At 40.1% G+C, this 144,179-nt stretch overlaps 4 protein-coding genes across 9 annotated transcripts in view; 1 reads left to right on the top strand and 3 right to left on the bottom strand.

The window, feature by feature from the left end:
- Positions 1–7,744, top strand: part of APBA1 (amyloid beta precursor protein binding family A member 1) — a 41,883-nt gene extending 34,139 nt beyond the window's left edge. The window contains exons 9-11 of the mRNA XM_067315898.1: positions 2,465–2,584; positions 3,237–3,377; positions 3,728–7,744. Coding sequence (XP_067171999.1) covers positions 2,465–2,584; positions 3,237–3,377; positions 3,728–3,799 — 333 coding nt within the window. The 3' untranslated portion in view covers positions 3,800–7,744. The remainder of the gene's footprint in view (positions 1–2,464; positions 2,585–3,236; positions 3,378–3,727) is intronic.
- A 4,652-nt stretch (positions 7,745–12,396) lies between these two features.
- ENTREP1 (endosomal transmembrane epsin interactor 1) lies at positions 12,397–42,082 on the bottom strand. The gene is made up of 11 exons (XM_067315814.1): positions 41,672–42,082; positions 39,081–39,137; positions 29,167–29,277; positions 27,260–27,388; positions 26,338–26,445; positions 26,080–26,213; positions 20,258–20,387; positions 19,541–19,616; positions 16,706–16,846; positions 14,655–14,944; positions 12,397–13,560 (listed from the first exon to the last, which is right to left on the bottom strand). The coding sequence occupies exons 1-11, from the start codon at positions 42,080–42,082 to the stop codon at positions 13,354–13,356; spliced, it is 1,794 nt and encodes a 597-aa protein (XP_067171915.1). The 3' UTR covers positions 12,397–13,353.
- A 13,719-nt stretch (positions 42,083–55,801) lies between these two features.
- TJP2 (tight junction protein 2) lies at positions 55,802–125,711 on the bottom strand. Of its 3 annotated transcripts, XM_067315308.1 has the most exons (24): positions 125,505–125,711; positions 112,427–112,547; positions 85,655–85,708; positions 83,501–83,625; positions 81,112–81,214; positions 79,762–80,341; positions 78,214–78,317; positions 77,908–78,061; positions 76,589–76,697; positions 76,353–76,492; positions 75,789–75,855; positions 73,553–73,703; positions 72,130–72,238; positions 71,140–71,350; positions 64,628–64,815; positions 63,403–63,498; positions 63,211–63,290; positions 61,908–62,118; positions 61,391–61,491; positions 60,782–60,994; positions 60,255–60,365; positions 58,986–59,321; positions 58,514–58,599; positions 55,802–56,725 (listed from the first exon to the last, which is right to left on the bottom strand). In XM_067315308.1, the coding sequence occupies exons 3-24, from the start codon at positions 85,697–85,699 to the stop codon at positions 56,557–56,559; spliced, it is 3,489 nt and encodes a 1,162-aa protein (XP_067171409.1). In that variant the 5' UTR covers positions 85,700–85,708; positions 112,427–112,547; positions 125,505–125,711; the 3' UTR covers positions 55,802–56,556. The 3 variants fall into 3 exon arrangements, with proteins under 3 accessions (XP_067171409.1, XP_067171410.1, XP_067171412.1); XM_067315309.1 differs by lacking the exons at positions 112,427–112,547; positions 125,505–125,711 and adding an exon at positions 104,293–104,310; XM_067315311.1 differs by lacking the exons at positions 61,391–61,491; positions 61,908–62,118.
- A 4,718-nt stretch (positions 125,712–130,429) lies between these two features.
- Positions 130,430–142,680, bottom strand: FXN (frataxin). Of its 4 annotated transcripts, none has more exons than XM_067315561.1 (5): positions 142,596–142,680; positions 141,619–141,716; positions 137,716–137,836; positions 134,131–134,228; positions 130,430–130,735 (listed from the first exon to the last, which is right to left on the bottom strand). In XM_067315561.1, the coding sequence occupies exons 1-5, from the start codon at positions 142,611–142,613 to the stop codon at positions 130,582–130,584; spliced, it is 489 nt and encodes a 162-aa protein (XP_067171662.1). In that variant the 5' UTR covers positions 142,614–142,680; the 3' UTR covers positions 130,430–130,581. The 4 variants fall into 4 exon arrangements, with proteins under 4 accessions (XP_067171662.1, XP_067171663.1, XP_067171664.1 ...); XM_067315562.1 differs by lacking the exon at positions 142,596–142,680 and adding an exon at positions 142,155–142,291; XM_067315563.1 differs by lacking the exon at positions 142,596–142,680 and adding an exon at positions 142,151–142,164.
- Positions 142,681–144,179: the final 1,499 nt, after the last annotated feature.

The raw sequence follows: 144,179 nt of genomic DNA, 5'->3' as shown, positions 1-144,179 counted from the left end.
GATGAGAATATTCTGTACTTTCTCAAAACAAAAACAAGCAAAAAGACAGCTTTGCTGTCTCCAGCTTCTAGAGACCCTTGTACTCCTTCCTTGCTGATGCTTGTGGCTGTTGCCATAGGAACTGCTAGCCATTTATCTTGTCTTTCTAAAGAAAAGATAGTTTGTGTGTTTGCACGTCTTCATAGCCATAGATCTGGAGCTGTTCATACAGCACTTCTGGATAACAACTAAATGAACCTCCAAGGGAAGCAATCTAAGCACACCTTTAAATGTGGCAGAAATATCTCAGGATTTCAGATATCTTTAGCATGCTGCAAAGACTCCTATGAAGAAAGTTTTATGTATATAAGAATGTCTTGCAAGTACTTCAAATAAGATTATTTTTATATTATAGATGCAAGCCCTGCTACTAATTTACCATAAACCAGTTGTAGACTGACAGAGCTAAGAAGAAACTTTCCATATGTGATGGTTATTCCCTAATTGTATTATGCTACTTATGTTTTTTTCAGAAGCACCTGGTGTTGGCTACTGTCATAAACAGACTCAGGGCTGATCTGCACAATCTATAAATTAGCCGTTTTCAAAAGACAGTTCTTTCTCTAAAATTAAAAAAAAAAAATCATTAGGGACCATATTACTTTTTTTTTTTTTTAGGAATACATAAAAATAAATTGTGTGTTCTTCAGGGGAAGTAAGAGTGTTGATATCATCTGTTTAAGGCATCTAAACTGAGTAAAACTCAGATGACTAAAGTTAGACACCTAAATCCCTCATAGAGAGGGGCATCTGCAGTGCTCCTCACCCTCCTACCCTCCTGGACGCAGAAAGGCTCCTCAGGCTTCTGAGTGCATGTCCCACCACAGCTTAGTGCTGGTTAATTAGCCCCTGTTTTTTACTGAGTGTGTTGTCACGAAGACCCGCAAAGGGCTGATGTATTTATCCCTGAGTGTGTGTGATGGGCTGCCAGCGCCAGGAGCAAGTTAAACACGGTGGCTGGGGAGAGGGGGCTCAGCCTGTGCTGCTGCAGTGAGTGGAGGGGGGGATTTCTCGCCACCTCAGGCTTTGTCATTTCGTGTTCACAGACCTGCTCTCCTCCAGCCGCCCCGCACGACCAGCCAGGCTGGGCTCAGCGCTGCCGGCGCGCGAGGGCAGTCGTTGTCCGTGTGGCTGTTGCGTCCACGCAGTTTAAGGCAAAGAAAATACACTCCAAGTCTGTTCACCCTGGCGAGATGCCAGCCTGGTGATTCAAATCACTGATGAGTCTCATTAAGCTCTGCAGAATCAGCATCAGTAAAGAGCGTGGAGGGACATCAGTGCATTACCATAGCTGCAGCGGGAGTTATTTTTCTGAATGAACCTTTGAAGTCAGTGGCAGGCAGCCATTAATTTCAGTGATACCCAGATATCAATTTGTATGTATAAAAGAAATTCAGAAGTAGATACTGGAATTGATAGGTATTGATGTAAGGGAAGGTGAAAGCTACTGTATTTTTTACATGGCAGTTCTTTCTTGATGTGGATTTTATTTATTTATTGAAAGCTTGAATGCAGCATTTTAGAGTAGAAAAATGTGTGTCAATTCTGTGTTAGACAGAGAAAAAGTCTAACATTGGGAGTAGATTTATCTACAAGGAAGAGCTCTGAACACCTGACACTGTGTAATCAGTCAGGTCAGGCTGCAGTCATCTTCACTTTTGCATTTGGGTTTTCACAGGAGTGTACAGCCAGATGCACTGAAGGCCGGTGAGGATCGTCTAGTCTGACCTCTGCTAGAGCAGGGCCAGCTGCATTGCGTTGCTCAGGGCTGTGTCCGCTTGGGAGTATTAATTGCTCCAGGGATGGAGATGCCGCATCCTCTGTGGGCAACCTGTGCCAGTGTTTGACCACCCTCACAGTAAAACAGCTTTTTCCTCCTTCAGTTTTCTTCTGGTAGCAAAGAGTTCATACTGAATGTGACCTATCTAGTTTAGAAGGGAGAAGGAAAGTGAATTAGGAGCACTGCTCATACAAGTGTTATATGAGGAGGACCTTCTGTTTGCTTGACAGAATTGCGTATGTCCCATTAGGAAAGCTACTTACTTGCAACTATCTTAGTTACGTATTTAAAGTTTCATTTTCTAGCAACAAATCTTTTTTTGCTCATCTGTGTAGACTTATTTCATATTATTCTTATACATGATTTGTGTTTTGAAATGAAGAAATTGCCAACAGGATACTAGGTTTCTTAAAACAAGTGTCGGCTTCTTGGCAAGAAAATTTGATATTGCATTGTTCATTTCACTGAGTATCCTGATGCCTGTGTCTGGTATTCAGTTATCCTGTTCCGTTACGATACATACAAAGCACTGCTTATTCAGGGCCGTTCCCATGTCAACATTTCAACAATCATTTTTTCCAGTGCCCGTGTTAAATGTTTCACCCTGTCTTTGCCAGCATTTTTCACAGTAATTTGTTTTTGCAGGGTTTGAAAAACCAGGCCCGGGTTAAGCTGAACATAGTTAGGTGTCCTCCAGTAACCACAGTCTTGATCAGGAGACCAGACCTCAGATACCAGTTGGGCTTCAGTGTGCAGAATGGGATCGTAAGTTGCTTCCAGACTATCTGGGGAAGCTTTAACATATGTGAAATTTCTTGTTTGTGTGTGACAAAGTGGGGAGAAAAAAAATGCTGTTCCCTTCCTCATTGCAAGGAGGACTTAGCACGTGTGTTAAGTCTAAGATACAAAAGCTGAGCTGGTTGGAGTTATTCTTCTCTTTGGTCTTCTGCTTACTTTGCAGCTTTGGAGTCAGTCAGAGGAGCAGAAAGGCTGTTTTAGGTTAGAGAAACAAAACTGTGGTTGAGGCTGTTTTCAGTCTGCATCATATCTCTAACCAAGCCATTGTATGGCCTCAAAAGAAAGATGCTGTCCTTGATTCTCTTTTAAAGTAAGGCATCTGCATCCTGAACATTGTTAAACTGTGGCCCTTCATGCACTCTTAAACTGCCAAACCACAACACATCTGAAGTGTAACCCAAACAGCCTCTTCTAACAGTTTCTTTTGCTCTTGGAAGAGAATGTATGATAGTTACTCTGTCACTAACAAATTTTACTTTGAATCAGCAATCATTACTTTTTAGACTTTGTTACAAGCACATGTATTTAAATTCTGAATTACAATTTGCAGGCAAAAATGGGTGAACTAAAGCCTCTGTTCCATATCCAGGATTTGATAAATTTGTCCTTTTCTTTCCAGATCTGTAGCCTTATGCGAGGAGGTATAGCAGAGCGAGGAGGCGTGCGTGTCGGCCATAGGATCATTGAAATCAATGGACAGAGTGTTGTAGCAACACCCCATGAGAAAATTGTTCACATTCTCTCAAATGCTGTTGGTGAGGTAAGAGTACGCCTTGGCAGTATTATGTATTTCATCACTGTTATCTCTTCTGGGCTGTTGTTGTTCAAATTTAAATAGTGGAAGTAAGACTAAGGACAGCACACCATTTCTTTTATTATTTGCCCATAGTTTTCATATGTTCTAGAAACACCCTGATAAAGTGCTCACAACTTTAGATAGTTGGTTGATGCTCCGTATTTCATAAAATCACCATCTGTGATACTTTAATAGGGGTATGAAAACTCCCAGGCTTCAGCTTTTCCTTCTGTCCTGTATGACCTTAGCAAGTTCCTTCCCCAGTGTGCCATGGTAGCATGCATGGTAGGATTAACTTGTTTTATCTTCTCTAGATTCATATGAAGACTATGCCAGCTGCCATGTACAGGCTGTTGACTGCTCAAGAGCAACCAGTTTACATCTAAGGCCGACACCTCACCTTCACAAAGTGCATGGAGGATGTTTTTCCTCGTTAGTGCTTGTGTCTCTAGTGCTGCATTTTTGTGTCTGCAGAGACATTTTTTTCTCTCTCACACACACATGCGCGCTCTCTCTCCCTTTCTTCCTTCCTTCCTCCCTCCCTTTTTCTCCCATTCCCCACCATTTCCCTGTTTATGGGGAAGGGGGAAGATATATCCATGGGACTGTTTTGGTTGCATCCCTTTACAAATGAAGCTTTATGCAGTTCCACATGCAGAATAGGCAAATAACAGCAGCAGTGTTCACAGCTGGGTTCACAAAAAGGATTAACTGTATTTGTGCTACATAGTCAGTTTTATTTCTGTGGCTATAATTTGACAACATGAGTAAGTGTTGCTAAAGCAAAGCTGACTTTACCAAATAATTACAATGATAGGGTAAAGTGCTCTCTTGGACACCACGCATGTTGCTTTGCTTCTCTTCCACTATTTCCCTACAGGCACTGAGCTCAATGTTAAAGTTTTTTATTTGTAGGGAAGGTAGAATACCAAAAGAATAAGTTTCATCCTCAATGAAGAATTACATGCTTATGAAGAATGAGTAAATGCTGCTGTGGTAAAACCAACTGTCCAAATGCACACCTTTTAATTCCCCTCTATCATCAATTCAGGATAACAGAACTCCAAAAGGTACTCTGGGACTTGCTGGAATGTGTTACAATTGCATTACTTACACCAAGTAATTTGGGGAGGCATTTTTTACAGCTGCCCCTCCTCACCCTGAGTTTCTGTCTCTTCATTTTCTTCTACTTTGTTTCTAAATGCAACATGTCTTTTATAGTCCCCTGCCTATTTTAGAAGTTAAATGAAATGGGACTGGGGGGAGGATCTTTAAATATCTGCAAGAGAAATAGCAAGGGGATCTCCTGAGTAGCTCCACTTTTTCTAGGCTCTTACTTCCAGATTTGGTGCACACAGCCAAGTGTGCCAGTGTATATAGACATTTTTAAAATTGTGCTTGCTATTTATGAAGCTTGAATATGAGAGATCTGCATACCATTATAAGTAATTTTGTTCTCTGAGCCAGTTTTGACATATATTTTTGTCCAAAGACCTGTCTAATTGTATCGACTTTTTCTTTAGTTCATGACATAGATAACAGTGGGAGAGGTAAGGTGGGAATCAGTTTATTTTGTTATATAAGTTAACTTGTGATTTTTTTTCCCATATGTATGATACTTAAAAGATATTTGCGTGTACTATATGCACTTGTATGAAGAAGATATACTGTAGGGATATATGAAATCTAGGATTTGATTGGCCTCTAACTTTCATGCTGTAAACAAAAGGGGAAAAAAGATTTTGTTTTGTTTTGTTTTTTAAAAAGCAGAGGCTCTTCTTCCAAGCAAGACAAAAAAAACTCTATGCTCTGTGGTTACATTTCACCAGGACTGCATACTGATGCTTCCACCAAAACCAAATCATGCATTTAGGGCAGGCTAATGCCTTGATTTTTTTTTTTTTTCTTTCTAATGAACAGCTTCTGCTGTGTCTGTGATAGAAAGGCTCAGTGAGATGCAAACAAGTGCAGGACAGACACATGCACACAAACACATACATGCACCCACTCCGGCCCTCTGTTCTGAAAATGTGGTGATGGTCACAGTCATTGGTTTCTCCAGTTATTGTGGGGTGGACTGTGCAGTGTAAGTGTTGCTTGCAGACCAGTAATGATACCTAGAGAATTCTCCAGATTCGTGGATATGGGTGTGTGTGTTTCTGTGTGTGCATGTGTGTGTGTGCGCACATGCATATTTCTGTCAGTGAGAGCCACTGAGCACTTGCTTTCCATCTGTTGCCAGAGGTCCATTTTTGGCTTTCAGAAACCATGGAAATCCATGGGCTAATCAGAGAGAAAGAATGAACTTTGTATTTCAGTGGGCAGTAAATATTTAAGGGAGATGATGGAATGGTGCATACACTATTGTAGTAAGTGAATATATTTTAGTGTGATATTAATGTACAATGACTTGATTTACTGCAGTTCTTGTTGTTACATAATTTAATCCCAATCTTGGAATAGCAGATTGCACAAGAGAGTGGTATTAGTATTTCAGGTTAGTACTTACCTCTGCTACCAGCCTGATGCAAATAGATAGTGAATGACTTGTGAGTATATTGTTTAACTGTAGACATCAGTTTATGATGATCATTTGAACTTTTTTCAGAACTTTCCATATATATAGTAATATATGTAAATATGATATATAACAGTGTATAATTCAGAAGATTATATACAGTGCAGCCTTTACATAAGTTGCCTGAGGAAACTCAGCAAACTCTTGAAGACACAGTTATCATGCTTCTGATTCCTGCTACGTTTACGCCCTCAGCTTCACTTGTTGCTTTTGTGGTTCTGTCCAACTTGTGTGGCAGGGTCTTTAATTCTCTCCACTAGGTGATGTTGGAGACCTAAACATGCAAAAGTACTTAGGGATGGTACAACTGTGCGTTTGAAAACAAGGCTATTATCTTGGCAGTCAAGTTTATGCCTCGTTATTGGCACTTGAGTGCTTAACCAGTTCACTTCACAGTAAATCACAAATAGGTGCCTAGCATTAAGGGAGTGAATAATTGCAGGTTCAGAACCTGGCAAAGAGTCTTAGTTGTTCCAATTACAACATCTGTGTAAGATTTCTATGCTGGGAGGTCTGTAGTGTGCGTACGCTCCTGATAACAGTCTTGTAAGCAATCCCGTTTCAGTTTGTAAAGGGAAAGAGTTTTAAGAAGAGTGAGCTCAAAAGGGAGAGTTGGCATTTCTCTAGACTAGTGCAGCATTTGTTAGATTATGTATGTGAATTCTTAATGGATTCAAAGGAACAAACTGCTGTTTTACATTTCCTTCTTCAGTGACAGGCCTGAAATTCTTCTTTCCTTCCTCACTGCTTCATACATTCTAATGAACTCTTCAATGTTTACATTAAGGATGAAATATCCTTTACACTTTTTTATTGGCAAGTTTCATGCCTTTTTTTTTTTTTTTTTGAATCTTGTTCAAATTTGCTGGGATTTCCAGATTTGTTTGCTGTTGGGTTTTTTTGCTTATTTTCTAAATTAAATAATATGTTTCTGAAGATGGCAGTGTGGTTGAGATCTCTTGTACATATTTAGCACAGTACCTAGAATATGAAGTTGTACTATTGTTCTGTAAAGAGGGTGAATAGAAATTATTGTAAAGCGTTGGGAAAAGTATAGTATTGTATTTGTAACAATATTGTTCTTTGTAAACACTTAACTCAATGATCTCTATATATAAATATAAATATATATATATAAATATATGTGAGCCTGGAATGTTGATACTGCACATCTACTGAATGTAATTCCTCTGATGTTTTTTTGCCACAGGTCTCTGACCTCTATAATGAAGCTGCAGTGGTTTGATTTGGGGGAGGGAGTGGAAGAAGATTTGGGGTTTTTTTTGTTGTTGTTGGGGGAGGGGGTTCTGGCCAGCTATTTTGTTGTGATGTATTTACTGTGCTACATTCCTTTATTTAACAGAGTGCTAATGTCTGTAAGATTTGCAACAATAAAATACAAAACAAAAATACCTCAGATGAGGCTGAGAGTTTGCTGATACTACCCTAAGATTTGCCTTGCCAATGTTGAATGCATGAATGCTTGGAAGGTATTTCCTTTTTTCACTTAGTTTGGAGTAATAGTATATTTATGTTTGCAGATATGAACCAATGCTATTAACTTTATTTTTAAAACTGCATTATTTTCAGGTAATAAATGAAACAGCTGCTCCTAAATGAAACTTACTCCGTATCTAAGGTTGCATCCCAGTTTTTACTGTGTGAACTATTACCAAGTTTGAATCTTCCAAAAATATATTATTGAAAGATACCTTCCATATGACAGAAATACTACTTCATTGTCTGAATAATCTTAAACATGCTTTTTTCATAAATGAGATTTTACTAAAAATACTTTTTGCTTTATTACCATTTCTGAAGCTGTTATTTTCCTTCCAGGGTTATTAGTATGATTTATTCTGAAAGACCTAACAGAGTTTGAATAAAAAAGACTTAGAATTGCAGTATGTCTGGCCTTAGAATAAATTGTGGGACTGCCTGTGCTAAAGCTGAGAAATATTTGTATAATCGGAGATTGATTATGAACAACATGATGGTATTTGAAAGTCAGCTAGCAAAAGCCAACAAAGGTGTGTTTCTTCATGTAAGGTCTCAAAGGACTTTCTGTGCACCACAGATTGTCATGAGAACTTTCAATCTACAGAAAAGAATATATATGCTACACTTGATCCAGAAGAAAATTGAACTTGGACCTTCAGGCACCAAGTTGCTAATCATAACATGAAATACACACATTGCCAAAACAGCCAAGAGAAGTACATCTTAACTTTTCACATTCTTTGCTTAAGTGATAGATTGGAAAATCTCAAAATATTCAGTAAATGGTGCAGAGTAACAGGTTTAACTCTCTTCCTTTGTTTCCCTGCACACCAACCTCCATCCTCCTCCTGTTTCTAAGCTAGTTTTCACTCCTGTTAAAACTTTACATTCTGATTTCTATATTGCATTTTTTTTCTACATTTCACTGGATAAGCTTAATTACAAAATTCCAGTTAGCAAATACAGATATAAATCTCACAGATCGTTATGTTAATATGGGGCATTTTTCTTGCTCTCACCCCCAGTGTTTTAATGGTTTGGACCCACGCTGGAAGAATGACTGACCTCCCCTGCCCAGTGCCAGCACCCTGAAATGCCTTGCAGGCCGGATGAGTGGTGCTGATAGTTTATGGGGACTGACACAGGCTGGGATTATGGCAGCACCCATAATACTGTGATTTAAATGTTCAGTGCAGAACATATTCTTTGGATTTTTGTTTCTGGTTCTTTCAGTTAGGCAAGAATAATGTCCCACTATTAAATGAGAAGATTACTGGAGCAAAAGAGCAGAAGGAAGAGAACTTCCTCCAGACAGCTTCTATTTTAATTACAGTTTACTAACTAAGAGTCTTATTTTATAAAACATAGTTATAGAACACTGAACAGTGGTTTTTATTGAAAGCCTGTTTTGTATCTGAGTGTCTGTATTCATTTAAACCATATTACTGATAAGTGGCAAGGTCTTTAAATCTTGCTAGTAGCTGCTGCCACAAGAAATGGATATGATTCCTGCACGGGTTATCAAACTTAAGAGCCAAGAAGTTTTTTCCATTTAGTAACTTTAAAAAAGGTGGAGCATAAGATGCCTAGATTGTGCATGTGCATCCCTGGTAGATTTTTTTTCTTCCTCTTGGACAGTGTAACAACTGTGGAACTGTAGGCCATAGGGTATGTGTAATAGTCATAATGCATTGAAGAAACTGTTGACTTGGAGACTAGGGTATTGATGAGATTGGTCAATTTATGTATAAAGAGATTATCCATGAATTTGTATTCTGACCTTTCTGAGGGAGGGCAGCAGCAATTCTTAAGAAACCAAAGAATCTTAACGGCTAGCATGTTAATTAAGATATTCTTCTCTGAGCTTTGTATTGTCAGTAACTGCAGCACATATGGGAAGAGAACTATGGCTTATACTTAGAGGTTGATTATTGTTGTAAAGCTCAACCTTAAGTACTGCTGTTCTTGTAATATACTCTAAAAGTGACTTTTTTTTCCTTTGCTAGTACAATGTTTTTGGATATCCCCCCCTTTCCTTTGCCACTAACCACCTCGGTGTGACTCTTCTCTGAGAAATCTCCTCCGTCAGCTCTCTAGAATTTTTATTTGCAATATTGAAACCTAGTATCTATTTTAAACATTTCTATTCCAGTTCAGCCAAACAACATATCTATGGTTTATGCTAATTCTTCTGCTTTCACAGCAGCAATTCTGTGCAGTATTTATCCCCACTGTATACTTTTACAGATAACTGAAGTAAGACAACAGAAAAATGTGGCTCTGAATCCTAAGCAACTGGCTGACAAGCTTGTGCCGTTGCCTTCCACCAGCCTGTCATTTCTGATAAGTCTGAATGCACATGTGTTATTTGGGCAGGGAGAGTAGGGACAAGACATAAGAATGACTTTTATAGATGGAAACTGAAACCAGATACAGATTTTTTTTTTTTCATTTTAAGTCCATCCTTCTTGCTTGCACTTGTTGCACTGATGTTATTCCTACACTTACTGCACTGATGTTGTTCTTATCTTCTCTTTATCTTCTCACAGTCTTTTCTTTCCTCCATATTCTATCCCATACAACTTCTTCCATGGCCTCTGCGAATTTCTCTGCCACATGAGGAGGTGTCTGTTCTGCTCCTTCTCATGAAGGGTTTCCTTAGGCGAGACTGCACAGGGGACTTGCCCTGACAGCAGTGGAAGACATATGGTATGACAGACAGCAATGAGTATTGTGTCCCCCTTTTTTCGAATGAGGTGGTCTGGGGCAAAGAAGGCAGCTTCTCTCCCACTAAAAAATTTTCACTGATCTGACTAGTGGCTTTTTCATTGGACAAAAAAGTTGGAGAAAGACTGTTATGGCATCTGTGTTTGAGAGAGTGCTGTTGGTGAAGGGAGAATGTTTTTCATTGGTTCTGAAGGCCACCTGGAAGGGAAATGAGGCTGCATTTGCAATTGGATTGCAGGGGAGAAGTTTATCTTTTGAACATAAGGTAGCTCATAAAGCTGGTAGGTTAATGTTAAAAAAAGAAAGTGCTGGTAGGAGACTGGTTCTAATGAAAGAGGTTTGCATAAACTTTTTCTTGAAGAGGGGAAAAAAAAACTTAAGTAAATGAAGATAATTCTTCTGTTGCCAAGGGCTGCACTGTCACCTGCCTTAAATAGGCTCTAAACAGCTTGTTTGCAAAAGCTTGTCTACAAAAAAATCCTTGCTAATGAAGACCCATGTTATGCTAGTTTGGCACAGTATGAAATTGTGATGATTAAAGTTAGCTGCTAGACATCTTGTACCTCTTGAAACTGGTGCATGTTTTAGAATTGTGGAAATAATAGTATTAAATGTGTTAAGTGTCCTTAACAGGATGCAACAGGATTATTTTGTGCTAGATTTGCTTCCTATCTACCAATATTTCTTATTCTCTGGATCACTGTGCCAGAGAATAGTAGTAGTCACCTGTCAGAAATGGGGTTGTAAATTCATGGCAGTCAAGCTGCCATGTTAGGGTTTAGGGGTGGTTCAAGGAGCTGGGTGCTAGCAGACAGAATGGAATATAAATATATACAAAACCCTTGCAGTTAGCAAGAACCTGATTGCCCAGTCCAAAGCTGGTATGGTTGTCAAGTCACTGGTGGAGAACTGAGCATAGCCTGATTAGAGAAGCTCGCCCGCTTGGCATTCAGGCCAGTCTCCAAGAAATCTGGGAATTCCAGTACTACTTTTGTGCACTGATTCAGCTACAAAAAAATTGCAGGTATGTTACATAAGATATGTAGAGAACAGATGGCCTCCTGACCTGAAATAAAGTGTCCTGGCTTGTGTATTCTGCCTCTGAAGCTAGACTGTATACTTGTAGAGCACACTGGACATAGACCTGGCCCAGGTCTCTGAAACACTCAATGGGATTGGCATTAGATCTTCTAGAGAAGCCTGCGATAATAAAATATGGGTGGTGAATATTTGTTCAGGGAAGCTGACAACTCTGAATATATATATATTTTTTACCTTTTCCTCTTGTGGAGCAACTTCTGTTGCCATCTTGGTTTTTTTCAATATCTGTTAAAGCATGACTGACTAGTTCAACAGTTCATGGTTTTTGCAGCTCACTAAGGGAACAGCAGCTTACCTAGACAATAACTTGATTGATAGGTTTTATAAGTAATTGTGTTTTACTTGTCCTTGAGTAATTACCCTGTCAATCGGAAATTAACTGCTATGGTAAACAAATAATTTATTGAATTCTGATTTTATTTTTTCCTTTTACCTGAAGCATTTACCTACCCTTTGAAACACTGTCCAATAGCTGCTAACCTTAATTCAGGTTAGTCCTACTCCACTGAGATGGTAAGCAATTAAGTGATTTCTAATCAGGTTTTTCAAAGCTTAAATTTATACTGCAACCTGACTTAGAGCCCAGGGACCTTGCAGACTTTTTCCCCAATAAGTGACAGGGGGTTATACTGAATGTAAAACCAGGCATGAGCTGTTAAAAGCTACTGGAAACAGTGTTTGCATTAACGGAGGGGGCATAATTCTCCTTTACTACAACCTAGTTTTAGAAGGGGAATGATAAACTAGGAAGAGGAAGCTAATATGGAAGATCGAGAAGAACTCCCACTTAAGATGATGCATGTAAAAAGAACTTGAGTGTTAACTGTAATGGAGTTGAAAAATTTAATAGAGCTGAGGTAAGAGCTACTACAGTGGAGTAGTGGGTTCTTGTGGTGTTTTTTTTTTCCCCCCAAGACAAGAAAAAACCCCCACAATTTTTTCTGGCTGTGTTCTTACTTCTGAGAGAATACATCAATATGCCCATGCTCCAGAAATCTTAAGAGCCCTAACATAAGTGCCTTACCAGACATGAAAGAAACCCACCAATTCCAGAGTAAACATTTTATTTTACTCAAGTTATCATCTTTCATGAGTCAAACTGCATGAACAGTTTCTCCTTCTGAAGAAGCTTAATTAAAATTCACTTACTTATAGCTTCATCTAACAATTATTAAACAGCTTTCCTACTGAAAAATAAAAAGCTTTAATCTTTAAAATAACAGCAGGAATACTTAGTCATCCTGCTGAGTTCCAGAAGGCTACAACTAGCTTTGGAAATAAACACTGTGTGCCTGATCCCAGCCTCTGGAAACACTTCGTGTATTCCGAGTTAGCAGCATACATACAGAATAGAGCTTGACAAGTAGCTGCAGTCAACAGCTTGAGTCAACTGTCTTATGCATTTATGTATTAGCCAGGGAGTGTCAACTCATGGGTCACTTTGGCCTAGTGGCTAATGTTGCCAAAACAACATCAGGTAGTTATCTGCGCATTTGCAGAGGATTGGAGATGGCTGTGTGAATGGTAAATGCTTTCAGCATGGATGGCTGCTGATACATAAGAAGCACCTCTACTAGGAAGTAAATTGCTAAAAATCAATGAAGCAACAGTAATTTACACCATATAAACACGGGCATTGACTCTGACCTGTATTCTTCAGTGAGATACAAAGTGCACACATGCATAACTGTTTTTGCCTCACCTCAGATAAACCAAGGCATAGAACCATTCTACCATATCTCTTGTAAACTGAGTATCAAAAACAATTGCATCCTAAGTGGTGACAGACTACAGAGGTGCAAAAGAACAGTGTATCACAAACATGGTAGTTGCACCTGAATAGCCCAGTTTAAAGGCCAGCTTGGAAACTGATAAAAAGGTTTTGTAGAGTGAGCTTCCTCTTAGGAGTCTGAGCAGGAGGGTATAAAAAGTGGATTAGCAACACATTCTTCCACCTACTTCTCAGAGATGATTTTCCTGTTCAGCAAGTATGTCTGACAGAAATGCTCTACTGAGGAACAGAGAGAAATCAACTCACAGTACAGTTTCCCTTACAACTCCAATAAGACTGTGAGGCCGTTCATGTTCTAGTCCCTGGATCCTTCTCTCTGCTAAGTGACTTTCAGCTGTCGTAAAAGTACTCAAATCACCACAGCTCTCCAGGTGCAGCAATCCAGGATGTCGTCTAAAAGGTAGCACACAGGCCCTTGATGACATTGCTTGCTGGGCAGGGACCATCACCTTTAAAAGGAAAAAAAGTAAAATGAGGTTTGTTTTCAGGTTCTATTTCCATTAAAATAGCTTCTTACCCAATACAAAGAGTCTAGTTGTAGATTTTTTTTTTTAATAGACAATACTAAGTGATGCCTCATTAATTTTGGACAAGTGACTGGTATTTGCTAAGGAGGTATGGGAAGAGCAATCCTATGGGAAAAAACACCGAGTGTTTTCATTCCTCACTTTTCTTTCAAAGAAGCTGCACAAGAATTAGCTCACCCCAAGCCAGGCATACCAGTTACTGTTTCATAGGAATCCAAATGTTACTTCCTGCAAAAGTCACGGGATTGTAACAAGCTTCAGGCTAGTGTGCTCTGAGGAAGATAAAGATTTAAGACACCCATAAGGAAATGTGTTTCAGCTACTTTTGTCAAATTAGTTGATGCTTATATTGACAGTAGGTGGCAGTGGGAAATCTCACTTTGTTTCCAAAACCCAAATTATAATTTGTTTTTTTTTTGTGAGAACTCAAACCAAAACCAGCTCTTATAGCAAATCACTTGTACCATATTTGAATCAACCCATCCTTCAAATGCTCTATATGCTACCCAAACATTTAGACAAAGTCTGCAATATCTAAACTTTTAAATACTCATTCCTTTAATGTAAGCCCATTATTTTCTGCTTTCTGCTTTCTCCCCTTAGTAATAGGACTTAAATTTATCCTGCAAGCCCACCACAAAAAATTGCTTCTAGTGCGTTTTACATGAAAATTTTCTTGTTAGTCTCTGTTCTTTCCAGCTTCCAATTATAAAAGCTTTGTAATATCTCTTCCTTCTCCCCTACCATGTGCGGTATTATCATGTTTTTTACAATTCATGATTCCACCACACAGGACTATCATCTCCTTCAAGTATGCATGCTGTTCAGTCTTCTGAAAAACTCTGCCTGGTCCTGTGGGATGGGCCTCTTGTATGTTCCCCAAATGAAGCCGAAATAATAGTGAAGCTAAACTGGGTTCAAAAATTTGAAACACAGTGTACATTTGGAAATGTACACTCCCAAACCAAGGCCGGCTTTGGTTTTGCACATCATCTTGAATACAGTAATAAAACTACCTGCTCAAGAAAGGTGGCACTGGTGATAGCTTCCACCATGTGTTCTTCATCTGATTTTAAAACAGACTTGATACTTTCCACCAATTCATGTATGTCAGGGGTCATGCCGCAGGAGGACTGCCCTAGGAAGCGTGCTACAAGCAGCTTTGTGTCTATATAGGACTTATAGTCTATCAAAGATCGGGGTCTTGTCCTCGAAGCTCTTGCTCTCAAACTCCTCCGCAAAGTGACAGTATCAAGTTCTGGTTTTAATTCAGTCTGAGTTGCAGCTTCACAGCTTAGCACTGGACCTAAAGACAAAGATCAAAATAAACAATTATTTACTTAGTTCACAGTACTGATAAACACATCCTGTGAGATTTCAGTACTGATTCAGTGATGATTTAGTGCACAGTTTAACCAAGTAAAACTTAAGTAAGTCTGGCACAATCAGGGTTGCAGGTATTGCTCACTCTGTACTGGATTTACTTATTGGAGAAAAAACCTTCAGCGCATATCATATGTCAAAAAAAGAGTCTGGAGGAACATTTTTGTGGAAGTGAAGTTTGCCATTTGTATACATCAGTTCCCTTCTCTTTTGCTTCTAATCAGAATGATTAGAGTGGAAATGAGCATTTAGCATTAACATTAACATAAAGTCATACAAGACAGGTTGAATACAGTTTGCTAGTAGTCTCCTAAACTTTATGTAACTTAACTTAACCAGTCAAGAGGGCTGGTTACAAGCTAGCTGGAAATAATTTTTTCTCAAGCTGGAAACCAGTAATATTAAAAAGTGGAAGTTATACTTGAAAAAAAAAATCCATTCAAAATGACTTTGGGAGGGCTAAGCAAGGGGTAGCAGGGAGTCAATTCCACTGCTTTTAGCCTAAATAGAAGTCATTATTGTTAAACAGATAAATAAATGAGAGGACTTCTTATAGATTATTCACGTAGTCCTTTAATGTTGGCATTATGCCAAATACAACAACAATTCCAGCAGAAGAGCCAAAACCTTCCTGCAAGAGAGGATGAACTAACCTGAAACAACTTCCCTTGTTAAAGGAGCTGACTTCCATTTCTGCAGCAGCTATGTATTTCACTTTCAGGTCCAATGCTGAATAGACCTAATCTCAATTACACATTAAGCCTAAAAGGCCCAATTGCTTCTGATAGATGGATTCCATCTACAGCAGAAACACCCTGTTCTGTTTCCACAGCTGTGAATAGGCTCTGTATCATTTAACTACTGCTTCAGCAGCAGATTCTCTGGAGTACTGTGGTGGAAGTGGATAGGAGGAAGGCAGAAAAAAACATGACACAGTAGAGGCATGAAAACGTTCCATAGAATAGTGATAATCCATACAGGCATGTTCTCAATATTCAAAATAAATGGTTGTTACTAACATGCCACCTCTCCACTTACTTCTGAGTGCTAAAAATGTATCAGCAACTACTGTGGGGATTCCAAAGCCCTCTAATAAAGACTGCAGGACTCTGACTAGATTTTTAAGACTGTCAACAGAAACAAGAACTGTGCAGCCACACCAGCAGTTTTCCCACAGCAACTGAATTGGATCATTGACCCCCAAAAGTAGCTATGGCAGAGTTCACGGGATGTCCACTGTGGGAGTTTGTTTGGCTTGGGTTTTTTGGGGGGGGGGGTTGATGCTATGAAGGGAGAAGAAAAGTGATTCAAATTTAGATGCTCATACCTAAGCTAATTTTGCTTTCAATCATCGCTTGCATCAACACATGCCCTTAAGTGGTTTTAGATGTTACCATAAAAATGTCCCAAGTTTTCCCTCTTCCTCATCTTCCCTCCTCCCCCAAACAGGTAATACCTAATACAGACCCTGTTCTCAGCTGTGTAAGCCTAAAGGGAAGCTCGACTAAGATGGGGGGAGGGGAAGGATATGATGAAGCAAATTGTTTGCTCTAATGTAGGTACTTTGTTGGGAGACAGTAGTTGATTTTGTCACTTTGTAGGTTTAAAGTATTACCTTTTCTGATAATGATGTCCTTGTTAGAATTCATTACATAAAAGCACTGATACAGAAAAATCAAGTCACCTTGAGGCAGTAGGCAGTGCAGCACAGGGTCACTTTTGGACCGTTTCTGTAGAGGATTGAAGGCTCTCTTGTCTGCAGGCACTGGGTTTGCATTTGAAGGTGAAAGGCTCACTCTGCTGGAATACTTAGGCATTTCTTCACCTGAGTAATCAGGAATAGTAAAGGTGAAGTAAAAGAAGTCACAGTAAAGCAGATCATAAAATAAAGATTTGCCTGAATTCCTTTTATCTGTTAATTAATCCTCCAGTTAAACACTCCTCGTTTTCCTCAAGGTGAAATTATATGCTGTGATACAGGCAATTCCCTTTTAGTGAGTAGCTGAGTGAAGCCACTTATTTTTCCTCAGGTCTAGTTTTGTACTTCCGTCTGATGGCACCTGGCATCGTACAAGGAAAAAAATAATCTTTCTTATGCAAGAACAAAAAGCAAAATTAATGATGTAAATAATATCTTATACAGAACATCATTAAAAATGTTTGTGCTGTTATACTGAACAGAAAAGCACCAGTGACTGAAGTATCAACGAAAATTAAGTCCTGGGAGATTTGTTCTCGTTTAGCAAAGTACCTTATCTCCTACTTAAATACAACCTAGAATCTCTAAAAAGAAGAAACAATGACATAACCTATATAAAACAGTTTCTAGCCTGGAAAGTTGCAGTAGGACCTAACAACAAAGCATGGCAAGCAGGATTAAAGAAGCTGTAATCAATAAAACTTGAATAATGCTGGTGGAGTTGTGCTAGCAGTCAGTCCTTGAGGTAATGGTACTACTATTCTGGATTTTTTTGTTTTTACTGCTAAACTGAAGAATTAATTAGATTTCATGATCTTTTGATAATTCTTCATAATGTTTCAGATGTTAGAGGGATAGCTGGCTAAAAGCTGTTGCGTATCCCTAGTGTGTGATGATATAGGGCAGCTGCCAAGCATCCTCAGCCATCAATAGAAGGTTGGATGCGTTCCCACCACAGTCAGCAGGGAAACTCCCATCTTCTTTGACAGGAGTGCTTTTGACTCTCCCAGTTCTGCTGGCAGTGGGTAGCTTTAATTTCCATCAGGAGCTACACAGAGTGGATTAGTCCTGATGATGCCAAGGGAATCATGGAGTTCTACACAAATCCTCTGGCACCGCAGTTTTATCACATCATAAACCATGCAAAAGTTCAGTCTTTATATATAGACTGTTACTTTCTACCAACTGAGAGAGCCCATGAAGTTACTCTGCCATGATTCTAGCACACCTCCTCAATTTCTATCTATCATCTCCTTCCCTGGACATAAATAAAGATACTGTTCAGAGCATTTTCTTTCTTTGCTTAAATTCATTGTCTTGGCATTCAGAAAAAGCAATGCTCATTTTTATTATCAAGATGCTTGCTTTGTCATTGAATCTGAATTTAGCAGCCATGGTAAGATTTAAATCGCTCTTTACAAACCATTTCGGTGGGGGGGAACACAAAGCTGTTTAAAAGATAGGGAGGAGGGTGCATTTTGTCACATGAGCTCAGGTCTTGTTTGCTTATGTCTGTCTGTGAAGAAAGTTTTTAAATACTACAATGCCTCATCATCTTTTTTTTTTTTAAAGAGACTTTACTTCACAACAGTTGCCTCTTCCGTAATTTTCTTTTCCTGTTTTCTCTTCTCTTAATTTTAGGCACTCATCATGCAACCTAGTGTTTGATATCCTTTTTCAGTTTGTAGTCAAAGTGCCCAGAGAAAGAAACAGCAGTTTTGTCTGAAAAGACTGAGGATTAAACTTTGTGCTATCACCCTTCTGAATTTCTTTCTGGCCATCACAGCTGATGGGAAATTAGAAGCATCCAAACGCTTGTTTTCAGAGTTTCATGCAGACTGGTTTCGCTATAAGGGAAGTTTGAAAGAATTGTTATTTGATTAAATACAGCTTTATGGAAATCAACTTTTTTTTCCTGTCATCACTTAGTAGGGACATTTCAACTGATAAAATTCACACCAAAGTTTTCCTACAGCTTGTCATAAAAGTCAGCAGAAGTGAAGCCATGATCAAATAATGGTTTGGGTTTTTTTGTTTTTTTTTTTAGTATCTGTCTTTACTCTCTGTATCGTTATGCTGTGAACATTGTGCAGGGCACAATGCCATCTTCTGCACAAAGGACAATCTGCATTGTAATGGTAAGTTAAAATGAAGATCAGAGTAGAACAGATTTTTCTGTTCACCAGGGATGTATCAGAAAAGTTGCCTGTTGCTTACCTGGGAGCCAACTATGTTTTAAGTGCAAGTGTACACCACAACAAATGGAAAAGCAAGGCTGAAAACAACTCAGAATGATTTCATGGTTTTCTGAAACGATGTTGAACAAAGTTTGGTCTGGCCTCTACTTGTGATCTAGCCAGATCCTTTACCAGTATGCGGACACTCATTAAAAATTTTTCCAGTGCAGGCTGGATAACAGAGGAAGTCCCATATTTAGCTCAGCACAGCATTATTTTTTTTTGCTTTTCTTATCTTCATCAGTAACATAATGTCAACAGGCACCATCATGTATACAAAGCAAAATGAGAGTATTAGAACTGGGCATTATTTCTTACAAAAGGAAAAGGTGTTTACATCTCAGTTGTTTGCAGTATAGTTGCTATCCCTAAGTCTGTACATTGTATCTATCTTAAAAGCAAACAACTTTTTTGAATTTTAGAGATTAATCCCTGTTCCCACCACCCCAAAACAATCACAGTTCTGTATCTCTGGCTTGCGATATGGTGGCTGTCTTTCAAAGAAATAATAATGCTGCTGCTGTATGAAGTCATTTGGATTGGGCAGAACTGTTTTAAAACAAATTTTAAAATGTTCTTTTACCTTGAGAGGCCTGCCTATCACTTGTGTCCACAGAATCAGTAGCAACTTCTACCACACCTGTTTGTAGTGTGTCTTCCTAGAATAAAATCAAAAAGTTGAAAATCACAGTCATCTTTTCTTTGTACTTTTTAAGAACTGCAACATCCACCTTATAAAGTGAACAGCTTTGCTTTACTGCAAAATGCCTATGCTACTTATTTAATTCCACCAAGGCTAGTGAATTTCTAAAATTAACATCCATCACCCAAATCAGCCAATTTTATCCTGCTGAGTATTTTCTGGAAAAAGCACCTCTCTTCTAAAAACACCAGTGAATGCGGATCAGAAAGCAAGGAAAAACCCTGACGTAGTCCCACATGGGAGGAGTGCAGGTGTAGTAGAGAAGTAAAGCAAGGAGGTAGCACAACAGTCCCACAGAATAACCAGCAAATGGTGTGCGCCACTGTGTATTTTGTTCCATCTCCCATGGTCAGATACAGTTTTCCTCCAGGCATCTTTCATGACACCCAATTAGGAAAAACTTTTTAACTGTAAAGATGACTTACTAACTTAAATCTTTAGTGACATTTTCAGTGATCCCAGATATGTAACCAAATGTATTCTCCTGCTATTCTTAAATGAAAAAAAAAATCTGATGGACACTTACAGTGTCGCAGTGCAACCTTACCCTTTCAGCAGAAAAACAAAATAATGCTTCTAGGCTCCTATGGACTATACCTGTTCACAGCTGATCTGGCTCACCACAGCTTCATAAGGAGGAGGTGGTTCCAGAGGGCAGAACACTTCAACTCCTTTAATTCTAGCTCCATAAATATGTGGTAATGGAATCACATCAGAGCCAAGCATCCTAGGGTAAACAACACTGAATTACAGTACAGCTTTCAACCTACAGAAAAACATTATCAGCTACAGAGTTCCACTGGCTTTCCTGTGCCAACTCAGATTTTGAAATTTCAGTCAAAGCTAATAAATTTGCCTACAGCTGTAAAAGATTTTCCCAGAACATGGCAGGAAATGGCTCCTTGGAAGGTGCCTCTCCAATGGGCTCATGAGGATTTTAAACATCTTAGGGCAGCACTGCATCTAGGACCCCATTTGGTTTTATTTCACAGAGAGCTGGGAACTGCAGGGTTCAAATACGGGTGGGATTTCAAAATAGGTCTGACTTTTTTTTTAAAAAAACCTTTTTCATGGGTCTGACTTTATGAATTACAACTGAAATTAAAGATACTTCTGATCTCATGTTTTACATTCAAATACAGCTGCATGGCAACCAACAAACCCAAACTAAGTCTACTTCTGTGATACTTGGTGAAGAGTATTATAATTAATCAATTTGCAAAGGTATGAGTGAGCTAAATATATTTTATTGTTAACCTCACTTTTCAGTTTTCAATAGAGAGGTCTCTGCAACCTTAAATACAGCAGAAATCCCAAAGAGCTTTTTCCATATCATTTTCCTCTTAGGAGGTAGCTCTGAAAGTGCAGGTGTCCTGCACCTAGGGAGGAATAACCCCATGCACCAGGACAGGTTGGGGGCTGACCTGCTGGAAAGCAGCTCTGCGGAGAAGGACCTGGGAGTGCTGGTGGACACCAAGTTAAGCATGAGGCAGCAATGTGCCCTTGTGGCCAAGAAGGCCAATGGTATGCTGGGGTGCATCAGGAAGAGTGTTGCCAGCAGGTCGAGGGAGGTGATTCTCCCCCTCTACTCAGCCCTGGTGAGGCCACATCTGGAGTACTGCATCCAGTTCTGGGCTCCCCAGTACAAGAGGGATGTGGCACTGCTGGAGCAAGTCCAGCGAAGGGCTACAAAGATGATTAGGGGACTGGAGCATCTCTCTTATGAGGAAAGGCTGAGAGAGCTGGGCCTGTTTAGCCTGGAGAAGAGAAGGCTGAGAGGAGATCTTATCAACGTGTACAAGTATCTGAAGGGAGGGTGTCGAGAGGATGGGACCAGACTTTTTTCAGTGGTGCCCAGCGACAGGACGCGAGGCAACGGGCACAAACTGAAACACAGACACTTCCATCTGAACATGAGGAAAAACTTCTTCACTGTGAGGGTGAGAGAGCACTGGCACAGGTTGCCCCGAGAGGTTGTGGAGTCTCCTTCTCTGGAGATATTCAAAACCCACCCGGATGCAATCCTGTGCAATGTGCTCTAGGTGACCCTGCTTGAACAGGGGGGTTGGACTTAGACGATCTCCAGAGGTCCCTTCCAACCTCAACCATTCTGTGGTTCTGTGAAATTAGTCCAGTGTCTGGTGAAACTCTTTTTGGTAAATTTGACAACACATGTTTATTTTATGCCATTTAACACTGGAACAAAGTGCTGTGACTGACAACAGAGCCGCCAAAGGGATTTTTCCGACAAAATCTTCAGGGAAGTCTTTGATCCAGACTGCCTGAGTCTTTCTCTGCTTTTTATTAATTTCTAAATGCTCTTCACCTTCTCCATTTCTATCAAGGCTACAGAAACTTAAAATGTAAGTTCCACATAAAGCCATTCCAGAAAGGAGCTCCTGAGCAGCTATTGACTTGGTACTGAGCAGAACCTCAAGCAAAACACAGAAATCACAGGTTCTGCTCTCCAGATCCAGTTCAGGCTCCCACCTATCACTACAGGATATTCTACAAAGAAAAGTAGCACGAAAGCGAGTCCTTCCTTCCAGAGTTCAGGGCTTGTTTGGGCAGTGGCTGGAGGAAACAAAGGTGACTGAAAATCTTCTTTATACAAGCTAAGAGGAAAATGTAAAGGGAATGGAGATGCCTATGGAAGCTTGCTTCAAGAGGAAATATAAAATAAAGAATAAAAACTATTTGCAAGTTGCAAAAAAAGAACTGGGGAACTTTTGTGAAAGGCTTCTGTCAAGGAAAGGAGATAATACAGGGAGAAGTGTAAGGCAAAAAAAGGGAAGATCTGGATAACTGGTCATTGCTTTTTTTAATTCTAAAATTGGAGGGAATAAAACATGTTTTAACTTTAGCCCAGCTATTTCATCAGTCCCTAAAAACTTCAAGATCATTTTGGAGAAGAATGGAGATTGGTATTTTATTGGCACTACCTCTTTGCACTTTTCAAGTATTCCACATATGTGCTAAATCTGTGTTTAACGTAGGCTACATAAGTATATGTGTCTTAAGCCTTAAAGTTTTATTTTGTTTTTAAACATGCCTGATCTGGTCACACCTTGAGAATTAATGCTGTACCCAAGAATTGTATCATGTTAAATTTTATTAGAGAACATTCAATCAGAAAAGTATTCCCTTAACTCCCTTGATATAAAAGTTGTTCCCAGGATATGGATGTTTGTCAGTCTGTTCTTTATTTTTTAATTTCCACTCTCTCTTCCTATGTAAGCAAGAGAAATTCATGCATTAGTCATGGAAATTAAATTAAGTGAGAAACAGTGGGCAGTATTCATCTAACCTTTTCTCTAGGCAGTTATTCCCTCTCCAGCAAATTAGATCCCTTCCATTATTCTCCTTTTCCAGCAACTGTAACACAGGGTAAGGACTTAGGTTCAGAGACTTTAGTTCATGATATCAAAACTCAGTCACTGCAGGTAGAAAACATTTACATATTACATATTCAGTAGTGTTTTACAGGGATCATAAGATTTAGGAAAAGCAGGCATGTGGGCACAGGAAATACCGGGCAGCTTTTTGAGATGATGATATAGGAAGGTAGGGAGTAACAGTTCAAGCTTTTTCAGGGAACTCCACAGTGAACAGATTCTGTAGAATGCTTCCAGACTGTGATATGATGCTACACTGTCTGCATTATTTGGGATAACGGAGGGAAAAAGTGCACCCTTCGCCATCTCTCTCCCATATTCTATGGCCACACCTTAGCTGAACAGCAGTACCAGGACTTTGGCCACGCAGAATCTTTAATGGTTCAGTAGCAGTAAACACATACAGCAGCTGTGAAAGAACTGTCAGAAGGATATGGGCCTAATCTGAGGAACATGCTGTATTTTGGAATACATGATTTGAATAAACATATTTGCATTTTGGCAAATGCTTCTAATCCCCAAATAATATTTTAAATTGAACTGAGATAGCATTTCTAGACCCCAGGCAACTGATTTGCTGTCCAGAATGGATTCCCTCTTCTCTCAAACTCACATGCCTTATAATACTTTATTTTGTATTTCATTCTTCACAGGGAAGCTCTTCTGTGACCGCACATGCTGTTGTGCCAATTCAGAAAAATGACTTAATGACTTAATTACTATTATAAAATAATAAGATTAGAGATAGGAGTTAAACAAACATTTGTAACACTGGTTTGTTTTATCTACCACTGAATAAGACAAATGTAAAAGGTTTCCCATGAATAAATGGACAAACCAATTAATTGGCTGTGCTAGCATATGGTTCTGGCTCTGCAATTTAAAGGGTGGAGGAGAATGATGGCCCATTCCAAACACGTCCTTGGCATATGCTTTGATCACTGCAGTGCTTCCTTTCTCCTAGGCATGTATCTGTTTTGGAATCTCCCCAGATGCACTTTGCAGATGGTGGTTCTGTCCCCTGGATGAAGCTCCTGAGACACTCTCTTTTGCACAAAGGTTTTGGATGCTGTATTCATGGGAGTGCAGCATAGAAAGGCAGGTCATGGACAGAACTTGACATTCAGGGTACAGACCAGACAGGGAGGGGAATGAGATGTGAAAGGAGACTGGAAGAGGAAAGGCCAGATCACATGTAAGTCACTCGGCTGGACACTGTGGATCCATTCTAGGGTGAGTCATATTTCCTAATCTGCCAAGAACGGAAATTAAGTCTGTCTGTTGCTTTCAGCTTCTGCCTTGCTATGTCCTACCCTCACCACTCTAAAACAAGGGGCCTGACTTTGTAAATACATCACCTTCATTTACATATTATTATCAACAATTTTAATGCAGCAAAAGGCAAGGTGGTTATCCACTATTAACCTGTAGAAGCCTTAAATATTGTTGAGCAGCCCCCACTGTGCTGAAAATAGACAAAGAGAAATACCACTGTCAGGAAGGAGATAACCATCTAGAATGACATGCCAGACAAAGAACGACAGACCCATTTTAAAACAGGGGAACTGTGACAAACATACTTGAACAAATATCTAATGGTGTTCCAAAGAGAACACTGTCTTCATAACTAGCATGTTAAAGGCTTAAATCAAGACTCAAATAGGATTGTTTTAACAAAGCTTGGTATTCAAACTCAGTCTTCTGAGCTTTAGACCACTTTCCTCCTTCTAAAATTATTCCTATACCATGTTACCGTTTTCTGGGTAAACACACAACAGGACTTCTAATTAACTCTGCAGGTCATGCACTCTATTCCTGATGAAACAAATAAACAAAATAGTCCTGCACACTTCGACCATGCAAAAAGCAGGAGTTTTAAACAGAGTTCAATGATAAAAAGACTGCTTAAGCATCACAATAGTTTATCCAAACAGTGGATGTTCACAGCAGAATAATGCAGCCCCACCTGGGTCATAAACTAATAAACAAAGCTCACTTTCAAATTACTGTGAAGACTGCATAACCACTCTGTATACTTTCAAAAGGAAGAATAACAAAACCTAGAAGTCACCAATGAATTGCAGGAACTACAGAAGCCAGTAAATCTCAGTAGTGCATAATAATAGTTTTCATTCTTAATGGACAAGCTACAGGGTTTTTAACCCTCTTCCTGAAAAAGAAAATCTAAGCTTATATTTTAATGTTCCATGAGACAATTACACCAAAGAAAGCAGCCTGCAACAGAAGGATTTTCTGCCCACCGTCCTCTTACTCAGAAGAAAATTCACAAAGCTATTATTTTATCCTCCTCCAAATCCTTCTTCCTTAAAATTCACCTCTATCATAATGAATTCAAAAGAAAAGGGGGGAAAAGAACTTACAGTGACATGTGACTATCCCCTTTTCCCATTCTGATATGTTAACTTCTCCCATGTTACCTTTCACTCCACCTCTATCCCACAGCTACAATTTGAAAAGACGACCAGCAACAGCAGGTATGAATGTAGTCCGACTGCTCATACTGGGCTAAACCTTCTCAAGTACTGAGATAAGGATAGTGATTACCTGGCCTGACAAAACAATAAAAACATAGCCTTCAATCAGCCCTAACCGACAAAAAGGGGAAACTGGAATTTTTCTGGCAAAAAAGGTCTTTGGAACAGAAGGACCAGACTGCTATTTAGGATCCTCTGTCCTAGAAGCTTTGCCAAGAAGTTAGGCCTGGCTTTAGGCCTTTGCCCTGGCGCGATCTTGACAGCATCACAGTTCTCAGTCATGTCATACTGTGATATTTGTCTTACTCAGATACAGTTCCTATAAAATCTAAGGTGAAAACTGCAAAACTATACCCATCAGCCATACTGTATTTACACTGCCTCCTTATTCACTAAAGGTTTTTTTTTCCTTTTTTTTCTTTTTTTTTTTTTAAGTAGACAATATTTTTCAGTTAATTACAGAGAAAATTGTCTTAAATTAAGATTACGGAGTGTTCCCAAAGACACTAAAAGAAAGGAAGAGCTTTACCTGTGACTCATTCTGGGAGTACAAGAATAAAATGTTGCAAAGTATGACGGAGGTGGCACAGGTGGGACAAAATCTTCAGGATCTGAAATGTGACTTTGTTCTTCAATTTCTTCTGTGGAAACCTGAGATTCATCCTAATCAAATACAACCTCTGTTAACAAAGCTTCTAACTGTAACAGAAAGTATTAATAGCTTACACAATTTTGTAATTTTATTAGTACTTCTGTTTTTATTAGGCAGTGCCTTGCACTCACTTACTGCACAGGTTCTTCTTGTTGCAAATATCTGTAAGTAACGCAGAGCAGCTGCTACCAAGCAAACTGTGGTGGTGAGAGCATTCAGGGCACAGAGAGCAAAGAGAACTTTCTGAAGAACATGAAGATTATGAAAATTAAAAGATTAAATCAAGGCATTTGTAATTATCAAAAAAAAAGCAAAAAAAATCCCAAGAAAACACAAGGATCTATGACAATTAGTTTTTAATTATGTATGTGATGCAGTCTTCTGGATAGTTCATCTCTAAGATTGGAATAATTTGTAAAACTTTTTTCTGCTCTATTGCATGTCCTGACAGAGAGATACAGAAGGGTTTAAGACTGCTCAGCGTGATTTACAGTCCATCTATTCATCCAAGAATTATGTCCTTTCTGTGGGAAATCCAGATGTGAGATAAACACCATTAAAGGAAATACTACAGCACTTCTGTGCTTGAAAATGATGTTGTCTGGAAGTTGCATTTTAGAGATTTATAACCCAAGAAGGACTGAGTATACGAAAAGAGATGACGGAATCTCAGATCATCAGCTAAAATTCACATCTTTATCCATGCAGAGCTGTCTGAATTCAACTATAGCTTTGGTTGCACAGAATACAAAAAGGACAAGAACTGCATAATTTAATTCCATTCATAGATCTAGCAGTCTTAAAGCACTGTTAAGATTACCAAAGCTGACAGTTTCTCAGATCAGGAATGCACTGATCAAAAATGTAATCTAGAGACAAAAAAAACAAAAACAAAAACCCACACTCTTACAAAATTATAAGGAGCTTATGACCAGTATGGAAAGCCAAAAGGTAAAAGAATTTGCTACAGTAAAAACAGCAATCACTTCAGCACTGCATTTTTGCACAAGAGTGGACATTATCAAAGGGGTCTTTTTGAGCACTGCATGCAAGGTACCTTAAGGAGAAGGTGAACGGCACTGCATGACTTCACTGGGTATAGCTTCAGCGCATTCTCCTTTTCTGTGCATTTAGTGGGATGAAATTCTTCACAGCAGAAACAAATCTTGTTTTCACCCAAGTCCACCTTTAAAAAAAACATTTTAATTTATTAGCTGTTTTATGCAAAACTTTTAGCTACATAATATAGAGCTAATGCTTTGAACTATATCTCTGACTGCAAAATAGACCAAATTACAGACTTACAAAATTAAATTTGTATGGTTTAGTATGCCAGTGATTCACACATTATAAAACTGTATTATACATACTTCTTATCTGCAAATAAATTTTACTGATAATTTCAAGACATCTGAATACAACTTACTTCTAAGCAAAGTTGCACTGATTACTGAACAACCTTCGTATCCAAACTCCTCCAATTCCAGAGAAACTTGGAAGTTCTTTGACTGACATGTAAATCGCTCTGTATTTGGAATATACATATTCTCTTTGTGTGAATCATGGGCATATCTTGCATCTCTAAGGATAGAATGACACCCACAACTAAAATTTCATCCCAGTCAAATCAGTAATGACTATGCCTATATGTCACTAATGTTTGCAATTTTCAATAAATCTTGTCATCTTAGTTTTTAAGTAGAAATTCAACATTTCTCTATCTAGAGATATTGCTGTTTGTTCAGCTGTCAAACTCTCCATAGTCACAGTGTCAAAGGCTTGCATACACGAGGTTATGGAATAGTTTATGATTTTGGGAACACCTTTTGGTTTTGTCCCCTCTTTCCAAGCATAGATGACTACTGACATTCCGCAAACGTTTAACCATCTCATCTGGATTAACGTTAACAATTTTTAACGCTGCTTCAGTATATTCAGATATTGGGCCAATCTTGACCGCCAAAGTGCTTGTAAACTTTGGATGCTCAATACTCCATTAAGCCTTAAAGTTCTTCAAATCCATGCCTAAAACATGATCACCCTTATTACTGAATGATCTTGTATCCTTCAATTTACTTTAAATTATTCCACTGTTTCTGGCTCATGAATAGAATTCTTCTGCTTCATCAGACACCCATATGAGAAAAATCTTTTGCCTTCTGTCCTTCCTTGTGCAGACTGTTCTGTCAGTTAGAAGTGTAGATGATTTGATCCAGTATGATTTGATCTTCCTTAATTTTTTCTCATAGATCTTGCTTTAAGGTACGAACATGAATTTTGCTAACCAGGTGTTCCAAAGAAGAAAAAAGAATCCCACCCAGAGACTATACTGACAGACCAGTTTTGTAGTTAACTCAACAGTACCCGTTCATGCTTTTTTCAACAGTTTTATCTTTTTGGGGTAACAATATAAAACCTTCATACTGGTTCTGTAAATGATTATTATTTAAAAATCAGTATATAATACTGGTAAGAGGGTTTCTCTAAAGATGCATTTGAGATTCCTTCATGACTCCATAAAAATGACTAGAGCGCCTCACAGAAATTCACCTGTGTCATCAGACCCTGAACACAGAACCCAGCTACCGGTGAAATCAAACAAAACCATTTCTGGCCTAAGTATGCTCTTCTAACAAATAATAAAAGCTTTCACAACACACCTTTTGGGGTCTTTAGTTTTGGGAGGTCAGCAGCTTATGAAGGCCCTAATTCAAAAAAGCAAGTGTTTACAAAGACGGATAATAAAAGTATTGTTACGAATTTCAGTGAGTCTGTTCACAATTTTAAGTGAATCAAGAGTTGAATCAGCAAGTTTTCTTTTTTCCCCACCATGCTGTAGCTGTATTTCAATCTCTTGACATGCATTACTTTTATCTCTGCATATGGCACTTTTTGTGATTCTAGCATGGTGAGTTTATGTGGCACGTTGTCAAGAAATACATGCGAGTTATCATGTCTGCTCACCAAATCACATCTGGGTACACTGGACACAAACTGAGCACCTTGACATCCTAATATAAATCCAGCCAGGTTCAGAAGAACACAGATGACAGACAGGAGAACAAAGAGGTTAACCTGAAACAGCAAAACAAAGTTAACAGCAGTGGGAACAGGATGATAAAACACGCTCAAGGAACCTATAACAATGCAAATCACATTCCTGTGTCAGGGACAACACTCCCCTTCTGTGTGATTTTCAAAACTCCCTTAACTCAGTAAATTGTTATTGTTAACACTTTTATTGTCTCTCTCTCCTCTCATCTTGCAGGATGTGCAGGAAGAAAATACATGCAACTACTGAAGAGTATAGGTTTTCTGAAGCGTCCCCTCCCTCCCCCCAAAAAAAGTTTTTTTTTTTTTTTTTTTTTTTTTTGCTGTTCCAGGCCACTTCAAAATGTCTGAATATTCTAAGAACATTTTTTCTACCGAGAGGTTTCCAAAGGATTGTCCAAATTGTCCAGCTGTCCTATAATGCCAGCATCGTAATGAATGGGAAGATATGTCAACAGGTGCAAAGCATGATTTGCAAACTTTCTGAGTTCCATTGTATGTCATACCCTTCCACTGAGTATGTCTCAACGCATTTGGATCAGTAAGAAACCTAAAAGGAGACATCTTAGGACAATATTTGTTCTGTATAGAATTTTCAAAGCTATTCCGCAGCACAAATAAATGAAAAATATTTGTCACAGTATAGTGAGGACAGAGACTTTAATTACAAGACTGTATTTCCTCCTGACTACTAAAAACAAAACACCTCCACATTCATAAGTCAGTGAATACCTTCAGTTTTATAAATATCTGAAAGAGCTACAATGGCAGAAGTAATGAAGTACTTGAAATAGGACAAGCAGAATTGGTAGATAAAGAAGTCCTATCTTTATGTAGGGCCTTACAACATGCAAGTTGTGCTTACGTGAGACTTAGAATAAGGATTTTAAACACATGCAAGAACTTTTACTGTCACAATTCATATGTGCAAAATTTTTCTGTACTTCATGAGAAAACTGAGGAAGCACTATAGGTGAGAATAGTATTTTGAGATAAATAAATATAACAGGTTCCTGTCCTGACACATTTAAATTTCAAGCACACAGTCCCACAAAGCTAATATCAGGTCTTCATGTCCAAAAGAATCCTTGTTAATAGCTATCTGTTCACTCTGGTTCCTTTGTATCAAAATTAAAAATGCAAGAGAAGACAAAAAGCTGAGGAAGAGAAGGACTGCATGAGGGACAGGCTCAGTTCTGCTCCAGGTAATTTTATAAAAGATTTATCAACAAGAGGTTTGTAAACACGAAGAAGCAACAGCTTTTCAAATGAATTTGGCTGAGGTATCACGCTTAACTACTTAAATATCTGGACTATAAATAAATCAGAGCTGTTGTACCAATTATGATCCTATTTACTGAAGTTCAGGAAAAAAATCAATCCTGAATGGCTGAGAGCCAAAGGACATTACTTTGCAAGCCCATTCCTTAAATTATAACATCCCATTATGAATAGCAATTGTAGAAGGGTGACTATGACACTATCACATAAAGCAGGTTTTAACCTCAAAAAACAATAACTAACAGAGCTAACTACTTCCCTGAAAAGGATGAGGGCTCCTTTGTATTAGATACACTGAGAACAATCAATATTAAGAGGAACAATATTTTCATGTAAATTTATATATATCATAAAACCATAGATAACAATTTTTAACATTAGTATGGATTTTAAAAGCCATTTGTTTTTCATACAAACACAGAATTTAATCTTTTTTTGAAATTAATTCATTGCTCAGCACTCAGATGAATCAATACCACTTCTTGTGATCTTATCTAGAGTATCTCAGTTACCTTTCTGATCAAAATTACTCTGAGAAAATTAATGAATAGATGGACAGGAAAATCTCATGCAAAATATACTTTTCCTCTGTGTTCAACACAGGACATTACCAACCTGAAACTAGTCAGCTTTATGAATGAATTAGAAGTTGTTTCAATGTAACACATCTTCATAATGCAAATCTCAAGAAACCAGATTAAGGAAAATAAGAAGTTTCTTTCAGCTGATGAAGAAAATGAGGTCCTGAGCAACGAAGTTACTTTGCAAAAATCATAAGTCAAGGTGGATCAAAAAAAAAAAAAAAAAAGGCAAAAGCAAATTCATATATTAGTTTTCCTCCTTTGGTATAGAAATTGTTGTAGAAACAAGAACAGTCCAGTATACCCCTATATAAAAAGAAATAAATGCCAGCACTCCTAATGGTGTACGAAATCTTAGATAAAAAACATACAGATTTCCTAAAGAAACATGTTAAAACTAAAGAAGAAAAAGGAATAAAAGTAGTATTATTCTTACACAGATGCAAAAGCAGGATGATAATTTGTAAATTGCTGATGTTCTAAAAAATTCTAGTGTACAAAAGTGAACCCTTGGTCTGTATTCTATTACATGTATGGTCTATTTGCACCTGCAGAACCTATTACTCAGAAAATCCCAGTGGAGATGAAGAAACTAAAAACAAGTCTTCTACATACAATCTGAAACACACACACTAGCATGATCAGAACTATCACATTCACTAACACAAGAAAATAACTGTTTAACAAACAGAAATAACTGTTTAGCAGAATTTGAAAGAGTAAAAATGCTTTTGCCTTTTGCTCCCTTACTGGTTAGTATTTTTGGCCACCCCTTTCACAAGTATTCCAATGACACAGTCAAAACATCACTGATGGACTACAACACAACCTTCAAAGCAGTGAACATGTCTTTGAGAAGTACCCCTCCAAGGATAAATACCCTTCCTGGAGATTAATCAACATTACTTTAGGTACAACAGCAGAAGTGTTGACAGAATAGCAGGTAGGACTTAAGCTTCAGAGACCATAATGACTCCTGCATCACTCATTTCATCAGTTCCAGGAAACCGTGACAAAGACCTTACTTTGAAATTATGTTTTCATTACACATATGACCTATTGGACTGGGTTATGACAATGACAAAAGGCAAAGATGGGTTGGAGAATCTTTCAACATAGACCAGGAGATTCAGATTATGATTTGCAACTTTCTAGTAATGTATCCTTTAATTGTTTAAAATAAAATATTTATGAACTATGTGGCCAAAAAAGGCAAAAAAAAAAAGCAGAAGCCTCTGCAGTGGCTAGATGAACTAAGAATCTCAGTGCTCAGGGAAAGAAAGGTTATAAACCTTATCATGTACTCCAGTGACAATTATCCAAACAGAAGGAAATTGCAAATTTCTATATGACACAATGCCTTTGGAAGCTACTCCTGCAATGTCACAGTTTACACATCATGCTTTTCTCATGACTTTATTTCAGAAGATACATTTTCCTGCAGATGAAAATTTAAATGCCTTCTCCATGACTATCCACCTACACGTAAAAACAAGTAAGAACACTTTCTATCACAGTGAAAGAAGATTCCACCCATATGTAAACCAGGAAAAAAAGTATCATCAGCTTAGTATAAAAAAGTCAGTGTATGGAAGACACTGACAAAGGCAAACATGCTATTTTAAAAGCAAAAACAGAGGTAATTGGTCTTAACTGCAGTGACGAAAATAGAAACAAGTCAAATTATGGCATCAGTTTGGCCCACTGCTCTTAATCTTTCCAGCATCAGATATGCATGCATTGTGGACAGCTGCAGAAAGTCTTGAGGAACACTTATATCAATTAAACTACAGAAAAGCAGAGTGTGTTCTGATGTTAGACACATTATTTATTAATGCCTTGCTTGGATAATTTTTTTTCCAAGAAAAATATCATCATGCACTTTGAGGGTTCTGTCTAAATGCTTTCAGCCAGTCAAGCCAATACTGCTGCTGAAGCTGATGGGAGTTTTGCCTTTAGCTTCAATGGTAGCAGGGGCAGGCCAGACTTAGAAGATTAAGGCCCTGACCCTGTAATTCATTCTGCATGGGCAGACTATTATGCCACAGAGGAATTGCTTTAATACATACATGCTATTATAGGACTGTTGCCCAAACAGGCACTTAAATACTACGTGAAAGAAAAACACTTGCTCCATATTCATTAACTTATATGTCTTTTTATGTCCTGCATATATATTTTATAAGCATCCTTCTAGGAAAAGATAAATCAATGTATTAATTTTCCTCCAGATACACAGCAGCAATAGCTAGCTAAGTACTAATTATGTGGCCCTGCTAATTTTTTATCAGTTGTGAAAGCCATTTATTGTGGCTCATAGAGATCTGCAATACAACTCTCTCTCAAAAAAAAAAAAGCCACATAAAAGTAGAAGACAAATCCATTTATTTAACAAAAAACACCTCATACTTTAAATGCAGCATCAGAACTCCTCAAATGAATCAGGAGAAGATGGTAAAAGATATAAATATCAGAAGAAACCTGAGTCAGGCTACTTGTAAGGCTTTTTATAGTGTCTCACACTTTAAAGTTCCTTTTATTTTTTAAGACTGACTTCAAAATCTTTGTGTGAATATAGCTTCTTGCATTAATGGCTGGAGATCTGTATCTGAATGAAGACATTAACACTGAGCTATCCTACTTCTAAAAATCCGGAGAAACATGCACCACTACAGTGATTCTCACTGAAGCTGAATGACTTTGCTCACTATGAAGCATGTTGCTAGGGTGAATTTGGCAGTATTGGGGTGAAGATCTGCAGCTCCTGTTCACACTGCGTTATATTCCTGCTAGCAGTGAAGAGCCTGCAGAGCTAAAATTTATGGAAGTTCACTTCACTAGCACCAGGACTATGTATTTAGGTCTAAACCTTAAATCTTGATTAAATCCATGCAAAGTAGCTAAGGTGCAGATATCATGAAGTAATAACTTGCCCTAAAAAATTTTATATAAAAGCTGCTGGGAAATATTTTTCTTCTGATAAAATTTTTCTGTTAAAGAAAAGGTTTACATCAAAATTATTCTCCAAAAATTATTTCAAATAAAAGAAACCTGAATTCCAAAAACTGTTGTTTTCCAATGCAGGTCTGAAAATTTTTGTCATAGAAAAACAAAAATATTAACACTTTCCATTAAAAAAGCTTTAAATATAAATTTGAAAGCCTTACTGTTACTGACCACATTGTAAAACACAAGGAGAATCCAGATTGAACTGCTCAGACTGAACATGCAACATAAGCAAAAAAACACATTTTTACCTGAAATCTGACCATACCTCTAATGACTATGACTATAAAAGCTTACATGTTATCTAACAGTGGAACCATAAAGCATTCGATACAGCTGAATGTCAGAGTTCCATTCACCCCATCCGCATCTGCACTGTCAATTTCCTGGTTACAGATATGGGAGTATGCATTTGTAAGTACTGAACTGCTCCCCAATCCTTGCAGTTGCCAGTTATACTCTTTCCAGACTAACAGCTTGGTTCTGCCTTCCTGCATGGTTGCACTCCTTTCAGCTTTCATGTCCCTCATATATCTGATCACAGTTGATTTTTCCTTTAGCAGCAGAACCAAGTTTTTAAACAGCCAGCAGAGAAATGCCCAATTTGAAGGCTCTGTTAGTGAAAAACACAAGGAAGACTCCTAAAAAGCACACTCAACAGGAATGCAACATTTCATACATGACTGAGAAGGAACAGACACTTCACTAGCAGAATGCCTTTGTATTCACCAGAGTATGTATGGCTCCAAGTATCACCTGAAAACACAACATAACCTCATGGTGCATTGGCTTAGTATAAATCAAGATAAAAGTAAGGGGACTGGCTATTATAGCAAGATTCAAAGATGTAAATTACCCTTGATGCATAGGCAATAAAACAAGCAAAGAAAGAAGCTAGGTTTCTTCAGTTAAAAATAAAATTTAAGATCCTGTGAAAGGAAAAAGTCCAGGAGTAAACAGGAAGGAACGAGCTTCTATAAAAGTAGAGAACATCATCTAGCCCAAAACTGTTTAGAGCCAATATCCAAGCAACTTTGGAGGAAAAAAAAAGTTTTCCTTTCCCCCATAAACACACTCAGACAGGCACATACAGGAGGAAGATTCTCCTCTGGAAGAAAAATCAGCTTCAGAAGACAAATGTTACAAGCTGACTTCCAAAGTAGCTTGACAAGTGATACCCAGATCAGAAAACCCCCAACAACTAAAAGCAAGGTAAGATTTCAGAGTGTCGAGGTTTCTCAGGAGATGACTGAAGGCAAAGTCCGCCTTGCAAGAATGTCCTTCAAAAGACCTGATTACCATTTAGTTTTGTCTTGCAGTGTTCTGACTCTGGGACTTATTATTTACTTACTATCTTCCCACATGGTGCTATATCCCGGGTGGCACAAAAGAATAAATGTGGCCCTCAAATTTTATTTATTAACAGCAGGTCTTACAACAGTCTATCCATTTCAAGACTGGTCTCCTCTTGTGGCTGGTGATACTGAAGGCCACCACCCATTTTATTTAACCGTTCTCTCTTCCTTTCTCCCCTCCAGTAGAGAAGACTAACAAGCCTTCTCTGCCTTTAACATTGCAGCCACTTCCCAGGCCTTCTCTCCTGATAATGCAGTCCTGTGCTTTCCCCTGCCCTGAGCACCATCAGAGACTTACCGTCATGGGAAAAACAACCCAACTGTTTTTATTGCAAGGATTCAGACTGAAAGTGACAGCTGTCTTCCCCTTCTCTCCATGTCATCTCCTCCCGCCGCCCTCCTTTTCCTCAGGCTGGCTGCAGCTTTTTTTACACCATTCTTGACAGGTTAATGACCCTCAAAAATAGCTGCAGGTATCCTTTAAACTCCTCCAGCCTAGTGCCTGTGAGAAGACTGTCTGCGCTGCAGGACAGTTTAGCTGGTCACAAAGAATAAACCAAGGCCGTGAGAAATTATTACCTAAAGGTTGAAGATGGAGAGAAGCATTCTGTAAGCAAAGAGTCCATCATTTTATTGGAGGAACTACATTTCTGCAGTGAAAAGGAGTTGTAGGCAAATAGCTGTATTCCAACAGACTTCAGAGATGACGAGGCTCTGAAATCCTGAATCAGAGTATCAACCAGGTTTCTTTTAGAAAGAACTAGAATTTTTTAAATGATGTGAAGAAAAATGTGAATTATTTTATAAAATTCTTTAAGTACTGCAAACTGGCTATTAAAAGAAAAAACAAGATACTAGAAGAAAACACATGAAACACAATTATCATGTTCATAAGACTAAACCTACCACAGACTACTCTGAGGAACAGCACCTCCTCATGGCCAGATTCTGTAGCACTCGGAGTCACCATGATTATGATGAAGCCCAACTCCTGAAAGGAGAGAGGGCAAAAGGATGGAACCCGAATGTCTACACTTATTTATAGTCTAACTGCTACATCTGAGAGCTTTTAGTATACATCAAGGTAAATTAAAATCTGTACCTAATTGCCTAATTTGGGCTGAAAAAAAGCTATTTTGGGGGTTTAGATGTATATGAAGAATTCTAAAGGGCACTCAGAGTGCATAATTTGAAGAAATTAAGAAACTGAACTGAGCAACTGAAAACAGCTCTACTTAAAAAGAAAGATGAGAAGAGGCCTTTGCTTAATAATATGAGAGCATCTGAAGATTAAGACATAAGTACATATGAAAAAGAATAACGATCATCGTTGATCCCACAAATTTATGCTGTAACTGTTAAACACAGACCAAAGTCAATGTGTACAGATGCCAAAATGCTAACATAAATTGTTTCAATACAAAACATAGTAATTCATAACAAGAACTTGGGATAATCCTGACCCCTCAGACTTCTGGAACGGCAAGAGCACAGGTACCCCATATGCTAAATATCTAGATTCTGTAGCAATCTTGTAAAACCACCATCATATGAAATCAATCCTTTCTGCAAAGCTTATTTGCTACACATAGGTATTCGGTATACCTGGCACCTGCTTGAATTAAGGCACGTCAGGAAGACAGCTGTGTGATCTCTGCTTCCTTCATAACAGGGAGGTGGCTCCATGCTATTTCTGAACAGGCTAGGGAAAAAGAGAATCAGTGCAAAAGTCTGGGGAAAGGAATTCATTAGAAGTGTACTGAAAAGGAGTAAGTGCAAAGGAGCCTTGCATAAGGAGTAAAAAGGGGAGGTGCAGTCACACCTTGAAAAAGGAGCGTGTATCAACCCTAAATATGTTTCTAGTTTTTAGTAATGAATTATGTAACTCTAAGCCTTTCTGTATAAGCAGTGTTATTACTTAGGCCTTTAAGAAACCTGTTTGTACAACTTACAAGGTCACAGCTCCCAAGAAAAAAAGTTCAAGTTACTAGAAGGTAGATATATTAGAAATCTAACCCCAAATGAATATGCTCATAGACACTAATGATCTTTTCTTGATAAATTGTAGTTAGTTCTATGCATGACTCCCTTTGAGCATTACTTTACTGCAGCCCTATAAACTGTTTAATCACTTTTACAGATGCTGTTTTCCTTTTCTGCACTTTTGGCTTCATAATCTGACTCTCAACAATCAAACTTTTCTAAAATGCACATACGAACAAGAAAAAATACACATTCAATTAACAGAATCATACAATCACAGAATAACTGTGGTTGGAAAGAACCTCAGGAGGTCTCTCATCCAACCTCCTGCTCAAAGCAGGGTCAATATTGAATTCAGACCAGGTTGCTCAGGGCTTTATCTGATCTCAAAAACCTTCCCAACTGCTGCACAACCTTTTCAGAAAACATAAACCGACTGTCCTAAAGATCATTTGGATATAAATGAAAGGATGAGGAAGAGTTTGTTCTCTAGTATTTAGGTAAAACTAGAAAGGACCCATAAAGCTTATACAAAGGCTTAAAGTTAATACAAAGGAGAACATGAAAGAGAGAAAGAGAAGAGACAAAAAGACACTATGGCAACAAAATACTGAAGGAACAGTTTAGAATATAAATAATATAGAAACACTGAGCACCTTACAGGACTCAGACACTTCAAGACAGATGGCATTTATATTTATTTTCATGAAAATATGGTGCTTCTAAGAACTACTAGATTGAGAGCCGCAGACACCAACCTCCTCTATTTATCCACAGAGCCAGTATAAAAACTTGTTTTGCTCCTGCCTGTGCTAACCAATGCACCATCACTGAGTATCAGCTGAGTTGAGAAAGAGCAATTCATCCAGAGCTCACATCTCTGATCCTTCATACTTTTCCCATTGATGACCACGTGGAGCTGTAACAGAACTACAGTACTTCACAGATCACCAAGAAGCATCACAAAAATAAAACAATTACTTTGTTGTGGAAAAAGTCTGAGAAGCGACAGTACGGTAAAGAAAACTTCAAATCCTCTTTTCAAATCCCATCTCTGAGACATTGAAAGCCACACAGCTTTAGATTTCACTTACAAATAGAAACAGCTTACATACTCCACACACCAATTTACTTCTCTTGGAACAATGTAATGTCAAATGTATTTGAAAGAACAACATTGGATACTGTAATACAGCACTGCTAAGGTTAGCTCTCACATCTGCTGTCAGGCACTAGCACAGTGTAACTGAGCTGAGGTTCAAACCAATTTCCTTATTGAAGCTTGAGCTGCACTGTCTCAGAGAGCTGAATTATTTATTCTAAATGAGTATGTTCTTCTATCTACACAAACACAAAAAGTGCTCCAAAAAAAAAAAAATTAGCACTTCCTCCAAATGCAGTTCTCCTTTGCCCCTAACAGAGACCATGTCCTTACAGAAAAGGATATAGCCTTTCTTGGTTTTTGACTTCTCTTTCAACAACCACAATTTTACAATCTCCAAATAGACTCAACAATAAAGCTTTTTTTCAAGGAGAAAGAAGTTAGCTTTTTGCTAATGACTCTATTAAATCAAGAGCATCTTCTGGCAATTCCCTTACAGCAAATTTTAAAAATACTTACCAAAAGTATCATTGGTCTCTTCCATGTCGTTAAGCCTATGATTCCTGATAAGATTACCTGCAATATCAAAAAACATAGCATTACAATGAAGCCAACAACTGTACACAACATGTGTACATTTATGTGGCATTTATCACTCCTATGATAAAAAGTAATTCAGAGTGCTAAAGTAATGCTTGGAAGTGCACTTTAAAGCAGAAAATCAGAGTCTCTATTGATAAGATTCTTCACTTCTAAGAGCATCCTATCAAATAACATAATCAAAACTAATATTATAATATACTGTTCTCTTATTATCTTCATTTCAGTAAACATGCATGCAGATGAAGAGTTATGCCAGCAACTCCCACATCATTAATTACCTGAAAAACACGCCTTTCAACTGAGGACACATTTCTTTTAAATTAACAAGTGGAAATTAACAAGTGGCTATACCTTCTCCACTCTTGGGCACCCACTTCCACCACATATTGTTCAAGTCTGCGACTACACATTCCTGCTACTTCCCCTGTGCTGACTTGGGCCCTCCTCTGACCATTTCAGTGAAATAAACCCCAGAGAATGAACCCTACCAAAAAAATTGAGGAGTTTTCCAAAAAAAACAAAAAAACAAAAAAAACTATCTCCATGAACTGACTCACTATGAAGCCTGGTGAGTGCCAGTATTAATGTAAGGAGAGAGGACAAAGTAGAAGCATCCCCTTCAGCAGCAGTTAGCTGTTAGACCAAACTTGTTGAATCACATAACTGTACCCTAGGATTTTACTTTGGAGGACTAAACAAGGAAAGGAAAAAGTACTGCTGAGAACTGAAGTAAATAACATATCTAAGCACCCTCTCACTGGAAGGATGGGCACCCAAAAGAAAGACATGTCAGTTTTTCAGCAAGCTCTGCAAACAAGGAGGAACACTTCTCGTGTGGGGAGCTTTGTGACTAAGCCAATCCACAGCAAACTCCTACCCTAAAAAGAAACAGGAACACTGGAACAGGAAGGTGACCCTTAGCATTTTCAATAAATCCCTTCTATAACTTAATTAACTTGACATGATTAACTGGTCTAGCGTAACATGCGTATATGATTTGGCCAAAACACCTAGTGATATCACCACTGGTGCTGCAAAACCACATACATAACTTCTTAGTTTCATAACAAAATATTTTTTGAATTCTGTAAGTGCAAAATAGTCACATGATTTTATAATAAAGTACATCAATATTTATGTGAGTTGGTGTTTTGCCTCTAGGACAGAAAGACTGATTTCATTATGCCTGTTAAAGCTTTAAGATAAAAGAAAAGAAAGCCTTCCTCAGTTTTTCTGCTCTGCACTTTATCAGTACATCACAATCAGGACGTTGTATCTAAAATGAAAAAACAGACACAATTCCTCAATTCTAACTTTCAATTGCCTGTACCTTTCCAAGACGTTTCTGGGCTAAAATTTTTCACTCACACTGTCACACCTGAAAATGCATTTTTGGTAATTCTTCCTGACCAAAACATTATTATTTCAGAGCTGCTATTAAAAAGTAAAGGTATTTTCTCATTAAGAAAGAGATTTTGCAGGAGTAATTTTAAAACATTTTAAAAGCATAAACATGGTTTTGTGTGCAGGCCTATAAAGAAGATCCATAGGTTAGATATATTTAAATAAACTTGTTTTAATCTAGAGTAAACAGTAAGATGAAAACTGACAAGAGAGACACTCAACATATAAACTTGGAAGGTTTGGGTTGCTTTCCCCCATTAAGGCTGTGTATACTTTCCAGGATGAGTATTTCACTATACATATAAATGGGTATAAAATGACTTGATCCCCAAAGCACAGATCATTGAGCACATTTCCACAGGTGAGCAACACTGGAAACTTAATATAAAAATTAAAACTGAGGGCTGCGCTGATACTGTCCAGACTACCAGCAGGAGCAGAGCATATCAGCCACAGAACATTACTTGCTCATTGCTCAAGGGCCCACAAACTTTAATCATTTTGCTGTACTTTCGTATGCCTGCACGAGAATCTTGAAGGTACCAACTATCTTCTATTCCTACTAATTTTGTTTCTGCTTAGCACCGTGGTACAATTATTTATTCTGTATTCATAAAGGTGCAGTTTAAAGCAGAATCCAACAGGAGATGGAATAACTTCCCTCACTGCTCTTTACAAAACAGTCATATTCCCATCCATGTTTTTTTCTCGGAGTATTACTATTTTATCTCTATCTTATTACATTAACTGTATAAAGTATACAAAAACAATATACAAGGTGTATATGCATCACTGCTGGAGAAAATCTCCTTCCGACTGCACGTAGTACTTGCGTACAACTCTCCAGGATAAAGCGCACAACAGAAAACAAGTTCCCAAGCTAGTGGCCTCGATGTTGCCCATTGCCCTGTCAGGGTTTACGCTGCCACCGTAGGAAGACTGTTAGCAGAAGCGTAGCTGTTGTTTCCACGCAATGAAAAGCTGTTTACTTCTAAAAAAGCGCGTTGCGGCAGGCGTTCCCCGAGAGCTCTGCCCCGGTCGTAGGGGCAAGGCGAGCGCCGGGCCGCCGCCGCGGAGCTGCCCCGCGCCCGCGCCGCACTCACCGAGGAGCCGGCCCAGAAGGGACAGGCGTTCTTCACCTGCGCCGAGCCGCTCAGCGACAGCGCCCCGAAGCTCAGCGCCACCATGCAGCAGCCCAGGATGAGCTGCAGCAGCCCCAGGGAGAGCAGCGGGCGGGCGGGCAGCGCTCCGGCCCCCGGCCCCGGCCCCGGCCCCGTGGCGGTGGCGGCGGCGGCGCGGCGGGCGGAGAGCGCGGGCGGGCGCGGCCGCTGCTGGGGGAAGCCCGCGCGGCACCAGCGGGTGCGAAGAGACGGCAGCGAGGCGGCGGAGGCGGCGGCCGGCGAGCCCGGCGGCGCCGCCGTGGTGGCGGAGGCGGCGGCCGGTGCCGCCTGGGGGATGGCGGAGAGCCCCGGCACGGGGCAGCAGGAGCCCGGCAGCACCACCGGCAGCGACATGGGGGCGGCGGCCGGTGCCGGTCCCCCGCGCGCCGGCTTCCTGCGGCGCTCGCGCCTCGCGGGCAACCGCCGCCGCCGCCAACGGCCGCGGCGCCGCCCTTCCTCTCACCGCCCCGCGCCGGCCGCCTCCTGCGGCCAGAGCGGCCCGGCCCCGCGCAGCCCTGGCGCCCCCACAGCAGCGGCGCCGCCCGCCCCTGCCCCGGCCCCGGCCCCCATGAGCCGGTGGCACCTCTCGGGCTGTCCAGCTTCCCCTCGTATTTTTGTGTTCCTCCCCCCCCCCCCCCCCGTGCCCTTTTTCCCTTGGTCACTGTTGTTACCAAAGAGTGAGCTTGAAGTTTTAAAATAACTCTTCCTGGCGGGAGGGAGGGGGAAGTCGCGGGATTGCATTTCGCGTTGTTGGCACCTTTCCCGACGGGAGGAGGAGGTTTGGCGGAGAAGATGTTGTGTCTGTGTGTGTGTCCGGGTGCACGCACTGTGCCGTGTTGTCTGAACAATGATCAGGGCACAGGAATTTCAGGTGCAGCAGTCGCAGAGTTTCTTTTTTACCTCCCCCGCTTTTTCCCCAGGGAAGGACGTGTGGTGATGCTGGTCTGTGCTTCTGCTGCGCTGATGGAGATGTTCCCGGCAAGGAGGCGCCAGAGCATCATTCAGCCCTGTGCACTGCTGTTCCAGCGCGCTACTCTACCTGTGGGGCATGTCTGGGCCTGCCTTAGAAAAACGGAGAATCTCAGACATGAAAAACAGAGCTTTCAGTACCACAGGAACACAGGCTGCATTAAAGGTGCCACTGGCTCATATTGGCTCACCTCTGTACAGAGAAAGGTGCAGGTCCAGCCCTCACAACATGATTTTGGAACTGTGCTGCAATAATATATAAGGTTTGATCCAAAGAAAGGAAAAGATTTGCTATTAGAGATACTGCTCTTGGAAACAAATACTTTGGGCACCTCTGTTGATTTTTCTCCCCAAAAACTCAGGATTTAGATCATTCCTTACAAAGAAAGATCACCTGCCACCCTGGACCACTGTCTTACAATCAAATTCTCAGAAATCAAACCTTATGCTAGGGCTTATGGATAAGGGTTTGATGCAAAAGAAAGATTTTCATGTCCAAGACTGTATAAGAGGTCTTGGCAAGTGCTACTGCCACCGCATTTGACTGTATGTACTTCCACTATTTAACTCAATCATTAATTAGTAAATAAGTAATTTTAACCATATATGTGAGACTAAAAGCTATTATAGAGATAACAGTTTAGTGCTTACAAGCCATTTTCTGAGATTTTGCCTTTTATGCAGTTAAATGAAAATACAATTGCAGATACTGTAAATACACTAAAAGCTCCATCTGACCCCAGATTTATTGCACTACCAACACCACAGGAAGCATTTAGATCACAGCATAAAGTCTTTTTATGTTATGTTCAGACTTTAACTACTTTAACCACTTCAATTACACCTTGCTATGACTGAAAAGCAGGTACCTAGTGGAGAGCGTGATTCATAGAGCCTCCTACAATCAAACCCTTAAACAGACAAAAGAGGAAGGTGCAGAGAGTTCATGAAGAGCAATGTAGAGAGCTCAACAGAAAATATGACGAATATTGAGCCACTGGAAAATGCCTGGTCCGTATATTCAGGACTTCGGAGCAGATGCCTCTAATCTTAGCCTGCCAAATCCATAGACTGCAGCCAAAGATGAAAGATACTGCATCAAAAAACAAATTTCAACCCTATCCAAACAGCAATTTCCTTGCTGGGTTATAGCAAGTTAAAAAAAAAAAGGTATCTGCATTTCATCTTGTGAATGGAATCTTGTGACTCTTGCCCTTTACTTCCAATTGCTTTGAACATGCTTTTCAAGTTTCATTATTACAAGCTAAAAAAAAAACCACTTAGATCAGAACAAAAAGTTATTTTCTGTTTAAACCAACAAATTACTTCATGTGTCACAAATGCAAAACCCACAACCTCATCTTCTGAGCTCTGTCTTTCAGACATGCACAGCACTTTCTCTGTAGCCTTTTAGCATCTTGCCATAATCTGGAAGATGAAAATAAATCATCAGTGTCCTTTTTCACCACATGCTCCATGTCACCCCACGTACCTGAAACTTCAGAGAAGATGAGGACTGAACAGAAACAGACTCATTTTGCATGGTGGCTACATTTGTAACCAAAACCTAGAATACCTTGGCTTATTGGTGAGATGTGGCGAGACAGCTTGCATGACTAAGTGCTGCAATGGGTGGGTACAAGCCATTCAGGAGAGACAGGCAGGGGAGACAAGGAGGAGGCTGTCCTCTGTGTGAAGGATGTTTGGGACTCCTTTATAGGATTGGTGAAAACTTGTAGGTAAGAGTCGGAGGAGAGGCCACTAACCATGCCATTGTAGTGGGTGTGTGTCACAGACCCCTGATCAGGGTGAGGAAGCCGACAAAATCTCAAAACAACTCAGTGAAGTCTCTCTATCACAGACCTCCATTCTCATGGGGGAAAGAAAGGTCTCTGACATATCCTGGAAGGGTAACATGGCAGGACACAAGCAACCCAGGAGATCTTCTGGAGGATGTCAAGGATAATTTCTTGCTTTCAGGTACTGGATTGGCCAGCTAGGGGTGGTGCATAGCTGGTGATGCACAGCTGGACCTGATATTCATTAACAAGAAAGGACTGCTTGGGGATGTGGTAATCAGTGGCAGCCTTGGCTGTAGTGACCATGAAATAGTGGAGGTCAAGGTCCTGAGGGGGGTGAGGGAGGCAAGACAGTAGCAGAGCCCAGATCCTGGACTTCAGAAGAGCAGATTTCAGCTTATTCAGGGAACTGGTAGATGGGATCCCATGGGAGACAGCTCTGAAGGGCAAAGGAGCTCAGGAAAGCAGGCTGGCCTTTAAGGATAACACTCTCCAGGTCTGTCCTGATACTCAGGAAATGAGGGAGAAATATCAGAAGGCAGATGTCTAGTGCAAAAAGGATTGTCTCCAAGACCAGGAATCAGAAACAGGCTACAAGAACTGAGAAACATTGTCCAGGCATGTAGGGATGGTGTCAGTTAAATTCGTGCTAAGCTGGTGTTGAGACTTTCAAGGGATGCCAACAGCAAGAAGAGCATCTACTGCTATATTAGTAGTAAAAGGCTGAACAAGGAAAATGTGAGCTCATTGCTGGATGGGGCAGGTGATTTAGGGATAGCAGACAGAGATAAGGCTGAGGTGCTTGCTGCCTTCTCTGTCATCACCAGCTAGGTCTGCCAGGCCTCTGGGCTTAGTGGCAGGGCTCAGGGAGGACGAGACACCATCCAGGATGAGGACTGAGTCAGGGACTGCTCACAAGCTTTCAACCTGCAAAAATCTCTGAGACCTGATGGGCTGCATGCAAGGCTTCTGAGGGATCTGGCAAATGTCCTTGCAAGGCCACTATACATCAGGTTTGACAGGTTGTGGATACCAGGTGAGGTCTCCCATGACTGGAGATAGACAAGTGTTGCACCCATCTTCAAAAACAGGCAAAAAGCCAACCTGAGGAACTACAGGACAGTCAGCACCATTTTGGTCCCTGAGAAAATCAGGAAGCAAATCCTCTTGGAGTCAGTGTTTCGGCACATGAGGGAGAAGATAGCATCAGGAACAGTCCCTGTGGATTTAGCAGGGGTAAATCATTTCTGACCAACCTGATCATTTTCTACAGTAAAATATTTGGATTTGCAGAAGTGGGGAGAGTGTTCTTGTATCCAAATTTGAGCATTGCAGTCTGAATGGGAGGACAATTAGTTGGATGGTTGGGCTCAGAGGGTCATGGTCAATGGGTTGTGCTCTACCTGGTGGCTGCTATCAAGTGGGGTCCTGCAGCAGTCTATCCCAGCACTTACCATGGTCAGCAGCTCTGAGGAGGGGACGGCGGGCACTCCATCAAGTGTGCAGGTGGCACCGAGCTGGGGAAATCAGTGGCTACGCGAGAGGACAGGTGTCACTCAGAGGGCCCCAGCTGGGTGGGAGGAAGGGGCCAACAGGGCTGCGGTGAGCTGTGGTGAGGACGAGGATGAGAATGAGGGCACGGGCACAGCCGTGGCCAAGCTGGGCAGTGCTGGGGCGGGAGGCGCTGGGGGAGGTGGCGGTGGGGCGGTCCCTGCCAGCCTGCATCATCCTGTGATCTTACCAGCACTGAACTGAGAGTCATTTGGCATGGAAACTAGCTTTGTAGCCAAGATCTAGAATATCTGGGCTTATTGCTGTAGCATTTGGGCAACTAACAGGGAAAAAAAATACAAGTTAAACAGCTTCTTTGAGTCAGCTTTTACAGTACTTTTAATAGAGTCAGTGACACTAATGTTTACTTCCAGCTAAGCATACAGTTGTTCAAACTCATTGAAGAATTCATCTTCAATTCACCTTCATTTTATCTAAAAACTACTAATTTTATTAAATTATAAAGAGCTGGAGTGGAAAGAAGCATTCAAGCTGTAAGAGACCTTAGAAATTTCTTTCGAGAATTTTCTATACAGATTTTTGTTTTTCTCTAAACATTGCATCTGAGCAAGAATTTGTTTTCTCTGACTCCCCTTTTTGGGTGTGCAGATAACACAGACCTTTTAAAAATCATAATGTGCCCCACAGTTGTTCCTTCCCTTTTTACTTAGGGCATGGTCTTTAAGGCACCATCTATGTTTCGAAAATAATCACATTTAGACAAAGTTATAAAATATGTCTGAGTTCATGCAATTTTATACTTTCAAATGTCTGAATAGGTATGGAAAAAAAACAGCATTTTTTTTTTAACCCAGTACGTTCCCAGGTGTCCATGAATAAGCCACATCAGGACACAATTTGCTGAAACTGCAATTTTAGAGTTAAGTGCTTATTTTATATGACTGGTAGTCATAAAAAACAATCCCTTTAATAAAAAATTGAGATGCTATCCTTAAAGGACACACTTAAATATCAAAAAGAATGTCAACAGCCAGATGAAAAGCTGTGTTAAAGTTTAAACAGTTCTGCTTCCCTACCCCTGAAGAATCTATCCTGAAGTTCTTTCAAATCTGTTTGAAATACTTAAATATTTTATATACATTAAAATATGAGGAAAATACTAGCTACTTTTAAAATTACCCTGTAATATCCAGTTTTCAGCGTTGTGGCTTCCCTGGGTCTCTGCTGAGGATTGCACTGGGAAGCAGTAACAGTAAACATAGAGGTGTTATATTATTAGGCCAGGAAAGCTGAATCTGGCTTCAGGAAAACACGATGAAGACAGAGCACAATGTATTTTGCAGCACCACATTCAGGGGAAGAGACCCCAGGTGTCTGAAATGTGGAAATATGAAAACTCAGAAACAGCAAGCAGCAAAATCAGCAGTATAACTATATCTTTAAATACCCAGATATACTTTTGAATACTTTAGCAGTTGTTTTTTCATGCTGCCTCAGATGGTAGCGGCAATAGTTAACTGCAACTTGGCAGAAAATACAATACAGGATTTTAGCTGCTACAAGATTTCTGCAGAAAGTTCTTTCAGGACCTTGGCCTTTGCAGTCTCCCTTAAGCATCCCATGAAGCCAAGGGGTACGTTTAATATCCCACTCTTTCCTTTTGACTTAGAAACTTCTAGTTTTATTCATGCTCCTTAAAAAAAAAAAAAAAAAAAGGCAACCGCCCCTTCCCTCCAAAAACCCCCAAATGCCAAACATTCAGCACTCTGTCTCTCTTCCCACCCCTCTTTTTTGGGGGTGGTTGGGGAAGTAAGTCAAGCAATTCAGCAGTCATAGCTCAGCAACATGCTTTCAAAACAAAACCTTGTTTATTAGTTACCAGGATTAAAGACCCTGAAGTCAGTATGCCTATTACAAACTTAGCAAAATCCTTGTCAGTGGGGAAGCAAAGGAGGAATCACTCATCAGATTTTAGCTGTTCTTTAAAGTAGTCCTTCACCTAGTTTATTTCATACTTATTGCATGGGGGCCCATTGCTTAATAAAGGATAATCTTGTTATCCTTTATTATGGTATTATAAATATCTAGTTTTACTGAATTTCAGTTTTTGAACATCAAAGTAAATGCAATCTTCTTATTCTCATGGTTCAGGACAAGATTTAAACCTGTTCCCTCCTTTAAAAGCATTAAGGGCTTAGAGGCAATTAAAGTGTTTGCAGTGATCGGAGGATATTGTAGAACATTTTCACATTGGCCCCAGGAAAGAGAGGGAATTAGCTTGTTTACTGATTTTGCAAGGTCTTACACTCAAATTAGATATTGCTCCCTTGATTGCGTACATGCTGCATAGGTCATTGCTAAATTTCAGGAAATGCTGGCATGGAAATCTGCCATCAGTGGGTAGGTGCCATTTGAGTGTGACTAGTAGGGAAACCAAAAGAGGCACACACAGCAACCAGTCTTAATTTGGCGGAACTACCACATTGAAGACTTGGGAGAGATAGCAGCTCTCACCTAATTAGGCTAGCCCTACACATCTTGTCAGTGCAATTTAAAAATTAAGCTACTCTCCAACAATGCCTGTACTGTGCTACATGAGGACACGAGGAGCACTCTATCCACATTCAGACTCCAAGGAGAAGTGCTTTACAAGTGCAGCCTAAGAGCTATAGCCAGACTTCATCCATTAAAGAGAGAAAAAAAGAAAAAGTTGTACTTAAAAAGATCCATTTTGCTAGCAGAACCCATGAATTTTAGTTCTACTTGGACAGAAAGGGAAGAAAGGACTTCCACAATCACATGGATGAGTTTGGTTAGTTAAACCTTTCTGTCCCAATCTCCTTCTTCCTGCTAACAGAATCACTTTGATCCCTCTGTTCTACAGATTTGAATAGTAGCAGTGCTGGGCTAAAAATACAGAGAGGTTCTTTCTTTCTTATCTCAAAGAGCAATCTTCCACCTCTCCTGGCACTGCTGAGGCTCTGGGGCATACCTGCCTCACACACTCCCATTCCTCACTCACTCCTCTGATAATGATTTCACTATCAGGGAAAGCAGGAAAGTGCTGTTCTACAAAGTGACAAAAAACACAGTCCAGAAAATTCTACCTTTTGCTCCAACAAAGCATTTTGATGCCTTTTATCATCTGGATCGTCCATTTCTTCAGCCCTTTCTTCAACTTAACTTTCTGTGATGGGAAGACCGGAACTGAACAGAACATTACAAAGGCATATCTTGAAGAATTATAAGAGTTTCAGGATTGTTTCCTATTCTGTTTTTATACCCCCTGATACTGTCAGTCTGTATGATGTATGGATCAGATACAGACTTGTGCCTCTTCAGAACTGCTGTATTATGGAAAAAAATCATTTTAATGAAGTTGAGGAAGCAGCAATTTCTTACTGTAGAATCTCTCCTTCCTAAGCACTGTGTCAAAGAACTGTCATTGATTTGCTACAGCTACTGTTACTTAAGTGATTCAGTATAAGGTGAGATAATGCTGTGTGATACAGTCTTTATCAAACATATTTCTCTGAGCTATTATCTCTGGAAAATCATACTGTACAGCTACACTGTTTAGATGACCAGGACACATTGCTACCATAAGAAAAATGACATTCCATGTCGAAATAAGGATTTATATGAGTGCAGATGGATGTTCACTAGTGGAAGAAATTGTAACAGATATCAGCTGTTGCACTGTGCTTAAGTATGGATAATCCCAGGCTTCAATATAAGAGTAATTTGTTGATGACTAATGAAGGGTGACATTTCACCATTGCTTTATTGAGAGACTATTGTTCAAGCATTAACTAAGTAAACAAAAATGTATACAGTTGGAATGATTGCATGCAGAATACTGTTTCCCTGTGTGAGGAAGCTGAGCTGTCCTGCTGACACAAGGTAGACAGAATGTCATACTTGATGGATGATACTAGTTATTTATCTAGACAGCATACTAGCACTTCAGAAAATACAAAGATAAGGTTCTGTCCCAAAGAACAGAAAGCAGAAAGTTAAAAAGAAGCAAAGTTAACCTGAAAAAATATATAAACTCCTACCCTTTTGAGAATTTCAAAATACAAGGTTTTGCTCAATGAGGTAACTGAAGTTAAACATAGGGTATTCCAGAAATGTAATGCAATAGAAATTGTAGCAAATCTACACTTTGAAAAAACACCACCTAACTGAGGAATATTTATATTTGGAAGTAAAATGTTCACAGAAAGGAAACTGACTAGGTTATAAAAGCAGAGCACAGACTTGCATAATTACTCATCATACAGGGGTGAAAACAAAACATTTTCATCTTTAGAGCCATGAGCAAGAAACACTTTTTACAGCTATTTCCTCAGTTCTAATATTTGTAAGACTGTATGCATTCAAGCATCTGTCAGGTGTTGTTTAATAGTTAAAAATACATATTCTGAAAAAACAGTCTTACTTACAGTGTAAGTTAAACATCTGGTTCCAAATGGAATAAGGAGCGGAGAATACCAAACTTTACAGCCAGATTCATGACTTTGAACAAACTATGAAGGGTTCATTCAGTTTGCTCCCTTTAACTAATAATACCAAACAGAGTCCCTTTGTATCAATTTAATACCCTTAGTATCAATTAAAAGCATACAAACCAAATATTTCTAAAGCAGAGCAATCTCTCCAATGACAGGCTCAGCAACATGTAATAGAAAATATCAATACATTCTCCAAAATGCTGCCTTCAACTCAAATGTAAACATAGGCCAGCTTAAAGGAGACCACAGTCTCAGTCAATATTTCTTTAGAAGCAGAACCATATGTTTTAAAACTGAAACAAAATAATTTGCATTATATATAGGATATCAGCATTTTCAAGCCGCTCAGAAGAGATACTTGAAATCAGCTCTCTGGCATCTTTTTCCTAGCTTGTGTAAACATGCGCAAGTCAACTCAACTTCTGTACTCGTGTTTCTCTATCTAGACAAAGCCTGGGTTTCCCCTGGGTTTCCAGGCTTTGGTGTGGCTACCTGATGTCCTGCAGTCCTCCATATTTTTCTGGGAAGGCAAAGCACTGAGGCAGTATGAAACCACACATGGAAAATGAACATATCTTCACATGATACCATTGTTGTTTGGCTCCTAAATGTAGTAAATAAATAGATACAGCAGTGAGAAGTGACTTTTGTAAGCACTAGAAATATTTATCTAGAAATTTATCCAGAAATCTCTTATCTGTATGAGATCCTTTAAATAGGTCCAATTTCAAAGACAGAAAACCCACACTTCATCCATATCAGTGTAGTTTTCAAGTGAATCTCTTAATCACCCAATTTACTGTACTTTGACTGCTATCACAGAGGCATCACAGAGTGAATAAACTGGATTTCCTTTCAGATGATACTAAACCTTAAAAAAATATGCTAAAACTGCTAACAGGCATTCAGTCCCTGGGACCAGACTAGGGCTAGTCCAAAGTAACATTGCTGAAATGCGTATAGTATGGTCATCAGGTCCTTGGGATCAGCTCTTTGACTCTTTAGGTCTTTTCCTGTTGGAGCACGTTACTGGCTAATGCAGATGCATCATAAATGACCTTCATTTTCAGTTGAGGTTATCTTGAATCAAGAAACCAAGGGCAAGGTCCTTCCCACAGTCCTCTAAAATAGAAGTAATTAAGTCAGCTAATCACTTTTTAGAACTTTCATACTTTGAACATCAGTTTTAAAAGCACAGATCATAATCCTACAAATGGGTTTTGCATAGAACAAGTTATTTTACTGCAGTATTACTGCAGTAACTTTACCTTGAAGTTTTATAGGCATCCACTGTGATTTCCAGGCAATTTCTAGAGCACCCATATACTCTAAAATGAGCTACACCTAGTGTTCCTCAGTTACTGCAATGCAGGCACCCTAAAAGGAAGTAAAAGAACATGTTTTGAGGTTCTGAGATACAGCCTAGGCATTATGGAATTAACTTTTATAGCAGCTATAATTCATCAGAATACACATCTGAAGCTACTGCAAAGCTCTTGCAATGGAAAAACTCCCTGTGTCTGTCTATCACAAAATAAAACAAGGCCTTACCAAAAGTAACAACTGTATCAGGCAGAATTCAATTCCCACTGACTAAGCTGCATCCTCTCCCCCACTTTTATTATTTTTTTAAAACAGTCCAGTGAGACTTGGGATTACTTTACTTCCGTAGCTTTCTAAAAAATAAATCCATACTATCTACCATGATCTCTCCTAACTTGCATCTGAACCTTCTAAGGCAGCCTAAATACACACTGCTTGCATGACTTATCTCTGAGCTCCACATGGTAATCTGAAATTAAGTGCGGCTATGTGGTGGCACCAGACATTCTCGTTCTTTTAATGATCATATAAGCATTATACCAAGTATGTCAAATTGAAATGGGGCAAACCTTTTTTTTTTTTTATATATATAGTACTGTCATGTTAGGCAAACTTTAATACCAAAAACTTGTCTCCTCTTTTTAGGCAATACAAGAAGCCTCTCCAGAATTTAAAAGGAAGTCTCCATTTTGCCTGAAAAAATAGTGTCCAGTCGTTAAAGCAGAATCCAGCTTAAACTTTCCACTGTCTTGAAAAGCAGGTGGAGCTGTGTTTTGCCCTGTGTGTTTTAACATCTTTGAGACATCAGAGGCCCCTGGAGTCCACTGCTGTAGTGAGTTTTTTTAATCATGATTTATTATCATTTGTTAATTCGTCTTTCTAGCCCAAGTAAATGAGTTGAGGAGCTGTAGAAAGATTTGGAATCTTTATCTGGATGCTGCAAAAGCCACAGTTCAAGGATCCATTTTCCCTGTACTCCTCTGCATGTTATGTGAGACAGAGAGGCAGAGACAGAGAGGGGCAGAGACAAACAGAGCCAGAGTTAAAGAAAAGACAAAGCAGCATCTTGAACTTAAACTTTAGTACTACTTTCATTCAATAACAGCATAAAAGGGGAAAAGAAAAACACAACCTACCAGAATACCTCCAAGGACAACACAGTCCTGGGAAGATTGCGCAGCTGAAGTACAGTCTTCCAGGCCAGTACAATAGAATTAAAAATAAGAAATGATTTTTTTTGAAGCCAGAAAAAATATCAAGCCACAGATAAAATGCAACACCCATTCTGCTGACACATGCCTAAAGCAAAGATGTGTGGTTATGGACTTAATGGCAAAAAACCAACAACTTGTTTGAAGAAAAATCCCTGCATCCACATAGTTTATATTTCTGCTTATAACTCTTCTTCATATCTTCCTGATAATTATCCCAGAAGTCAACACAACCTTCCTTTTTCTAACTAGAAAAAGGCAGTAGTTAAGCAATTACATGGTGCACAAATATGCAAATTTTAAGTCACACAGAACAAAGAAAGGAATATTTAAGAAAGTCAGCAATCCAGCAGTGCAATAACCTAACTAGTAGAGAGGTGGTGATAGAGTCAAGCAAAACAGTGAAACAAAGTTTCTCTGAAATCACCAGTTTCCTATCTTGAAGGATTTCCCATGTTCCTGTTCCCTGTTTCCATGTTCCAGTTCCCATGTTCCAGTTCGTCACCTATCATTTTAATTTTGTTAAACTTCTGATATTTTAGAGCAACTGGTGAGATAAAAATATCCCTGAAAAGAAGAAATAAGTCTTTATACTCTGAGAGTGCTTAGACTTTCCAGGTAGATTTTGACTACACCAAAAGATAGGAGATATGAGCAGAAATTAAATACCTGACTACTAGACTCTTGTACATTGAGGATCATAATAATACTCACCACAATACTTGTAAAAACTCTATTGCTTTTCCCTAGCTGAATACAATTGGTCTAACTTACTGACAAGATACTATTGGAGTGCTTCTGCACTAAATTCCACACCCTAGAATTAAATGGGATTGAAATCGACTGGTAAAATTCCAGCCTACATCCATGTCCAGGGGAACTAATAAAGCAAATACAGTTCACTTGCTTAAGCAAGTGCAATTCTATTGGCAACAGTGACATTAGGCTACCAAATAGTACAAAAACAAATAGGACAGAGGAACTGCTACCTTAGGCTCATAAGCAGAAGTTTGACTCCATTAAAGATAAGACACAAATTACAACTGTTATCTAGTACAAAACCCAATAAAATAGGACAATAAAAAAGATCTTTTTTGCCTTCAACATTACAGGGTGGCAGAGGGAAAACAACATGTACTGACCTTTCAAAGACCGAAGTCTCCTCTGTGGATGCTAGTAGAGATTTGGTTTCCCTCAGGACTCAAACAGAGCAGGATTTATTAGCAACATCTTATAAATTCTCCTCACCTCCTCGAGTACCAAAACATTATTCTGGAGTTCAGACACCCTGATTCTCCAAGAGCAGCAAAAGCTGAACATTCCTCCCTTGAAACTCCATTGATACTGTGAAGGAGTAGTAGTTTTTCTGCATTACATGGCACCTTGATAAATATTCTGAAGCGAGGGAGCCAATAGCTATCCCTAAAATCTTGACTGAGCAAAATAAAGCCACATAGTGCCAGAAGTGTTTGTAGATTCCAAACTCAGGAACAGTTTAGGAGAAATGGCTCAGTTCTTTGCTTCTAATTTGTTCCCGTGTCAACTCTGGATCAACACTCCCCTCTACTATCAACCCCCCAACCACTCCCTCTTCATAAGGAAAGGGAAAAAAAGAAAAAGAAGGATTTCCAAATTATTTTCTCTCACTCCTACACCAAAGAAAGCAAATAGACTAGTTTCACATCAAGACTTAGTTATGTGTTTCGCCCACTCTACAAACGTGCTCTGAATGTTTGTTGCCTAATGTTTGTAGAGCCACTTAGAAGAAAGCATGTAGTACTGGCTAGTAGCTTGCTCAGGGAACACTATACTTCAGCAAATGTTTCTCTCTAGAATTGCAGAGAAAATTAAGGCTATTAGAGTGCACTGAGGATTTTGTTTAAAATTATGAAAAGTAAACAAATACATATTTTTCTATTACTTCTTAACTGAGATAAATGATAGGGCCACATACTGGATACCAAGGAGAAAAAAAGAACTAAGTAACTGCCTGTTAAGTGAGAACTGTCCATGAACTGAACGTCACCAGGATCCTTGGGGAAAAAATCATACTGAAGAACCAGTGATCATGACTATGTCTTATTTTAGCTTTCCTATTGTACAATCAAATCATATTCTAATGTAGGTAGTATTTGACCATTTCAAAGTTTGAGTTGTGGGACTGAAGTTCAGAGGAATACACACTTAAAAACATATAGCTGAAACACAAGAGTTTTAATGCCAACAAATTCTCTCCAGCTGGATGTAAAAAGGCTTAACGAAAGTAATCTATGGTAAGCAGTACAAGTTTCCTCCTCTGAGATGCATCTACTTCTTTGCTCCAACATGGAAATTGTACCTCTGTACTTTGTTTTAAGAGAGTGTTAGAAAATCATTTTTTCTATCATATAAATAAATAATAAGAAAAAGTTCTTCATGACACTTTCAAGAATTTCTTTTTTATATAGCGGTATAAGGGATAAAGAATAGGAATGGAGAGGCAGAAGTTAATGATCTAAAAGAGAAGTGTCTTACAGGAAGTCCATAATCTGTGTTAGTTTTCTTTTAAATCAGAACAAATTTAAATATATTTTAGAACACTGGGAAGCAACATCAACAATGAAGTTTCCCAGTTAATTGAATAACAGGGGACGTGACCTTGAATGAACAGTGTACTACTGTAAATACACTCATGAAAGCCCGAGGTTCTAGCAGACTATTTAGTGTTAAAAGAAAAAAAAAAAAAGATGCTTGAGATTTGTCTAGAATATATTCTTTATTATTCTGTGGTCTGTGTAAATTTTAATACATGATTGAATTTCTACATTGTTTTCTTAGTTTCAGCACATGCTGGTCTCTCCAATCCACTGAAGTGCACCTTTATTATGTACAGTCAGTATTTTTGAAATATTGCATATGCATCTATGAACTTATAAAAACAACATGAAAGGAAAATTGTTGCCATAAAACTGATCAAAAGTTAGGTAAAACAGTAGGTAAAAAAGCTAGGTAAAACAGTCAATCACTCTTTAGTGTGTTATGGCTTTGCACAAATATCAGATGTCAAAACAAACAATCTATGATGCTTTTTATTAAAGGCACTTACTGTTCTTCAGATGCTCCTTCAAATTTAACTCTCTTGCATTAAAAAGCATATCTCTTGGATCATACTTTGATTAAACAGTCCGAAAAGGCAGTATTATAAGAGGAAGAAAAGGGGTTTTGCATTAAAATACAAAAATATCAAGAATTAACACACACTTTAAAATAGGTTTTGGTCCTTTTAAAATAGGCAATTGCATTCAGACAATAGTGATTTCTACTCCTAGATGCTCACAAAATAGTATCCCCAAAAATGAAGTCTTCCAGTTCCAGCGTATGGATATGTCTAAGTTGGGTAGATCACCCTCTAACCATCCCCAACAAAGATAGAGCTTTTCAAAACTAACTAGTGCTCCACTTTGGCTGTGAAGGAAGAGAATCTCAAAACAGCATTAGGTATGCACATACTAGCAAGCCTACAATTCTGTGTCCCTGTATCTGGATGGCTGTCCATAATACCCCTTCTTGGAGTGGTCTGATAGCTGTCGACGGTATTCCTCCTCTTCCTCTGCATCGCTGCCATAACTACCTTGTTTCTCTAGGTAAGGTCTGGTAGGAGGTTTCTGGGGTTCTGGAGGTCTAGAGCTAACAGCGAGAGGAAAAGAGAGAGAGAGAGAATGCTTACTTCCATTCTGAAATCTGAAAGAACAATTATATTCAGTATAGGGAGTACAGAGAGTATATATTTTATTGCCGTGTATAACCTGGGAAGGTGCAGAGAACAAATTAAGTCCCTTCTAGCCTGTTCTACCAAAATCAGCATTTGCATAGCCATGGTAAGCCTGTCTGGAGAGACATCTTATTGCTGTTAAGCAGAGCTTGATGATCCAAATCTGATTCCCAGAACACACCTGGAAGAATGCTAAATTTACAGACATTAAAAAACCCATCCAACTGAAGAGTTTCGGAGCTTTTGGAGTCATTTCCTGAGCAGAAAGAGGTTTTCAGGCATTGCTGCTACCCCAGTTGTGAACAAAGCTGGCTAACACTTTCCTCATGCACCACTTTAAGCACCACATTCTTTCTAAGCCTGCTTTCTCTTTTGTATCTGCAGTCTCCTGCCACTAGGTATGCCAGGTCTGAAGACTCCCTGTGTGACATATTTCTTAAATTGGTACCCTTCTCTGCCCACTCAAGGCTCTCTCTATAGCTGGGCATACTTAAAGCTGGGCAGAAAAAACCCCACACATTTGCTTTTTATATATTGTGGTGCTACTTATTTAATGTGGCATGAAGCAGGTACATAAAAATAAGATCTACCAGGAAAAGGAAGGGCATTTCACCAGTTTCGAGAGTTACGATCTTTCAGATCCCATATTGTACAAAACCAAGATGTCACTCATCCCTCTCATATCCCCTCAGTGCTTGAACACTCCTCCTAGGACAGTCATTAAAGTTCCTCTAAAAAGGCAATACCACTGATTTCTGTAAGTAGTCAAATAGTCTGAATATCTGGTTAAACAAGACTTTTTATTACTTTCTAAAAAGCCTCTAAAGCTCTATAAACCCCAGCATGCTTACTGTCTTGAACCTACCAAGAAAACCCTGAAATTATCCCTTTTTTGATTTCCCCTTTTTCATTTTAGATTATATACCATGATACCAAAGGAACTGATTCATTAGAAAAAAAGTCTCATTTCCACTGGCTACCACTAAGAGGCAAGAAAAACTAAGTTCTCCAGAGCAGAAAACAAGATCCATCATATGGTGTATTAGTTCTTGCATAGGTGACCATCCAAGGTGACCATACAAATACATGCTTTTTCAGGGGTAAGATGATGCACTGGGCAACCAATTCAAAACTCACTGAAATTTAATGAAAGACTCTCTGACTTTAATGAGACTCCAGTTAGATTCAATAGAACAGAGTTCTCTCCCCAGTTGTGCCTTGATGAGTGACCTCAGGCAAGTTTCATATTCAGTCTCCCTACCCGCACAATACATCTGTAACTGAACAAGCATTTTAAAGTAATTAAGTATTATTAAGTAATTAAAACAGCACCTATAGACTAACAATCACTAAGTCTCTAGAACAGAAAGAATAGACATCAGAGGACATTAAGTGCTGAAAAGCTTCTGAGTGAGACTAACTGGGGCAAAAAAAAGGCTCTGAAAATCACTCAGTAGAAGAATATAGTGTTTCTTCCTAAGTAATTCAAAAACTATAAATGAGCTAAAAGAAAAGAGATCTTGAAAACCAAGAAGAGTTCTCTGAAATTCTACCTCACTTTTACAGCAATTTTTGAGGAACACCACAACAAAGCAATATACCAATTGCTGGCAGGATTATTTGTATGAGTAAAAACTGGCAAGATCCTCTTGCTAATGAAGTAAGCAATCCAGACAGAATGCTTTAAACTGGATGCACCTTACCTTATGGGTTGGGGCCAGTTCTGATCTGACTTCTGTGTTTTGATGGGAACAGCATAAATATCCGGGTGCTTCTGGGCTATTTCAAGCTTTAAAAGAAAGCAGAAGAAAATAACTGTTCTTTTTTAAATCTATCCATCAGAAATCCTGGACTGACTAATGCAGGTCACAGCTACATCTGAAACAATTAAGGCACAAACTGCTAACTGATCCTACTTCTATTCTGACATGATATAATCTTCTGCTAGAGTATGATTTCAAAACACATGTGAAAACAATGGATTGCCAAAAGCAATAGGATTTTCAAAAGTTTGCTTGCTATAGCTACAATAGAAAGGCTTAACGTATGTCCTATTTTTTACATCCAACAGTCCTCCCTCCAGAAGTAACATGATGCAAGGGCATGATTTTCATTCTCAGTGAGTGGGAAAGGACATTGGAAAGGACAGCAAGGGGAGTGTGCATCGCTTCATACCCTGGCATTTTGGGCCTCTTGTAGCTCTTGCATTCTTTGTATCCTTGCCTTATGATCCATCTCCTCAAATATTTTGACTTTCTTCAGTACAGATTTTGGAGTGTTCTCTTGTTCACCTCCTTCCTCTTCCAACTTTTCCTCCTCTTCCTCTGTGGGTGGGACTGCTGGTTGAGAGTTTCTCATGATAGGACGCCCAAAGACAGGTTTCATAGAAACAGGCGGTGGTACTGGTTTAGCTGATACAGTTGAAGCCTCACTGCTGACAGCGATGCTACTTGGTTTGGAATCATAGTTCTTGGGAAAATCATACAGATCCTCTTTGCTTTGTAACTTCCCCTGTAAATATGAAAACCACAAAGTTTCTATGAGCAATTCCAGAACCTTCAAATGAAGGTTTGAATTGGAAGTCAGTAATTTTGCCTATGTATTTAAACAGCATCTATCTTTGTCCAAAGCAATACTTGAAAGGTATTTGAACTGCTACAACATTTTCTCCAGACAGTCATACACCAAATCTGATGTGTACATCAAAATGTAGAAGAGTATCACATTTAGATATATTTGTCACATTCTTTAAAGATTTCCAGAACTACAGTATGTGGGAGGGGATAGCACAGAGAAGGGGTAACTCCCGGATGAAGAATAGATTTGTCAGTACTACTGAAAGTAGAATATCACCACCTGGAGTTTAGTAGTGCACAGGACCTAAGACTATTTCTGTTCCATCTTTATTTCCCTTACATGTAGTTCTAATCTGCCCAATCCCCATTACCAAAGCATACCTGAATGTATTTTGAACAATTGTGAATTGCAAAAATAGAAGTTGGTCTCCAAGCAACATTAATCTTTTTCTTTATTATTCCTGAGCAAGGTTTGAATAGCTAGTTTTAACAAAGTCTATTGATGGAGATTGATTTCAAAGATGGCAGATTCTATTTCTGTGCTGCACAATTATGGCCATCAGAAATGTTTTTCTGATGGTTAACCTAAGTTTGTTCTTGCTGCTCTAAAAAGGTTCCTTTACATTTTTAACAGACACAGAAAGAAGTCTACCTCCTTATTCTCTGTAGAGATCACACATATTTGAGGAGAACTGTATTCCATTCAGTTTTCTCTCTGCTGGACTCTGCAACACATGCATTCATTCATTCTTTCCACACTGGTCGTGTTTTCTAGTCTCTGACAATTCTTGGGTCTCTCTAATGTGCCACTCTGGAAGGTTCTCTAAACAGAAAAACTTTGCATTCAGATTTGTTTCTACAAGCATACCTTAGGTGGTTCAGGCTTGAATGCTGGAGGTGGACTAGGTTCTCTAAGGATCTCCCTGCTACCAGCCTTTCTCATCTGAGCTCTTGGTTCTGGGCTAGATTTCTTTAAACTCTGTGAAAGAAAATAAATTAGAGAGATAAATTAAGAGAGACAAATTCACCGCAGGATCTAGTAATTCAATCATTTTTGATCTGTTTCATGTTTACTATTTTGGGAACTGTAACCAGGAGTCAAATGACTGTCAGTATCCTGATCACAATCATTGGAGAGGTAATTGCAAAATTCAAGGTGACAAGGCATCATCAGGAAACCTATAGAGTTAGGCAGAAAAACATAGCTATTATTACTTTTGCTCAACAGAATGTACCTTTAAAATGCTATTAGAGGTAAGATAATACAGCAGCTAAAAATCAGACTGTTGCCAGCAGCAATTGCAAGAGGAATCTTCCTCTTTTATTTTTAAACCATATACAGAGGGCTTTCTGAAAATCCAAAGTGCAGCCTGGCTCAAAATCCAGGCATCCCACCTCCTCGTGATGCACAGGCTCTGAGGATCGGCTAACAGATGAAATCCTTGGTTCATCCAAGGGCTCGTCAAGTTCATTGTCAGTGTATGCACCTCCTTCTCCATCTGTATCTTCTAAATCACTGATCAGCCTGCTGTCACAACTCAAATAGTCAGCACCCATTGCAGTAAGGTAAGACATGCGATCATCAGCATCATCTTCCATACCATCCATCTACAGAGAAGTACATAAGAATTAAAAGAAGTAAGAAATAAATTTAAAGACTAAAGAAATAAGAATTAGAGTCTAGCTAGGTCTTAATATCATGCTAAAGCACTCCTTAAGAAATTAATTTACAGAACAGAGAGAAACTCTACTCCAGAATGAAAAAAGAAAGTCCTGTAGTCCTTACCACATTCTCCCCTAGCCACAGCATTAGTGACGAAAGCTCCAAAGTATAACAGAAAGAACAATAATAAATCAGTTTTGGTTACCAAAAAAGACATCAAGTGACTACTCGTTCAATCTATCCAGCACAGGCAAACAACATTTTGAGCAATTATTACTGGTAAGAGATGATCTTCAGACATCTGCACAGCTTAGTACATACAGTATGTACTGATTGCCTACCTTTCCTTCTGATACCCATACTGCTTCACCTTGCTGTTGCTGAATTGTATCTTTTAGACTACCATACCAGCTATCATTGGCTGAATTCAAATTGATGGTGGCTGTAAAAAAAGAAAGAAAAAGTATACATATGCAGCAAATGCAATGCAATACTTTTTCTAGTCCTTTCTATTTAATGTTTTTTGTTTTGGTAATGTGGTAAACAACCATTTCATTTAAATTGCTGACAAAGGCACAGTATTTCTGTTTGTATTGTTGGTTCACTCCCAAAGCCTATTGAATCACTTATTCATCATCTTTTAATGACAGTATACTGAGTCCCAATCTCTTTTATATTAAAATATGGCAAGACAAGGAACTTTGAAAAGAAGACAGGGAAGAGATTACTCATGACCATGTCTTCACACCCCTTTAGTTATAGCCTACATATGATTTAATATGCAGGGCAGCAAGTGGACTTGCACATTCACGTTCACAGTTCTCTTGGTAAGCCAGCTGGACACACATTCTTCCTTACCTGTAAAGAGGTGGGAGCAAGTTTTCTTCAGCTTGTTTGCTTGCTCATAAAGCTTTTTTGAGCTCTTGTTAGATGTGGAACATAGCCTTTGTCTCATGGTTTTCACACCCTGCTTACTGTCTGGGTTAAAGAAGACTACAATTGGAAACCATTGGGTATAATTTAGCAGATCCACTGCTTTAGGAGTCACATCCAACAGAGCATGTTTATCCTGTTAACAAGAAAGCTCACATCAGTGTTCTCCTTCAGGAGGACAAGAGGTGCTGATGAGATGGAGAGGGAATATGGCAGTCTAGGAAAACTAGGATGTTTTCTTCCAAATAAGGTCATAACTAGTTGGATTTTTTTCCACAGTATATCCCATTCAGGAAACACAGCAGGCACCTTTTTCTCTTCAGATCTATTTTTTGAACGGTTTTTGCCTGAATGTCCACATTATTGTGTTAATAAAATAACTCTCACGTTAATTAAAGTATACCTATTCCCCATTCATGTTCTTTAAGTAGGAGGTGAAAGTTAACTAACCTCTCTCTGTACCTGTCCCCACCACAGCTTCCACTGCCACAGCTGTTCTGGGTTGCCATCTGCGGACTTTTATCTACACTAATAGATTGTTTCTGAGCTACCTATAGCGCCCAGATGGATGGGATTTTCAAACGTGCTCCAGGAGGTCCTTCTCATTTAACTGAGCTCTGAAGAGATTTCTGCATGACATTCCAGTCCCTATGGCACTGATTTTATTGGGCTCAGGATGATAAGCTGCAGAGTAGGCACTTTTTGCCTAAATTTTTTTTTTTGGCTTCTTGATTACCACCTATTTACTTCATCTCTAAACAGTATTTTAAGAAGTATTTAAGACTGACAATGCAGTCACAGCAAAAACCACTTAGTTATCACAGTCATTTCCTGTTCAGTGAACACAGTAATAACTCTGAGGTAAACTAAAATGTTAAATTTTTGATGACGCTATGAGCAAGTAGAGCACTGAATGACAGTAAGGGCTACACTAGCAAATTCAGAAAGTATACAACAGAGCACAGATGCCCCTCTGTTCAAATTTAGAGTAGACAAAGGAGAAGTTAACTTCTAATATCAGGTTCACTCTCCCACTTGGCAGACAGCTACTGAAATAATAAAAAAAATTGTTGTTCAATACATTTCGGAACAGCCTCCTCCTTAAGCCACATCTGCTTAATGCAAAAACAAACACAGTGAATACCTGAGGACACTCCAAGTTTTAGGAGCAAACAAATCCAATAATATGCATTTGAGTGTAAGCAATTTTCACAGAGATATACTCTACCTGCTCAATGATTTGCCTCACAGTGTTCAAGCGCACTACCCCAGTTGACTTCTCCGAACCTGCATCTCTGGGTTCTGTCTCTGCAAAGAAAATATTTTATCTTATCTACAGTAACTGTGAGTAAGTGATTCTCCAATTACCCATCCTCCCACTTAAAGATAATAAATAAGCTATTTTAAAAGGAGGACTTACTTGCAGTCTGGTACAGGTGAGGCAAGTCATTTGACAACTTCTCCATAGCTACATCTGCAATAGGGCCAAATATCACCACAGGTCTCTTAAAACCAGCTGAAAGAAAAATATTTAGAGAAAAGACAGTTATCAGACTGGCTTTTCTATCTATGTATAAATAGATATGAAGAGCCTCGATTACTGTAAAATGTTATGGATACTTTAAGATATTCAAAACACCCATTTTACAAAGTTTTATGTCCTGGAAGTTTGCACAAGAGCCTAACTCTCTTCCATACAGAAAGCTATTTTTATCAGTGGGGAAAGCATAAGAGATTGTTTTAATTAAAGATATGGAGAAGGACAGAAAACAAAAAATAGATGAGCCCTCATATTCCTTCTAATGATGATGGGCTGAGAGGATTCTACACTCTGAAAACACACAGCACATCTTCAGTAGTCTTCCCATCTAGCAAAATAGGCTGAACCTTCTTTCAGCACAGTGGGATTTGTGTGAATAAAACTACAAATGCTTAACTAGCTGCAGGGCAACCTGCAGAAGCAAAGAAATGCAAATTCTGTTATGTTTTGTAAAAACATGTGCAATCACAGCCCTCCTAAGTCAATAGGGAAGGCCATTCCATTGCTCAGTCTTTATCTTGGCATTTGGGAGCTCCCTGAAAATACTTCTTACTATTTTGTTCCACAGTGCTGACATGTGCGTATACCCAGGAAATTATCTTGACCTGCCCAACATGACTAGTACTATAGCTAATTTAGAGTCAGAGATGAACTACATCAAAATCAATTACATTTGGACAATCTACTGAAGATACATGGATTTTATTTTCTCTGAAGATATTGTTAAATGGTGTTTATGAGCAAGCTAATGTCTCATGCATATGTATTGTACTTGCAGAGCTAGCCTAGAGGAGACTGCGGAAACAATAAAACCTTTTGTATTTTTCCTTTTTCATTTTAAATTCTGAAGTTGGCAAATATAATTTGGAGGCAAAGGACAGCAACAATGTATGCCATTGAAGCAGTTAAAAAAGCTCAGAAGATTTCTTCTAGTAGTTAATAACACCCAGAAATTTGCATCCTGATAAAAATGTCATTTCTTTCTGTTGCTCAAATTTAACCCCAAAGCTCGAGGTGTTTGAAAGCACTTACTTAGCTGACCAAACATTTGGGCACTAACACAACCAGCAATAAACAGGCAGCAGGTTCTCACCAGTTGACTTACCCTCGCGCAACTGAACTCTCTCATAAGCTGGGAATTTTGTGCTCACAGATGCAATAGCTGTCAGATCTTCACGACTCTTCCTCAGGTTCTTCTTCACTCCGGATCGCTGGCCACGTGTTCTCCAGAAGTCTGCCCTGTCACTTGAGCCATCCTTCTGGGCATTTTGAACACTAGCCATCTGCTCAGCTCTGACAGAGAAAACACAAAGTTAATTTGTACAGAGCTAGTCAAAAAGGGCAAAAAGTCCAAAGAACTATGAATTTTGAATCCACACAGATAATTTGGCAGGTAGGCAGCTATGTGGGGAGAAAAGAGTAGAGAAATCCAGGCTCTGTGGCCTTGAAGCAAACACAGTTAGAGTCATCATGATGCTCTGACTCACCACAGCTGCAAGACTGAAGGGCAGGAGTCAGTTCACAGCCCTTAAACTGCTAATACAAGCACAAATAAAAGAAGGCAGCTGCACAGATATGGTGAGAGTGCAACTCAAAACTGATGGCCTAAAAACTTACTATCATCCTCTTCTCCACCAGGCTTCCTAAGTTAAGTCACTCTAGCACACAAAGGAAGGCCTCTCGAGTCAGGTCAGTATAACAGAGAGGACACAATGCACTAACCAGGAGAAGCGGTAGGCTGGGAGATGGGTAGGAAATCATGGAAGAAGCATATTTCAGGAACTTCTGTACAATGGAATTGAGAGATTTTTTTTTAAATCATGACCTCACTGAAGAACTTAAAAGCTACAGTCTAAAAATACCTTTACTGTTTTTTTTGGCTGATGAATTTTAATATGCACTCATTCAGCCTGTCTACCATAAACTTATAGTAATACCTTACATTAACTTTGACTGGAGGAGTGTATCTAAGCAAAAAATATTGTTCGTGTTTAGTCCATATTTCACACAAAAATAACCACTTACAGAATCAAAGAAATGTTAGCCTTAAAAAAAAACTCTTAAAACATTTTCCCTAAGAGTATACATAAAAAGTCGAAGTACTAGATGTTACCCCTTCTCTGTGCTATCCCCTCCCACATACTGTAGTTCTGGAAATCTTTAAAGAATGTGACAAATATATCTAAATGTGATACTCTTCTACATTTTGATGTACACATCAGATTTGGTGTATGACTGTCTGGAGAAAATGTTTCAGTTTTCTTCCCTTCCTTCAGCAGAAAATCCTTGTACACACAGTAGTGAACTTGCTGTTTTTTTTTGTTTTTTTTTGTTTTTTTTTTTTACTGTTTTCAAGAAACAAAGCTCCCCCCACCTGATTTTGTAGAAGATGAACCGAAGCAGCTAGCTGAAAAGGCTCAGCTGATAGCTAAGTCAAAAGCTGTGGAGTCAGGAGAGAATTTGGGAGGAAAGGAGGGGGGCACCAAGGAGAAACAGTCCATAGCAGACAAAGCACACCACCCTTTTGCAACACGAGTAACAAACTAGCTGGTGAAGGCCAGACAGCTTGTTCCAGCTGCACGGCGGAGGAGGGAGCGATACGGAGGTATCGCGGTCCGCCCCTGACCGCAAAGGGTTGCATACCGAAAAAATAATTGCTGCTCACGGACTAACTGTTGACCTATAGTGCCCCTGGCCTCATTACCCCTGATTACCATATTAAAAATCACGCCCTTTGCTGCATAACGATATGTAAATAAGGGGGGCATATCCCCAACAACCACGCAAACAGCAATCTGGCCAATGCAGTATGACTGCCGCACTTCCACATCCCACCTTCAGCAACTATAAAGCAGAGAACAGCCCACTAAAGTTTTGGGAAGGGAAGAAAACTGAACCCCCGACCTGTTCACCGGAGACTGCTGATGAGCGAGCCTCCTTCTGCCTCCCCCAGACAGGGACGCCTCTTTGGTAAGACTTGCGCCTCCGACAACGCCGGATGTTACCCGGGAAAATATATTATTATTGAAAGTGCTTAATTGTTAGTTTGAGCTCAAAGAAAGAAAATTTGTAGCAGCAAGTGCATTTATCAATGGCAATTCCAAACCTGTTGCATCTGTCGCTTCAATAAATTCTTATTCTTTTCTACTTTGCAAAACTGGCTCAGGGAAAGTCCTTGAACAGGGGGCTCTGGCAGGCAAACGTAAATTACCAAGATAAGGAAGGGCCTTTCATCCCTCCCTTCACCGCGACAGTAAAAAAATTGGCATAGTCAGCAGGATTGCCATGGATAAACTGCTGCATAAATATAAGTGTGCACCATCCCAAGCAGCGAAAGAATGGGCCCAGAAATTTTGGAAAGATGAAGATAAAGTGGTAGAGCGAATAGAGCAGTGTAGAAGCCAGCAGAAGATCAAGAAGGGTAAAGGAAAAGGAATTATTTGTGCGGTATTGGGGGCTTGCTTATCTTGCGCGCAGAAAGAATATAAAGAGTCCTCTCCGCCCGAAAAGGTTGCAGACGTAGCATATGCCGCTTTAAGATCAGCTAACGAGGTGCTGGAAACCTCATTAGCCTTTGAAAAGGAGACTCGAGAAAAGTTGGGGACACAAGTAGACGGTCTCACAGTTGAAAACCAGAACTTAAAGGCAGAAAATAGAGAGCTGAAGATGCTGCTAGCTGCAGCGGAAAGGCAAGAGAAGCAGCTACAGGAAAAATTAGACTTACTCCTAAACCAAATGCCATCCACAGTCTTGGCTCAGCAAATTCGTAAATTAGTATGCTGCGCTGACCCTGAGACCTGGGATGGAGATATCTGGTATGACAATGACGGTAATGACTATTCGCTGGAAAGCTCCGATTGCTATACTAAAACTGAGATTGCGGATGAGGGAGATGATAACATTCATACTACTGTACAATCAATCCCTTGGTCCCCGGCGGAACTGACCAAACTGCAGGAAAAGTACTCTAGGCGGCCGGAAGAATCTGAGACCGAATACGTATGGCGAGTCTCCCTCACTGGGGGAGATCGTATCTTGCTGAGCGAAGGAGAGGCAGAGGGCTACTGGGGCCCCGGAGTGTTTCTAACCACCCCTCTGGGCGACCACAGCTATTCATTAACCGCCCGAGCCGCCTATTGGGCCGGTGGCCTAGACCCGCAGGAGCGAGGGGACCCCCTCGTTATTGAGACTACAGGCTTCTCAGACCTTGCTGCGTCTGTGCAGAAGGCAGCCTGCATACAAGCAATGTATGAGAGGGAGGCGTTAAGGAGATCCCCCATGCTGGCTCCAGTCAATCCGGCAAGGTTAACCCCCCTTATCCGTGGTCTCCCTGATAGCCTGAAAACTTATGTGGCCAATGCTCAGGATCGCATACAAACCGCTCGCGCCATGAACGCCGGCGCAGCTGCCACGCAGCCCCCGCGAAATCAGGTTCATGTGACCACCTGGAATGAATTTGTGCAAGAAATAATAAATTATGGGCGCCGTACGGGCTGGGTTGGAACTAGGCCCAGAGGATCAACTGAACCTCCCAGGCGGGTCCGCCAGGTCCGGGCTCAGCCCAGACCCAAGCCAAAATTCGACAGGGAGCGTAACGACCTTTGGCGCAGAGCACTGGCAATGGGAGTGCCGCGGCAGCTACTGCACGGCACCCCCACGGCCGACCTTCGGGCTCTGGTGCAATCCCTGAGCCGAAGGACTGACACAAGCGGGAGGGTTCAGCCAGCATGGCACGACTTGGCCCCTGGTAGGTCCACAAGCCCTCAGCCCCACAACGGGACTTAATTGACTTAATGGACACCCTGACAAAAAACTTGCACCCCAGGGAGGGCAGTGAGCCACCCTGCCCGGCAGGTGCTAGCTCCACAGTGGCCCCTTGATACTTTCTGTAGCCGCACAGGCGGGATTGACAGGGTGGTGCACGCACTCCCCCTACAATTCTCCCGTCTGGCTGCTGAGGAAACTGAATGGGCAATGGTACTAAGCAAAAGACAGTTCTGGGAAAACTGATCGGATTAGCACTAGACGGATAGTACCCACCTTCTAACATAAGTTTTGCCGGTTGGGCGACAACCGAGCATCTTTCCTTTATGTCTCCACAGGTATTTCACATGCTGGAAAATTGCACCTGGCATCAAGGACTCCCTTATACTGACTTGGAGTGCCCCCAAGGATTCAATAATTTCACTAATATCAATAACACCACATGCAATATTACCTGTAATGGCTCTGACACATCCCCTCCCAGAAATAAATATTCAGGCCCCTTTTGGGGAATTCAATTTGGAGGAGGAAAAGATGCCATACCATGGTGTCGAAACCCCTTAACTCTGCCTTATACCCAACCAATTAATACATCATGGTGTCTTACATGGAGTGATCACCTGGGGAAGACTGTCTGCTAACCCGTACCATGGGAGGCAATTGCTCTCTCAACTGTTCATGGTACGGGTTGAATAACACTCATTTCGCACCTTTCAGTTCTCCTGTACCGTCCCCTTATGCTAACCACTGCGTGTTGCAGTCTTGTCAAACCATGGTAAACTGTTCCAATTAGGAACAACAGGAGTGGGTAAAATATTATTGGCCTGTGTACACCACTTTAAAAATGGGCTGTCTGCGCCGTAACCACAGTATTAACCGCCCTAGTCTTCCCCCAGAGCATACTCCTTGCAATTCTTGCGACATCGCCACCCAAGATGCACCAGCTGGCCTAATCTGGACCTGTAGTGACAGCCATATGTATGCCACCTTATCTGCTAGGCTGCCTAACCCCCAATGTACACTAGGCATCCCCACTTTGTGCCCTGTATGGAAGAGGACCCCAGTCCGGCCCCACTGGTTTGCTCGCACAAAAAGGGAGCTGGGAGGTGAGGTTGAGGGGTGGCAGGACCCGGGAGCAGCCGTCCAAATAGCATGGGGAAGGGAAAGATTTGGGGGATTTGGGTCCGCTACGGTACGAGTGTGGTTGTGGATAAGTAAATTAGCCTACCAAGTAGAAGTTTTAGCCAACGCCACACAAGACTGCTTGTCCTTGATCAACACACAATTGCAAGCTACGACTAAGATGGTTCTCCAGAATTGCATGGTACTAGACTTGATGTTATTACACCAAAATGGGTTGTGCAGCTACCTCAACCTCTCAAGCACGGACTGCTGTGTATACATCCCAAACATCACACAGTACCTCAACACCCAACTAGAAACCATACAGCAGGTGGCCAAGGATACTCGCGAGCTCTGAGAGTCAATGAACAACAGCTGGCTGTCGAAATTGTTCGGCTGGTTTGGATTCGGTATCACCGGATGGATCCAAAGCTTGTTACAGACTGGGGTTGTCATTGTCATTGTGATCATATTGCTATGCATCACTGTTAGCTGCCTAAAAACTTTCATAAGCCGTGCTCTAGAGTTGCACTAACGGGGTGTGGGAGGTGGTGAGGAGACGCAAGTCAGTCCAGAGACATACCCATCACCCTTCCAACAGGTTATTGATACACCTGCAACTGAGAGTGGGATGTGAAAGTGGCGGCAGCCACAGGGTGGATAATGTGGAATCAGGAGAGAATTTGGGAGGAAAGGAGGGGGGCACCAAGGAGAAACAGTCCATAGCAGACAAAGCACACCACCCTTTTGCAACACGAGTAACAAACTAGCTGGTGAAGGCCAGACAGCTTGTTCCAGCTGCACGGCGGAGGAGGGAGCGATACGGAGGTATCGCGGTCCGCCCCTGACCGCAAAGGGTTGCATACCGAAAAAATAATTGCTGCTCACGGACTGTTGACCTATAGTGCCCCTGGCCTCATTACCCCTGATTACCATATTAAAAATCACACCCTTTGCTGCATAACGATATGTAAATAAGGGGGGCATATCCCCAACAACCACGCAAACAGCAATCTGGCCAATGCAGTATGACTGCCGCACTTCCACATCCCACCTTCAGCAACTATAAAGCAGAGAACAGCCCACTAAAGTTTTGGGAAGGGAAGAAAACTGAACCCCCGACCTGTTCACCGGAGACTGCTGATGAGCGAGCCTCCTTCTGCCTCCCCCAGACAGGGACGCCTCTTTGGTAAGACTTGCGCCTCCGACAACGCCGGATGTTACCCGGGAAAATATATTATTATTGAAAGTGCTTAATTGTTAGTTTGAGCTCAAAGAAAGAAAATTTGTAGCAGCAAGTGCATTTATCAATGGCAATTCCAAACCTGTTGCATCTGTCGCTTCAATAAATTCTTATTCTTTTCTACTTTGCAAAACTGGCTCAGGGAAAGTCCTTGAACAGGGGGCTCTGGCAGGCAAACATAAATTACCAAGATAAGGAAGGGCCTTCCTTCCCTCCCTTCACCACGACAGAAACTCTAGGTCTGTGTAATGCAATTTAGCGCATAGGTAACACCATCTTCTCTCATCCACTCCTTACATAATGCCAGGGTTCTAAAACCTACAGTTGTACAGACACAATTGTTGTGAAAGTAAAGACAACAATTTTTTCATTTCCTTAAGGGGAGGGGAAAAAAGGAAGAAAAGTTGTATGAGATAGGAAGCAAGATCCATTTGGAAAAAAAACAACTTACTTCTAAAAATAGGTTAGAAGACAGGAGGCCAACTTACCTGCTCTTATTTGGAATGAGGCCTTTTTCTAGTTCATTTCCAATTCTCACTGCCAGCCAGTTTCCCAGTTTGCCATCATACAGCGTATCAACTACTCTAAAGATCTCCCCTCTGGTGAATGCTAAGCTCTGTGGTGACTCTTTTTCACACTCAAAGTGGCTCCTGATGAAGAATGAATCTCCTCTGCCACAGGCCATGATGTCTCTGTAGACTAAAAGAGGAACTGCCATTTAGTTTGTCTTTTTTTTTTTTAGCCATTTGTCTGGATTCTAAAATACACAACAATGCTGAACAGCATTCTGTCCACTTTGATTTTAGCTTAGTTCCCTCAGTACTTTACACTGGAAAGAAATAGATTAACCTGTCATTTTAGCAAAGAGTTTTGAAATTTTCCCCCTTCATTCAAAAAGATAACATTCACAGCCATTGCAAGAATCTTCTATATTCATATGTATACAGCGCTTACAGCTGAGGGAAGCATGCGCTTTCACCTGGATGGCCAAACCAAAAGGCAGCGATGGTGCTTCAGTATTACAGTAGGCTGTATCTGCAAACAAGAAAGCAAGAGGCTTTGCTTGCTCATTATCTACTCATCAATTAAACTGTGCACTTGCCAGATATTATTTGACTGTGAATCCCTTATGACTGTCAAGGCACAGGAGAGAGGGAATGCGAACAGCAGATCTCAAGGATGCCAAAGAGTGAAAAGAAGAAGTGATAAGCATTAAGCTGCTACTCTTTGGGGTTAAGAGATGCTGTTTGCTGAAAATAAAAATGGCGAAGTGCTCTGATAAACACACTGCACGTGTACATCTCTACAACCCTTGTGAGATGGAAGACAGCTATTTTCTAAACTGAAAAAGAGGGCAATTAAAATGTTACCAAGAGTAGCAAGAGAGATCATTTGTTGTTTCACTGACAAAACAGAGCCTAATGTCCTCCTTACACCTCCAAAGGCTTCGTGGATACATGCACATTCAAAGCACCTACCTTCATATTTGCTCTGAGCCAATATGGTCACTGTTTCACCTTTGGGAATTTCTAAAAGGTATAAAACAGCATCTTCCCGAACAATGCCTCTAAAGTCTTGAGTGTTTACCTGATGTACAAAAAATTCAACAGTAAGAGGAATAGCCAAAGATTTTTATGTTTCATCTAAAAAGCTTTAATATCTTCTTCTTTATTGTACATTTTTTTAAAAGTCAATATAGATGTTTGTTGCAACAAAAAATATTTTAATCCATCCATTAACAGTAATCCTTCTGGAAATAGCAAGGTCCTGGATGTGCACTGATAGATTATTTCTTCTAGGAAGGAGTAAATATGGATAAATAAATAAAATACCTAAATATGGAAATAGATAGCAAATATGAAAAGATCCATTTGAAAGTATGGATATGACTGTTTCTGCACATAATGCAGTACTGGCACTGAAGTCTTACCTATTCAACAGTGCCTGCTACCAAGTGTGCTGATGTCACCCTGCTGTTTCTAAAACTCAAGACAGTACTGTAATCCAGTTTCAGCATCACTGATTCCTTCTGGTAATGTATACTACACAGGAACACAAGCTCAGATTCCCAGTGCTGGCCCTCAGTGATGTTCCTCCCTGATCCTTCTGCCAATGCTCATTGCTATTTTCATTGGATAGAGAAATGGCTGCCACTCCTTATCAGGCAAATTAAATCCAATTAAAAGCATCTGCACTTCCATTCAGCATGAACAGCAAGAAAGAATCAGGCTCTGAAAAAGAACAACTCTTTCAAAATCCACTCAGGACCATAACTTGAAGACAGGAGAAAGAGTATAGAGCAGGGACCAGGGGCCTGAGCTAAGCTTCATTGTAAATCAACAGAAATATTTTAACTGGTTCCTAAAGGCTATAGAAATCAAGGGTATCACAAGAGAGAAAACAAGCAGAAGAGAAAATGAGATTTTATCAGTGTCCTATCTGAATTTTGAGAAAAAAAGGAGAACATAGGACGACAAAAAAGGGCTAGATAAAGTGGGATCTAGAAAAATAAATCAGTTACCCAAGTAAATTCAAGAAAGATGAAAGTAAAAAGAAAAATATGCTGGCCTCAATTTCCACCCCCCAAGAGCAAGAGGAAGCATTGCATGGAGAGTTTATTCTCTTCCATCTTAAGGCGTTTTTCTTGATTAAAATTTCTGCTAGCTACCTCTTCTACAGAATTAAAAAACAAAACCAAAAAAAATAAAGCTTGACAAATAATTTGAGTTCTCCTTTATAAACTCTGATTTCAGTAAGATCCCCCTACCATACATACATACTTCAGAACCAACATCTTGACTTCCTAAGAAAATAATTTTTCCCATACTTCCATTAAGAAGCAAACAAAAAAATACAACAGTAAGTGGTTTGAACTTCTGGGGCACATGTTTATACCGATACCTTAAGAATCTGGTCTCCTTCCTGCAGTCCTTCCTGATCAGCTGAAGTGCCTTCTTGAATTCCAGCAATAAATATCCCCACATCATTTCCACCAGCCAGTCGTAGACCTACACTGTCCCCTTTCTTGAATTTCACCATCTTCGTATTAGGACTACAAGATTCATGTGCAGAAAAAGAAAGTCAGGCCAGACATTAGCCACATGATAGTAACAGGTCGTCAAGAGCAAAAAACCACAACCCTCTCAACAAAATTTTCTTAATATTCTTATCCCCTTTCTCTCACTAGATACACTATATTTACCCATGTAACTCTTCAGTGGAGGGAGAAAGCACAGTATCTAAATTTTTCAGAGGGGAAACTGAACTGGAAAGAGAGACTGAGTTACTTGCATAGATTTGGAATAAGAGCAAGATGATGAATCCTGGTTCTTGAGGTCCTGAGACAATTTTTTACCTATTGGATCCTCTCTTTCACAAAAACCCAGCTGTTCGTGTAAGTAGCCTGAGTTATAAATAATCCCACTCATTGTTTTTTCTCTATACACTTGAAAACTGTCATATAAATTAAATTTACACATATTTTCTTTGCAGCTTAATAAATATGTTTGTCAGACCACAGGAAGGTCTTCAGGTCCCTTGTAATGAGAAATATGTCCAAGAATACTCTACTGGTACATTAACAATCATACCTTTCATATTCCAAGGAGGGAGAGATTACTGGACTAGGTTCAACTTTTTTCCTGCCAGAAAAGCTGTATGCCTGAGTGACCTTCCAACACAGAGGACAGTGCTTATCTGTCAGCCTTTACTCAGTAATACCATAAGCCTATATTATAAATTCTCCTTCACCAAAATAACCACTTGATTAATTTGGATATCAGTGACAACATATGCAGAGTCCAACCCAGAGAAGATTTGAGAATATAATCCAGGTGAGAGAAAAAAACCCTCTGAGCTACTGAGTATCTTCAACACCTTATCTTTAGGCCACTCCTTATAGTCTCAGAGTCATCCCCCTTCAGTTTCTGTATTTGGAAAAATTCTTACAGAAAACACCATGGTTTTCATATTGATACAATTCACAATTTTTAGTATCTTTATTCTTAAGGGACCAACATTACCAGATTCAACTTAACCATTTATAAAAATCATCAAAAATAAAAGTAAACATTAGAAGCAATATTTTGCTCATTTCTGAGCAGACAGAGACTAGAACTAAGTAAGGATGGCACAGGCTTTGGTTTTAGGAAAAGATGTACATTTCTATACAGAAGTTTCCAACTTGTACGTGCAGTTCTGGGACAGATGAACAGAAACCTGCGCCTTGCAATGAACTTGTCTCCAAATTGTATAGAGGACATTCTCTTTGTACCCTAATGTTGGGGGGAAGGGGAGGGTTGACCTTTGTATATGTATAAAATAATGGAAGAGGTGCAAAATACATTTCCATAGAATTGCTTGGGTTAGAGCGGACCTCTGGAGGTCTCTAGCTCAACCTCCTGCTCAAAGCAGGTTGCTCAGGGCTTTGGCCAGTTACATGTTTGGATATCTCTGCTGGTGGAGATATCATAACATCTGTAGGAAACCTGTTCCAGTGCTCAACCACCTTAATGGTAAAAGTTTTATTCTTTATGTTCCAGCTTGTATTCATTGCCTCTTGTCCTACCACTGTGCCCCTCTGAGAAGAGACTGGCTCTGTCTTCTCCACACCCACTCATTAGGTAGCTGCAGACAGAAATAAGATGTCTCTTTGATCTTCTCCTCTTCAGGCTGAACAAACCCAATTCTCCCAGTTTCTCCTCATATGTCACATGCTGCAGCTCCTTGACCATCTTGATAGCCCACAGCTACACTCACTCCAATATGTCAAGGTCAATGTCTTTCCTGTACTGGAGAGCCCAAAACTGGATACAGTATTCCAGATGCAGTTGCACAAGTGCCAAATAGAAGAGAATAAAAATATAGAAAGATATACTACTGTATATGTTCCTATGCAAACACAGGGTGTTCTATAACTTTCAGGCAGAAGGTAAATACCTTCCAAGCAGATAAATTTAAAACTAAATTTGCCTCAAATACAGTCAGATAGAAGCCACATCATCTCTTCTTGGCACTAAACTATGAAAGGAATACCACTCCTAATGGCCAAAAAAGAAATAAACCAATGCAGCCATGAACAAACTACAGATAGTTAGAACACCATGAGTGCAGAAGAATACAGCAAAAGCCTCCTTACCCATATATTGCTTCATCCTCAGGACTGGGTTTAAGAATCGTTCTTACAGCTGCTTTTGGTTGAGACACTGTATGTTAAAAAAAGACAACAGAAATTACTGAAGTTACTGTTAAAAAAAAAAGGCATGAAAGGAAACATTTTTAGTTATCAGATGGCAATCAAACTCTCCCATGCCAAAGATAAAAGCAGATTTAAATGGCCAAGCATCTCTTTGGCTAGAGTTGTATTTACTTCCCTTCTTTTCTCTTAAAAAATAACAAAAAGATCCAATGGAGGAATAGACAACTCTTTCAGGCAACCCACCCCAGACTGCAGAAAGAGCTTCACTTGGCTGCTTAGCCAAGCTACGGTAGGTGAGTTTTTGCTGTTGAGGTGGAAATTCTAGTAGGCAACTGGCTTCCGGTAATCTCAGGTGTCTCTCTGCAGCACAGAGCAAAGACAGACCTGTCTGTGCACCAGAATGGGGTTAATAGGAAGACTGTATGAGACACATGGACATGGCTGGGAGAATACATGCTCTGTGGGCAGGAAAAATAACTCTTCAATGAGAGTTTCAACTCTGACCTACTGCATCATCTTGGTATTTTGGTTCTTTGTTTGTGTCTGGAACTGTGACAGCATTACTAGCTACGTCACTGGTTGATTTAAATGGTGTAGGCATTGCTCCCATTCTGGACATCCTATTGGATGGATCATCTTTTGCACTAAAAGAAAAAAACGAGTTCAGTGAAATGAGATAAGAATATCATATTTTAAGTTTTATTTGATAAGCAAAGGACTAGGAAAAAAACACTTCCTACCTTGGCTTCTCTTTTAGCTTTTCATTGGATGAATGTGAATCTAAATCAGAGTGATGTAATCTGTCATCTTGAGGGGAGAATGATCGATTTGACTCAATTTCAGAAATATCTATAGAGAGAGAAAGAGCACAAGAAATGAGGGATTTGTTTGTATTACCAGCAGATCTAATCACCACATTCATTTACAATGCTTTCACATATTTATATGCAGAACCTTCAAACCTATTTCCCTTCCAAGTAAAAAGGTGTTGCCTCCCAGAAAATACTTCAGGAAAGTTTCACACAACCTTCAGGAAACACCTGCCCCCCCCCCTTTCCACACACACACACACACACACACACACAACTACTCTGTGCACACCCTGGACTCTCACTAACTAGTGTTAACAGCCTTTTTGTTTGAGCTCTCACTGGAGCTATCCAAACAGAAAATGACCTTCACATTAGCAGTCCTCACATTATTGTTACAGTAAGGGAGGGCCAATTTGTGTTGAAATAAGTAATCATACAGACTGTAAAGCATGACAGAAAAAGCTAACAACTCCCCAGATGCTTCCTCTCAACCTCCCACCTTAAATCTAGTGAGTGTACTATTAGTTGATGCATTAGCTCTTCAGGAAGAAAAAAACCAAACAGAAGAGCCCTCAGATTTAAACCATATTGAGATATGTTGAGATTGAGATTTTTACAGTAAAACCTGTAAAAAGTTGCAAAAGTACTCTGAAGTCAGAGAAACGGACATCTTGTACTAATTAATATAACATCCTGATTCCCCAAACATCCTGCACCCTTCCAAAGGCAAGATTATGTTGTGAGATACAGCTGATACACTGTGAGAGATCGTTTGTATGAAACAGATACTGGAAATAGAAAAAAAGTTGTCTAGACGGACTTCGTTTCCTCTTGTCCTGGCAATTTTCCCCTTACCATTGAATGCTGTAATGAATGTTAATGCCCTCAGAAAGAGAGAACAGTCTATTCCACTCTGTTTTGTAATTTAAGCTTTGTATTAAAGCAACTGAGTTTCCTGTTATGAGAAGTAGGCCTGGTTTTGTCTGATCAACATTGCTTCTTCCATCTCCTCCTCCAAAAAAATGTAATCATATGATCACAGCAGAGTGATGCAAAATTCTTCTTTCACTTAAAGGAAAAGGGCTTGCTACTATTTTGGCTATTATTTAGGTTTGGGGTTTTTTTGGTTTTGTTTTATTTTCCTTCAGAGAACCTAATACCATTATACTATAGCAAAACACTATACATAATAAGTTCCCTTTTCGCCTGTATAGACTGCAGAACCTTTTATCCACATTAAACCTCACCATCCATTTCCGAGTCACTGTCGTTCAGCGAAGGAATGTTGAGCAGCGTCTGCTTCCTGTCCCTAAGGACAACCAGCTGGAGTTTCCCTCGTGACTTCTCAATCAATTTTCGAGCATCAGCTAAAGACATGTTCTCTGTCACTGTACCATTGATCTGGACATATAAAAGCAACAACGTCACAAGCAAACAAATAAGCCCATATTGCACTCAGTTTCAATAGTTGCTGCAGTGAAAGCATGACTTATGCCAGACAAAATATTGTCTAAAGTACCTGCTAGGCTGCTATCAGTTTAACCAGAACACACCTTGAGAATGATATCCCCTTCATGAAGGTTGCCATCTTTGGTTGCTAGCCCAGTACCGGTCATTTCTTTTATGAAGATCTGACTTCCAAGCCGCAGACCATATTCTGTTATTAGGGAAATAATCCATTATATCTTAGAAGAGCAAGCAAAGATGCATTTTTAAAAATTATACTGTGTACACGCAGCACACCTCATATACCACCAGAGACAAAAAAAAAAAAAACCAAAAAAAAACAGAGACCCAGTAAACCCACATAACAGGCTAAATCTCCCATTTCTGTGCTGTCATGGTAGTAAGAACGAGCAGTGGTCTGAGAACAATAAAGGACAAAACATTAGCCTGCACCATCAACAGCGAAACAACGTGTTCATTCTAGAGGTGCTTATTAAGGCACTGATTAGATTCTCTTCCTATTGTATTTTATATGGTACAGAACAGCATGGAGAAGGGTCAAAAGTATTATTAGAAGAGGTGGCTTTTTAACCAGTTGCTCCATGCTAGCCCTGTCCTATCTGTGTCCCAATAAGTGTCTCAGTTGTTTCAGGCAACAGGAAAAAAAAAAAAAAAAGAACTGGAATACTTGGATCAGTACCTTTACTGCCTAAAAAGAAAGGTAACACTGCTTTTCAAACAAGCATGACCTAGAACAGCTGAAAAAGTAAGAAAAGAAACAGTTACCTGCATTCCAAAATCACAGCCTTTTGAGAGAGACTGCAGAAAACCCAAATGGATGGCAGAGATTATTACGGATTTACTAGCTACATATAAAACTTGTTAACAAAGCCACCTTAAATTTCTCTTTATTACTTTATACTTGTCTGCATCATCTTAACAAGCAGAAACATTATATGCAGTAGAAGAGGAAGAAAGAGGACCTTGCCAGGGTCAATGAAAAGAGGTTTTCTCCTGCATTCAAAGCTTACATGGGCAGAAAATTATTATGGATCGCAACAGAGCAGATTCAAAAAACAGAAAAAGGAAGGGCAGACACAACCCAATGTCAAATGCACTTTGCAGCACAACAGCATTTATTTCATGGCACACTAAAGATCATGTCTATGGCCTCCACCTGCACACATACTCCAACATTCAGCAAGGAGAGGCTGCTTCAGTTGTTGCTGTTTTAATATTCTTTAACTATATCCTTAAATGTTCAGAACCAAACAATACTTGGAATGACTTCTTCCCTTCAGTATAACCAAATTAAACCCACTGTTAAATCACAATCCCACAGAATCATGATCAGGTCTAGGTTCCTGCCAGAACCAGAGGGATAGGCAGGAAGAAATGGAGAGCCCAAGGACAGAGTAGCTCAAAAACAGTGAAATCATGTGGATGAACAGAGTCCTTTGTTCAAAGGTAAGGCCCAAGGTGCCACGTAAAGAGCTCCCAAACCTGGCCAGGGAGAATAAAAGAACTTCAGTAATTAATTAGGTAACTCAACATTTTACCTGTAAAGCAGCGAATATCCAGCTCTGCTCCATGCTCCCACCAAAATAACACATACTGTATTAAAAATCAGTTCCTCTCCCCCCTGTCACACCTACCTTCATTATGTTTGCCTTTTGTTAACAGAACACTGATTGGTCCCTCCTGATCCTGTGGTCCTAGGTACTCATGCCGGTGCCGTGTTTCAGGAGAAGGGCTTCGGGAACAGAGCCTGTCCCGACTTTGGCTCCTCACTTCCCTTCCGTATCTAGGATCAGTTTGAGATCTGTGACCATAATGGGGTGGGCTGTAGTCTCCTCTGTAGTCCCGTTCATAACCACCATCCCTGTCGATGCTCCTGCCTCTGCTCTGATCTCTTCTGTACTCTCGGTCCAAGCTTCTGTCAACGCTCCTGCCACGACTTCGATCTCGGCTGTAGCTGCATTCCCTACTATGGTCTCTGCTTCGGTTGCGCCCTCTGTCCTGATCACCTCTATAGCTCTGATCAAGGTTGTTTCCCCAGCTTTGGCTGCGCCCTCCGTTACCACTATGCCAGCTTCTATCGCTGTAGCCACTTCGAGCACTTCTGCCGTCAAACTCTGCATGGTCATCCATTACATCTAAAGCTCTGTCCTCGTAGTCAAGGGAGGGGCTTCTCCTCAAAACAGCAGCCTGGACTTTGCGTGGTCTTTTCACTACCTGTCCAATGCAATATGGAACAAAGAAAAACAAAAATAACCACCTGAATGTAAAATTTAAGAGATGAAACCTCAAACCTCAAATGGAGGGGCAGGGAAGATACCCAAATCCCAAATCACTTCACAGTAGCACTTCTTACAATGGAAGCTAATCGATTTACAGAACAACCAGTAAAGGGCATTATTAAGGACTGCAGAAGAAACTTTAACTAATTGGGAGGATAAAGAAGAGCAGAATACAAATCAGATCAGCAACCGCATATTGTTACAACAGTTCGCTGCAACAGTTGGAGCAATGAATATAGTTTTTTCTGCTTTAAGGAGAGTTCTAGGAAGTGTGTCAGCCCCTTCCCAACCCCCATCCCCCCCCCCCCCAAAAAAAAAAAAGTTATGTATGCCTCTCTTAATTAAGGAAAGCCAATCTGGACAGCAAATTCTCGGACAAGGTCTGAGCCTGTAAGATATCATCTGCTTCACAGAACTTTTCTTTTTTCCAGCTGCAGTTCACTATTTGTTAAATTTAAAGATCAGGGACAGACATTTTATTTCCAGTTTTTCCAAAAGATAACTCTCTGACACTGTCATTTAATTTCCACTTGCTTCTCTGTAAAAAACAGGTCTTCATTCTGGTTTATTTAGTTTGTATGTTCTGTTGGGAAAAGGCTTGCGTTGCTTTATGCATTAATAGTACACTTTACAGAAGAAAACCACAGCCTTGATTGGTTATGGATATATCACACTGCACAGCAAATGCATTTAAAATTTACTTACAATGGTGGCCACTTTTCCACTTTTTCTAAGCTGTTGGACTGCAAAAGAATGTGCAACATTTTCCATTGGGGTCCCATTAACAATGACCACCCGGTCATTTTCTCTGCAAGAGGGGAGGAAAAAAATAAGATTTAAGGAGAGTCTTCCTGAAAACACTGAAATGAAATTTCACTTTTTTCTGGAAAAAAACAGAACAAAACTAATTTCATTTTCTTTAATAGGGAGTTCTTCCTCAAAAGATATGTTTGTTAGGTAAACACTATAATACCTTAGATAACAAGGAAAAGTTTTCAGTGTGTTTAAAAATCAGAGATTGGATTGTGGCATATCCCTGTAGCTATATTAGGTACAGCTTCAATACAGTGACAATAACTTTGAGGAAGACTTTGTCTTTTAAAGCATATTCTTGGCTGACCCTTAAAACTTTTATTTTTTTATTTTTATGTTCTTAGTTCTTTTAGAACTCCTAGTCTATCACATCTAGTGGCATGTTTTTCACAGCAACATAAAATTTTCAAGAGAGCTTCAAATTTCTGTAGTATTCAGACAAATCTTGACAAATGCCACTCTGATATAGTTTTCTGAAAGACTGGTATTCAGACCCCATCTACTCTGGAAGACAGCTGATCAAAAAATGCTACACTACACAAAAAGTCCTCCCTGCCCTAAAGCACAGGCCAAAACAGATTACAAGATCATCTTTTCAGACCTCCTGCATGTCAAATAGATCATTAAGACTTAACTCAGTCATCCTAGGAGACAGCCCCATAACACATGCTTAACTAAAAATCGTGTCTACCAGAAAGACATCTCGGCTCAAAACCGGCAAGAGATTAAATAAATAAATAAATAAATAAGCACCACTTTTGTCACTGGTTTATTCTGGTGATTACTCAGTTACTAACCTCACAGTCAAAGCATTAGTTTGAGTTTAAATTTGCCTGGCTTCAGCAACCAATTACTTATTGCCATGCCTTTTTTCTGCTAGATAAAAGAACTCTTTAGTAACCACTATTTTCTCTTCACTGTAATCAAGTCACCTCACAATCTTCTTATTTAAAAAGAAGATTACATGCTTTAAGCCTCTCTTTGTAAAGCATTTTCTCTAACTCCGCAATAATTTTTGTGCCTCTTTTTCTACCCTTCCAGATCCTTTTACTGAATGACTTTGCCAGAACAGCACACTATATACTCCTATCAGTTTCATCTGGGCTTTATATAGAGATAAAATAACTTTCCTCCCAGTTCATACATCCAAAAATGGCACTAAACTTAATACTACAGCACTACACCACGAGCTCATATTTACTTGTGTTCACTCTACCCTAAAAAGCTGTTCAAGGATTGAAGGATTGTAATGCTCCCACACTCCAAAGGTTGGGCCTACATTCTTTAGTTCTCTGGAAAAACAGCTTTGCATTCTGTTGTCTTAAGAATGTGTTTTATCTGAATGTGCCCAAATTGCTTGTCATTGGCCTGTCTTCATCCTTTTCTATTTACCCAGGCCCTCACATAATTTATGAATATGATCTTATTTCCAAATCACAGATGATTATTAAGCAGTATTGATCAAAGATGTGTTGCACAGGGATCATTGCTATTTAGATGAAGGTTTTATGTCTGCGTTTGAGAATTGTCTGTCACCTGCTTCCAAATACTCCTTTTATCTAGTACTTCATTAGCTATTCCCATGTCAGCTTCTTTATTACCTCACCGAAAATTAATGTCTGTCAAATGGCCAGAACAAACTCTTTTGCTTAACTGCACAGCTTTAGCATTCTTCCAAACCATTTTGTCTTCATCAGACAGTCCAGGTCAAAGGACAAAAAACTGATCAGCTGTTGGCTAGAAACTAACCATTTATTCCAGCCAACAGACTTAGAAGGACCACAGAAGCACTTCATTTCCAACCTTCTTTCTTTCAAATACAAAATAAATATTTAGCAAACACTTTTGCTTCTCTTCCCTCCCCCAGCTCCTGACACCTTAGGAGTGAAGACCAATAGTTCTTTGGATTATATGCCTGACTTAAGCAAATCTCTTGAAAACTAACAACTGACCACCTGCTTCCTGTAGGAGGAACACGGAGTACGCTTAGAGATGCCAAGTATTTCTACTGTTTCTTTAAAAGAAATACAACCTTAAAAGGGATATACTTGACTATGGAAGCTTTTCAACACCACTGAAATTAACATCCTTACAAAATAGCAAAGAAAAATATCCCCATGTATGTTTTCATTTGAAACAGACATCTAAGTCTTAAAAGAAGCAGAAAATTTTGAGTGGATTAAATCTGTGGGATCTCTATCAAGCCTGTCGGAAGGTTTTATGCATTCTACAGCTATGGCCCTCAAAATATATTGGACAAGAGAAATAAGAAATTGCTTACTGAAGTAATCCATCTGCTGGACCACCTGGGAGTACATCTGAAATGACGATAGATGTTTCACCATTTTCAAAATGAGGGTTATCTCTGCCACCAGAAACTGCAATCCCAAATCCTCGTTTTGAATCCTTTGACAAGAAAAACAAATACAACAAAACTCAATTCCATCCATAGGCATTCTGATAGGGAGAAAAAATAAGAGTAACACAAATGTTCCTGTGATGGCACTCTATTTAGTTATGATTATTTAAAAAATGACAGTTGTGTGCAGAGCTCCAGAAATATACAATACCTATAGATTTAAAAAAGAATGGAATTTTATAAACCACGCAGCAAAAAGATATATTCTGCTGTCCTCAAGCCTCAAGCAGTCTATGATCTTGTAATGGTTAGCAATTATGAAAAGGACTCACTAACTTAGTCTACATTTTGCTCCACTATCCCTTTGGTTATTCACACCAAATTGATTATTGGATAGATGGTTCTATTTTGTGAGTGATGCTTGGGACCCTGGAGCAGTTTTTCTAGCATGTCATGTTCATTATAATTGCTATCTAGTTTGTAATTACTACTTACTCCTTAAACAGACTACACAAAAATCACAGCTGATTACCAAAAGCAAGCAATGAACTTGTGAAAGGTCTATAATTATCCCCGCTCACAATCAAGCATTTTCACTAGGTAACTGATGTTAAACCTGCCTTCAAAGAAATGTCAGACACCTAAAATCCCTATGTTTGGCATTCATAAAATCAGAGAAGGGCATAATAGGGTGTGGGAAGCATGCCTCTAATGCTACAGCTGAAGTGTTAGTATAACTGAACTGCAGACAAGGTGGTGTGCACAAAAGCATACATTTAGTTAAAAAAACAGGTTTAATACTATCACCTATTTCATACAACTAGTTACACCTCCTATAGTTAAAACTTTATATTTAAAGAAAATATTTTTCACACAGTGACAGAGAAACTAATACTAATGCAGTGTTACTTGCAACCTTACAGTGGTGCTTTTTCCCAAACTCCCACTCACCACGTGTATTTCATAACCTGCTAGCCTACATTCCACTAACGTCAATACTGAGTGGTTATTTCTTTGGGGAAGGAAAAGCAACGCAGTTGTTTAAAACAGTGTTTCACTTGCTAAGCCTTAGTTTTACAGGAGGGAGATTGATGCTTCAAGCCAAAACAATACAGAATTAAAAAAAGCAGTAGCACTAATTGGCACTGGTCAGCTTGGCAGGTCCAACAATCCTTTGCCACTTGTGCAGTGAAAGTCTGTCACTGAAGCAAAACAGTAATGCTCATTTACAAGACATTCAAGATCAGGAAAGCTAGAAAATATAAGAACTAATGACTACTTCTGCAATCTTTCTACTGCCTACCTCTGTAACCTAAAAAACAGTCCTTTCTCAACCATTCAACACGTAAAACAGGTTGTGTAGGAAAGGTGGCTGTTTTACATTGGGTCACCAACTTGAGGTCTCTGCAGAGCACATAAAAAATTTTAACAGCTCAGGACAACCTGTGTATTGAACCCACACCATCAGAGCTGCTGGAGAGAACACCACCACCATCACAGCACGCATCCCGTGCCATCATGTGGCACCCTAGCTGCTAGACAACTCAAAAGCAACAGATCTACTTTCTTTACCACAATAGGGGTCTACAGAATGACGTATTTCAGCTTCTCTTAGAGGAAGTGTTAAAAGTGACAATGGTTGTCCATGTATTTTAAAAATCATGATGACAGTAATTTTCCACTAGATTCTACACTGGCAGATGAGAAAGCATACATGAAAAAAAATAAAAAATCAGTGGAAACATGTTCAGTGATGATTATAAACCTCTGACATTAACCAAAACCTCTTGACAGAGCCATCTGCTTTGTCATTAAGGTTATTCAATGTTGAGTTTAGTTATGCAGCTAGTACATACTGTACTAGACTGTTATTACAAAGACCAACAGTAGCAAATATAGCATTTAAATGGTTAATTTAAATGGTCAATTAAGCTTTAAAATGAAACACATATCTGATTTGGACAGTGTACTAAACATACTTTAGACTCAAAGCTACTAATACCATCTATTGCAAAACATACTTAGAATAAAACAGTGGTTGAATATTTGAAAACTAAAAATATAACAGGCACTCACCTTTTGTAAGGTCACAGTGTACTGTTCCCATATCAGCTCTTCCATGCCTGGGGCCTGTTACACACAAAAGCCAATTAGCGAGACAGAAAGCATACAGCTATCTGAACTAAAATTTGAAATACTCCATCAAAACACAGACATAAAAATAATACATATATTCTAATAACTTGGTAAAGTTAGAATAAAATGTGTTTTAAAAAAAGGAGAAGAAAAATATTAATCAGTTCTAGGGTGGTAGCACCCCTTAGAATTTCATTAATTAGAAGCTTGGTCTCATTTTCAGGAAAAGCGTCATTCAACAAGCATTCCATTGAGACTGCATTAGCATTATATAGCCCTGATTCAAGCAACACAAAGTACTTAACGAAGACCTCCCCATTCCAATCCATGATAAGTTCAGTAGTTGAACCTGAGGTCTTCAAAACCAAAGAGTTTTCATATCTTTTCCTTATTGTTAAGGTGGATTCAACAAAATCTTAAATGCACTCTGGACTACATAACTGAATATTTAGATTACCCTGAACAAATTTGATTTTACAGAAAACCACAGTGTATTTAACTCAGATATATCCATTTCTGTTTCTCAGAAACCACTTTCTTTTGTTTACACAGAGAGGTTCACATTTCCGGTTAAAAACTGATCCTGAACTGACCAGTTTATCTTACTTAATATATCCTGAAATCTTTCCAATCTCACAGCTTAAAATATAATACACAATAATCACCCAGCTGTGATCCATCAAGTTCATAGCCACCCCTTTGAGGCCCTGGCCTGCAAAAAGGGGAGAAAAATTAACTGTGATATCTGATATGATTGTACAAATATTTCAAAGTGGAAAGCACCCATTTACAGAAGAAAAAAATAGGCACTGTGTGGGTACACGCATGCACACACTCAGGCCATGGGTTTATTTGCTTTAACTGCTAGAAGTGGGTTTCTTTCTTGAAAGCTAAGAGTTTACCCAAGAAAAACCCAGAACTTCAGATTTTTAAAGGCTTTAAAGGGATGACCAGCAACAGAGCTTGGAAACAACAGATAGAGAAGCAACAGGCAAGAGGGCGCGCCCGTATTTTGAAGCATCCCTGTATTTCCAAGCAAGTGCTTTCTGGCTGTTGATGACTCCATTTAGCAAGCTGTTGTTGCTGCTCCTCGAATGCAAAGTACCCCACGATGTATTCCCCCACTGGATTCTCAGCATCCCAAAACAAACTACGTTTACATTTTCCACTGCAGCGTCACCATATTAAAACAAGAAACAAAAACAAAGCCTAAGTCCTGCTTAGCATTCCGAAATGAATTCCCAAGGTATTCAGCAAACTGATCAAGAAGTTTGTAACACAGAAACACATTAATGCATTGATACTGTTCTCTCAAAGAATAGGCAATGCTTTCCAGGGCAGAAGTTTGCTTGGCCTTTTGGGCCTAGTTAAAAAATGTGTTTTAACATGGCTGGAGAAGAGGATGACCTATATTAAATTTAACATAAGTATTTTTAAATGTCTTACTTGTTTAGATGAGATGACAATGAGTGGCATTTATAATTGCTATTATTAAAACATATGTGTCTTGGATCACTGAATTACTCTATTTGCTAAAGCACACAGTCAATCAGATACTATTTCTCTACCATTCCCACATTACCAGCGAGATGCATAACCCCTCAGCTGATAGCGAACTGTCTCACTATGCTTGTTCTGTCACACGGAGAACCTTCGTAAGTAAAATACTTTTTCCTTGACTAAGTACTTTTTCTGAGCTGCAGTGATGCAGTGATAAATAAAAGTGACTAAGCTTGCTTGTCTGACGTGTATGAAAATCGGTAAATAGTTTACCCGCTACTGACCCTTGGCTATACCATCTCTGTCCTACTTTTCTTTATGATATTTTTAAGATCTGCAGAAAACCAGTCTGTGCTAGAGAAGAGCCTCAGTGTCATTTAGATTCCAGCTGACTTCACCAAAGAGAGTTTTAGAAAAGAAAGACAGTACCAAGTGATGGGTAGATCTAAAGGACAAGCGGCTGGTTTCAAATTCTGCAGAAACAGGGAGGATGGAAAATCTTTTCCAACCTCCTCACCATACAAAAGCCTGAACAACTTACATTTATACCACAAGCATCACCTAAATTCAGTTTGCGCTGTATGCAGTTCGACACTACCTACCAACCCAGAAGAGTGAGTCCAGGCCTGTGCAGGCAGAGCAGCAGGGCAGGCAGGACGCAACAGGCAAGAGCCTGGAGGACAGAGCGCAGCACCGTTACCTTGCTCCTCCAGAAACCGTAACACCACTTCTTTCAATATGCCACCTACTCAAAGAAGGCCTGAGAAGTGACTGCATTCAGAGCAACGCCACGGAAAAGAGATTGAAAAGGCTCAGTAAAGATATCAGTAAAAATAAGAAGTGAAAGGAAACTACTGCCTAAAGATACTGCAACTGGGGTCGTGCAAGATGTTGAACCTGAAGTATCATCTCAGCTTTGCCCAGGAAGAGGTCCTCGTAGCACCAGTGCCTGTCTCAGGTACCTCCTGTGTAAATTTGGGGGGGTTATTTTTAGCTTGAAATTATTAGTGAACATTCAGTAAAAGCTAATTAAGTAATTCCATTTTAAACTCATAAATACTTGTTAAAGTAATGCATTTTTAGAAATTGCTCCTTAGGGAAACTGCCTCCCAGTTACTGTATGCTATATTAGCAAATGAAAGTACTTGCAAAGCTGATTTTCTACAATATAATTACCAGGACAAAAGGGACTATTTCCTGCCATACTGATAAAATTACACAGGCTATCTAACACAGTTCAGAGAGCTAAATGGTCACCTTGGTAGCCCATAAAGCACAAAACACATCTGTACTCCCTTAAATCTCTAAGCAATAATCTCTTTAACATTATAAAATGTACTGCTGCTTGCCACTGCTGAGATACTAACCCATACTGGCAGATTAAGGGAGACGAGAAGATTGAGGTGGAGGGAAAGACTACAAATGTTACAAATCACCGTTTGAGGACTTGATCAAAACTAAAATTAGAGCCTCTACCACAGTAAAAAGATTCCTGCTAAAACAGAATTCCAGGGCTAATAATACGACTCTCCTCCATATGCACAAAGTGATGGGTTACAAAAAGCCTCCCTCACCCCTGCCAATTTCTTCATACTTCATCCGCGGGGAACACAGAGGGATCCTGAGCATTTTGTATATCCCTTGCAGGACCACAAGAGTTGATGAAGTAGCGCATGCCAAAACACTGGAGCGAGAAAGGCAGGCAGCATGGTAAGAATACCATAGCCAGTTACTAACAGTAACTTTTGCATGTCTACCTACGTTTTACACAGATAGCAGGCTAGCTGCAGTAAATGCAAATTACTGTAATTAGCTAGTCTACATTCATTACTGACTAAAGTCAGTCCATCTCTAATTAAACACTGTCGTCAGGATTTGCTTAAATCTGCCTAATGCTCATATACCAAAATGATGGGTGCTTTCTGTGTACCCAGAACAGACTTTTAATAGGATCTTTGGCAGAAAACCAGTCAGAGTCCTACAATCATTTCTGTGTTATGAACAGGCAGCCGTTGCAACTCTCACTGACAGTCATCAAGAGATTTATGCAATTACTTGCTACTGAGAGATCACTGTAGACAAGTTCATTCACACTGAAACAACAAAAAAACAGCAACCCCCCAGACAACCTGCCACAGCACGATCTGGCTACAAAAGTGAGCTGGAGAGGGGAAGGATATACAGTGGGAGGTGGGTGCGGGGAACCACACGACTTGGAGCAAGAGGCAACAAAAAGCAACTCACGTGTCCTTTTAAAATCCTCAACATTTTTACTGCATGTGACCACATTCTCTGTAGAGCTTGAGCTGTCTTCATCGCTGCCGGATATAATCTGTTAGGGGACGCCGTACATCCCAGTCTTTTCATCCGTTTCTACCACTCAACATGGTTATGTAATTCTAATACAATAGTGGCCTACATACTCAAACAAATCCTGCCGTCAGTTTCGCACAGGAACACATCAAAACCACAGTCAAGAAATCTCTTAATAGTTAAACTAACTCTCACTTTAAGATACCCCAGAAAAAATCAGCAGAGTAACCTTAAATTAAAAAAAAAAAAAAAGTGTTGGAAACAAATCTATATGCAGCAAGTTATTCTTATTCCAAGCACATATTGGTTCTGCCGCCACCAGAAACCTATTTGAAACTCTAAAGAACAGAAGGGTTAAGATGCAAACTGGAGATTATTTGAAAATTCGTGTTCTGATGATAACATTTGACCGTAAAAATTACCACTTGACTCCAATATCGTGAGTGTTTTAAACTGTGGTTTAGCAGCCTCCATCAAATCTTAACGATTCAACTGCTGAATCCAGGAAATCCTTATGCAGAAATAACTGTATACATATGAGTAATCCCTTTAACTGCATGTATAAAATTATGCATAAATGCTTGCAAAACTGGGCCTTGGTTCCAGCAAGTAAAAAAGGAATGAGAAACAACATGATAACAGCTGCAAAGAGCAGGACTCCCTATACCCTCAAACATTTAATAAGTTATTCATAAGAATGATAAACTAATCACATAGCCAAACAGATGACTTTACAGGAAAATGTGTCAAGCTGTCATTTTCATCTATTCACCATAAATGCTGTAAACTTTCAGACCTAACCAAAATTTCCCTCCAGACTTTACATACATAAGCTTCACCAACAGCTTAGAATGTCAAACAGATATGAACACGTGCCAGGTTCAGCACACAATGCTAAACAAAAAGCCCATCTGTAGATTGCACTTTTCAATTTTTTTCAAATTTACTGAAGCAATTTTAAGTGTTGAATGCTAAGAATTCAGATAACAGTAGAAAACAAAGTTTTTCCTTTTTGGGGGTTTTAATAAACAGACTGAATACAGGGTTCTGTGCTTTAACTGTGACCACATTGACCTCTCATCTTTCTCTGTTCTAGCCAGAAGAACTAGAAAAAACACGGGTTTGAACCATTACAGCTCAGCTGTCAAGGGTGAACACCATTCAGTGCAAATGTACAGTGGGGAGGGAAGAAGTGCACTGGCTCTGCCTGTGATTGGGGTTTTCCACTCCAAGAGTATATGTACTGAAGGAAGTAATTTAAAAGATTATCATTAGAGTTTGGTCCAGATAGTTTAGAGCCTTCATCAATGTTTGTAATGTAAATAAAAACTCATTCCTCTGAATAGTGTCATATTCATATTTATATTCATTTTCTGAAACTGCTATTTTTTTATTTTTGGTCACAAGCAGCAGGAAGCAAAAGCAAATGCAAGGATGCATTTGAGACTTGTATCCTTTTCATGACTCCCCTGTTCTCCCCCTCCCTCCCTCCAAAGCTTCAATAGCACTCCAAATTGTCAATCAGAGAAACATGACAAGAAAAAAACTGTGATGACATTGAAAATAAAAATGGATCCATAAGCTGAAGTGCTTATAACAGCAGGGACTCTTCTTCCTTGGTTTAGGTCTGTCCTTTTCTCAAAAGGAAAACAAGACAGACAGATGGATTGACTCCACCAGAACTTAAAAGCATACAGGAAAAAATTCAGGAAGTCTAGGAATGTTACTGCAACTCTGGGGAGTTTGCTTGAACAGTCAGGACAGGAGCTCAAGAGACTGAGGAGTAAACAGGAGGGTGCAGGCTCTTGGATTTGCACCTTTCACTCTGGAGCAAAACAACTTCTCCAAAATCAGAACTCCTCTAGCAACTTTTAAAAATCAGATTGAAAGCAAACTTTTTTTTTTTAATTCATTGTCCATGATACCTACTTTCAAGGGTACAACACTGCCTTTTGACCCTTCCCCTTGCCTCTATGCCAAGGCTAAAGGAAACTAGCTAAAGGCTAACTTCCCCCAGCCTAAGATTACAGATGCAATTACTTTGATATCTGAAATTTGACATTTGAGATCTATTTGATATCTATTATCCACAGATATTTTAGTCTGAGCCTTTTTTTGAAAAAAAAGCTAAACTCTGAAAAGAGAGAACCACACCTTGGTTCTTTGTAGGAGCCTAGCCAGACAGTAAAATATTTGTGAATCATGTGAGGAAAAACAAATTAAGGACCAGTCATGATGATCTGTTCCAGAAACTGGGACCGAGAGGAGAACAGCAGAGCTTCCTGAAAACCCCGAAGAGCAACCTCAGAATGTCACAATAAAACCTTACAACAGGACACCGCATCCTTCCATTGACCCAGGTGCAAGAGCTTCTTTATTACAGCAGGGTCTCCCTAAAAGAAAAACTAGTTACAAGTCTTACACCTAGAACTGACTGCTTTGACCTTTTCCTGTCTAGACAGAGAAGTAAAAGGATCCATTTCCTCAGATGTAATCTGGACAAGGCCACATAAATAAGCAGGAAGGAAATACAAGATGATCATGGTGGATCTATTATAGAAGTGACACAAAAGAGAGGGCCTTTTTTATTTATTTATTTATCTGGTACCATGGCCTTAAGCTTAAAAACCTTTAGAGTGGAGTCTAAGTTTTTCCTAAAGACAGACTCCTATACTGAAGATGACCAACAACTTTAACTGAAAGTCATCCACCTGTAAAGGATGGGGACAGAGGCTACTCTGGTCACTGAGATGAACAGCCAGGGAAAAGAATCCAGAGCTGTGTCAAGAGATGTCAGCAGCACTCTAAAATTGCTGCACCCTAATGCACTTCTCGTGAAAGACAGTGAAAAATGCCTGAAGAAGAATGGCACCTTCACTAGGCCTCTCTTCTGTAGTAGCAAAGGATGCTCAAACCACTCTGAAATAGAAGGCTCCAGTTCAAGTGTTTTCATCAAATATTTGCATATGTAAGGCAGACCTTCGATTAGAACCTAGAAGGGTGAGGAAATCTCTGTTTTTCCATGGACCTTTTACAACAAAACCAACATCTCACAAAAAAGGAGGCACCTAATTTTCTACCAATAAACCTTCTGCTTCAGAGGAACATTTCCTACTTTCTGTGTAGGTTCCTGCACCACTAAGGGAACCCCTGCCCTGTAGAGCAACAGACGGTCATTAAGAAGCAGGATCCCAGAACAGTGAATGGCTCAGATTAATGGACGATGAGTGATAAAAAGTGGTTTGCAAAATGAGTGATAAAAAGTGGTTTGCAAAAGATATCCATTTAGAGTTCACCTCTTTTGGTCACTAGGAGTAACATGCACTTGCTCTTCAATAAGGCAGACATTCCTCCTTTTTTCCCTAGTCTTATGAAGGAGAAGCACAATGAACAACTCCATGTTAAATGATACTCTGTATTTAGGATCATCAGTTCAACTTTCTCATTCAAGTAAAATAGCATCAAGATGGTTATATACCAGGATGCAGAAGTTTTTTAAAAAAACGTGCCCTGTCACTTACTGGACAAGTAAGTATACCTACATCATGGCACTGGAATGACAAACTTTGAAGGAGAAAAAAATTTTCACATGGAAGCAGCAGTGTGGGCAGTCCTTCCTTCCCCTTCTCTCCAAAGGGGAATTATCAACTAAAGACTATATATTTGATATAGCCTTTGCTATCTCCTGAAATACTTCACAAAACAAATACCTTGCAAACAGGACAAAGTAAAAGTATTTTGCTTGTAACAAGAAAATTCATCAAGCATTATCAGACTTCGTTCTAGGTACATCTTCACAAAAATGCATTAGAACCAGTAACCTGATAATACAGTTTCTCTGAAAAGATCTATTTAAAGAAAACATAAACATACCATAATGTCTCTACTCATTCATTCTCCCAGATTTGATAAACTGCATGGCCTTACACAGAAACACATCAGAGTTGTTTTTAATACAAGAAAAGTGATTGACTTCAAAAACTTTCCCAATCATATTTCACTGAAAAATTACACTATTCACCTGCTAAGTTTTGTAAATTTTACCTATAACAGTACTGGCAAGTGCTATGTAAATACAAACACCCCTTATTCCAGGAATTCTCAGAGCAATCTCTATTTCTTATATTGCATGAAAGTTTCAAAACTATCAGATGAAGACTATTCACTAGGCAGTAATGAGAAGCTTTTTGACATTACTTCTTTAGAACAAATCTAAACTAGTATGATGACAATACCCACAGCAATTACTTAACACTGTGCTCATCACTACTTTCACTAAGCATTTTGCTTCCAATTAGCAATACTTTTTGCTTTTCAAAAATACCCAATCTGAAGGCAAGTCAATTGCAGAATCAGGAGCATAATTCAGGCTTCTTGACTTCAAATCAATTAGCCTATCCACAGAAACATGTTGCGTCAGGAGGCAACCACCCAGCTACCCCCCTTTTCTATCATACAGGAGATTTGTACCAGAAGAACAGCTGTAACAGGAAAACAGGACCCAATATTCTCCCAGAGTGGTAGTTATAGCCAACCAACAGATAGGAAAAAATGCCAGGGCTGCAGAACACACATTCATTTGAACCTCTTTTTGCATTATGGCACCCCAAACACCCTCCAGACTGCAAACTGAACTACAAAGCAGTCCTACCATAGAAGTGAAGAGCTGAATGAAAACGGTACTGTCACCAGACTACTGGGAATGATTAGGTGACAAACACATGCAGGTCCCATTTGCACTGTAGCCCTGTTGCTAGCATGCATAGGAAAATGTCCCAGATACCCCAGGGCACAAAATTCTTTGAAAAAATATGCTGAAGAAGATGGAAAAAAGTTGCACATGCACACAAGATTTCCACTGATCCAGAGCTGTGACAAGTTGTGTGCTTTTTAATTCAAAATGTATCACTTAATCCTGCCCACAGCAGGTCTATGACATATGATGCTTAAACACAATGAGGGTTATCACACAATCTGCCTGTAACAGCAGTTCCTGCGCTAGTACTCCCAGAATGGTTAACAGTGATGAAATTAAAATGGCATCTGCAGTGGAAAGAATTTTTGCAGAGGTTTCCCTGGACACAGAAGAAAAATAAATCAGAATAGAGTCCTGGGATTTGTTTTTTGCAAATATTTATTTATTCTGCACTTCCATAAAACAAAAGGAATAATAAATAACCTGGACACTACAATGAAGCCACTACAGAATATGGCATACAGCATCTTTTTGCTGGATTACTGAGTAGAGCATATAATCTCTGAATTGTTTTATCAACTGTATCAATTGTTCTATCATTTACCAATTAGATCAAAGACTTTCAGAAAGCGGGCCAAGCACTTTGAAGGGAAGAGGATGATGATTTCCCAAAAACATTTTGAATTCAGGTCACAATTTGCCTTAGAAATATCTAATTAAAAAAATCAAAGCTTTTTCTGTTTGTTTATTTACTTGTTTTCTTAAGATGCTTTTCTCTGACTCAGGCTCATTAATGCTTTTGTTTCCTTGCCTCTAGAAATGAACATCTTTGGAAGGTTCAGAGACAACCAACACCCCTCTTCATCTTTGGGAATCCAGGTTTCTCCTGTCATACACACATCTACCTCAATATTCTGGGTAAGGTTTCACAATATATGCACAAAATAACTTCCTTCTGACAAAAACAATCTCAAGCCTCCTCTTGCTCATAGTACATGCTCCTTTTTGACTCACTCCATGAATGTGGGTGTTTGACCCTTGCAAGAAGCTAAAACAGCTCCCTAAAGCATCAAAAAGCTATTCACCTTTTCCCACTGGGTTACTTTATTGCCATTTTTGTGAGCTGAACTGGCCTATTGAGGCCAGTGAAAAACAGGGATGAAACAGGAGAAATGTTAGAACTGTGTGTGCTTAAGATCAGCTCAACCATCACAAGAAACCTCACCATAAAGATGCATCAGGCTAGTAAAGTTGGATTACACCAAACAGACAAAATATATATGCTCCTGTAGTATAGATGGATAGATGTAAGGCCAGCTTCTTTCCCCCTCATGTTGTATGTTAAGATGGCATACACAGAGGATTTCCATCTCCAGCTGAATCTGCACGGCAGAACAGACGAGCAGAACAGGCAGGAAACCTCATCTTCCAGAAAAACCCACCGTTGGTAAGTTATTTCTGCATCATGGGGACAATTCATGCAAGTTAGCACACCACAGAGCCCAGATTCAGTGTACAACCCATAAGTAATTTAGAGAGCCACTAGATGGTGCAGTGATGCTGCAACAGAAGCCCAATTTCCTTGTCACATATAGAAATACATGTTGAATTAAGCATTTCTTTTTAACCTAAGAAATACAACCTCAGACCAATGCTTTGGCAGATAACATGGTATTATTGCTCTGAAAAGCTCAGACTCATTGTTATAAAATATCTTCATGTATTTATTTCTCAGTCAGAATAGGCTGATACTTGAATGATTTTCATAAATTCATATAAATTAGAAAATTCTGAGAAAAGGGGCTAAGAATATTTATCCTTATTTCTGTGTTTAAATCAGTATAAACTCAGAGAGAAAGAGCAGTCAAAAGCTTGCAGTGCTTAGGTTAATGTAATTTGAAAAAGCAGGTAGAAAGGTATCTTGTTAGGCCAAAATTTATTTCAGTACATTTGTTCCACACTAAAAAGGACAGGAAATATGATTTTAAAACAGGGTTTGTTTTTTTTTTTTGTTTTGTTTCTTTAATCTCAGTGTTTAGGAGCATATATCCTATCATCAGTCAAAGAGGCATTTTTTTGGAAATTCTGGCTTTATTAAGTGCCTTTCCACCAGAATTATTTCAAGGATTAATTGCTCTATTTACACAAGGGAAATAAACATTTTCCCTGAGCAGTTTTATGTTCTGAAGAGAGAAATGTCTGAGACTCCAGAGAGATAAACCATGCATGTTGCTTTTCAATCACACCAAGATCCCACAGAAATAGGTAAGGAAAAATTCTAAATGAGAGATTTTGATCCAATACCAAAGGACAGTTGCACCTAAAGTTAGAAACACTACATTTCAGCACTAATAATAAAAACAAGAACTATAATTAAAATTTTAGAGTACAGTTTTTTGTTTCAGGCTACTTTTGACCAGAACACAGAAAGTTTGATACTCTTACACTTGCAAAAGTACAATGAGGTCTTTAGGATACTGATTCTACGGACATAAAGGCATACTTTCTTGTTAAACTTGAAAAATCAAGCAAAACATACACACTGGAATTATCTAAAATTTATTCACTTATATTCCGCAGTACTTGCAATCTCTGCCAGTAAGAACAATTGTTAATCATTTCAATTCAGTATCTAAAACATATTCAGGATTATACAGTGCCTTTTTTTTTTTTTTTAAAGACTGTGATGCTTATTGAACAACTATCTTTTAAAAAATGCCTGCTCCCTCTGTAACTGTTGGAAGGGGGTAAATATAAAAGCAGCCACCTAAACTACAGAATGGTGTGCTATCAGGAGCAACTCTTCATTCACCTTTACTGTGAAAAAACACAGTGAGAAGGGCAAAGAGACTTATTCACCCCAAAGCGTAACAACTTATTCAGAACACAAACTCCACAACAGTTTACAACTTTGGCAAGCTACAAAATTAAAATATACATGCAAAACTTCCAAACTCATCTGGGACAGGGTAGAAGAGATAGTCAGAACTGCTGTAAGGCTACAGCTGCATTCTACTGAGTTTAGATGCATACATATGCATCACCAAAACCCAGTACAATATCCCATTACAAACTAAACAGAAGCCTATTCAAGAAGGAAAAAAATGAAATTGACTGTAATCAAAACACAGCTGCAAGACCCACAGGTCATACCTACAAAAATCATAAAATTCATAAAAATATAGCTTAGATCTATTTCAGCAGCAAGTTCCCTCCACTATCTTTTGCCCAGAGCTGTAAGAACAGCTCTGTCATTACCCTGTCAAAATTATGCTGCAATTGTTCCAGTGCTTCCCCCAACAGGAAACAACCAATTGTTCAAAATTTGCGCAGGGAACAACTTCAATTGAAATGTGAAATCACCTTTTCAGAGAAGAAAATATATCCTGTTTCCAAAAAAAAGAGCAAAAATGTTTTATTTTCCACACAGTAATTTCTGCCTCTTGAGGAACAAGCCTGTGGGAACTAACATTTTTTCATCAAAATTTTTTTCCCTTTCAGATGTTGTTTCACAGAGGAAAGCCTGGTTTCCTAAGTGTTCTGGGATGCACAGCATCACTCCAATGGAAAAACCTTGAAAATGGTAATTCATTCTCCCATGTGGTGTAGGGGTTCTAGAGAACTGAACAAACCCCACATCTCAGACTTGGTGGATGCTCAGTCCTGCAATAAAGTTAATAAGGTGGTTTTCCCCTTTTTAAAGTCACTTCTTAAAAACACAGTAATGCTTCAAGAGATAGCAAGCTGGAAGTCAAACAGCTTCAGATGAACATTAGAATTAATCTAGGTAAAAAGCTGAAAGATCAATTTTAGTTGTGTATGCAGCAAATATGTATACACACAGGGAAGTGAGGAGGAGACAGTTTATTTTCTGTTTTTCTTTCCTGATAGTTTTGCTTTCTTTTCATCCTTTCTTACACCACAGAATTAAGGTGGTATATTAAAATTTTTGTTTACACTACAAGAAGGTAACTTGACTGAAGGGATACTAAGCTTTTAGTCTACCTAAAAAAAAAAAAAAAAAGCTTTAACAGTTGTCTAACATAACCACCTACATTCATTTTAACTGTAAACATAAAGCATTACTTTCCATTTGCCTTGCTTCTGTTTTTCCTGCTGCTTTAGACACCCATGCAATCCAAGTCTGAGAGCACAAATACACAAGCAGTTTGTGCACAAGCTTGAGTTCAACAGGACCACTTTTTTGTTTGGCATTCATATGAAAAGTCTGCACTGATATACTTGCGGAATTGGGGATTGATGGAGATGAAAACAAAACTCATTAGGTGTGCCTGATCAATCAGTTTCATTATGCTGGATGGCTTAGATGTCTTTTACTAGTTTAACTGTGGAAAAACATGAAAAGTAGAGCTGCTGTCCTTGAAGTGTCTCATTTCAGAATCTCGGCAGCCAAAGCACGGCTTTTACACTTGTATCTTAAAATACAAATATGAAAGAAAAAAACAAACCAAATCATCACATCTATTATGTGATTCAGAGCACTAATTACAATTCTTATTGAACTATAGTGATATATTTTCTTCTGTTTCTGCTGCTAAATGCTTTGGTTTCTTCCCCCCATGTTCAAATAGCAAATCAAGCACAAGAAGCAACTACCAGACAGAAACTGCATTTCTGCTATTCCATGATCCTTACAGATTCTGTGATTACATAAACTTTGTTATCCAAAAACTAAAGCTCCCGAATCTGAGAAAAACAAGATGGGTATCTGCCTACTGCTTCATGTAACTTGTTTTTAAAAGGCCAATTCATTGCTGGGATACAATCCAATCAGGTCAGCATTTATATTTAATCATCCGGTCATAATGCAAGACAATTCAAACAAAGGTACAATTGTTTGTTTCCGAGCTTAGTCACAAACCAAATTAGATTTTTCTTTCCCTGTTAAGGTTTCTAGTACCCTTTGTTCTAACTCTATTAGAAGAAGTATGATGTGCCATATTCTTGCAAGCATTTTACTTTTCTTGAACATTCCTGCGGCAATAAGATTACATATTGTCACATTAGCTCTCTTTTCCTGACTGATGGAAACAAACCTGAAGAAGGTTCTGCATGGTCCAGTAGTTTTGATGGTATATTTGACTGCACTTTAAGAATGAAACTCCATAAAATTCACAGAATAAAATATACTTCATACGACTATTGATGTCATGTCACAACCCTCCCAAAACATAAATGTCACAGAGGAGGTCATAGTCACATGAGGCAGATAAATAAAAGCTTAATTTGAATGTCCATAATACTAAAAGCCTAATTCAGATTTCTGTTAAAAAGCAAGTCAAAAATTGACGAGTCTAAAAATCTCAATCAAATCTCTATGATTAGCTTTATTAAAGTTAGTTAAGTAGTTCTGAGCTTAAAGTCATATGTTCAGCATCATTCAGATACATGAACAGGATGAGCAGTCACAAGTATCTTCTGTGTATATCCTGTTTATTAGCAAAGTCTTATGGAGTTACAGTGAAGTTATCAGTATGCAGTGAAGCTATTGATTGCTCTGCAGTCTTCGTTTTAAAGCCACTTCCTACTTTTCAGATATCCCATCCTCAAAGGATTTTTACAAGTCTGTTTTCTGTCACATCTCTCCTCCTTCCTTTCTTTCTGCTATGATAGTCATGCCCTCAGAGTCTTCAGCAATCCACCTTTCCCTCACAAGATGTCTCAATTGCTTACTCTTTCATGCCAGAAAGCATTGCTAAATGCGACCCCTAAACTTTAACACAACATGCACATATTTAACATGAGAGCTAAACTGTAGCACAAGTTCAGTATTTATTCTGCCATCCATAAAATTGCTCCTGGGACTGCATTTGAAGGGACTGGGTCTGTATGCCTCATACGGACCCTCCTCCCAGTACATTTGAAAAAAGAACTGGGAACACACAAACAAACAAAAAAATCACTTGGTTTCATCCCTGTCCCTCCCTGACATATCAACTACCATGAGTTAATGGATTAAGCCAGCTGCACCTGCTTCAGTAAACCACATTCAGAATCCCCCTGCTCACAGTAGAGTTTCTACCTCAGGGCTTCCAAAGAAGTATAACTGCTTTTTCAAGCAATAAAGCTATGTGTAAATGCTCACTGCAGCCCTGAGTATTTCTGGGGCAGCGTCATCAGCAACCTATCATCTAATATAAAGTTGTGTTACACAAACTCACCACTTACCTGATCACATTGATAAAAATGCTTTGAGATAAGGAAGCAATAGAAGGGCAAAAGAGAATGGAAGAATTCAAGTATTTTCCATTCCTTCTCCCCAGTCCTCTGGCAAGTGAGAAAGTGAGGCTGAAGTTCACTCTGCATTTTGTTCTAGTGCTTGACTTTGCTAACATCCAAGCATGCTGAGACAGAGAACATTTCAACCAATCCCCCCTCAAACTTATGTAGAAATTATTCCTGCTAACAGTATTAATGACAGCAGTTGATCAATAACCCTCAATCAACAAAATAAGGTGAGAAGTGTGGAGAGAAATCAACTGCCTCTCCATCTTTTTTTCCACAAATATCAATATAGTAACTTTCACTTGGTTGATTCATTCCCAGAGAACTAATTCGAGATTATCTGCAGCCATTCTTGCTTTACTTGACAGGATGCCAGCAGAACAATTTGAAACTAGAACTCTTGATGCAATGTTACCAAGCCAACACTTCACATGCATATAATGTCAATGTAAGGAACCTCAGGCATCTCCTCAAACATTAAATGAAACTGAACTGTCACATTCTCCTGAAATGGAAAAGACCATTTCCACTGAACTGTAAACTGAAGTACATAAATGATAAACTGACCAGAATAGGATCAGCAAGTGACAGAACAAATATTATTCCTCCTTTCCTGACTATTAGTCTCTTTCAAAAATCACACGAGGTTTTGAAAGAACTGGGAAAGAAAAACAAAAGAATCCTTCTGCATATGTGGCTGAAAAGGAGTCATACGGTTCAGAATCTTCAAGACTTAGAAACTTTTTCATTAAGTTCCATTTAGGTATTGACTGAAAGGTCACTGTAATCTGAAGTTCAGAAGGGCAAGCAGTTTGAGAAACATAAAGAACATTATATACTTAATGACCTTCTGACACACAAAGCAGAAGCAAGACATGAGGAAATGTTCAGCTTTCCCCTCTGAGAGAAAAAGAAGTTATACACCTGCATATAGACAATCAAGCCTTACAAAAAAAGAAAAATGTAAGAAAAATGTAATCCATTTTCAAATCATTGCTAACCAAGAGTTTTAGTAATTTCTCATTGCTGTAGAAGACATTAGCAATGTCTACTGGCTTCTACAAGGTAAAACAAGAAAAGCAAGTTTGGAAAACAGTGTTGAATTGTTACAAGAGACAAAGAAGATAATTGATAAAATTCAATAGCTTAATACCATAGTGATATTAAAATTAGGAAGGTAGCATAATAACCTCTCAAAAGAAAAGCCACACAGAAAATGACACATCCTTGAGGAATCTCCATGTTGGACTGGATTATACATATTGCCAACAGTTTTGTGTGGGGCTTTTCACATCTGATCAATAGCTTGGTAAGTACGTCTGAGGCATGTGACACAAGACCTCCTCCTCCCCTTCTTCCTCCTTCTTACCAATCCTTAAACAGTTTTTAAATGCACTGGGCACTGCACATGATTAGCTGGGGCAGTGGATTTGCCAAAGGGGAACTGGGCATATAGCAGCGTTTGGAAATGCCAGTAGGCATGCATCTGTGATTAACACTATGTCTTAAAAATCTGACCTCAGGCCTTTTAAAGCATGACCTACTGTAACGCATCAGCTTGAAGTAAAGCACACACAAATATCTGATAACTCATCAAGCAACTGAAGGAAACTTCCTGGCAGACAAGGTACTGGGTCAGGAACAATATATCCATTTTGATGCTAAGCAGCACAATTTTGGGGAAATTTTAAGTGCTGGAAAGTAAAAATTTAAAGACAAAGCACCTACTTTAACTGCAACCATTATGTAAGACCACAGACAAAACATTAAGTGCAATTCTTCACAGAAATAGGAGTTCTGAAGACTTCATCTAAGGAAAACACAATTACCGATCAGCTAAGCTAGCACCGTTCAGTTGCTTAAAAATGTTTTTGCATAACTCTGCAAGCAGAAGAATCCAAAACCATTGACCACTGTTTCTATTTCTGAGAAAAAAAAATATTCAGGGAAACAAAGTAATCAGTAAAGTAACTTGTTTTTCATCACATTCTGCAATTCTTCAAAAATCTTCAGCCCTGGCAACTGGAAGAAATCCACACTATCCAGCAGATTTTTGCAGCGCTAGAACACATAAAAGAAGCGCAGTCAGTGCCAAGCACTGACCCTAGCAGCAAGCTCTACAGTTCAATCAAAGACCAACAATTTGCCTCTGACAGCTCCATTAGTAAAGCCTGAAATGACAGTCGAGCTGGACATCCCGCATTCTGTTGGAAAAGCCCATATTGACTAAGAATCACAAGAAGCAAGCTCCTGAAATGCTTTCTCATCACAGGCTAGATGGGCATGTGCAAAGGAAAGACATGGCAGGCAGCCGAATGCATACATTATTAAACAATAAATAAATAATAAATAGGTGTATCATTTCTTGTAGTTGGATAAGGAAGCTGTTAGACCACAGCTGTTTTTTTCCAAGTCTTTTTTTTCTTGATACTGTTGTTTTAAAAAGAATTGTTTATCCAAACTCACTAATACCATATTATTAATCAGTTAGAGACTCAGCATATGTAAAAATTATATTGCTCTCTTACTGATTAACAAGGCATAACACAGGCATGCACACACGTGTGCACACACACACCCACTTCACACCCCACATACCCTCCACACACACCCCGACCCCCTTCACACCCCTCACACCCTCCACGCACACCCCGACCCACTTCACACCCTCCACACACACCCCGACCCACTTCACACCCCTCACTCTCCACACACCCCAACCCCCTTCACACCCTGCACACCCTCCACACACCCCAACCCCCTTCATACACCTCCACACCCCAGTCTTCACACCCCTCACACACACTCTGACCCGCTTCACACCCCCACACCCTCCACACACACCCTGACCCTCTTCACACCCCTCACACTCTCCACACACCCCAACCCCCTTCACACTCCTCAAACCTTCCATGCACACCCTGACCCCCTTCACACCCTCCACACACACCCTGACTCCCTTCACACCCCAATCTTCACACCCCTGAAACCCTCCACACACACCCCGACCCCCTTCACACACTCCATGCACACCGTGACCCCCTTCACACACCCCCCACCCTCCACGCACACCCCGACCCCCTTCACACCCCCTTCAAACCCCTCACATCCTCCACGGACACCTTAACCCCCAGACACCCCTCACACCCTCCATGCACACCCTGACACCCTTCACACCCCCACACCCTCCACGCACACCCCGACCCCCTTCACACCCCCTTCAGACCCCTCACATCCTACACAGACACCTTAACCCCCAGACACCCCTCACACCCTCCGCACACACCCTGACCCCCTTCACACCCCTCAAACCCTCCATGCACACCCTAACCCCCAGACACCCCTCACACCCTCCGCACACACCCTGACCTCCTTCACATCCCTCACACCCTCCGCACACACCCCGACCCCCTTCACACCCCTCACACACACCCCAACCCCCTTCACACACCTCACGCACACCCCGACCCCCAGACACCCCTCACACCCTCCGCACACACCCCGACCCGCTTCACACCCCTCAAACCCTCCATGCGCACCCCGACCCCCAGACACCCCTCACACCCTCCGCACACACCCCGACCCCCTTCACACCCCTCACACACACCCCAACCCCCTTCACACACCTCACGCACACCCCGGCCCCCAGACACCCCTCACACCACCCCTCTCCCCCAACGGCCGCCGCCGCGCACCTACCCGCCGGCTCCCCCCGCCCCGCCCCTCCCCCCGGGGGGACGCTACCACGGCGGCGGGGGAGGGGGGCACAGCGAGGGGCCGCTGGCCGGAGAAGCGGGGTGGGCGAGGGGGGGAGTCCACCGACCTGCTCCGCCCCCCCCGCGGGTCCGCGTGGTTGGCTCCCGGCGGAGCCCTGCGTCGCTCCCATGGTAACATCGCCAGCCCCGCGCGGCCTGCGGGCAGGGGCAGGGGCGCCGCCGGCCGCCCTCGGCCCCGCGGCGGCTGCCGTCAACGCGCCCGGCCCCGGCGGGGCGCCGCGGCGCGGCCCTATGGCGCCGGGGAGCGCCGCAGGGCGCCGGGCAAGGCGCGGGCCAGCCGCGGGCCGGGTGCGGGCTGCGCCGCCGCGGACAAAGCCGCTACTCACGCAGCGCCCGGCCACAGAGCAGCTCTGTGCTGGCAGAGCCGCCCCCGGCCCCGCGCCGCCAGGCCGCCCGCCGCCCCGAAGAAACGTTGGCATTCTCCCCGGGAAGAAAAGGATTGTTATTCTCCCTTTACAAAAATATTTCTTGTAGTCTTCCCCTTGGCAGCGGCCAGCAGCAGACGCCGCTGACAGGATAAACGGGACAGACGGGCCTCTGGTCCGAACTTGGACAGCAGCTCTAACGTAACGCTTCAAATAAAAGCTGCAGCCCTTTTCGTCAAACAGAAATGCTGTAGTAATTTATAGATATATTTACAGATACACACACACACACACATATATAAGAATATATATACTTAAGTATAAGTATATATATACACTTACATATATATAGTTAAGAACTTTTCATGTGTGTCCTGGCTTTCAAATTGAAGTATATATATATTCCCCAAACTGTATTTCTATTATATATATATATATATATATATATATATATATTTAAAGGGCTTTGATTTGAAAGCTATGCTTGAAACCTATGTCTGCAGCCTCAGTTGTTTTTCCTTTCCATCATCTAACACTCTTTTCGTATCAGTCTCCAACTCACCACTTTTCCAGCTGATTCAGAAACCAAATTGACTATTTTGTTTTCAAGGCTGTAAATGGGTTTTTTTTTTTTTTTTTTTAAGGCATGCTATTCAGGTAATGGTATTTTCAGGAGCCTGCAGAAATGACTGGGCAGAAACACTGTAGGAGATGACTGGCAGAAGTTCAACCACACTGCTGCAGTGAGAAAAAAGGAATCTTTTCCCAGTGCTACTGTCTTCCTGGAGTTGCATTATTTTGGGTGGATGAGTCAACACCAGTAACTTGAAAGGAATCATCAATTCTTGGAAGGAAAAAAATAAGAATGAGGTAAGTTGTAAGGGAAGAGTTTTCCTCAGCCAATGCTTTAAAAAAAAAGAATGCAAACAACATGTTACTTTGTATGGCCTAGCCTCAAATTTGAAGGGAAAGAGGCAGAAAAACGCCCAAGTGTGAACTTTGCTCTTCTTTCATCCACTCCTTCATCTTAGTGCTGCAAGTGAGCGATCACTTCCAACTCTCTCACAACACTAGCAGCCTGGTATCATGATGTGGCCAAACGCCAAGACCCCTTGGAGAACAAAGCGCAGAGGGGCCAGCCCCCTCACCGAAATGGGGCTCTGCAGAGCAAGATGCAAGAACAGCATCTGGCATCAGGAATTTCCCTGTGAGACACAGCAGGGCAGGGCAAACCAGCTGCCGCCCTCGGCACTGCGGAGCACTTCTGCACACCTCTGAAATCTGGAGGCAGCTTTCCAAGGCAGTTAGCACTGGCTGGCAACATCAGCATAGGATGCTATTACACAACATAAGCAGAGAAAGCCACTATCCGATACTAACCTCCCTGAAAAGATGAAACACGCTGAAAACAACACGAGCTAATTTTTAACTTGATAGGATTTTGCTGCAGACAAACATATAGCTTTCGAAGCCAGCATGATTTTTGTTTGTAGCCTGAGGGCTGAGTGTTTTTTCAAAGAGGGCAGGGGATGCCCAGTTGTCCCACACGGTGTGGGACAGGGAAAGGAGAAGCCACTCGATGCCTGCAGATACATCTGTTAACATGCAGGTATCGAGCTCTTGTCAGCACCAGCCTCCTGCAAGTGCCTCCCTCCGCACAGCCCCAGGCAGAGGACAGACAGCTGGCCCTCTCAGCTCCCCCTCCTCAGATACCATCCCCTCGGGGGGGGGGGGGGGGCAGGCAGCGCCAGCCAGTGCAATGCATGGGCCTGCCTGTCCCAGAGTCAGCCGGGGAGAATTTCTCTCATTCTAGACAAAAACTGAGGCTTTAGGCTTAAGCCACAGTTTTAACATACTTTGTGCCTCTATCAAAGCCACATGGTGTTATCATTAACAGTGGGGTTATCAGGCTACACTTTGCTGGGCTCTAAGGCAGCAGCTGAGGTTAAACACTGAGTTAGCCTGAGGTACTGCAACACAGATGTAGGAACGGACCACAGTTATGCAATCAAAACAGACTTTTAATCCCTTGCCACAGATCATCACCTAGGAAGGGACTATCAGTTTGTCTCTGTTCAGTTTCCTGCAATATCGCTTGCAGTTGTCTATAAAATTAGGTTCAGTTGTAAGAGTACAGAGGGCACATTTCTTATGCCTGCTTTCTTATTTCTTTTCTCAAACCAAACAGCTGCTGTGCCGCAATGTGCAGATAAATCATCTCATGCCACCCTGAAAATGTGAACAGTAAGTGACTCCAAACTCTCTGGCTCACACTGGATCTTGGACAAGTGCCCAGATGTCTGTACTGCTGTTAAGGTCTAGGGTAACATCAATGCTATCATAATTTACAAGTTACTTATCCTGCAATTAGACTGCAGAGAAGAGACTTTACGGCCTTCATGGGTACCTCCATCTTCCCTTTAACTGAGCTATCCTCCCAAGATGGGATCTGGGGAGCTGCAGGAACTCCTCCAGCACTACAAGTTACAGAGTTACTACAGCAGGAAGAGGACAGCAGGTACTCAAAGCACCCTGTTCACCTAGGAGCTATTCCTTTGGAGGATGGCATCCCCATCCTCTTCCCCAGTAAGCTGTAGGTTAAAAAGGAAAAAAAAAAAAAAAAAAAAAAGCCCCACAGAAATACCAAAACCCAAAACCACAGCTCAAACAAGCACATATAATGTGTAATTAGATCTATCCTTTCCTCTTGACTCAATTTCCCTTAAAAGACACATGACCCTGCCCTATGTATCATGAGGGACTACGTATAATACACACAGTCCAAGCCAAAACAGACCTGGGACACCAGCACAAGCAGAAGAGGGCAGGAGACCCAGGACAACAGCCTGTTTTTTCCATGCAGGCTGCTGTGTGCTGAATGTTTGGAAATGGGGCTGCATGCACCTCTCACTCAGTGCCTAACTTTGAAAGGGTGGTGTAGGTACACTTGTGAGCAGCCTTGGAAGGGATACTGTAGCACAAAGAGTAAAAGGTTGAGTGCTAATACCGTTTCAAAACTAAATGAATTTGGCTGCAAGTGTGCAGCACTGTCCGCTGCAGTGTTTAGGACCAGCTAGTAGTCCGCATGTGCAATAATTGGACAAAGCAGTGTCATGTGCAGGGGATTTCACTGAATGTTATGAAGGTGTGTACAGATATTATGATCAAGAACTTCCATGGAAGGATTAATCATCATTAACTCTATGAGAAGCATGTAAATAACTTCTAGTGACCACATTTCCCACTGAAACTTCCAACTTAAGTAATCAAGGCAGATGTTGTTTGTCTACAACCAGTTTCAATCTATGTTCTGTGCAGCAGTAATTTAAAGAGATCATTTGCTGCAGCTTGAGTCATGCAAAACCTAGGACATATTCCATAAATTAACTAATGCTACTGTGAATTAAGCAGTTGCGCTGCTTCCAGCATCAGCAGAGGGAACACCCATTTAACATTACACTACACGATACAAACTTAAAACAAGCAGCTGCCTCCCGCAGTTATTCCTGTATAGCCAACCAAGTAACTCCATGCAGCAGCTTGCTTGCAGCAACCAAGACTGGTTACTGTGCTGTCATTCAGGCACTCTCTGCCTTCCCCTCCTCCCCCCACAATCAAACCTTTTAGCTGGCCCCTCTGACAATCGCATCTAATCTTTTTTGAAAAACGCTGGAGTTCAACACTGAGTAGTGCTAGATAGCATAGCAAATGGGTAACCTTAAAGATCTGGAAACTGACTTCAGCTGGAGACACTGGGTATGTAGGTTGCTAGTTCAGCTGTTGAATCGCCTGAACAGGATGGTTAGTTTTGCTTTTGTTTTTAAGCAAGTGTTCCTGATCCTCTGATGAAAGGCACAGTAGAAGTTTCTAAAAATACCATGTTGCCAAACAGCCTTTCTCCCCTCCCTGCCAATCTCTTCAGAATGCTGGTTCTCATCAGCTTGCAAAATTACACAAATCAGTCAAGCCCAGTCTTAAATGATTCATAAATCCAATTATGGCTGTTTCTTTATAAAGCAAGCTGGACCCTAGCAGACCCAAACTTCAGGATTACAGTACATGTGGGCTGCTGCCCTCTGATTCTTGGACTGCTCAAGAGCCACATATGGTTCAAGTACACAGCTCTCCACTGGGGCTAAATCACATGAAGGGCAGGGTACTCTTAACCTCTGTCATGAGGGGACTGGAGAAGAGGAGACACCAATGCAACCTTGGCACTTGGGGAGGAGTGACCCCAGCAGAGGGCCACTGAGATGGGCAGGAGCAGGAGCCTGGCACTGTGAGGAGAGGTTGTGGGGCTGGGGCCAGCTCGCGAGAGCATGGGCAGCCTCGAGGCACCATGCAGTGGTCCTGGCCACGGACGGGGAGGCAGTTGGGGAGACGCAGCTGGGCTCTTCTGAGATGCCAGGACAGGAGACAACAGGCAGAAGGTGAAAACAAGAGAGGTTCAGACTGGATATAAGGAGAGGTTTTCGCCCCCAAGGACAGCCCAGCAGTGGAGCCAGGGCCCAGAGAGGTTGTGCTGTCTCCATCTTTGAAGGTTTTCACGCACCAACTGGGTAAAGCCCTGGGCAGCCTGGTCTGATCCCGACCCTGCTTTGGGCAGGAGGTTGGGCTAGACACCTGAGGTCCCTTTCAGCCTGAATTATCCAATCATTCCTATATTATTCCATGACTCAAATGCCAATGCCAGCATAAACGTTCCAGTGAGGAACATTGGCCGTCTCTGGTCTAGCGTAGGGCTGTCCAAATATACGCAATTTCCAGGTTTCAAAACAGCATTTCTAAGGCTGGTATACACCTGGAAGAAACGCAGGGCCCAACACAAACAACATCCCGCATTTCATACATACTTTTGCTGGGATAACCACCAGTACAGAACTCTGCATGGCACATGTGGCCGCCTATTTTGACCTTCCAATGGTAAGGATTTTATTTTTCGCAACCTAGACATGCAGATTAACTAAGATATTTCATATCAACTATGTTTTAAAAATACGTATAAAGCTCTACAGTAAGAAGATGCATGTTTCTAAGCATACGCCAATCATAAAAACTCAACTTCAAGTTCACAAGAAAGAAAAAAAATCACTACTGTGAGAAATGCTTCTAAATTATGAACAATTAGGAACAGCACTACAGAAATGAACAATATGATAAAGCTTGATATTTTCCTCAACAGTTTTGAAATCTTTTTGGTCATCAGTTCTACTAGCTCTCACATGAAGAACTTAACGTTTTATTCTGCTGAAAAGCAACACAAGACACTGTTACTGTTTGCTTTGTGTGTTACTACATCTTTGCAAAGAACATGCAAATTAGAAAATATTCATATGCAGCATGTGTTTCACAGGATAAAAACAATCAAAAACAAAACAAAGCAGCATGAGAAATATGCTGAGGAATTTGATAATAGTAAGAAAAATAGTAGTGGACAGAATAAAGAAATATAGTCTCCATTTATTCTGAATATATTCTCATCAGCAGAGTGCTGTGAAGTACACTGCAGAGTTAAAAAGGACTCTGGTAAGTAAAGCAAATAAACAAGATAGTGTGACCTGTTGCTGGGGTACAAGAAAGGGCCTTAGTAGTGACTCTGCCTGAATCTCTCTCTTTTCTTTATAATCATTTGCAATGCTGCGCAAATTAAAACAACTTTCTCCAGCATAAACACTTTGACTCCTATTGATTTAAGAAGCTATAAAAGCTAATAATGTTATTCTAAACAATGAAATAATGAAGTAGTTTAAGTTGACCCAAAGCACACAAGTATACACTGCTTTTCTCCTCAAACATCATAGGAAAATATATATACAACACTTCAAAGGAAACCTCTTTCCCACCCCCAACTTTTATACATTTTAAACAGAAAGCACTGCATGAACACATTCTGTTTGAACATTAATTTTGCTTACATTTCATTTCCTTCCTCTCGCCTCCATGTTCCTTGCTTACTCTTTGCCAGGCAGTGAAACAGAATCTTCTGCTTTTAGCAATTTATCTGCCTTCCCTTACTAGAAGGCAAGCCCTATGACATCAAAAACTTTACCACGGTAATCAATTCTTATGGCACAAATTGATTAAGACATCACAGCAAAGAAAACAAAAATCCCATTCTCATGGAGATCTTAGTAAATATAATTACTTACTAAGAACAAGCAAAAGAAAATGCAGAATGCACAAGACATAACATACACAAAACTTGCTTGTTCATTTTTCTGAGAGCTTAATTTAAAAAACAAAGCTGCAGACAGCACTCCTTCAGCCAACTTAGTCTTTTAGAGCATTAAAACTCTGCTTCAAAGCTCTGCCTCTCCCCATCCTATTTATACTAGCAAACCTCCTGCTGAAGGACTCATTAAGAAACAAAGCAGTTATTCAGCCCTATTCAGTAACAGCAAGGTCTCAGCTAGGTACGGTGCCTCTTTTGGGTGCTACGCTTCAGGAAAGACTGAAACTGGCTGGTGAGAGTCCAGGGACAACACAGGGAACAATCATCAGGGAGAAAGCACAGCTTGGAGACAGACGGATGCAGCCCCCTGAGTCTTTCAGTGACTAGCCCACAACTCCTGGGAGACCATGGGCACGTTGCCTGGATAGAGCTTCTGAAGCATCTTTTTCTAGTGGATCGCTGATTCTGGCTACTGGAGTTCAGCCCAGAGCTGGGCTTGCAAGTATCCAAATTCCCTAGTGTGAGGTTTGCATAGCATACTTCACTCGTGAAAGGTGTTCTTTTTGAGGATTAATCTTTAAAATCACATCTGCTAGAGAGCACAACTGGGATGTTCCTACCTATCTACACTTCACTGACATTCTCACATCATATCCCCTCCCCAGGTAAATAGGGCTTGCTTGTTTGTTATTTTATATGATGTCAACACATTTTTCTGTTGTCTTATGGTGCCTTTAGAGTATGTTAACTAGTGTGCTCTTCCTTCAGTCCCAAAACATTAAACTAACAGATGAGTAGCTTTGGTTAACAAGTACATCACAAATTAGAAAGACAGAATGACAGACATCCACGTTTCCAAGTAAATCTCTAAAGCAGCAGTAGCTATTCATCTCTTAAGAAATAAAGTGAAGTCAATTCTAATTTTGCAAGATGTGAGCCTAAAAACTCTTTGCTCTCTTAAAATTGTCATCTGTTAATCACTTGAGAAAACAAGCCAAACACATTTGATTGACACGTAAAACAAAGCAAGCATTTTATATTCTCTGTAGAAATATTTGAGAAAAGGTTTCAAATGCAGGTTAAAAAGACAGAAGGATTATATTTACCTTAATGATGCATCACAAGAAAATATGCAGCAAAACAGCACTCTCTCTGTGTGTGGCTATTGTGTTTCCCACGGCCCTACTGAGTCACTAAGAAATTTCCATTAATATTACCCTCTGTGCTTAAAGAAATTTATTTATCCCCAAATCCATGCTAAATATTTATATTTGCTGAAGCCACCATGGATTAAATTCATTCTTTAGCAATGTTTAGCTAAGAGATGAACTAGTCCAGGCCTGTGCAATATTATTTGCATAACTTCAGCAGAATATTGAGTTCACTGCACGCGTTTCTCCTCTTCAGGAGGCCTGTTGTGCATCACCAAGCTTTCAGTAGATGTGCGTGAGCTCATTCTAAGTTGTTATGGGAATCCAGAAGAACTAGTTTTGATTACAGCATAATACTCTATCAAGTACAGCTTCACAAATCCATTTAAAACCACAGCTAAAAGAATAAACATTATAGCTAATACATGGCAAGAATCCATTGTTTTAAATTAATGGATTAGACTGGTTCTAACTGACCTAAATTGATCAGTACCTTGTGAGGAATGTCGATTTTGGACAGTCTCTGTCTATTTCCTGTGAGATGCCTTGGGCTTGATGTACAGCTGTGCTCCCAGTCCCACTCACAAGGAGATGGCAGTGCAGTAGTTTGCTCCCTGAAAAATAAAGTCTCATTTAAGTCATGTATAACTTCAAGAGAGTGACTGTGAAGCCTGGAACCACTGAAATCCTTAAGAAAAACAGGATATATATATATAAAAAAAATTTTCCCTGGTTAGTCTGGTGTGCTTTAGCTGTTCTGGAAGTCCAGCAGAAACAGTGTTTAAATAAAGGAGATACCCAGCAACACTTACACTAGCAGCAACCTAACAGTAACTTCAGGTCAAGCACCCTCCCTCATCAGGCATCCAGGCAGGCCTGCACACCAGGGAACAATGCATTTTTGCAAGCTAAATAAGATGTACACAGGAAGCATGCTTATCTTCTATTTGTTGCACTGGTCTTTTCCCCAAGTCATTCTGGATTTTTTATTTTAATTTGGTCTTACATTTACACTACTCAGTTAAAACAAGATTGTGCAAAATTAAACTAGTAACAGCACAGTTTCTTGAAGCATATCCTCAATAAGAACAACCAGACACATGCTCTCTAGTGGTTTCAATAAGGAAGTTAACAGCTCCAATTGCCAGGTGAGAACAAAAGAACCATTTCCCAACACCCTTTTCTACCCCTTCCCCTCAGGAATAGCTCAACAGGCCCCAGCTGCACCTCTTTTGTGCAAGCAGCATATTAGCTTCCATGCAGCTTGTCAGAGGGCTCCTCCTCTCCCCCATCTCTTGTTATAGCCTCCTATGTGGGAGGATAGAAAAATGGTTTAGCCAAGCTGAAGGAGGAATTTCTGACAGAAATAGATACAGAAGCCAGTTTTTTTCTTCTTTTTTTTTTTTTTAAAAAACCCTTCTGATCATCTCTCTTAACTTCTCTCAAAAACCATCTTTCCAAAGTGTTCCATCTTTAAAGAAATAAGATCCTCTTCTAGGGAGATCTGACCTTATTCATACTTGTAAGAATTATGTTGTTTTTTTCCCCCCTCAATTTATACGTTCTTCTGGTTAATAACTCATAGCTACTTCTAGCTAGCAGGAGAGTCATAAGAAAGAGGTAGTAGAAGAATTCTGCAGAACTTCCTCGATTATCTACAAGTCCACACTGCATTTTATAGATGTGGCACCCACTTTTCCCCAAGTACAGCCATAATGAAGCCCCAGGTTCAGAAAAGGAAGCTTAAAAGTTCTAAGATATTAAAAAATTCATTTAGTTTCAGATGAACTTCTTAAAAAAAAAAACCAAAAACTCACAAATGCAAGCACCTCCCAGACACCACATTGAGAAGACAAAAGATGTCCATTTCCATGTCTGCTGACTCTTCCACCATAAATGCATCTTTCCAAAACCAAGACTCTACTGTTTTAAGCAGACAAATGCTTAAGCATGAGCTTCCACTATCTTCAAAGAGCAGCAAAAGCTATGCATTATGAGCAAACATCAGTTTTACTATTCCAGGCTGTGTGCAGAATAACACTCTTTTCCAGAAAGCAGCAGGAAAGTTATACAAGAAAGCTAAAACCAAAATACCACTGCTGTCATCATTTTGACTCCCTGTGAAGATGCTGACAGTTACAAAAATCCATCTGCCACAGAAAGCATATCATTATTCCAAGTGAAATGAAAATGGAAAAATACACTTTATATTGCCTTTGATATGGAAATTAAAATGAACATCTTAGCCAAATAACATGCTTTTCTTCCCTGTCCTCTCTCACACCTTAGTCTGGGTTACTGTCAGTATTTTCACCTCTCAAGTGATGGCACTGGAGTTGGCATCACGCTCTAATCACACTCTAACGCTGATTTTCAGTTTAGGAGATGGTTGAGAAATGTATAGGAAGAATTTAACTTAATCATGCCTTTGAATTTGTGCAGTGAGGAGGAGACAGATACACCTTACATTCAGTATTAGCTTTTGGAAAGTGTCTCACATTGAAAATTGGGGAAAAAATGGCTGGTTTTAAAATATTATTCAATTTGATTGGATTCTCTTTTATATGAACCTGACAGAGTACCACTAGAAGTTGAGTGACAAGCAGAAGTTAGCAAAGTGAGTTATTAATTTGCTTATTCCAAATGTATAGATCACAGTCTGGAGCTGCAAACAGAACAGTGCTCTTTTCTTCAAATCATGGTTCACTTTGCAGCAACTGTTAATTCCCAACCTTTAGTACTCGGAAAGATCTAATAACAGGCTATAAGGGATCCATAACGAAGTCCAATGCCAAAAGCTTTTCTGCTTTTGTTGAACTGTCAGAACGGCAATTCTGTAATCCGAATACATTTTAAGCAGTTACAATTCAAAGTGAGTACAACAATTGCATCACTTTAAACCTCCCTGTGAAAGGAGGGAGATGCCTGATCAATAACGCTGGAAAGAAAAACAAGTATAAACAAGCTGGTATCTTTTTCATTTGGCTACTGACTAACACTCACTAGTAGATGAAAGCTAATCATTCAGACATTTAAGTTATAAAGCAAAAAAGAATGGATGCTAAAGTTAATAGGTTTCATTTTTAAATGGTTTGTTTTGAGTTGTGGCACTGGCCAAACAAAGCTACTTGAAGCACAAAGAAATTCTGTAAGAATGTGCCATTACATTCCAACACAGTTCCTCCAAGGATTAATAGCCATCATGTAACCTTTTATTAACAGGTAAAGAGTGGCTGCAAAATTCAGAGATATTGGCATGCAGATAACTCTCATGAAACAATCAAAGGGAGTCACAGCCAAGGGAACATGAGAAAGTGGTGTCTAAATGCATTGTGCTATGGACACATTTAAATGAGCACATTTTAACAAAAAAGCCAAAAAGCACTCATCAATGCAAGTCCAGAAACCTAGGATCAACTTGAAGAATTCTTGCATCGATAAGATGGTGGAAATTGTTGGCATCCTTTTTTTTTTTTGTCACTTAGGTGGTGCAACTAAAAATCATATGGGTGCTTTATTTGAGTTGGTATTACAGTTGCTACCACCATTAGTGGAGGAGCTCTTGCAGAAAGATTATGAACAAAATCAGAGTTCAGTCAATCACATTTTTACGCCAAGCTTTTCTTTGAAATCTGTCTCATACGAAATAAATCAAACCCAGTAGAAACATATCTAGTCCTTGGTTTTGAACAAGTTTCTCATTTTTTATGTTCCTCTGCTATGTCTTAAAGAATAGCCCAACATTTAATGCAAGACAACAACGGGAAAGAACAGCAAGGCCATGAGGATATCCATTGACTGACGCTACTTAAATAGAATGGGCAGATGGGAGAGAAGGACAATCCTTCTTCTCATATACACACTCAGTGAGCACAGGACTTTTAATTTAAGACTATTACTCTTTGAGGGAAAATGAGTTATCAACAAAAGAATTTTCTCAAGTCTAATATTCAAGTTGGGTGGCACAAGAAAGCACTCTGGATTGTTTTTAACCAAAACAGAATGCTCTGAATTTCATAGTTTGAACATTTAATAATCTTAATTGATATCTCTTAATTACTACATCTTTCCTTTATGAAAACAGTATTCCTAAATATGAGGAACTCTTGCTTTCTAGCAGAAAAGGAAAGCAGCATACACATAAAAAAAGTTTTTCTTTTCCACTTTTAGAAGCTGCTAGTTCTCCCATAGATAAGAATTAAAATATGTATATTCTCCCAAGGTGGGGAGAAACCCACACACACACACACACACACACACCAGGAGTAAGTGATGAATAAAAAATAACTATTTCATTTTCATTCCAATATTTACGCACCAGTTTATCATTTTTATTCTTGAGCAAACTTCTAATTTAGAAATTACATCTTCTTCTAATTATCCTGCTAGCCAAGGACAGTAAATGAAAAGAAATTGATAATGAAACCACAGAGTTTAACTACAACTGTAGAAGATACACTGCTTGAAAGGTACACAAGATTACTTGTTTGTTTGAACAACTCTCCCCTTTTCTTGTAGAAGCTTTCAAATTGCATGCTTCAAGGTTAGCACAGGTTTTCCCACAGTTACTCATTTTTCTCATTTGTAACACTTACCTGGGATGTTGCCAAAGGTTTGCATGTCTACCCTCAGGAAGCAGTTCCCTTTTGTTAAGGGGAGTAATACCTATTGCTGCTTCTAAAATAGTTATGTATTTCTTGTACCGCATTCCGACTCTCTCAGGAGCTCCACTGCACTGTCATCCAAACGCAGTCATGCTTCTTCACTTACATGAACTGATGCTTTTCAAAACATGCTGCAGGTTTCAAGTGTAAAAATAACGCCTTCTTCCCTCTATCAGGCGTGGAGAGTTAGCAGGAGAGAGAAACCAAAGAAAAACTCCTACCAGATTCCCCTGAAACGTCATTGTTACATAATTTGATCTTTGAATAAGACACTAATGAAAATGATTGAAGAGACAATCATGGGTCTAAGCCTGGCCGGCTAATGCACACTCTCCAATTTACTAATCCTTGGCTAAATCTCTGCTGTTTATAATCTTTCAAGTACTAATGGAGCACTAGGTAACTTCTCTCAGATCGACTGAGGGAATGAGATCTGCACAGAAAAGTTGAGAATTTTTTGCATACTCTGAAAGATAATAATGGCTTTTGCTTCAACTTTCCTCCTCAGCACGAGGATTTATCTGTGGTCTGATCAGAAGAAGCATGGCGAAACATTCCCTTACTTCACTTACACAGAATTAAGCAAGCTCAAGACTCCATTATGATACCTACTAGTCATACAAATGTGCCTCACACAATGCCAGAAGCCACTTTCTATGTCAAAATTGTTCCAGCCATGAGGTAAGTAACTGTGCATGCCAATGACCTCAAGTATTAACTACAAGCATGGAGACAGATGTACAAGTTGAAGTAATACTGACATTTTAGATATGCTGCAGCACTGCCAAATTACAGTATTGAGACTTGCCTGACTGCAAAAGTCTAACAAAGGAAACGTTGTAATGCTACATAGATACTAACATACTATGAATGTTATATATAATTTTATATATACTATTTCTATAACTTTATAGGTATATTTTATACAAAAATGCAAAAAGGACAGATGGGACAGAAAGTATTTTTCCTAAAGAACTGGCCACAAATCCCTCTGCAAACTGTACATTCTAGCTATTCTCTAGTATTAAAATGCCTATTTTTCTGTTGGGGTGACTTTGTATAGAATGCTACATATTTAGAAATTTTCAAGATGGAAATGACAGCTTCTAAACTTACACTGTAGAATTTTCAGCTCAACACAATGAATTCTTGTATAGTTATTTGCAGGTCCTGTATTACTTACTCTTCTGTATTATTTATGCCCTACCTGGTACTCAATATTAAGTTGAATTTGTAAGTTAAGTTCACACACACAAGATATGTACATGCTGAAGCATCAAGTGAATTATTAAAAGTCAATCTACTCGACTGATCTCTAGAACAACAATAAAAATATTAAGCAGTTTACAGATTCAGGAAGTACAACTACAAATAACTCACAGAAAGAAATATCCAATTTACACCTGGTCGTACATGGATATGTAAAGAACATGCAGTCTGGAAATTTGAGATGTATTAAGGAAAGCAGTTAATATATTAAAAACATAGAAATGAAGTGAAGCTAACTATTACTTTTGCAGGACTAAAAAAAAAGAAAAAAGCACAGAACTACAACTTCAAATATCTGTAGTATACAAAGTATTAAGAAGCTTAGGAAAGTGAAATGCTAGTAAAAGTCTGTAAGCACAGCTGACATTATCAGGCCTGCAGCATCCTGACTTTGGATAGCTTTGGCAGTCCTATTGCTCAGGCAGCACAGACTAGCAGTTTTTTTTGACTATTTCAGTTTTTAAACACCTTCTGAATGTAGCAGTTTATAATAATATTCAGTTTTGCTTAATCAGAGAAACATTTTGATGAAATCCAATCTTCCTTTGAAGTTAGTTTTATTATCAATGTTATCATAATTTTTCTTATGTTTTGGCACTTCTTTCCACCATCACCACCCCTTCACCCTTTTTAACCTTATGTTTTTCCCTTAGAGATCCGAGGAACAGATTTTTCCTTACGAACACTTCCAAAAAGCACACTTAGAACTGTGGTTTTGAAAAAAAATTGTAAAAATGTTTTAGTGCAGCTCTGCTTAATCTGTTCTTTCTTTGAGCAAAGCCAGTTCTGACCAGAAAAGGAGCCCTGTGACCAGCCGTGTACACAGAGAGCTCACAAACTCATACAGTAAGCGTAAGTTGCTCCCAAGTACTCCTCTTAGCCAACTTGTTCATGAATCTTCAGATGTCCAGAGGGAGTAAGACTGACTCACAGGTTATCAATTTCCTTCAACTTTGTTTGAAAACAGAAATTCAAAGCTATTAGTACATCCATTGTTTGCTCTGCAAAAGTCATCCCTCAGTAACAAAGGGTCTAAAATATATCTACATCCATTGTTTCCTGTTGAGGAATATCATCCACTCCCCTTCTGTCTTTGTATTCTTTCAGGCAGAAAGAACACCAAGCTTTAATGGAAAGAACACAGGCTACCTGGGAATGTATAAGAGAACAAAAGTAATCTAATAATTAAGCTGTTAAAGAAAAACATTTGTGTCAACTTCAGGAACTTGTGGTCCCCAGCCAGGCTCACAAAGAGAACAGCCATGAATAGCCTTAAGTTCAGCGAAAAAGAATCTTTGCTTATTCACCGTACTTCTGTTTTCTGCTCAACTTCTCCTCACAACACTGTTAATTACTTACCAGTTCTCAAGATAAAGAAAATCCGGCAACATGCATTTCCATCAAATTGATATAATGCATTGTGGCAATATATCAAAAGACATGGAAGCTATGCTGGCTATAGGGAAAGAAAGAGAACCCCGTGAAAACAGAAAGCTTTTTTTTTAATCTGTTGCAAAGTCTCCTACTCTTTTCTCTGCTTTCTTAGATGAAACAGAAAAAAAAGTTTCAGTCTTGTGGCAGTGATTTCAATGCAAATAAAATCCTATAGGTGATATTTGGCAAGAAATTAGCTCAGAAATTAGCTTATTCTCATTCATTCTATACAAATTCTGGACTCCATTGCAGTGAATAGTTTGGCAAGTAAGAAGTAATTCAGGGAAAGGAGAAAGAATGACAAATGCTCTTTTCTGCATGAAAGAAGCACTTATGAGTTCAAAGCGAAAGTTTTCTTTTGCTCCATACATGAAAAGAGTTATAGTCCCTTAATTAGCTGTAGAGCATATTTCATGTAAAAGCCGATGACAGAAGCATGATTTCATCTTCAGTCACCTCAGACCCAACTGCAAAAGAGACAACCATTGCCCAACATAGCCACAAATTACTTTCCACCTTAGGAAACAGAGAAAATTTTTTCCTTTCTTCCCTCTCAACAAAAAAATGTCTGCAACACCTACAGGTTAAAGAACTCTCTCATGAAGAGAAAAAAAAAAGCACCAGGATTTTCCTACATGCTTATTCTTGGCTGACAAAAATAATTATGACAGACAATGTTAACTTCCAGTACTACTTAAAGCGCATGTGCGTTTTCTTGTTTGGGCCATACAGCTAAGAAACACACACGTTAAGCTTGTTCTCTTGAAATAGTTTTGAGGCAAAGGAGCACCAAGGATCAGATTTTTTTGCGGGAGAAGGGTAACATGGAAAGAGCAGAGGAGAAGCTGGAAACTTTCTTCACGCTGCTTTGCCGACAGCAGCAGCTTTTGGCCCCTCCCGGGGGAAGGTCCCTCGCCTGCACAGTGCATATGTTCCCGGAGATTCTCGGGATAGCTTAGACAAAGTTGTGCTAAGGAGGCTAGAGACACCGGCAGCCAAATCTGCTGGCTATTAAGCAGAGCGAGATGTTGAAGCAGATGTTCGAAGGGAGAGTGCCAGCCAGACTATAGACAGCACTGCTGTTAACAGTGGCGTGCGGGATTTACGGGTTTTCTCCGATGATTCCTCTTTAAAAAATGGCTGGCGGGGCAGAGCAAATAACAGATAGGTTGAACAAACACGTGAAACCTTGGTTTAGATGAAGCTGAACATTGCTGAGTCCAGGCCCAGTTTATCAATAATACAGTGCAAGCTGATGTGAAAGTTGTCATGACAGAGTAACGACAACTAAAATCTTTTGAGAGAGGTATTATTGAGCCAATCTGGGGAATAATCCAAACCGATCCCAAATACCTGAACGGATGCCCTCACTGGCTAATGAAAACAGATCCACACTTAAGCAGAGATCCTAAATCTGATATTTCCCATACATACCTAGGCCACACCTGAGATAATCTGCAAGCCTTTAAGAAATAAAAAGAAGTACCATTTCTCAAAAGCAACTCCAGATTGCTGGTGGAAAATAGTGGCAAAGACGACAGCATGGAAAGGGAGCAGGCAATGGGAAAAATCAGAGCAAAAAGCAGTTCTCAGGCAGATTTACCTTTGTATTGTTCTCACACACTTATAATTGACCCTACTGTTATGTTGTGAGGTATTTTTGTTTAAAATGTTATACATGTGAACTAATGATTTTCCTTTTCTTCACAGCTCTAAATTAGGAACCATGGTAATCTCTGAGGTGCCAAGACTCAGATACACAATGACAATGTTGACCTAAATTCAGGAATACTAGAGTAACTTACGTTTTCTAAAAACAATGCATACAGCTGATGAATGTACACCTGGGAAATACCAATCAAGATTTTCTCCCACAGCTCACTCCATTATTTCTAGGCTTGGCTCACAGACATTCTAAATATTTTCAAAACTTCAGAAGAATCATGTAATGCTGGATAAAAAGGAGTTGCTATGAAGTCTGCATTCTTATTTTGAAACAAAAAATCTAAAATATTCCTAACATTATGAATTTTCAAAAAGCAATTATCTGATAAATTATTAATGTTTGGCGGATTTGTTTGTTTTTAAGTTGTGAAGTGACCTGTAGCAGTCACTTCTGCATGAAGCTCTTTAATTCCAATACTGCAGTCAGCACTGTGTAATTATGTATTGTTTAAGCCAAAAAACCTCAGCACTTTAATTGTTAAATGCAGGCTTTTTTTTTTTTTTTTAACCACTTTCCAAAGTGGGACAGAGCTGTAAGGAGATCCTTAGTATTGGTAAAGTATATTGACTGTTAAAGGGCAGCAAAAATCCCTGAAGACTCTGGAGACTACAACTAAGCATGCTTTAGAAATTAACAGACAAAGACTCTAACACGGTGCTCTTTTTTTCTAAGGTAGAGGCTAGGTTAAGATGATTGAGAAAAGCACCCTGTGGTTGAACAATTCTGTTTTGACAAAAGCCTCCGGGAGAGAAATCTGCCTGGGTAGTAATTCTAAACCTGAGTACTTCTCTGAGGATTCTCAAACAAACCATTTCCATTATTTGGCCGTGGGACCGAAACCAAACCTCTCACTAGAAAGGGTGGCAGGCACTGGTGTGCCTTGCATCAGCACAGCCATGCAAACCTAGTAATACCCACTCAGCGCTGCAACCCCTGTTAGTAACTCATTTTTAAACATTCTGCACCATGGTAAGATCCAGATTAGAAGACAGACCTAAAAATTACAGCCTGTATCCTTATTGTCATAAATGTTTGTTCTATAAATCAGCTGTCTCATTTTCGAGAAGCCACCCAAAGTTCATTGAAGTTCACTGCAGTTTGGGATTAAGATCCACAGGCTTTATGCAGTTAGCCGATATCAAAGATCCATTGTCAGATTTAGTGAATTCATTTTGTTCCCGGTAATCTTAGTGCCTCCATATCTCTTTGAAAATAAATCAAATTTGAAAATCTCTGATCTCAACAAACTGTAGCTGTTTCACCATGCCTATGCTTTCTTTTCCCCTTTAGTAGAATGACTGATTCCAATATTAGGATGAAATTGATGTGGCCAAGGCATGGCACAAGTTACACTGTCCTTGAGTGTGCAAATACTATTATTTCAGCAATTAAAAAAGAACAGTCCTATAACAAGAGATTTCCTTTATCCTAGAAGGAAGTTTTGGAGCCAGATAAAGGTGGTAATTATTAAAACACACACACACACGCTTGCTGTTGTCTCAGGATGCTTAAAGTTAAATGCAGCTTTGAAGGAGTATTGGAATATTGTCATTCCTCATTTCAGGATTATTATGATCCAGAAACTTTCTGAAGTATTTAAGCATGCATATTTTATAACTGTGTAACACATCCCATTTTGTGAACTATGGCAGTACCTATACACTATTTTAATCACTGAGAAAGATTTCTTGGCTGTCCTTACAAGAACCAGGAAATGGAGGATTAAGCAATCAGAAAAGTATCTAGCACTTAATTACTTTGATGTTTTATTCTGAAGAGCTCTACTGAGATTATACTTTTATACAAAGTATTGGAATCACCCTAACCTCACTGGGTAAATCACAGTACACATCCTTAGTCCTAAAAAATCCAGTATAGTTGTGCTGAGTACAGTTGCAGTTACTGATATTACAGTACAGGGCAATGCAGGAGGTAATGAAAGTTAGACCTAGTTTCGGTATGACCTCAGTTTATAAAGGAAAGAGTCACTAGAGTCACTACCACTACTTGGATACGATGTTCAGGACATAACAAAATGTTTGCATGTAACAGTCTGCAAGCAATTATAGCAGTAAACTAACCTAAAAGTCAAATACATGCAGAAAGCTTCCTTAGAAGCTTGATGAAAGCCCTCATAAACATTAGGTTACAAAAATAAGTCTTACTGTCCATCTCTAAATAGCACACACATGTGTACTACATGCCAATCATCTGCAAACCTTTCCAAGTCACCTGATGCTCTAGCAATGAATACAAACTTAAGCAAACTCCCCATGCTTTCTAATCACTGCCCCTGGTCACCCAGATCCCATGGACCTTGACAAGGATCATTACCTGGAAGAATTTACAGATGGAGCATTGAACTGTGAATTTTTCAGAAAAAAAAAGAAGCAATTTTGTCACTATATCATGTGTGCTTTTTTTCTTCTGAACCGCAGCTGAATCACAGTCCCAAATTATTACCTTTAAAATCAAATTCAGTGAGCAAAGCACAAGCAAAGTCATTCTAATTTGTCTCAACACCACCCCACATTGAGAACTACAACCAGAGGTTAAAACAAAGCAGACCTTTGGTGGCCTCTGCTGGAGCAGAGCTGTGAGGCTTAGAGCTTTCAAGTACCATCTTAGCTGTTGAATTCAACCTCAGTTTAAAAAGTGAAGCTGGGGAACAGACTATTCAGAGATTTTAGCTGTTTTAAGTGAAAAAATACTAAAAAGCAACATCGGTAGCATGAACATTTTCAGAGAAGCAACTTGAAAGATCACTATTTACGACTCTCAGGTAAGTTCAGACAGCGTGCACATCCCGGAAAAACATAGGGAGGAAACAGGTTTGAAGGAGGGGGAGAAAAGCCCAACAGCACAAGCATGTGCACTGGCACTGGCCTGATGCAAATCTAACGCACCTGGGCGGCAGTACCACAAACAAGGGTGATGCCAAGGCACTCCAGTATGCCAGTCAAGCATTTGGCTTCTGGAACTGCCTGTTCCTTTGTTTTAAGAGCTCCTTGTTAGCTTGAAACTTCCCCTGACCCAGTGAGCCAAAGCCCAAGGCACGGCTGGAATCCACTCAGGATGTGCCAACATAAAGATTTCAGGAATTTTGTGTACAGCAAAGGCGGCACAAACCCCCACCGTCCGGGGTGCGCACCCGTCCGGGGACCCGCCCCTTCTACAGCGAAAAAAGCCCGAGTAAACAAGAACCCTGATTCATCGGTGACAACTCTCCCACTTCCCACGTAGTATCGCAGTCGCCCGGAAAGTGCTCAGCATGGAAAAAAGACACCGAGAGCCGCTTACTCCTGTTAGAGGAAAGCCGATCCCCAGCCCCCGCCCGGCCCTGCGCGCCCAAGGTGCGGGGCGGCGGCGGCAGCAGCAGCCCCCCGCGCGGCGGGGCGCGCAGGGCCGCGGTGCCGCCGCCGCCGCCCGCACCAGCTCCCGAAGAGAGAGCAGTCGGAGTGCGCCCTAGGAGTGGAGGGAGAAAGGGGAGAGAAAAAGAGAAAAGGAAAAAGAAAAAGGAAACAGGAGAAGAAAAAAAGGAAAGAAAAAAGAAAGGGGAAAAAAGAAAAAGGGAAAAGCAAATGAAAAAAAGAAAAAGGAAGAAAGAAAAGGAGAAAAAGAAAAAAAAGAAAAAGAAAAAGAGAGGGAAAGGCCAGAGCACGGGGGGCGGCGGCGGGGCCGCACCTGCCGGCGCGGGTACTCGCCTGCTGGGAGGCTGCGCGGGCGCGGTGCGGCGCGGAGCAGGGGCTGCGGCTGCGGCTGGAGCTGCGGCTGGGGCTGCGCTGCCGCCGCCCGCCGGGAGAGGCTGCGACTGCGGGCCGGGCCGGGCCGGGCCGGGCCGCTCCCCCGCGCCGGGCGGCTTCCGCCAGGGCGGGCGGGACGAGACGGGACGGGACGGGACGGGACGGGGCGGGGCGGGGCGGCGGGGCGCGGAGCAGTGCGGAGCAGTGCGGAGCGGGGCGGCCGCCGGGGCGGGCTCCCGCCGCAGGTGCCGCCCGCGCCGCAGGTGAGGCGGCCGCGGCCCGACGGGGCGGCGCGGCGCGGCGCAGCGCGGCCCCTCCGCGGCCCCTCCGCGGGCGCGGCTCCACCTGCGGCCGCCCCCCGCGCACACTCACACCCGCGGCTGCGGGCGGGGAGCAGGAAATACCGGTCCGGCCCGGGCACGCGGGCTGCGCGGCTCCGCGCCCGCTGAGTCAGCGCGCCGCCGCCCCCGGCCCTGTCCCCACCTACTTCGTGTTAGTAACTCGGCATAATTTCTCGTGCTTTCCGAAAAAGCTTTTAAAACGCGCGGTGCGCGCCCCTGAATGTGTGTCTTATTTATGTGGCTCTGTGGCTGCCTTCCCGCAGTTTCACTGGCGGCGCTCCGCTCGGGGCGCTCACATCACCGCTCGCAGCTGAAACATCCCGGATTAGCAGTTTTCAGGCCAAAATACGCACCCTGCGAGTCTTACCGAGACTGTCCCGAAACCTGGACTTACCGAAACTGAACTGTCCTTCAGACTGGAATTCCACAGATATCAGCTTTCCGGGACCGCCGGTGTCCTCCGGCTGAAATGAGAAAGGCAAGGCCAAACAGCCCTGACAGGATTCTTGGGAGTCTTATTTCCTGCCCATTGTAAAGCACTAAAGTCACAAAGAATTCCTTATCTCCTTGCTTTTGCAGTTAAAACTAGTGCGAGCCTCTCTGAAAGTAAACCATGAAACTCCCACATTATCAGATCTGTGAAACAAAGTCACTTCCAGACTCAGAAGTTTTCTAATAATTTGTTACTAACTATAGTTAATTATTAACTACTAATTATAATTTAGTGAGAAAGGCAGATTATTTTTTCAGCAGTTGCTAAAGATGTTAGGTTCCCAAAGCATTCTTAATTCAGACAGTTTTCTTCCCTGATAGGTGAATGGTATGTTAGTGTAATTACTTCACACAGAAATTAAGATAAAGAAGGCAAACAGTGCTCTTCGTGAAGGCGCTGGACTTTGGAAGGAGGAAAAGCAAGCAGAAAGAGCCTATTTTATTGACAGCAAATACCAGAACGCATTCAAACATTATTTTGAAAAGGCCTGCTTGTAGCTCTAGTTAATAATTAACATGCATGTGCACACACTAGTCTTTAAGTGAGTTACAGACTGAAAGCCCCAAAGAGCAAAAAAAAAAAAAAAAAAAAAAAAAGGTCTCAGCTATAGATAGGATCTATGATCAATAAGTAATACGATATTACAGCATTCAGGCAGAGTGACTCAAGGCATGAGGAGTGGAAATTTAGTCTTACTTCCAGGTATGTGTCACTTTTTTTTGCTTTACACAGTGCTGGATCTCTGTTTCCTTAATGAATGTTTAAAACTTCATGTATTATTTCTCTCACTACAGAAAAAAGGAAAATATTTTCATAATAGTTGCATTATGATGCTTAGTTAATGGTTCTAAAATACTCTAAAGAGGAGTAATATTGTTGACAAATTTAAGGTATTTCTTTTTTTTCTTTTTTCTTTTTTTTTAGTAGAATAGTAGAGAACATTGATGAATAATAAAAGAGCCTAGATCTGGAAACTAACAATGCTTACAAAATTACTCATTGTAATACTGATCACATAGCATAATTACCACGACTAAATTCAGCAAATTGGAGAAAGCAGCAATTCAGCGAACTGGAGAAGGCAGCAACAGCACGAAGTGGCTTGTTTTAAATATCTATTGTTATCCTTTCTAAATTTTGTCACCCTTTAACATGAACTCCAAAAAAAAGTTTGTAATTAATTACAGTTAAAAAATTCTCCCACTTGCTCACAGCTCTGTGTATTCTTTCCCCAGGGAAGGAGTCTCCACGGGTTATCTTCTTCTGCGGAGACCATGAATCTTCTCTTTGTTCCACGACTGCCAACCGTGCAATTTACATAAAAGAGAGTTTGGGATAAAGGGGAGTATCATTCTGAACAGCTTTTTTGTATCTTTAAACAGGAATTAAAAAAAAAAAAAACCCAGCAACTCAGACTGGAACATCCATGTGATCGGTTACAATTCTAAATAATGGTGTGCAGTAAATTTAAAATATCATTCCCTAAGGTGCCGGGGCATGATGCAGCTTGCCCTTAGTCTCTTTTCATTGCCCTGCCAACAACATCAGCCGTCGGGCACTGTTAATCGTTTCCTGATAGCCTTTTCTTCTGCCCCTCCCATGCTTCCTCTTTCATTTTGAATGTTCTTCCAGATATTTTGGCAAGCCTCTGCCTTCCTTCCAAGGACTCACTGCTGCAAGACTCCCACACATTCCAGAACCAAGTTAACACAATCACCATGTTAAACCGCTAACTATAAGCCAAAAGGCAAACCCGAGTCGAGTAATCAAACAAACCTCCCTCCAAACTCCCCTTCCCTTATTCAGCTACCACCTCTTCGGGACAGGTCTTTATCCTACTTATTGAAGCAGCTAAAAGACTTCGGGCTTTATGAGGAAACAAGTTGGGATGATTCCATGATCTTGCAGCGAAGAGAATTGCCGCAATTGGAAATGAAAATGAACCAACGAGCACCGGACAAGCATTTAGGCACACAGCTCCCGTGAAACAAAAGTAGTAGTTTGTGACAAGTGCGGGCTGAGAGCAGTTGTGAACTTAATTCAACTACATGGATCAATGAAAACGATGAGAAGAACTCACTGGCATGCAGGGAACACGGGACTTCAGCTCGGGAAGAAGTGGCAAGACTTTCAGACTGCAGGACAGCAGCAGACAAACACAACCATCATCTGCAGAAAGATGGATTAGCTACAGGTGAAGAAAACTCTAGTATACCTTTAAAAACTCCACTTTCTCCACTGGGTCCCTCTTTTGAATATCCAGTGTAGCTACAAATGTCAATACTTGTCTTTAAAGGTATTCTGTGTGCTTCCCTTGACTGAAGATGGAACAATTTGTTTTGCAGGAATAAATGCTGCCAGAAATGTAACAGTTCTCCTTGTTACTATTTGTAGCAAATATCAAAGAATTTTCTTTCAGCTATTTCTTTTGAGAGAAGCAAAGCAAGAAATTACTGTCATGATGTCAAGCGCCTAACTATGGAGCGATCTGTGAATACAAAGACACAGAATTATAAAACGGCGTGGAAGACTGGCTTGTCCTGGGGCAATATGCAAAATCTTACAATAGGATCAGAGCTCCTTTTGTGCCTCCACTGTACATGTATGAAGACTGGTGGAGTCTTTGCCCATACTTACAGTTTGACACAAGCATTAGACAAAGCCTATTTCCTGGCCTAAGATTCACATTGTGCCTTGAGACGAAATCCCCTAGTTCTACCTCACTGATGCCATTCATCTTCACCAGCTAAATTTAATCCATTTTTTACTCAGCAACCTAAAACCAGGAAACTGTTTGCATAAATAGCAGTAACATTGTTGTCGAAGGGGAAAGCATTTCAAAAGTGAAAGTCTAAGTGCTCATACAAAATCCATGTTGAGTAGCCAAATTTTGAACAAATTCCTTGCAATAAATATTTTAAGAAAGCAAAAGAAATCAACACAATATGCATGGCTGCAGTGTTTTTCCTTTATCATCATAGACTGAAATATCACTTTTATATAATGAATTCCAAATTCTGCATACAACTTTATTGCAGTGTAAACAGTTGTTCAAGATGAAAGGAAATCGTGGATAAACCCCCAAGTATGCGACTAATGTATGTCAATGAATGTAAGTTGCATGCAAATCACATAAGAAAGTAATTTTTGAAAAGTCAGTCAGCTAATTACACAAGTTATATGTGACTAAACAAAGGAAGAATCAGGAGGAAGTACCCTTGCTTCAAATATCAGTTCATTAGTGTCTATAAAGATGTGTCTAAGTAAATCTAGCTTTTTGAATTACTGAGCGATTGAGCTGAATTATTACTGTTTTTCATATACTGCAAATTAGTTTTACTGTTCCAAAGGTTTAAAAAAAAAAAAAAGTGTTCTGATTTTAGTTTTGCTTTGTATAAAGGCATCTTTTAGTCTCTTTTACTCATACCAGTCATTATAGTCACCTCATCTAGTAGAAATGAACTTTCAGATAATTGTCATCCTTTTTATTTTCACTGAAAAACATGCAAACACTGTGTGCACAATTAACCATGAACCAGCTCCAACAAAACATTACTTTTGCTCTATTTAATGGTGGGAAATAGCTGGTAACAAGATTTGTACTTTAAATGCAAGTACTGGGCAATGATACTATGTAGCTATTGTTTCTCTATGACAAATTATTGAACCTGTAATAATTCTAGCTAACCAGAAAATCATGCCAAGCTACACACAAGAATCAGAGAAATCAAGAACCAGAAAAAAAAAAGTCTGCACTGGACATTTTTTCATACAGTGATAAAATTTAAAAGAATATGATTTAACCATTTCTTCAAGAATCAGTGAATAACTTTGTGCTCCCATTTAACAGGCAATTAAAACCAATTATTGGTGATACTACAATGGTGCCAAGTGTTATAGCAACCTTCTTGCATTTCAAAATCTTTTTAAAAAGCTTTTTTTTTTTTTTTTGTTTAAGAGCTGCAGTATATAATTTATTTCATTCCTATTTCTCAACAGTCTGGAACAGATTCAACTTCTTCAATTCTAAGAGGCAAAAAGGCAAATGTTTCTGCATCAGCATGGTACTAATGGAAGCCTTGTATTATGGTGGAAAAAAAAGTCTATGCTCAGTTACTTATGAAATGCAGCAGTACAAAAATTAATGCAAATTTTTGCTTAACTAAAAAGCAGTCAGTAAATTATGTATTTTTACTCTTCAAAGAACAAAAGGGAACAGAAGGAGAAATTCACATAACAGAACAGAATGTTTGTAAAGTTATTGCTGCACAGTTTAAACACGACCAACCAGCTTTTTCAGCTACAGGTACTGCTTACAACTACAGATGTGCATGCAGCTTAAAATTTAGCTCAAAAAACAACTTAAAAGAAACTAGGAAAACGGAGAAGAGACTGAATTCTGCAATACGGAGAGGAAAAACTCTTACTAAATCCATTAGCAATATGAAAAAATTCTACCTGCCACACTCATTTCCTTTATCATGTGTTCAGCTAGTCTGTGATGCCTTATTCACCCTCGACTGCACCACGCTCCCTTCACTAGCCTCAAGTTTTAATGCAGCCCATTTACAGTACCACAGCTCATGCCCATGCAATCCACTGGCACTTCTTCTTTTGGGTGAAGGCCCCACCACAAGAAGTCTGTCAACTGTGCACCAGTCAGAAGTCACCAGACAGGCCAGCCCCTACATCCAAACACGGCTACGGACAACAGGAATTCATGACCTACTTCTTAGCTAAGAGTAAGAAATGCAGTGTTAGAAATGGACACCCCAACCATCTGTACTACATGGGTACAAATTCAAGCACTGACACAGAAACCCAAACACTGAGCACTAAAGAAAAATATATTATTTTCATGTTGTTACACAACATAGTGATGTAAAGAAAAACAACAACAGAATTGAGCTCAGGTACTTCGGAAACCTCAGAAGGGCTCCTGGTTAAAGTCTTTTAATTTCCATGAGGTAGAATATCATCAAGTATCTTCTTTCCCAGAGTATATTAAGCAGGACAAATCTAGTTTAGTTTTTAAAGCTGTTGAGAATTCTTTTGATAGCAGCTCATGAAGAGATACTCTGTCATGAGAATACACCCAGTTCCGTCCAGTCCAGTCATAGCGCTTGGGCCCACTAGAAAACAAAACACACAAAATTTAAGTACAGATTATCGCTGGGGGGCTGCTGGGAGCAGTAAGTATAATGCAACCTGGAGAGCACCCAGGAAAAGGAAACAGACTGCATGGAGAAAGACGGGTGGGCAGTGTGGGGAAGTGAAACAGAAACGGCCAGGCCTGCCAGGAACTGCTGAGCCATCCTACAGAGGTATCCGAAAGGTGACCAGACGTATCAGTCATTCCTGGCAGGCATGAACTCCTTCCCTTCCTTCTTTTCTGCACCGAGTTCCCCAGTTTCTTCCCCTGCCCTCTTCTTCCCACATAACTCTGTTACATGCAATTATTAAAAAGAATATTTGTAAAAGGCTGAATCAATGCTGTTTATTAATTGTTACAGTAGTATTACATGCAGATACGCTAAACAGAGCAGAACACAGACCAACGTTCTCACTTTCCTTTGCAATGCAATAAAAGAATTTGCTAACTGAAAGCAAAGATATTCCCAAGTGGGAGATTTGTCTTTAAAAGCCTAATGTTCTCTGTGCGGTCACATAATTGCCAGCAGGTGAACCTGATCCTTCCAGCCTACAGTTACGTACCAAGGAAGAAACTCAAACAAACTGGATTCCACTCCAGACCTTCCTTTCCACCTAATTCTCCGCTTGTAAAACAGGAGCAATGATAGAAAGGCACTCATTGCTGTTAACATTGGCTGGAGAAGCTGAGAAAAGAGAAAGGATTGAAGTGCTGGGCACAGCAGGGGGGTACAGGTGACCCATTCTTCTTGCTTGCACTCCCAGGAGAAAATGCCTTCGAGCTTGGACGAGCCAATTATCACCTGCTAGGGGACAGACCATCCCCTCGACCACAAACAGCAAAAACACCAGCTGAACCTTGAATATTCTGAATTATTCACAATATTCAAAGGAGTAACTTTCAGACCACTAACCAAACTACCAGCAGTCACAAATACAAAGGTAAATCAAAACGACTGTCAGCTTCCACTGAAATCTCATTTGCTGTATGTGAACCGGTAACATTTGCTGTATGTGAACTTGAATCGAGATTATGTCTCCAGTTACTTTATTATGCATTTCTTACTCTGTTCTTGCAGCAAAAAACATGTTTACACTGTCCTACTCCTAGAAAATGACAGAATGGGCTGAAACTATTAAAGAAAGTGAGGCTAAGACAGACCATTTAATCAATACATACAGAGAAAAAAAACGCACTGATAAGTCATGTGAACTGTTTTTGAACATTATTTACTAAAATATCAGTGATATGATTAACAAATAACTTAGTTCTCTGAATCGTCAAAATGGTGTACAAATATGATTTTCTCATTTAAATTTATCATGTCAGCAAGGATCTTTTGGACTGTAATAAATGCCTGCAAATGTTAAATATAAACATATTTCTCATGGAAAGTCTGAATATCTTTTTAAACAATAAAAGAGAAGAAATAAAATAGCACATGAAGGTATTATTAGAGACATTGTGTAATGTTTAAAATGCCTTTTTAGTTAAAGGAGCTACAAAAAATTAATGCAACCACATTAATGGTAGGTTACACAACTTTTTTTTTTATTTGTCAACTTAAATAAAGTTTTACAAACACAGGCTTAATTTCATCTGAGTGTATGCAACAAAGTGGAGCAAACTGAAGGTTAAAAGGATTCATGAGAATTTCTGTTTCTCCCATCTGAAGCGATTGTCTTCCTCAGGCTATGTTCATAAAGACTCAAAAATTCTACATTTACCATACAACTTTCCCAGATATAATATTCAACTCTTCCCCAACCCCAAACACTGGCAGCAATGTTTGTTTCTTTCACTTTTTAAAACATGGCATATAAGGAACATGTCACCCTGGACCATACAGTATTTGCTGAAGTTGCAGCATTTTCAGAAATTAGGAAATAAGTGAACATGTAGCATTTCCTTCCAGGAAACACCAATGTTTACCATATTACCAGTTAAGGAAGCACAAAAATGGATGTTTGTTGGTGAATCATATCTCATCACAGACATTGAAAAACCTCATCAGAGAAAGTTCAGTTTATTTATTTAATTGTGCATTTTTCTCAACTGCAGGAGCAATCAAAAAATGAAAACAGCTGACATTTTCCACAAATCCAGTATTCTGAGCTAGGGTTGGCTCCAAGCATATATAAACTCTCTGACTTTTGGGTTTCCAGAAATAGATGAAAACTTTGTGCCAATGAAACAAAAACTCTATAGTCTACTTAAGCAGAATAAAGGTTCTTGAATTATACTTGATGCAAAAAAGATGGAGTAAATGAATTATAATATGCAGCCTGCATCTGTCTAAACATAAGTAAAAAGGTGTATTTATTTACTAGGCCACTGCCTTGTCAAGTCAGATTCCTGTTAAATAAATTATTTAATAAGAAAAAAGATTCTGGGAGGGGAAAGGAGTTGACAGTAGTCAAAAATGGCTTACCTAATATGCTGTGCCAGTACAAAAGTATACCAAGACAGAGTTCAAATTTTCTTCAGGCAAATTTTATTTCCTATAATTGTAATTTCCTCAAATTGTTTATCTTAGAATCTTAAATTCTATTGAGCTTAATTTTTCCACATGAATCCTACTTTGAAATCCTACTACTGCAAAAACATTCCTGGTTTAGCAATTAATATGTGCTTTCTGAGCAACCTTCAAGAGGTATGCCTGCATAGTTACTGTGAGCGCTTATAGTTTCCAGCTAGCTGGTTCCTTTACCAGTAGCACTGATGGACTCCCTCTGTTCTTTCCCCGGGACAGTGGAAGAGAACAAAAATTTGGGGGGAGGCAGCTACACCACTTTCCCACACATCTGGCTGCCCTCCCAGCTGAAACCAACCAGAAAACCTGGAATGGATCAAACCACAGTATTAGAGGAGGTAGAAGGAATGGCTAGCCCAGGCTCCCGTAAAGCACAGGAGCTCGACAAAAACAACCCTCAGAGAGAGCACATAAACATATACAGCAGGAAATCCCACAGGCTTAAAGGGGAAGGAGCCACCCTGTTTAAATACAAAGAGTGGTTTAGATCGTAACATCATCATCTCTCTAACAGAAGTTTTGTTTTGTTCTTTAATTATGACTGTTTATTTTTCCTATGAATAGGCTATACTCCCCTGTATAGTGGTTTTGGCTTGGAACAGGATGTGAAAATTCTGTATTACACATTTTCTGGTTTAATTAGGGTATATCAGTACACTGCACTGTGTCACAAACCTCCATAATAAACCCTTATCACACAGTTAGAATAGATCATGTTTTGAATATATAATGAGCAAAAGGGTTATTTTTGAAAAGGATATACCTAGTCCATGGCAGGCTAAGAAAAAGAGGAAACACATTTCAACCCAGTCTTCAGGCATTACATATGACACATAACTTACCTAGTGGGTGAGGAGAGCCAAATCTGCCGGTTTGGTGTTTGCTTATTGATTACATATGTTCCCATGTCTCCACCTAATTTAACTGTTAGAACTCCACTCTTAAATCACAAAGGAAACAAACAGATGAGAAATTAAGTAAAGTTTGTATCCTGTTACTTGACAAGAATTACATCATCTACTATAGGCAAACAGAAACTTACACCCCTGCATCATATTCTTAACAATTTTCCAAACAATAATAGCTTGGAAGAATTATCATCAGACATCAAAAACTTCCATTAACACCTGTGACAACCTGCCTATCTTTGAGTCTGATCTAGACTTTAAACCCTTCTGGTCAGGGTATGACTTAGTGTGTTTGCCCTATTCACAGCACCACTACTTAAACAATACTCTTCAGCTTTGACCTGTCATCTTGAAAGGACTGCTAGTTCATTTTGCAAAGACTACAACATCGTTACCAGTAACAAACCTTTCTGTTCATGAACAATGCAGAACCCGTGCGGTTCAAAGTCAAGAAGCTGTGTGTGTCATTACTGAATTCCTGAGCCGTGCAGTTTCACCTAACTTCTCTTTAAGTAACTGTAACTGTTTCCAAGTGAATAAACAAAACTCTTTGTCCAGTAATTCTGATGAAGTTCGCAGATGCTGAATTATTCCTCAAGAATGTTTCTCATCTAAACTCCTTGAGCTCTGCTTTGTTTTAGTTTTGTCAACTTTAGACCATTATCCTAGTGAATATTTATTTTCTCTTTCTCACTCACATTTCTTAACCACCCATGATTAATATGTTTACGGCATTTTCAGAAGCGTATTTGGAAGAGCAGCTATAACTCTGACAAGATTGTTTCTATCCTAATTTGAAGAGTAAAAGAATGACACTACTTGGATTTGAGTTAGCCTGCAGATGATCTGAAATACGTAAGTTAAAAAGGGTATCTCTACAGAATGTAATTTGATGAGTCAGGTAATAGGTTAGTCACATTTAATCTACAGTTTCGCAAATACATCACACCCTACAGCATGACACAGCACATTTTTGAATCCATACCCTTAGTCAGAAGATATTATTGTTAGAGCTGCAATTATTTCTAGGGCAATTTTCTATATATAAACACCTAACTGTGGGAAAAAGATATTTGCATTTATGACTACCTACTGCCTGCAATCTTCCTTGGTAGCACAGGCAGTAGCTTAGACCTTTGTTCCCCTATGAAGAAATCCAATGTTATTGTTTTCTGACATATCTCAAGAAGCATCAGCGGTGAAGTAATACTCTCAAGGTTTGATTCTTTACTCCACTCTTAATGCTGTTGCTGTGCTTGATAATGGATTTATAGCTGTTAGCAATAAAATGGAAAAATAAAAGGCATCCTTGATTGATATTGCCATCAAATTGTTCTGCTGGTTGTATTAATTAGATATTGGTTTAGTCTAGACAAGGGCAAAATCAAACTACTTCTCTGATTGCCATGAATTCAATCTTTACTGTATCTCAGCAGTCTCTGACCTGCGGAGATACAGCAGAATAAGAGCATGGTGGGATCATTGACCCTGAATAGCTGCATAATGGTGTCAGTATTCTTTTATGTGCTAATTAGAGCCATATGTAACAATTCAATATGATTAATGTTAAATTAAACATTAAATAAACACTATAAGTAAATAGGTTTCAAAAGAGTTAAGGAAAAAGTTAAACTATTGCTTATATATATGTCAGCCATTGGAGAGTGTTGTTGCTCTATCATTTCAAATTAAATAAAGGTTAACTTCTAATGCAGGGTTACCCACACGCTTTTCAATACTTTTGAAATATCAAAAAACACAGCTGGAAGTTTTAAGAACTTAAAATGTAAGACATTTTAACCATATTTTGAGGAATATCACTGCAAGTGTTTTGTACTACTTTATGAATGCTTGTTAGTTCCTAGTAACAAGAATATTCGTCACATGAGATTTTTTCAACCTGTACATTAAGATATAAACAGCACAAAGAAATAGAATTCATAAGAATTCACAGCAGTGGCCAACCTTTATCAAGTTCGCCACCTTGTGGCTTGCTGTAACAGTAGCTTTTTTTGTTTGGAATTAACTTTGGTAAAATTGGCACCATTTAAGCTTTTACTCTTCACAGAAACTACAATATATTTTCAGGTAATCCTACAGCCTATGCAACACAGGAGTACTGATGGGTGCAAAAGTAATTTCTCAAAGCCTCACAGTGAGCAAATATCAAACACTATCCATTGTAAATTTACCAGAGATAAAATTATGATATGACTTAAGACCTTTATGTAATAAAGTGTGTAAAAATATTAAAAGAGGAAAAGCTTATCTTTTTGATAACTTTTGTCTTAAGGTCTTTAAACTAGCCTAACAGACACTGAAATGCTAACAGATACTAAATGGTAATGGTTAAACAATTCATTGCTGTTCACCAGCTAAGTAATTAGCTATAACATTAATTCTATATGTAATTAAAGCAACTAATAATATTTGCTAAGTGGAACAACAGGGTTCAGCCAACAAGATGTTGTCTTCTATTCTAGTCATGTGAAATAAAGAATGAATGCTATCATGTGAAGTTACACATGAGCAAGTCTGAAAACTACAGGATTTTTTTGCACAGTGCAACCCAGACCCTCTGCTGCAATGTCCCAGGGCATAAATCCACATCTGACAGGGCTAGAAACAAGTAATCTCCTAATGGTAAGCCATGAACAGTAAGTAGCATTTATGTAGTTTACAAAAATACTGTGTTGCAGACTGCAATGGAGGGAGAGTCTGCACCCTCCTCCAAGTCATGCAGAGGGTTGTGGCATATGACCAAATTCAGGAATTTTATATAAAGCTAATAAATTCCTTAAATAAATAGAATTGTCATTTGTAATATGGGTCTGACAGTCCTGTAAAAGAAAATGAGTAGGAAGTCTGTTAAATGCTCCAATTATCGGGCTTCCCATTGTCCCCTGTGACAATAGTCTTCACCCCACGCATGTTCTCTTCTCATTTTTGCAACCCCTCATCCAAACATTACATGCTCTACTGCTCCTCTCCACCACAGGCTGAACCATCAGTGAAGCCAGGACAAACACATACTCTGCCTGGTCAAGATAAATGCTGCCTCTCAGTACTCAGGACAATCAAAAAGTGCTCTACCAATTGCATCTAACCTACACGTGACATGTTATGTAGGCCTGTCCTTGCATTTTTCTTGAGGGAACTGACAGCTGATGTCAGCGATCAAAGCGAGATTAGGAAGTTTTAGGGACCACTGTGAAATCAGAAACCACTGTCTGCCTCTTCTTGTGCTGCTTTATTACTTTATACTATGTCCTTGTCTATACACTACACATTTTAATTTTCAAACCATATAACAGCAAGTGCCACTTTTTACCAAAATAGCTGCTACGCTCAGTAAAACAAGATGTAAGAATCATTTTTTCCTTAGCATATTTTATCATTAAAGTAGTAAAAACTCACTATATTTTAAGTGTGGGCACTAAGGTGACTAGTTTAAAATTCTCTTTCAAAGGTAAGATCTACAATAATTATAGTGGTAATAACAGAAACTTAAAAACATACCCCTAAAGAAACATCATAGTCTTCCGGGGTAAAAGGCTTATCTGTGAGATCCTCAAAGAAATCTGCTAAGGAGTCCAGTGTTTCTTCAGCCAGTTTTTCATAAGTGGTCTCATCTAAACAGCTGCAAATGACATACAATCCCATAATTAGAAAGAAAAGCTTTTTCTTTTGTAAGGCAGCATTTCCTCTGTAATAAAAACATAACAAGACTGTGATCTTGGAGGAAACAGAGAGGATCACATGAAAAGTTATTTCTCTTAAGATAATGTAGGTAACAAAGCATCTCATAAACGGTGGTGGAATTTTGAAATTTTGGTAGTAGAGATCACTAACTGAAGAATGTGTACTTCTTTCCTTAGATATACAGACTGCTGAGTACTAGGACAACAGAGCAGGTTCAAAATTAAGCATTTTCATAGAAGGACTTTGTACAAGAACTGCTTAGTTTTGAAACTCTGTGAATACATATAAACATTTCCTGTACAGAGGGTATGTCATCTGACTATAAGAAAACAACTGTAGCTAAAGGCGGAGGTTTAGAAACATCAATATCTGTATCAAGTGCCCTATCTACATACAGCATTTGACTTCTCAGCTGGAATCCCCAATGCAGTCCAGCAATTACACATTATTCACAATGTGCTTATGAACTAACACTTCTACAATTACCTTCTTCAAAAGTCTCAGAGCACCCTAGTGGCCATTATGTAGGGCTTAAAACAGCTGTGAAATCGCTTCTGTTACCCCCTTTAACAAAGTAGAAAAAGGCAGTGGGAACAAAGTCTAGAGCAGTTTCTTTAATCAGATGTCCTTAAATCACGTTATTTTTTGCATCTGTGTCAGCATCAAGTTTTAACAGTGTGTATGTAGGTGGGTGTCTCTAGCAACACATAATTCAGTGAAATCATTTCAATTTTTGCTAACAGATATGGCAACACAACATGACTGCAGTTACTATGAACTACAATGATGTAGTATCTTTCAGCTGATGATGTAGAAAGTTTCCTACTAGGGAATTACCTCGTTTTATTGAGTTTTGCTTTACTGCGCTTCTCAGATATTGTGTTTTTTACAAACTGAAAGTTTGTGGCAACCCTGTGTCGAGCAAGTCTATCGGTGCCATTTTTCCAACAGCACGTGCTCACTTCGTGTCTCTGTGTCACATTTTGGTAATTCTCACAATATTTCAAACTTTTTCATTATTATTATATCCATTATGGTGATCTGTGATCAGTGACCTTTGATGTTGCTATTGGAACTGTTCTGGGGCGCCATGAAGCATGCCCATATAAGGCGGTGAACTTAACTGATAAATGTTGTGTGTGTGATGACTGCTCTATATCAACTGGCTGTTCCCCCATCTCTCTCCCTCTCCTCGGGCCTCCCTGTTCCCTGAGACACAGCAATATCGAAATTAGGGCAATTGATAACCCGACAATGGCCTCTAAGTGTTCAAGTGAAAGGAAGGGTCGCACAGCTCTCACTTTAAATCAAAAGCTAGAAATGATGAAGCTTAGTGAGGAAGGCATGGCAAAAGCCGAGACAGGCCGAAAGCGAGGCCTCTTGCGCCAGACAGGTAGCCAAGCTGTGAATGCAAAGGAAAAGTTCTGGAAGGAAATTCAAAAAGTGCTACTGCAGTGAACACACGAATGATAAGAAAGCAAAACAGCCTTCTGGCTGATAGGGAAAAAGTTTTAGCGGTCTGGATAGAAGATCCAACCAGCCACAACATTCCCTTAAGCCAAAGCCTCATCCAGAGCAAGGCCCTAACTCTCTTCAACTCTGTGAAGGCTGAGAGAGGTGAGGAAGCTGCAGAAGAAAAGTTGGAAGCTAGCAGAGGTTGGTTCATGAGGTTTCAGGAAAGAAGCCGTCTCCATATCATAAAAGTGCAAGGTGAAGCAGCAAGTGCTGATGTAGAAGCTGCAGCAAGCTATCCAGAAGATCTAGCCAAGAGAATTGATGAAGGTGGCTACTCTAAACAACAGGTTTTCAGTGTAGACGAAAACAGCCTTCTATTGGAAGATGACACCTAGGACTTTCATAGCTAGAGAGGAGAAGTCGATGCCTGGCTTCAAAGCTTCAAAGGACAGGCTGCCTCTCTCGTTAGGGGCTAATGCAGCTGGTGACTGTAAGTTGAAGCCGATGCTCATTTACCATTCCGAAAATCCTAGAGCCCTTCAGAATTCTGCTAAATCTACTCTGCCTGTGCTCTATAAATGGAAAAACAAAGCCTGGATGACAGCACATCTCTTTACAACATGGTTTACTGAATATTTTGAGCCCACTGTTGAGACCTACTGCTCAGAAAAAAAGATTCCTCTCAAAATATTACTGCTCACTGACAATGCACCTGGTCACCCAAGAGCTCTGATGGAGATGTACAACAAGATTCATGTTGTTTTCATGTCTCCTAACACAACATCCGTTCTGCAGCCCACAGGTCAAGGAGTAATTTCGACTTTCAAGTCTTATTATTTAAGAAATACATTTCCTAAGGCTATAGCTGCCATAGACAGTGATTCCTCTGATGGATCTGGGCAAAGTCAACTGAAAACCTTCTGGAAAGGATTCATCATTCTAGATGCCATTAAGAACATTCGTGATTCATGGGAGGAGGTCCAAATATCAACATTCACAGGAGTTTGGAAGAAGTTGACTCCAGCCCTCATTGATGACTTCGAGGGATTCAAGACTTCCGTGGAGGAAGTAACTGCAGATGTGGTGGAAATAGCAAGAGAACTAGAATTAGAAGTGGAGCCTGAAGAGGCGACTGACTTGCTGCAATCTCATGATAAAACTTGAATGGATGAGGTGTTGCTTCTTATGGTTGAGCAAAGAAAGTGGTTTCTTGAGATGGAATCTACTTCTGGTGAAGATGCTGTGAACATTGTTGAAATGACAACAAAGGATTTAGAATTACATGAACTTAGTTGATAAAGCAGCAGCAGGGTTTGAGAGGACTGACTCCAATTTGGACAGAAGTTCTATTGTGGGTAAAATGCTTTCAAACAGCATCGCATGCTACAAAGAAATCCTTCGTGAAAGGAAGAGTCAGTTGATGTGGCAAATTTCACTGCTGTCTTATTTTAAGAAATTGCCACAGCCACCCCAACCTTCAGCAACCACCACCCTGATCAGTCAGCAGCCATCAACATCGAGGCAAGACACTCCATCAGCAAAAAGATGACGACTCACTGAAGGTTCAGAAGATGGTTAGCAATTTTTAGCAATAAAGTATTTTTTTTATTTAAGGTATGTATTTTTTTTTTTTTTTAAGACATAATGCTATTGCACACTTAACAGACTACAGTATAGTGTAAACATAACTTTTATATGCACTGGAAAACCAAAAAATTTGTGTGACTTGTTTTATTGCAATATTCGCTTTATTGTGGTGGTCTGGAACCAAACCTGCAATATCTCTGAGGTATGCCTGTACAGAAATATGCTCCACACCACTTTTATGAGGGCCACCACAGAAACACCTAGGGGTGTGAAGGATTGAAGACCTTCGGGTTAGGATGTAGGATGCAATTCAGGTACTTAATGATAAGAGCCATTTTAGACAGCTGCACAATACTTCCTTGGCCCTCCAGCTGCTGCATCAAAAGGGGAGAAGTCTCCTACAGATAATGTGTCATGTCATGACAGTCCAAGACAGAAATTTCATGCACCTTGAGGCATGTAAAATGCTGCTGCTTAGACATCTACGTTTAGCTACATGAATTATTTCCTAAGTGATTTCCCAAATTCATCCAAAATATTTTCCCACAAACCTGTACTTCTCTACACCATCATACCAACATTTACATCATATTAGTTTTATGGCCTACTGTGTCTAGCAATGATTTATTTTAAAATGCACGGCCAATATTGCTGTATGAATATCTCAATAAAATTTACCTTTTGTTGTTCAGAGTTCCCGTGTTTCTTAAATTCATAAACCGAACAGTCTTGCTCTTCATCTTCGAAGCATATTCTAACTGTTGTAGAGAAGAATCCTAATAAATAAAATGAAATTAAAAGTTAAAAATCAAAGAATTACATATTGCATGTTGTCACATAAATAGATTCTTGAAGATCATTCCATCCCCAAGTAAAATATTACTATTACAGAGCCAAAATATGCAGCTATAGTCTTGGACGATTGAGGCAATCTAATACACCTTCTGTAACAAAGAGAAAGTGAGAGAAAAAAAGAGAAAAATGAGAAAAGTATTTTATTCATAGAACAATGAACTAGGGAAGAGAAAAACTTTTTTCTTTTGCTCTGTCATAGAATTATTGAGCAACCTGGCACAGCTGATACAGGCCAATATTTTCACAAGTGTCTGTTTATCCCAGACACTCCATTACAGGCAAACCGTGCCTCGCGGTTAAAAGAGGTCACCAGCGTTTTCAGCTGAAATGAGCAGAAGCCCTGAATGCTCCTTACTCACGGAAATCAAGAGCTAACTTATTTAATGCTTATTTAACACTCCGGGATTGCAGACCACTTCTGTAAAAACGTAGCGCGTTTCGGTTGTGATTTCTGCTTAAAAAAAAGAAAAAGGCAGCTTTAAGAAAGGAAAGAAAGCGGCAGGACCCGCACGCCGGCAGGGCGCGGGCGGCCAGCGGCGGCCGCTCCCGGGGGCCGCACGCAACGCAGCCGAGCACAGCGCGGCGCGGCGGCACCGGGGGGGGAGGCGGCGCGTCCCGCCCCGTCCCGCCCCCCCCCGCCGGGCCTGGCCGCGGGCCGCGGGGCGCCGCGCTGGGTCCCACCGCCCGCCGGATGACGCAGCGTCCCGGCGGCGGGGGGGGGCCCGGCCCCGCGGCCGCCCCGCTCCGCGCCCTGCCGGCGGCGCAGGCCGCGCTCCGCCGCGCCCTCCCGCCCCGCTCACCGCCGCGCCGCCCGCCATCGGCGCCCCGACTCGGGCCCCGGCTCCGGCTCCGGCTCCGGCCGCGGCCGCTCCGCTGCGCCGCGCCGCCGGCGCCGCCGCCAGCGCCGCCTCCCGCCGCGCGGCGCCCAGCGCCCGCGCCGCCCCCGGCCGCCACATGCCGCCGCCGCCGCTCGCTGCGGAAGGGCCGGGGCGGGCCGGGGAGGGCCGGGGCGGGCCGGGGCGGAGCAGCCCGCGCGGCGGCGGCGGCGGCGGCGGCAGGACCCGGAGGCGGCGCCGCTGGGGGAGGCGGGGCGGGAGCGGCCTCTGGTTGCCCGGGAGCTGCGTCAGGGCGAGTGGGAGCAGCACCCGCGCAGCGCCGCAGCCTGGCGCAGCGCTTCCTGTAACGCGTGTAACACAGCGCGTTGTAACGCACGACTGTGTAGTGTGTTATAATATCACGGTATCTCCCTCGCTACCTCCCAGCAGAGCTCGCCACCTGCCGCTGCTGGCGTGCCGAACGCAGATGGTTCGCCCCAAAAAGCGATAAGCGGGAGGGAATTTTGGTAGGTGGCCGGGCAAGTTCCCAGGGAGCTGTCTAAACGCTGGTGATATTTTATGGTGTTATTAATGAGACGTGAGGATGTCAAGGGTCTCAGCTAGGCATCTTTTATCATTGCATACACGGAAATAATAAAAGAGGCTCACTAGGGAAATGAGGGATGAGAAATAATTCTGACGAAAAAAGCTTCTACAAAAACTTTTCTGCAGGAGCACAGAAAAATCTCCTTTCAGATCCTTCCACAGGTTAGCACTGTAGGAGGCAACAGTTACAAGTAAAATCATGAATATGTGAAGCCCTCAGGAATTAAAAAGCCTAACACCGATTACTGCACACAGCATTTTTACATTTCTAGAGGTCCTTCCCTTGAGTAAACAGCTGCCACCTTGCAGTGTATTAGGGAATAAGTTGTTTAGGCAAGACACACCATTGGTGTCTCACCAAGATTTATATTCTTTTTGTCTTTCAGCTGAAATTATTTTCAACCACCTAAAGGGCAAAACCCCAGATAATTCAAGTAGGTTATACAAATTTTAGTGGCAACTTTGGTATCTGGCATAGTTAAAGTTCTCCACACCAAACCATGTTATTTTTTCCCCTAGTTTAGTCAGCTTCTTGTCTCTTTCCAGCAATGTCCTGTGTGTTTCTTCAATACCCTTATCTTCCCTCAGACTTTGTCAGGATCTGTGTTCTTACTGCATTTTGAGACTGAAACTTTTATGCATCAAGTGGAGACAAGATACTCTCTATTTGGTTCAAGAGCAATCCCACATTCTTATTGCTTTTACAGCTGTAATGGCCTACAGACTGAGTTAATGTCTGTAAGGAGAAACAGTAACTTTTTTTCAGACCAAAGAAAACATCGTTAAAACAAAGTCTAGTTTTCATACCTTGGTGGGGAGAAGGCATAGGCACTATGTTCCTGGAAGAATGTCTTTTTTTTTTTCTGTATATCATTTGATCTAGTAAAAGATATTGCTTGTTTACATACCTTGCCATTCCTATAAAAAGGGTATCAGAGGATATTTATTTCATTTTCTGGTATT

This window comes from Apteryx mantelli, chromosome Z (assembly GCF_036417845.1).
Source record: "Apteryx mantelli isolate bAptMan1 chromosome Z, bAptMan1.hap1, whole genome shotgun sequence".
Lineage (NCBI taxonomy): Eukaryota > Metazoa > Chordata > Aves > Apterygiformes > Apterygidae > Apteryx > Apteryx mantelli.
This window is presented reverse-complemented; position numbering and strand designations above follow the sequence as displayed.

Bases quoted from the DNA above. Each gene is read 5' to 3' on its own strand.
- ENTREP1 (XM_067315814.1), bottom strand. From the start codon at position 42,082: ATGTCGCTGCCGGTGGTGCTGCCGGGCTCCTGCTGCCCCGTGCCGGGG. The intron at 26,446-27,259 runs GTACCTTGCATG...CATGTTCTTCAG, and splicing joins CCGTTCACCTTCTCCTTAAG to AAAGTTCTCTTTGCTCTCTG. The intron at 20,388-26,079 runs GTAAAGCTCTTC...TGTTTACCCTAG, and splicing joins ACTCCCAGAATGAGTCACAG to GATGCTTGGCTCTGATGTGA.
- TJP2 (XM_067315308.1), bottom strand. From the start codon at position 85,699: ATGGAAGAGCTGATATGGGAACAGTACACTGTGACCTTACAAAAG. The intron at 78,318-79,761 runs GTAGGTGTGACA...CCCTAATAACAG, and splicing joins AAAAGGCAAACATAATGAAG to AATATGGTCTGCGGCTTGGA. The intron at 64,816-71,139 runs GTAAGTTGGCCT...TTTCTCTGTCAG, and splicing joins CTCATTCCAAATAAGAGCAG to AGCTGAGCAGATGGCTAGTG.
- FXN (XM_067315560.1), bottom strand. From the start codon at position 141,943: ATGAATAAAATACTTTTCTCATTTTTCTCTTTTTTTCTCTCACTTTCT. The intron at 141,717-141,829 runs GTAATAGTAATA...TTTATTTATTAG, and splicing joins TAGCTGCATATTTTGGCTCT to GATTCTTCTCTACAACAGTT. The intron at 137,837-141,618 runs GTAAATTTTATT...TGTCATTTGCAG, and splicing joins GGAACTCTGAACAACAAAAG to CTGTTTAGATGAGACCACTT.